The 121,896-nt window shown below is 42.8% G+C and overlaps 2 protein-coding genes across 6 annotated transcripts in view; both read left to right on the top strand.

The window, feature by feature from the left end:
• Nucleotides 1-836: 836 nt before the first annotated feature.
• Nucleotides 837-90,385, top strand: ARMC3 (armadillo repeat containing 3). 5 transcript variants are annotated; one of them, XM_039525850.1, is made up of 22 exons: nucleotides 838-950; nucleotides 5,677-5,723; nucleotides 12,554-12,602; nucleotides 26,067-26,184; nucleotides 30,282-30,407; nucleotides 39,188-39,256; nucleotides 39,583-39,758; nucleotides 41,062-41,256; nucleotides 42,654-42,837; nucleotides 47,488-47,640; nucleotides 47,757-47,862; nucleotides 63,580-63,823; nucleotides 65,010-65,146; nucleotides 67,893-68,061; nucleotides 69,395-69,495; nucleotides 70,840-70,932; nucleotides 73,385-73,480; nucleotides 77,404-77,607; nucleotides 83,010-83,172; nucleotides 86,742-88,025; nucleotides 88,153-88,234; nucleotides 89,926-90,385. In XM_039525850.1, exons 3-20 carry the CDS (start codon nucleotides 12,555-12,557, stop codon nucleotides 86,949-86,951), a joined length of 2,592 nt encoding a protein of 863 aa, XP_039381784.1. In that variant the 5' UTR covers nucleotides 838-950; nucleotides 5,677-5,723; nucleotide 12,554; the 3' UTR covers nucleotides 86,952-88,025; nucleotides 88,153-88,234; nucleotides 89,926-90,385. The 5 variants fall into 5 exon arrangements, with proteins under 5 accessions (XP_039381783.1, XP_039381784.1, XP_039381780.1 ...); XM_039525846.1 differs by having other exon boundaries at nucleotides 86,742-88,054; XM_039525845.1 differs by having other exon boundaries at nucleotides 86,742-88,234.
• A 28,710-nt stretch (nucleotides 90,386-119,095) lies between these two features.
• Nucleotides 119,096-121,896, top strand: part of MSRB2 (methionine sulfoxide reductase B2) — a 15,162-nt gene continuing 12,361 nt past the window's right edge. Inside the window, 2 exon segments of the mRNA XM_039521595.1 lie at nucleotides 119,096-119,105; nucleotides 121,252-121,361. Of these exon segments, the coding sequence (XP_039377529.1) occupies nucleotides 119,096-119,105; nucleotides 121,252-121,361 (120 nt within the window).

Below are 121,896 nucleotides of genomic sequence, written 5' to 3'. Positions count from 1 at the left end.
AATCGTAAGGAAGGTAAATGATGACGTGCTAAGAGTAATACAAATAATCTTTTAAAAAAGCAATGAAATTCCATTTACAGCGGATTACAAGAAAAGGGCAGCACAGCTCAAGGAAACGAGAACAGCAGTTGAGACAAACGTGAACTACTACGAGGCATTATACAGACGTATACATTGATTCCTTTAAACACTGACGATTTTAATTTTTGGAGAGGGAAGGCGTCTGTAAAGTGTTTCACGGACTCAGGTCTCCTTTAGCGGATCAATACATGATATGAGATAGGGAGGGAAGAGCTGCCGGGCAGGCGTCGGGATTACAATGCGCCTTTGAGCACAGCCCTGGGCAGTGGGTGCAGAGCTGCACTGTCCTGTGGAGGGGAAGCAGGTGGCTCACCGCATCTGGGTAACTTTCACCGCTCTGCCCCCACCTCCCTGGCCGGGGATTTCCTCTCTACCCGCTTCTCAACCTCGGCTCCGACCCCCAGCCCTGGTTTTACCCCTCGGCCCCGCTCCTTCCCCTGCCTCCAGCTGTTTGCCCCCCGCCTTCCTGCGCAGCCCCCCTCCGCTGTGCCCCGCCGGGAGCGGCGTGACTGGGCGGCCTCAGTGCCCGCGGTCTGTAACCTCACAGCGGCCGGGGCTGTATATGGGGGCGATCGCTCCCCCTTTAATGCACCGGACTCAGACCTCCGCAGCGCACAGCGCCAGCCCCAGGCAACCCGACCCGCGAAGCGAGATCCGACCCCCTCGACAAGGTCGTGTGCGCATGCGCCACAAGCCTCGGCGCGGCCTCCTCCCCCCCTCCGTAGCCAGAAGGAGCCCCGGGAGCGTGCGCCGCAGGCATGTTCGGCGTTCCCTAGCAACCGTGAAAACAACACCGAGGCGGGGGAGGGAGCTGGCGCTAGGCCCCAGGCCCCGGCGGCACTCCTGGGCAGTGGGCAGCCCTCGCGCGGGTGAGTGGCACGTTCCCCGCGGGGTGGGGGTGTCTGTCTGTCTGGCGGGGTCGGGGAGAGTGGCCGTCAACGCTCGTGTGTGTCATGTGTGGGGGAGGTGTGATGTCTGTGTGTGTGTGTGCGTGCAGGGGTCTCTGCCTGCTCCCAGCCCAGCTGTCCTTAGGGAGGAGGGGGCTCAGTGCCTGGGTGCGTCTGCTTGCTCCGCACAGCTCCCCTCCTCTGATGGTCTTTGGGCTCTGATTGTACATCCTAGTTTATTCTCAGATTTCCTCATTTACAAATTCTGGTAAATCTACTTGTGCCAACATCAGTGCTGGGGCTCGCCAGGGGCCCTGTCTGCCTGGGGCAGCGATGATCTATGTGAGGCAATTTAGGAAAACACTGTATCAAAGCAAGGTCCAGAGATACAGTCTCAGGTAGCTGCAGGAAAGGCTTGGCTTGGCTTGGGTGGGGTGGGCATTGCTGTCCCTAAATTGAATCATTCTCCAGTCTTCATTAGTAGTTCTCAACAACTGGTCTAGGTCAGCTGTGCTTCTGTGTCTGGTACTCTAAATTGCCGCTTTCTAGACCAAGTCCAAATCCTGCTGAAGTCAATGTGAGTTCTTTCTATTCTATTGACTTAATGGTGAACTCTAGTAACCTGGAGTCTCTGCCTGCTTCCCATTCATTTGTGGCTACTCTGTTCTCTTGGGTGGCTTGTGGTCTTGTGCCAACTCCAGGCATTCAAAAATCAAGGGTCAAGGTCCCCTAAAAATGAGTTTTTAACATATTAATTGTACATTCTTTTTATCTTCCTTCTGGCTTTTAGGGTTCCCATTTTCAAGCTTTTCTCCTCAACCACGAGGGATAGAAATTACTTAAAAAAATAAAGTAAAAGCTGAGAGTCTCAGATACTCACATGACTCCAGTAGACAGGGCTTTAAGAAAAACACCAAATGTTGCAATACTTGTGATAAAATCTTAAGACTTGGAAACATTGTGAAAAATGGTGTGAGAATGCACACAATTGAAATGGGAACCAAGAGGCACTGTTTGTTACAATCAGGATCTTAGTTAGTAAACTGGCACAGCTGCCTGAAAAGTTAGGAACCTCTGATTTATATGACCCTTTAAAATGGTTTGCATGTCAGGCAGTGACAGACACTCCTTGACTTGAGTATTAAAAGTACCATGCTGCTAATGTACAGAAAGTGATTGCATAACTGCCATGTCTCATTTATTTTAATTCATATTAAAGCAGTTCTTCAAGTCTCTCTCTCTTGGGATGAGGGATTTTGCTGTGTGTCTCAGTGTGACATTTAAAATCTCACACATAATTTTTAAAAATCTCCCTCATTCAAATTGTCGCAGCTTGGATTCTCCAAGGATATATATTATGTCTGGTGTTATGTAATATGTTAGTTAATGATTTGGAAAAGGGAGAGAACAGTGAGATAGCAAAATTTGTAGATGAGACAAAATTATTTAGTTTAATCAAGATTTAAGAAGATTGTGAGGAACTCCTGAGTGACATAGCAAAGCTAGGTGAAGGTGAAAGTCATTGTTAATAAATGCAAGGTAATGTATATTGGAAGAAATACTTTGAACTTTGCAGTCACATTAATGTGTTCTAAATTATCTGTAACCACTCAGGGAAATGACTTGAACAACGCTGTGGACAGCTTGATGAAAACCTCTGCTCAAGGAACTTAGTAGAACCTAAAATTTTATGATGCAACATTAGAAGTCATTAGTACAAATTAAACTGGAATTCTGTATTCTGTATTCTGAAAAAGATGTAACAGACATTGAAGGAGATGAGAGACAACCAACAAATATGATTAGAGGCATGGAAAGACTGCTAAATGAAGCGATTTGGGGTGGGGTGGGGCAGGCCTGTTTTGAGAGGTGACAATTCAGAGAGAACAATAAAGAAGGATATAAATAAAATGAATAGTTTATAGAAAAGATAAATCATGTACATATATTTACTCAGCCTTATAATACAAGAAAAAGGGGATGGTCTATGACATTGAAAAGCAACACATTTAAAACTAATGAAATCATTTTACATAATGCATACTTGACTTGTGGAACTTGTTGCCACAACGTATCATGGATACTAAGAACATAGAATTAAAAAAGGGATTAAACATTTCTGTAGATAATAAGAACATCCACAATTGTGTTAGATAAAAAAAACCTGTTAGAGAGAGAAACCCTCATGCTTCTAGGAATTAGCAAACCACTAACAGATGCAAGTTAGGAAGACTGATTTGAGAGCAGGTTTCATGCAACTTCATCTGAAGTATTTGGTACATGCCACTGTCAGAGACAGGATACTAGACTCCGTGGACCTGTTCTGATCCAATATGGCAATTTTGTCTGTGCCTAACAAACCTTGTTGTTTTCTTTTTCTTTCATTTCTACCCATTAATTCAATTTCATTTATTAAACACAGACTATGCTTTGTACTATACAAAACAGAGAAAGACACCATTTTTGCCTCAAATAGCCTACAGTCTTAATAGGACTTGACTTGAATGTTTTCAGCTGCACATGTACAGGGATTGAGTGACTCACCTACTAGTCTCTGTGTCCTCATGATAAACATTTTACTTTGAGTTTTTCTGAAAATAAAATGTAGTAGTTCAATATACTATTTTTGTCACAGGATAAGGTGACATAGAAGGTTGGTAAAGGACATATGAATCCTTGTACATCTAGGATGCCTGCTCAGATTTGAGCCAAATGGGTGATTCTTGTGGCCAAGGCCCAGATTGGTGTCATTGGCTGTTTGTTGACTTATCTAAAATGAATTGGTAGACAAGATTCGTTCTTAGTGAAAAAATGTCACAACAGAAAATCCTCGCAATTGTTATCCGATTTGATGGTTTCATAATCTGAGGGTTCAGTGAGCATAAAGACTGAAATAGAATCTCAGTGAGGGGCTCTCTTCAGAAGAGGTCTAAAGTATGTTTGGGGAGCAACATGGAAAAAGGTAACCCTCCCAATCACTGTTAGTATTGCCAACTCTTGTGATTTTATCACAAGTCTTGTGATATTGGTGTATTTTTAAGACCCCAGATCCTGGAGTGATGTGAGAATCTCAGCTTCCATGAAAAAATAAACAAGTTTCTAGCCCTTATGGTTGTGGAGAAAAGCTTGAAAATATTATTCAAGTGGACACTAAAGGTTCAAAAACCAGAAGGCAAATAAAAAGAACAGTGTGGTGGGGTTTACAGATGATCCCACAGAGAGATTAAGGAAGGAAAGGAGCAGTACTGTCTCAAGAGGGTCCCCTCCTTCCCAGAAACAGCAGCACATGCTTTCAAATGGAGCAAAGTGAAGGAGTCGCTTTCTGAAGGGAGGAAGCCAGTTTGAATGAGGAGAAGGTGAGGGCCTGGTGTGCTGGGTTTGGGAGGTTAGCTCATGCATAGGGGACAGGATGTAAGAAAGCTCAATGATGGGACTTGGAGTACCTGTGGACACCTGACCAGAGGACCAATCAGGGACAAGATATTTTCAAATCCCTGTGGAGGGAAGTTTTTTTTTCTGTTCTTTGTTTTTAGAGAGTCTCTCTTGGGAGTTGAGGGAGCCCAGACATCTTAATCAAGTCCTCCCAGGTTTCTGCAATAAATTCTTCTATTCAAGCTAGTGAGTATTAGCAAGGAACTAGTATTCTTATACTTTTATTTCTGTATTTGCAATTCTGTGTTTTGCTATAGAATTTCTTTAATTCTGTACTGTTATTGCTTTTACTGAGAAAGAAAGGAGGGGGAATTCTCTCCAGAGATTGATAAGTTTAGACCCTGTGTATTGTTCCATCTTGGTTACAGAGACAGTTACTTTCTTTTTAGTCTTTAATAAATCTTTTCTGTTAAGGACTTGGTTGATCTCTCCTTGGGTGCATTCTTAGGGAAAGGGGAGGAGGGAGGAGGACGGCATCCCTCTGTAGTTGGATCCCGGTATCTCTCCTAGAAAAAGGGAGGGGGAAGAAAGCAGGGGGGAATGGTTTATTTCTCCTAGGTGTAAGAACTCCATGGATTTGGGGCTCTTGGGATCCCCAAGGATTTTTGGGGAAGGACTGTGTCCCAATACACGTACATTATTGGGTGGTGGCAGCTTTTACCAGATCTAAACTAGGATTTAAGTTTAGAAGGATCCATGCAGGTCCCCATTTTGGAACCCAACAGCTCTAAGTGGGGGTGAGACCTATGACAGGAGGTTAGCTCATGCATAGGGGACAGGATGTAAGAAAGCTCAATGATGGGACTTGGAGAATGAAAGAAAGGGAGTTGCAGGGCTGGCATTCCTGTTGGAGTAATAAAAAATAAGACCTGAGGCGTAGGCTGGGGCACAGTTATACAGAGCCTTGATGGTAAATATGAGAAGTTTAAACTTGATGTGGTAGGCTAGGTTGTAGTAATCAAGGCAGGAGATGACAAGCATTTTAGCTGTTGGGACAGAAAGAAAGGGTTGGATTTCTATAATGTAGAAGAAATACCTAAACTTTATTTAGTCGAATTAGTTTTCATTTTAATTAAGTCAAACTAATTAACATGTTGAAAAAAGAATACATTTCTGGGGCCTTCTTAGGAAAAGCTTGAAGCTGGTGGCAAAGGTTGCTGTAACACAGCCACAAGCTCTCCTAGAGCAGGGCACTGTCAGCTCCAGAAGTGGATCAAATGATAAATAACTGCTCAGAAGTTATCCTTACGTCCTTCTCTCTCTACCCCCTCTCCAGAGGAAGTAATTGCCCCCAGAACTGACCTCTGATTTCTTGACAAAGAGGTAAGTTACATATCTGGCAGTGCTTCTTTCTTATTCCTTTGCTTTGTCTCACAGCTCACTGCTGCTAGTGCTTGCAGGGTCTGGCTGTTCCTTCTGTCATTTGAGTTTTAGATAATGGGTGAAGGGAAGCACTGGAGCCAGTTAGTGCTTTATAAGTGCAAATATCTGATCACACCACAGTGTAAGTTTTTGTTTTTAAATGGATACAAACTGACATTGTGTTTGGGATTGGTATTAAAAGTAGACATCTGGTACTGTATAGGAATAGTTAGTAGGATTTGAGTGTGTGTTTGGACACTGCAAATTTCAATGGACCTTTTCACATTTTTCAAAGTAAGTTTTACAGACTATTTTCCTTACAGTTCACTTGTCATCCACTCGTCTATGAATTAGTGGAAAGGAAAACTATTTCTGCACATTCATTTAATCCTCAAGTTTATTGGGGAATGATGCATTTAAAATTCACTTGTACTATGTGTTACTCCTCCGTATAAAAGAGCCAGTTGTCATAGAATACTAATTTTATACTTGGCTAAGTTATTAAAAGCCCTTTTTATGGCTTTAATTCTTTGATCTCAAGTAACTTAGGAAAAGTGTAGGTCTTGTGATGGTAACAGCTGTTAGAATGAGAGAGCGATTTTCTGTATCACTCTGCTTAAAAGATCCTTTACTAGGTTCTCAGATTCAAATTGGTGATACTGCTTTTTTATTAATATAGAGTTCCATCTTTAAAAGGGACATACTGACAAGTTTAGACCCAGAATTTGGCCAAAATTAAAGTTATAATCTCACTGGAAGGGTATCTGTATTCTAAATATTTAATTAAAATACATTTATTTTCAAGCTTTTAAAATAATATTAAAAACAATGGAGACTAAAAATAGTAAGACCATTAAAGAACAGGAGTGTATTCTTTTTAAGTTAGATGTTTTGCATTTTCCTTTTTTTCTAACCTTAAAAGGACTTTACTACATAAACCAGTTAGGCAAACTACTTTACAGACTATAAAAAGCTACTGAGTAAGCACACGAGAACGAAGCACTGTATTTTCAGCTGGGGGAAGTTTATTGAACTTTGCATATACTGAAAACTGGAATACAGTGTTGTTTTTTTTTTTTTTAGTCCAGGGGGTGAGCTGTGGAAATTGGCAGAAACTGCACTTCTCACTATTACTTGTTTTCTGGTGTTGCTACTTCTCTTAGCTAACAGCTGACTAAAATGTAAAATCCCTCACTTGTCTTTACGAAGCTTGGATATCATAAGTATGGTGACGAGAGAATGAAATAAAGGTTGGATGAGTGGGTGCAAGGGTTAGTCAGAATGCAAAGGAAAGCAAAGGGGAAAATTGCTGACAGTTATAGCAACAGGAATGGAAAACAACCGCTGAAATAAATTCACACTACAGCATTAGGACTGCTCTACTTTATGCCAGCTGCCTGCAACCCCCAGGGCTGTTCTGGAAGGCAGCGGATCACCAGGACATAAGACATCCGAGCCTTGTGACCTTACCTCCATCCATGCTTCCTGCATTCCAACAACCCTATACCACCTGAGGACTCTCCACAGTCTGGGGAGTCCTTCTGAAACCAAATCTTCCTGGTTTAGGTTTATTTACCCTACCAGAAAATCTGGTTGCAAATATAATCAGAAACAATTAAAAACATTCAAAATAAGGTAAAGTGACAGACTGTACTCTCATATGATAGGAATCTGTGTGTGCGGAATTCTTAGCCTTTATCAGGAGCAAGAAGGTACAGGAGGGAAAGTTGAAAGGGGTCAGGAAGAATGAAGATCAGAATCAGACAGTTGTGTTGTGGACATATATGGATTAGGGTATTAGGAAGTCAGAGCCCAAGAATATGCATACTTTGTGATTATTGAGAAATAGCCATACAGTCATTATGCAGATTGACCAGCCAGTCAGCAGGCCACAGGGATTTGCATTACTGAGGAATAGCCATTAGAACAGGCTAGGAAATTGAAAATTATCATGGGACAGGAAAACATGCTTTTGAAAAACTTCCTGTTCTGCAGCAGGATGAGCCGGAGACCTCTTGAAATTTGTTGTGGAGAGTAACACTTCCGCCCCCGGAATAGCCTGGTGGTTATGGTGCTTAAAGGACATGCAGGAGACATAGGGGATTTAGGCTCAGCTCCCAGCTTTGCCTGATTGAATGCTCTACCCAACAAGCTATTATAGTGTGGGTCTCTCAAGTGCTGGAGCTGCTTCACTTTTTATAAATCATTAAGTATTCATTGGGCTAGAATAAAAGCAATAGACTCTATAGCTCAGTAGTTAGGGCATACACCTGTGACTTGGAAGGCTGGGGTTCAATTCTGTGCTCTAAATCAGGCAGAGTAAGGACTTAAACTTAGTTCTCCCATTTTTTTGTATCCCAGGTGAGTGCCATAACTGCCAGGGTATTGGCGATAGGCTCACTGTTAGCAGGAATTCCATCCTGGATCTGAGAAACCTTCCCAAAAAAGGATTTGTCATTACTCCCCCTTTAACTGGAAAAGTTTGAAGTTTTGACATATCAGCACTTTTGGATGAAAAGCTGTCTTGTCTGAAAATTCCTGACCATCTCTAATAATTGTGGGTCAGTATCTTTTCCACCTCTGTTCACCTCAATTGACTGAAATAATTCAGTATAAAAATCATATTTTTTTTAATGAGCAGAAAGCAAAAGGGATCCATATATAGATCATTGCCCAGAGTGGCCACTATACAAAGGGTGCTTTATGGGAACTAAACTGACGATACCATTTGATGACAGAATGTACTGAAACCCAGGATAATCACTGTAGTGGTGAAGTAACTGTCTGTGTAAGGTAATTAAGCTCCTGAAGTGAGGCCAAAGACTGTTAGCCCACTGAATACACAATTCCTTCATACTAAAGCTCATTCATATGGATCATACTGTTTTTTAACATTACCAAGGACCCAAAAACTCTTTGAATATTGTAGGGAAGTGTAGCATTACTTGCATATTCATCTGTATTCTGAGTAAAATCCCATTATAAAATTCTAAGCCCTTGATTCTTCACTGCCTTGAACCTTGTGTAATTATCTATATCTGTATACAGTGAATGAAAACATTATCAAGTCAGAATTGAAGTATGTTACACTCACTTTGCAGAGATGCATATGACTACACAAGGCACAAAGCAGTGGAGAAACAGGCTCTGGATTTTTATTAAATAATTTGTTCTGTCTTCTCTTCCCTTTCCTCTTCCAAGGACTAATCTGCCCCATCCACAGTCACAGAGCCCTGGTCTACACTACGAGTTTAGGTCAAAATTAGCAGCGTTAGATTGATTTAACCCTGCACCTGTCCACACGACAAAGCCATTTTTGTCGACTTAAAGGACTCTTAAAATCGATTTCTGTATTCCTCCCTGACGAGGGGATTAGCGCTGAAATCGACGCTGCTGGGTCGAATTTGGGATAGTGTAGATGCAATTTGATGGTACTGGCCTCCAGGAGCTATCCCAGAATGCTCCATTGTGACCGCTATGGACAGGACTTTCAACTCAGATGCACTGGCCAGATAGACAGGAAAAGCCCCGCAAACTTTTGAATTTCATTTCCTGTTTGGCCAGTGTAGCGAGCTGATCAGCACAGGTGACCGTGTAGTCCCAGAATTGCAAAAGAGCTCCAGCATGGACTGAACGGGAGGTAGTGCATCTGATCGTTGTATGGGGAGACGAATCCATGTTATCCGAACTCTGTTCCAAAATACGAAATGCTGGAATATTTGAAAAAAATCTCCATGGGCATGAAGGACAGAGTTTATAACAGGGACCCACAGCAGTGCCGCGTGAAGCCTACCAAAGAACCAGAGAAGCTTCTATGATGAGCTGCATGCCATTCTAGAGGGTGCCCCTACAACTACCCCACCCCTGTGCTCAGGGCTGGTGCAAGGATATTTCGCACCCTAGGCGAAACTTCCACCTTGTGCTCCCACTCTGGCCCGGGGATCCAGGGCCACCCCTAGCTATTTTGGTGCCCTACACAGCCCCTCCGCGGCGGGGCTGTGTGGGGCCCCAGGCCTCCGCGGGGGGGGAGGGAGGGCTGGCCCCAGGCCTCTACCGGGGGTGGGGGGGAGGGGGTGGTGATCCAAGACCTCTGTGGGGGACAGAGGGGAGGGGTACAGGCCACTTCCTGCGGGAAGTGGAGTGACCCAGCCCCAGCCAGCTCTGCTCCTCTGACTCCCAGCTGCGCCGCTGGCAAGTGCGAGGGGGCGGGGGCGGTTCTTCCCTTCCCCCAAGCCTGGGAGCCAGGGGAGCAAAGCAGGCTGGGGCCAGGTCACTCCACTTCCCACAGGAAGTAGCCAGGTCCGGTGCCCCGCGGAGGCCTGGAGCCCCAGCCTGCTCTGCTCCCTGGCCTGAGAGGGGAGGAGAATTAGAGCAGGGGTGACATGCTCAGGGGAGAAGGTGGAGTGGAGGTGAGCTGGGGCGGGGAGTGGTTCCCCTGCACACACATACCCCCTCCCTGTTACTTGCTGCGTGCAGCCCTTCCTGCGCCTCCCTGCCCCAGCTCACCTCCACTCCACCGCCTCCCCTGAGCGTGCTTTTTGGCACCCCCAACCACTTGGCGCCCTAGGCAGCCACCTAGTTCGCCTACTGGTTGCACTGGCCCTGCCTGTGCTTCCCTCCTCCCTCACCCCTCCCGGTCTACCTTGGAAGTTATCCCCCCATTTGTGTGACGAATTAATAAAGAATGCATGAATTTGAACCAACAATGACTTTATTCCCTCTGCAAGCGGAGATCAAAGGTTGGGAGGGGAGGGCGGTTGTCTTACAGGGAAGTAGAGTGAACCAAGGGGGCGAGTTTTCATCGAGGAGAAACAAACAGAACTTTCACTCCGGAGCCTGGCCAGTCATGAAACTGGTTTTCAAAGCTTCTCTGATGCACAGCGCACCCTCCTGTACTCTTCTAACCACCCTGGTGTCTGGCTGCGCGTAATCAGTGGCCAGGTGATTTGCCTCAACTTCCCACCCCACCATAAACGTCTCCCCCTTACTCTCACAGATATTGTGGAGCACACAGCAAGCAGTAATAACGATGGGAATATTGGTTTTGCTGGGGTCTAACCGAGTCAGTAAACTGCGCCAGCAAGCTTTTAAACATCCAAAGGCACATTCTACCACCATTCTGCACTTGCTCAGCCTATAGTTGAACTGTTCCTTACTACTGTCCAGGCTTCATGAGCCATGGGAGCAAGGGATAGGCTGGGGTAGGTGCGACCGCACGGTGCTGCTGACTGGGAGAGCAGCCTGAGGCAGAAGCCTCCTGATGGCATCATATTCCAGGCAGGACTGAATCTCCATTAGACGAAACTTAAAGAAGAGAGTGACCTGGAGTCATTCCCATTTTTGTCCAGGCATCCCCAACCGACCTCACCGAGGCTGGCCAGGAGCACCCATATCTGCCCAGGTGCCTCCGACCAACCTAACCAAGGTCGGCCAGGAGCACCCATGGGACGACGATGACGGCTAGCAGTCATATTGTACCGTCTGCCATCCGCAAGGCGAGGCAAGGGGATGCTGCTGTGTAGCACTGCAGTACCGCATCTGCCAGCAGCACCCAGGAGACATACGGTGACAGTGAGCTGAGCGGGCTCCATGTTTGCCATGGTATGTCGTCTGCATGGGTAACCCGGAAAAAAGGCGAGAAACATTTTTTTGCCATTGCTTTCACGGAGGGAGGGGCAGGGCCGGCTCCAGGCACCAGCCCAGCAAGCAGCTGTTTGGGGTGGCCAACGGTGAGGGGCGGCACGTTCGGGTCTTCGGTGTCAATTCGGCGGCGGGTCCCTCACTCCCTCTCGGAGTGAAGGAGCAGCCACCGAATTGCCATAGAAGACTGAAGTGGCGGCAGTAGAGCTGCAGATCGCGATCACAGCTTTTTTTTTTCCCCCTTCTGTTTGCTGCTTGGGGTGGCAAAAACCCTGGAGCCGGCCCTGGGGAGGGGGGCCTGACGACATGTACCCAGAACCATCCGCAACAATATTTTTGCCCCATCAGGCATTGGGAGCTCAACCCAGAATTCCAATGGGTGGAGACTGCGGGAACTGTGGGATAGCTACCACAATGCAACGCTCCAAAAGTCGACGTTAGCCTTGGTACTGTGGATGCACACCGCCGACTTAATGCGCTTAGTGGGGGGACACACAATCGACTGTATCAAATCAACTTCTTCTATTAAATCGACCTAATTTCATAGTGTAGACATACCCAGAGTGTTGTTATTCCACTGCTCGTGAATGCCAGTGTGTGTTCGTAGAGTTGCCTGTCTATATTTGTACGGGCTATTACTGCAACCATCCATGGAAAAATATATTTATGCAACTAAACGCCCATTTTCATGTGATAAATGGGTGCACAGTTTTGTGCATTCATGTGAACCTAAACCTACAGAAAAGTTAATCCTTAATATATTTCCTATATGCGAACAACAACCACCACTACAACCTGACCTTGTAGTATCACATTGCCTTCCCATCTAGTGTCTCTTTCTTCATCACTTTTCGGAGGTATATTTTGTTGGCATTTAAGCTTCTCCAAATGTGATCAAGTGTTAAGAAGTTTGTTCTGTGGCACAAATATAAAATTGCTGTCTTCAAGGGATGACTTTCAGCCAAAGAAATTACTGTCGCTCCTAGCAAAAGAGTCCTTTAAGATTTGTCTAGACTGGTTAGGTGGGACAAACAGGTGGGAGAGCCTGTCTTAAAAGCTTCTGTACAACATCCCTGGTGAACTAGGTCCTAAGACACACAAGATCACTTGTTTGTTTATTAACTGCTTTTGGTTTTTTTGTTTGTTTTTAGAATGGGTAAAAAAGTAAAGAAGGAAGTGGAGCCACCTCCCAAGGATGTGGTAAGTTTATAAAATACTATGTGCTGTGAAATGAACATATTACACAATTATAGGCCCCAATCATACCCTTCTTACACAGTCCCTTACTCCCACATGCATTCTAAAAATGTCTCATAAAGATGATCCCATTTCTGCTTTCTTTGGATGGTATGCAAAACAATGACAGGCATGTGATGTTTTTATGAAGGGTGTTATCTTTGGCGGGGTTTGTAAACAGTAATGTCTGAAACAATCCAAGCTTCATTTTTCTCTAAGGTCTATATGCTCCCCTCCCATTGTAAACATCAGAGGAAGAGGAAAAGAACCAAAAACTCCATGGCATTCAAACTGTGGAGACTGGCACAGTCTCATCTCAATGGGGATAGCTGTGTAGCAGCGTGGATGGCTTTGTTACTGCACGGACCTCAAGGATTTACAGATGTTTCAAGCTCTAGCACTGTGAATTCTGTGTTTATCTGCAGTCAGCCTCTGCGCACTGCTGCCCATTTCCCCCTCTCCCTTAGTGACATGGGTCCTTTAGGAGTCATGCTGCTATTGGCTGTGTCTCCAGTGGCTGTGAAGTATTCCTCTTTTGTGGGGGAAGATGGGAGAGGTGGTAGAAGCTATGGACGAGAGTTAATGGCGCATCACATGAAAAATCCAGTGAATTTTTATGGGAAGCATGCCACATAGAGTGGCTGCTTCCTGGCTCTGCCAGTTGCCTACAGGCTTGCAAAGTCTGGACCTCAGAGTAGTTGTGTGGAGGGGCTTTTATGGGCTTCTTGGGAGGATGGAAAAATGCTGTGTTGATTCCATTACTCCCTCAGTCTTGCTGCTGTTTTATTTGCTCCCATATACACTGTGGAAGGGAACACATAGTCCAAACTTAGCTCCTCAGTTCCTTTTCATTGGTTATTGGTGCCTTAGCGGTATCCCCTTTACGTAGCTTTCTTTTTAGAGCTCATAGAGTCATCTCTTTCCACTACCCACTGTGGGCCAGATCCAATGTCCATTGAAGTCAATGGGTGCTGGCTCAGGTCTTGCGTCAGCAGCCCATCCCTGTAATCTGATGAATTTTGCTTAGTTATAGGTGCCTGGCTCTGTCCCTGCAGGATGTGAGTAACACAACTTCCTTCCAAGCTTTACAACCCAGAAACTTGCAGAAACATTTCTTACTTCCCTTATGATTGGCAAGTTTTCTAGGAACTGGAATTTTATTGAAAAATGGAAAATACTCATTTAGAGCACTCATCAAAACAGAGTGGCCAAACTGTTAGGGACTTCATGGCGAATAGTACCTTGAGTTCCTTGTACATTTTTCCATTAATGTTTAGATAATAAATGATACATTTATATTGTGGGAGTGTCCAAAGGCCACAACCAGTTGGGGCCCTATTATGTAACGCTCTGAGCAAATATAAACAACAGTCCATGCTCCATAGGAAACATCTCTAAGAAAACCATAATATGCTTTGATGTCTCCACTTCCATTAGGTTTGTACTCTCCGACGAGATGCTAGAAATGTCATCCATCTCAATTACAGAAACCCGTGAACTGCAGTGCTTTAAAATTTCATTTAATTTTTATACACACTATGCATTGGGCAGATGGTTGCTTATTGAACCCAATGGACTTCCAGTATTTTATTCAAGCTTTACCTCTGTCTTCAAGCATAGTACTCTAGTAGTTGAGCTGTCCTATACTTGTTGTCAAGGAGGAAATTTTACAAGCAACCCACATAGATTTAGATTAGAATATTGAATTTACAATTTGTAAATTTTGATCTGAAATCAGGCCTGCCTCAGATAAATATATTGTTATAAAATAATGATTTCTCTGAAGATCACATAGGACTCATTTACAGAAATGTTTTGGGCAGGAGTAATACATCTTTGAACTTTTTTGGACTGGAATTGATAGTGTGGGAAAGTCATCTATTTGTTCCCTGGGGGCACTAAGAATAGCAATGCAGATTATGTTGTTACCCTTTGCATTACAGAGACAAAGGGGGAGGAACAACATATTGATATATCTGGTACTGTAAATTATTGTAAAAAATATTAAATAGTTTATTTAAACTTATTCCACTTTGAAAAGTCTCAGGTCTCAACATTTGTGTTTAATTCTTTGTGTCTTTTGGGGACTAACAATCTACATTCTAGAATTAGAATTCTATATTCTAGTGATAATAATAACAAAGTAATACATTGATAATATAGAAGGTCCAGATAACTTGCATCCATGAGTTTTAAAAGAGCTTGCTGAACCATTAATGTTGCTTTTCAATGTCTTGGAACACTGGGGAAGTTTCAGGAGATGACAGGTAATGTGCCAATATTTAAAAAGGGTAAATGGGATGACCTGAGTAATTATGGGCCTGTTAGTCTTACATCAATCCTGGGCAAGTTAGTGGAGCAGCTGATAAGATTAATAAAGAAGTAAATGAGGATTATGTAATAAATACCAGTTGATATGGGTTTATGAAAAATAGATCATGTAGTAGTGTTGATGTAATATAGTTATATTTCTGTAAGGCATTTGTCTTTGTACCACATGATATTTTGATTAAAAAACTAGAACAATATGGCATATATTAAATTGATTGAAATCTGGATATCTGATAGGTTTCCAAATGTAACCGTAAAAAGGGAATAATCATCAAATGGATGTATTTCTAGTGGGGATGCACGGGGATAGGTTCTTGGCCCTACACTATTTAACATTTTTATCAGTGACCTGGAAGAGAACATAAAATCATCACTGATAAAGTTTGCAGATGACACAAAGATTGGGGAAGTGATAAATAATGAAGAGGACAAGTCACTGATACAGAATGATCTGGCTTGCTTAGTAAGCTGGGTGTAAGTAAACAGTATGCATTTGAATATATTCTTCTTATCGAATGTGGAGCTTGCCAAGCCAATTTGCAGCAGCCTCAGCGTAGTGCAGGGCCCTCAGACCCACCATCAAATGTGATAAAAGGGCAATCGTCATTGATGAAAGACATTGTCTGTTTTTGGCCACCGCTGCATGTGGGATCCTTGTACTGGCCCCAGGTGTACAGGCCTGCCCATTGACCTTTGCCCACTGGAAATTGGTTCAGAAGGGCTCATGAGTGACATGGCAAATCAAAGCTGGGCACACAAATGGTCGGGTCATTTATAAGAGACTGGTTTTTTATGTCAGCTGAAGACCATTCTTTGTGTCATATTGACATCACAGAGAAATCAGGGTAGGACAAGTTGGCTCACAAAGGGTGCCTTGATGACAGGCACGCTCATGGATGGTCAAAGAGGTCTGTGTATATTGGTAGGCCTTGGTTTGCCCTGATCTTCTCAACCATTTTGGCTGTAGCATCCTCACAACGTATGTGTGGAGGAGTGACGTTGCTTAACACAGGGAGTCACAATACTGGTGTGGGTCAAATTGTCCCAGTAGCAATGTGCATGGTTGAGTGTAAGTGTGTGTCAACCAACTTGACTAAATGTAAATGTTATACATCTAGGAAATATCAGGGAAGTTGCTGGCCTGCTCCCTGACTAACTTTGCTGCTAGGCAACCAATGAGCCCTGCTACACAGCCTTGGAAATGACAGAGTGGCCAAACCCTTGGTTGCCTGCTGGTTTAACAGTCCTGTTTATAAGCCTGGCCTCACAGCAGATCAGTGGCTGCTCAACACATACCCAGGGCCGGCTCTACCATCGTTGCCGCCCCAAGCAAAAAAAAAAAAAAAAAAAGCCGCTCAGACTGCTGCCCCGAGAATGGACGGAATACTGTTCCTTAGCATGTGCCGCCCCAGGCACGTGCTTCCTCCGCTGGTCCCTGGAGCTGGCCAGGCACATACCATCTGTGGAGCTGAACTTGCCCTTGTTCCAGTTTCTGCTCCATCCCCTGCTCCCCTCCAGCTTCCAACTTCCACCTTCGATTTCTGGCTTATGACTTTGGTTTACCCTCCAGTTCTGGCATTTTGCTTCTGTCCCTCCAGTACAGACTCTCATTTCATTTCCTGGACTCTGCCCACTCTGTACCCAGCTCAAACCAGTAGGTCGAACTCTTGCTTCCACCACTAGGGCCTTACCGCCCATGGCTCAGTCGGCTACAGTTTGAGTAGACCAATACAAAGGCTAGGGACCCACCTCACTGGCATGGACCCTACTCAGGCCAGTTTTTCTCTGGCAGAGTTGGTGGGGGTCATACAGAATTTGCAGCACAGGTGTCCATCTGCAGGCACAAATGCTGCCCTACAAGCCCAGGTGGCTTCGCCAGCAACCCTGATTCCTCCCTCAGGGAGGCAAAAGTTCCACTCCCATAGAAGTTTAGTGGTGATCGTGGTCAGATCTCAGGTTTCCTAAAACAGTGCTGGCTTCTCTTCTTGCTACAGCCCCAGTCTTTCCTCACAGACCAGGCCTGAGTGGGGCTCATCATTAGTCTGCTCACTAGGGAGGCTTAGGCCTGGGCCTCCCCACTCTTGGAACAGTCTAGCCCTCTTCTGGGCCAGTTGCAGCAGTTCATTAAGGTTATGTCACTTATCTTTGGTGACCCCCCCCTCTCCCTGCACCCAAACTGCTGAAGCAGCGCTTCATATGCATCAGCAAGGGGTATCAGTGAGCTCCCCAATACACTACTGAATTCTGTTGCCTCTCTGCAGATGCTGAATGGATGCATGCATCCGACGAAGTGGGTATTCACCCACAAAACCTCATTCTCCAATACATCTGTTAGGTGCCACAGGATTCTTTGTTGCTTTTACAGATCCAGACTAACACAGCTATCCCTCTGATACTTGAATGGAATTAGGCTGCACAGCGTCATCAGTTTCATATTAGCTTGAACAATGATATAAACAACGAACTGGTGCAGGTCGAGCCGCCGTCCCGTCTTGATGATCTGATCAACCTATGTATCAGAATTGACATCCGCGTTACTGACCAGTGTCATGAACATAGCCCTGCCTCTCGAGCCCTGACAATGTTCCAGCCGTCCACTTCTCAGCCACCTACCCTACGCTGGGAACTGGAACCCCTGCAGATAGACCAGACTTGGCCGCACCACTCTGAGGCTGAGAATTGAATCAACACCGATCTTTGGGCCTCTGTCTATATTGTGGGGTGTCATGTTTTGCCTTGTCTTTCTAGATGAAAATCCTTTGCCTAAACAGGTTTCTTACTTATATATCATTTCCAGAGACTTCAACCTCCCATGATTGAAGAATCCATCTTTCTCAGTTTGCAAGAATTCTGTTCCCTTATGTCTGTCTAGTCATGGATGCTAAAGATGGCTTTTGGCTTTGCTTGTATCTTCCAAAGTTCAATGACCATGTTTCAAGAGGCAGGATGATGTCCTGCTTAGTATAGATGTGACATTCCCTTTTCTCTGGAAGAGACCTGTTTTTCCCTGTGTTTGTAAAGCCTGATGTCAAAGAGTATCCATAATTTCGTATATAGTGTTAATACGTATATTTTACAATGATATTAATCACCAATTTGTCATAGGCTTTCACAAAACACTTCTCTCAATAAACATTTGTAATGCAGTAATATTGTATGCAATCAGTTGATTCAATTGCTTATCACTTGAGGTTCAGACGCCCTGTTTTTATAGCCCAAATAAAATTTCTCTTGCCTACTGGAAGCTGTCTCCTTCCCCTCTTGATAGCTTTGTTTTACCTAATATGTGAATGGACCTTTATTGTCTCTGCATGACGACTGGCCTGGTCAGAGAAGCAAATACACCTTCCTTTGTCTAGAGCGGACCTGTTTACCAACTCCCCCGACATGCCTGGTTTAAGTACATTTTAATCACCATTCCAGCATATATCCATAATTTTAAATCTATACTATGTACATACATCACACAAGAATATTAATGATCAATGAGTTAGTTTTCCAATGACATATTACATGACCGCGATTAGATGCAGATTGTGACATATGTGAATTGGGATACACTGAACCAGTCAGTCCAGATGAAACTCATTACCTGATACCAGTGAACCCCTTGCCCTCTGATATTGGGATGCTCTTAGGGTCACATGGGTGCAGCAGACACTTTGCCCTGAGATGCCCTGCTAAGGTCAGACCAGCTTCAAGGTCAGGAAACACCAACCCCGATAAGGGGGTCTGGGCTGGGCCAATCGCTTCCTCGTGCCCCTGTTGGATTGGCAGCAGTCTCGAATCCACCCTTGATGTATCTCTGACTGCCATTATAGCTGCTACTCCCAATGAGCCCCGTGGTCTATCGGGAGACTCTGGTCAACAGTAGAGTTTCTCAGCTACATCATCTCCCCTGAAGGGTTGGCCAGGGACCCACACAAAGTGACAGTCACCATCAACTGGATGTTACCCAGGAACTGCAATCATTTTGTGTTTCACCAGTTTCTATATGTGGTTCATCAAGGGTTTCTCAGGGATGGTGGTCCCAATCACAGCCCCCTTTATAAGGGAGTGTGTTTTTCTTGCACCCATAGGTGTAAGCAGAAATTCATCACTGCCCCCATTTTGGTTCACCCCAAACTGGGCTGGCCATTTCCAATAGAAACGGGTGCCTTGAACTTTGGGCTGGGAGCAGACCTCTCCCAAATGTCGGCCTCAAATAGTCAGCTTCACTCTTGTGCTTTTTACTCATACAAGCCCATCCCAGCAGAGAAAAAATGATGACATCCTCGATAAAGAGCTATTGGGCATCAAAATAGCCTTTGAGGAATGGTGGCATCTTATGGAGGGTACCAGGTTCCCAATCTAAGTCCTCACCAAGCACAAAAATCTGGAATTCCTGAAGATGGCTCAGCACCTAAAACAACAGGCCCACTGGAGCCTCGTCTTCACATGATTCGACTTTGTGGTGACCTACCAACCCGGGACCAGGAATGGGAAGGCAAATGCATTATCCTGAAAAGGGGGAGTGTTGTGAACCAGACCCAGAGACTCTATCCACAATTCTCAAACTGTCAAATTTCATCTCAGGTACCATGACCTGCTCTTCTCTGTACATTCCCTGGTGCACAACAGTCCCCTTGCAGTTCAGTTCTACTAAGCCCTAGACAGTGCCAATGCCCAGACTGCCTTGACATTCACTCTCCGTGATGGAATTCTGTATTCTGCATCTATGTACCTGACAGGTGACCAAGACTGCAAGTCCGATGAATCTGACATGATGCTTGTCTGGCAGGTCACTTCAGGCTATTCAAGACCCAGGCCCTGGTGTCAAGAAGTTTCTGGTGGCTGGCCCTATGCGCTTTGGTTGAAACCTACGTCAGGTCCTATGCCCAGACCAATTCCCCCCATGCAAAACAGTTCAGTCTCTTTCATTCAAGATTCATCCAAAATTCAAGAAAAATATTGATAAGTTGGAGAGGGTTTCAAGAAGAACCATGAGAATGGTTAAAGGATTAGAAAACATAGTGATAGATTCAAGGAGCTGAGTTTATTTAGCATAACAAAGAGAAGGTTATGGGGTGACTTGATTACAGATTGTAAGAACCTAAATGGGAAACAAATATTTAATAATGGTTTTTTCAGGCTAGCAGACAAAGGTATAACATGATCCATGGCTGGAAGTTCAAGCTAGATAAATTCAGACTGGAAATAAAGTGTACATTTTTGAAATAGTGAGAGTAATTAACCATTGGAACAATTTACCAAGGGTTGTGGTAGATTCTCCATCACTAGCCATTTTTAAATCAGGACTGAATTTTTTGAAATAAATATTTATTTATGGGTCAGACTCGATGAGCACAATTCTCCCTTCTGGCCTCAGAATCTAGAATTCTATATCTACCACTTCATCACTATAGCTAAATATTTGGGCCAAATTCATCCCTTTTATAGGCAGGCACAACTCTGGAAGTCAGTGGAGTTTCTCCAGCTTTCACCAGGGCTGAAAGTGGCCCTCCCTCTTCACTAGGTGGCTCATTAGAATGTTAACTATAAACCACCCTTCCATTCAAAGCCTAATGCCATTGCAGGGTCTGCAACTGCCTATGACAATTTCAAGAAGCCATTCTGAAGTTTCAGGAAAAAGTGAGGTTATGGTTTATTCCAGTATTGTTTATATCTTTACCTTCTAGCCTAACCAAATGTTTATAGACACACACAACCTAAAGCTATAGAGAAATCACTCAAGGCTATGTCTAATGCAGCTGTACAGGGGTGTGGGAAGGGAGTAAGAATTCCCCCCTTATGTAGCCTGCATCAGGGAAGCCCAAATCACAGCCACAGCTCCTGAGGGAGTGCAGAGGCTGTGGCACAGATGCATCCTCCAGGCACATCTGGGTAGAAAGGGACAAAGAGTATTGTTTTAGGTTTTTGTTAATTTCCTTTCAAGTTAAAATAAAAAGTGCTCAGACAAACTTTTAGCACCTGCCCAATTATTTAAAATTACAAAACCAAAATTCAAGAAAAGTCAAGATTGGATGTTTTCCTAAAAGATATGCTGTAGGAATTAGTTTGAGGTAGTTCTATGGCCTGTGTTATACAGGAGATCAGACTAGATAATCACAATGGTCCCTTTTGGTCTTAGACTCGATCAGTAGTTTACATTTACAGTATATAGAACCCTTCACCCTAAAGGGTCCCAAACCTTTACAAGCTGAAATATAAATGTAGATGTTAGGGTGACCAGATGTCCTGATTTTATAGGGACAGTCCCAATATTTAGGTCTTTTTCTTATATAGGCTCCTATTACAACCTTCCCCCCCACTCCCTGCCCCGATTTTTCACGTGGTATCTAGTCACCTTAGTAGCAGTAGAAATGAGTGATATGACATTAATCTGTTAAATCTCCACTGCATCAAAGGGACCTGATCCAGCGGTTGGAAAGGGGTGGGGTGGGACAGGATTGTCTGACTCTCAGAATGGTTATATCCTGTGTTTACCATATAGCTCTTCTCTATAGGGGTTTCCTATGTCCCAGCACACAGAGATTTTTTTGGCTGGGACGGGGAAGAGTGAAGGTGTGGCAAGAGATCCTCAACTGTCCAGTGGCCATTTGTCAGGCAGGTAGGGTGAACCAACTGCATGGGCTGTTGCAGCTGTGAGGCTGTGGTAGAGGCCATGGAGTGGCTGTATTGCTGCTCCACAGCCTAGGGAAAAGATTCCTATATAGATCCCCAGCACACTGACCTGCCATTTGGGCTGCACACTGGGGTCAGAATTTGGCTCACTATGCTCATACCTCCTAGAGCTGTTGTGAAGATTAATTAATTGCACTACTTCCCATGCCTGCTGTTGATCACAGCATGAACTATATGGGGGTTGCTGGGCCATTTTGTCAAGCCAGCTGACCACACTGCTTGATGGTCATGAGCACAGATAGGTGCCTTTGCCAAGCAATCCCCTCATAGCATTCAAAGGAGTTCTAGGGAGCCAGTCCTGCAAACTCTTACTCATGTGAGTTGCCCCATTGAAGCCAATGGAATTAATGACATGGTAAGGACTAGTTCTTTGAGGAGGAGTTTGCAGGATTGGGTCCTAGGAGCATATTTTGCCTTACTTCTGCACATGTACACTGAGGAGAGGGGACAAAAAGCTTCCTGTGCCCTCATCTGCCCTCTTTTAGCACATCCTGCAGTTCAGGGCAAGATCTGAGTGATCTACCTGGTCCTAAGTGATATCCTTGGCTGATGAGCTATGTATATACATTTCAGTGACCTCAGTATTCAGGATTATTTAGCAACATGGACCTTTGATGTATTAGTAGTATAAAAAGACATGAAAGACTAGTATAGCAACACAAATAGTAAATGGTTTAAGGTGCGTAATTATATGGTATAAATATTATGACGGAATGGATCACAGAAACCCCCTTGGGGCTGCCAACTGATGTGCCAAGACTACTTCTGCACCTGCTTTCCCTGCTAGCTTGGGACTCCAGCACCCTGTCTTGTTGAGACAGACATGCCAGACTGCTCCAACACAAACCCAGGGTCTGAACCACGTGCCCCAAAGCTCCAGACTTAATTGAAAGCAACTTAAGAAGTGTTCCTGTCTTTAACACTCAGATACCCAACTCCCAATGGGGTCCAAACCCCAAATAAATCCATTTTTACCCTGTATAAAGCTTATACAGGGTAAAATCATAAACTGTTCACCCTCTAACAACACTAATAGAGAGAGATGCACAGCTGTTTGCCCCCCCCCAGGTATTAATACATACTCTGTGTTAATTAATAAGTAAAAAGTGATTTTATTAAATACAGAAAGTAGGATTTAAGTGGTTTCAAGTAGTAACAGACAGAATAAAGTGAATTACCAAGCAAAATAAAATAGAACACACAACTCTATGTTTAATTCAGTAAGCAAACTGAATATAGATAAAACCTCACCCTCAGAGATGTTCCAGTAGGCGTCCTTTTACAGACTAGCCTCCTTCTAGTCTGGGTCCAGCAATCACTCACACCCCTGGTAGTTACTGTCCTTTGTTCCAGTTTCTCTGAGGTATCCTGGGGGATGGAGCTAGCTGAAGACAAAATGGAGGGGTCTTCCAGGGGTTTAAATGGACTTTCTCTTGTGGGAGGAGACCCCCTCCTCTCTCCTATGCAAAGTCCAGCTCAAAGATGGAGTTTTGGAGTCACATGGGCAAGTCACATGTCCATGCATGACTCAGTTTTTACAGGCGGCAGCCATTGTTTACATGCTACCTTGAACGTCAGGTAGACTTCTTATGTGGATTGGAGCCTTCCAAGATTCATTGTCCTTTAAGTGTTTCTTGATTGGGCACTTAATTTGCACATTCCTTTCTCAAGAAGCTGACCAAATGCTTTACTAAGGCTACTTAGAAATCAAGTAAGTACACAGCCAATATTCATAACTTCAAATACAACAATGACACATGCATACAAATAGGATGAATATATTCAGTAGATCATAACCTTTATATAGATATGTTACATGGCATATGTAGCATAAAACATATTCCAGTTATATCATATATACATTCATAAGCATATTTCCGTGAAGCCTTATGGTGTGCAACGTCACACACAACGTCACAAATATATTTTATAGTAGACTAATACTAACACAGTATATAACATGTATATTAGATATGCAATTATTTGTGTTTTAAATGCTTTCATTTACTAAATTTTAAATAAAAATACATTTGAGGATTAGAAAATCTTCCTGACTTTAGCAGTCTGCCATATATTAATCCCTTTAACACAGATGCTCTGGCACAGTCATTGAATGTGATATGACTGGGACAGAAGACTGTTTTCCCAAAGTCACAAAAATTGTATTTTAAAGCCAAAAAAAGCTTATTTTTTGTTCGTGGTTGAATTTTAAAGTCTTCAGAAATGCTTCAGTCTAAATACAGAACAAAAGGCCTTTTAAGAAATTGCCCTTTCTCAAGCTATGTCAGTTTCAAAGAGTCTATTAAGAGGGTCAGAGCAGCTGGATTTGATGGAAGGTTTCTTTCTGTATGAGAGAGGTCAGAAATGGAAATGAACACTTGTACCACTTCCAGCTGTCTGAATAGAGATCGTGTCAGGGTAATGCTCCAACTAGCATAAGATCATGGAGAGCAGGTGTTTAACAAGGGATCTGGGGAGAAGATAGAATGATCCTTTCTGTGCTATTTTTAAAAAACTACCGCAATGTAGCAGTGTAGCAGAATGTGCACCAGGGCAAAATCCTATTCCCCATGCACCATGTGAGTACATGGGCTCCTTACAAGGGTGTGCTCTTCAGAGAATTCTCCCCGCATGCTGCTCAGTGGCTGCTATTGCAGCATCAGAGTTACAGAAACCTCTCAGAAAATTTTCACCTCTTCTGCATGACTTCAGGACTTTCTGGATATACAAGGAAGTGTGAAGATTTTCCCAGAGTTATCACATATGATGTAGTCCTGGTCTCATTTAAGTCAATGACTTCAGTGGCGTGTCAGTTGACTTCAGTAGAGCCAGGATTTCACCCATTTTATCAGATGGGTATTTGCAAAACACACTGACTGTTATTGCAACCGCATGTAATATCTTTGGGGATCACATTGTACTAAGGTTATGTATCATTGTGGGCCAGGGATTGTATACAATTCCAGAGGGGAGAGTTATCACAGCTCTTGTAGGAGTCAAAAACAGTGGGGAGTGATTAAGGTGAATCACTCAGGTTGTAAACATCTCCAGGGAGGTACCCCTCCCCCCCCAAAGAGGCTTGCATGGTCTAGTTCAAACATGGCTTTTCAGAGACCAACAGAAAAAGGGCTTTTGATATAAAAAGGCTGGGTTTGAACTTACTCAGGACCTTCTTTCTTATCCAGCAAATGGATAGAACCCTTTGTCCAATGGGGGCCCCAGTCCTTAGGGGAGGGTTGGAAAGACTGTGGCCTAGTAGAGCCCAATAAATCTGATGGGTGACTCCTAGTATGTTTAGTGGGTTTAAATCTGATTATTGTTTTTATTATGTTTTCGATGTAATCCTTTTACGTTAAGAATAAGTGTGCTTGCTTAGAAAGAGCTTTGTGGAAACTTGTAACTGCTGGCGATATGCTGTTCATAGTCCTTGGAGAGAAAGCAAAGCACAGGCGCTGCTGGCCTTTAGGCAGAATGGCTTGCTGCTCAGAGATCTGAGACCTGGCTTGCTGCTCAGAGGGGGCAAGAGGGGGGGCCCCAGGCCCCCCGTCAGCAGGGAGCCCCCCCCCACGTTTTTCCCCCCCTGGTTTCCCGTCTTCCTCGCCGGCTCTGCTCCGCTGCGAGCGCAAGTGCGGCGAGGTCACGGCAGGTGGGGCTGTGAACCTGCCCAGCCGCAGCAGGCATGCGGAGGCGGGGGGCGGGGCGCTGGCCCCGACCTCCGCGGGGGCAGCACCGCAGGCGGGCAGGACCCGCCAGGTCGCCCACCCGCGCGCACGCACGGCACACGCCGCCGTCACTGCGCTGACCTGCCGCAGGCTGCAGCCAGCTGGATGCCGCCGCAACCCTGCCCCCCCCGCCGCTCTCAGGGCGCCTGCTTGGCGCTGAGCAGGCCCGCCCCCCTGAGGGGGGCCCCCCCCCTGGGGCCCCCCCGTTCTCTGAGACCTGGCTGGGTAGGATATAGGTGCAGGAGGTGTGGGGATATAGGTGCAGCTACACTGAAACTGTGATACTCACTCATTCTGCTCAGCTCTGAAGGAGGTTAGTGGTTTTTGATTTGACAATAATCTAGGATCTCTGCTTTTGAAACTATTGCTGGTAAGTACTTTAATAAAACTTTGCATGTGTCATCTGTATAAGTTTCACCGAATTTATAATTTTGTGTTAAGTCAGCAATTTTAAAGGTGAGTTTTGCCCTCTTATCTTTCAGCAGAAACTCAAGCTGTTATTAGGAAAGATGAAAAAATAATGTCCTTGAATCCCTATTGAAAACCCATTTTAACATATCTAACTGGCCTATAAATCTCAGATTGAATTAAGTCTGATTTTAAAATTATATATATATATATAGTGGGCTGCTGCATTGAACAATAAGGCTTAGTACAATTCAGAAAATTCTCTTCTCTTTTGTGTTTGTAGTTTGATCCTTTATCGATTGAAAGCAAAAAAGCAGCAACAGTAGTGCTAATGCTTAATTCTCCAGAAGAGGAAGTTTTGGCTAAAGCATGTGATGCTATATATAAATTTGCATCAAAAGGTTTGTCTTTTCGTAATCAGTCTCTCTCCACATTTCCTAAGTTTCCTAGACTAGTTGTCTGGCATTTTTATAGTTTCCATACTCTAACTATCCTGCTTGACAGTAAATGTTCCTCTTGGAATTTTGTAAAATATTTATCATGTATTATTTACAGTTATAAGGAAGTCCTGTGTTCTGCATGAAGCTAATTTTTTGCATCTTTTAATAATAAAACTTACCTTGAATGTAGGATAGTCTAAATCTGTTTTATCTTGAGAATGAGATTGTGGCATGTTGCATATTACAATTTGCTATGCGGTACATAATTTAAATTGGAGAAATAGTTATTTTAAGCTTTTTGCATCTCTGGGGATTTGTTTGTTTCCTTCTTTTTGTATTTTGCATTTAATCCTTCTTTTCTTTTCTTTTCTTTTCTTTTTCAAGAACAGTACTTCCATAGTAGAAGCCATGTTTTTGTTCTGGGTTTTTACAGAACCTAAAAATGGCCTAACAAAATGAGGTCCTGGTTTTTGACTGAGGCTCCTAGGTCTTATGTTAACAATAATAATAATAATTAATAAAGGAACCCACAGTTATGTGGCCCTGCCTTTCCCAAATTCTCTCCCACTCCCTCCACTCCACCCAGTCTAGTCTAATTAGTGTACTGTAGTGGCATCTTTGGCTTAATTTATTTTTATATGATATTCCATCTATTTTATATTGCCCTAAATTGTAAGGTTTCTGTGTGCTGCAGATTTTTGTATTGACAGAAATTGATGACATTGTTAAAGTTGGTAGAGAAAACCTGAAGCTTTTGACTGCTGGCTAGGGAGCATTTGGGGTTTCTGGAATCCTGGAAGGTATACGGTCTGGGCTTGGTAAACAATATGCAGTTGAGGCTTTAGGTTCTGAGGAGGAGATGCAGCAATATTTTGGGCAGGGTAGAGATTACTGTAAATTTGAGGAGAGAGGGTTGAATTCCTTGTTTCCCACCTCAACAGCCCTTGACAGCTATCCCTTTGCTCACCGCAACAATACTGTATCTGCCATCATGTCCAAAAATGACAAACATATTAGTTTGTTGTTTCTGCTAAATTAATAACCCATTAAATAGATAATGTGAATATTCTGCTGATGCCACAGCAGATTAGAGTGTACTTTTGCAGTCAGCCCTGAATAGGGGTGTGTCTACATTGCAGTTGGAGATGTCATTACGGTTCAGGTAGGCATATTTGTGTGAGCTTTAATCTAGCCAGCACAGCTAAAAATAGCAGTGAAGATGCAGCATAGGCTGTACAAGCCCACCTAGAAACCTAGGTACATGCTCACTTTTCTAGCCCACATCATGGTCCATGCCATTGCATGTGCACTGTTTTTAGCCGCACTAGCTAGATTAAAGCTAGTGCACGTATGCTTACCGGAGCTGCAGTCAGACCCCCGATTGCAGTGGAGACATATTCTAGGTAGTGGGACTTGTCTTCACTGCAAAGTTAACTCAGGTAATAACTTCAGTCCAATCCACGCACAAAAAATGGTTCTCTGGTGCCGTTAATTTGAGTTGGCTAGAGGGAGTATAGGCTAAAACCTGAGTAAGCGCAGTTCATCAGCTGCTAACATGACAACTCTGCAGTGTAGACACAGGCTAGCTCCACAAGTGCTGCTAGTCCTCCAGTGCCATCCCATAGTCCTGTCCCCCTGGCCCATGTGCCCTGAAGGGACAGACAGGTTCTTCCACAATTCACTGGGAAATAATTGATGGAGCAACTCAGCTTACTGCAGTGCTCAGAACCACAGGCTGTGCTCCCAGTAGTCTTAGCACCACACATGAGTGAGTACAGCAGCAGTGCAGACACAGCAGCTTGAGTGTTACTTCACAGTGTGGCTGTTCTCACTTGAACTAGGCTAACTTGAGATGAGTAACTTGAGTGCTGATAACAGGAGTTACTCCTTGAGTGAAGACATACCCCTGGTGTGTAGTGGGGCTGCCCCAAGAACAATTCCTTCTCTGCTCCCACTTGCTTGCAGTAGAGTAAGTTATTTCATGCCTTTCAATGGAGCAGCTGTCTCCTCCTTGTGTGCCTGGTCAGCTACTCTGGCCAGCACATAGTAGGGACAGAGCACTCTCCCCTCCCTCCCTGCCCATCTCCTCTAAGTGGGGATGGTTAGATAAGCAGTCCCTACACTGTCCCCTGTGGCCAGAGGCATAATATAAGCAAGGCTACGGAGAGGAGAAAGGGCGGGCTTTACTCCCCTCCTCTTCTGTGCAGCCAACTAAGGGCTGTGACAGTCTACCTCAGAGCTATTGTTTTAGTCTGTCTGCAGACACAGGCAAATGCCAATACATCTGTTTCCATTTGATTCACATTTGACAACCATTTTTAAATGAAGGTTTGAATTCTCAGTTTCAATTATGAAGCAATTAATGTGGTTATTTATTTGTATTATACCAGGGGCCTGCATATTGTACAAGAATTTGACTCCCCAGGTTACTTTTGCCTTCTCTGCAGCTAACATTCCCAGGGCCATGTTCCCTGATGGTGCCCACTCCCATCTCAGACGCTTTGATACTTTTATTCTGCCATGCAAAACTACCCAATGGCTCATTCCGTTTGTGGCTTTTCCAGAAATGGATTTGTTAAGCTTGCCCAACGCTTCCCATTATAAGACTTGGTTTTCAGTTTTTATAACTTTGCCAGACTTTAACCACTTGGGCTGAAATTTTCCATGCTAGATGTCTGTCTCATGCTGAATCTTATTTTTGCTGGAACTTTCCAAAAGGCATTTCCAAGAGCTATATTAAGAGAAAATATATTGTTTTGACTAATTAACAAACTGGTTGTACAGTTTTTTGGCGAAGTTGTAGCACCTCCCTGCTTTGGAACAAGGACTTGAAATTTGATTGAGGGAAGTGAGGTTGCCCTAATGTCAGGAATGTGACTTTGCTATTTCTGTGAAAAATCACCCAAATTGGACAAGATATGAATGAGCTTTGAAAAACCTCAGTTTGCACATGCTCAGTTGAGATATTATACAACTTGTCTGCTGAATTGTAAAATGATTCTTTGTATTGAGCAAGCCCATCCGTGCATGGCTCTTCTGTGTGATTGGACTGTGCATGTTCCATCCCCCCAGAGTGACTGAGTATATTGCCTCTGGAGGCTGCAGGGACTGAACAGTACTCTCCATACAAATTGCTATCAGCAGATGGGGTCACGGCAATCACTGCTGTGCAGAGGACGTCATTTTGCTCCACATAGTATGACCTTGCACGTACGGTGCGTGCAAGGTCATGATGCATGGAGGACACCATTTTGCTCTACAAAATGTTGTCCTCTGCACAGTGTGAGTTCGTATGTATGGAGTGTGTGTGGTCATACTGTGCAGAGAACGTCAGTTTGCTCTTCAAAATGGTGTCCTCCATTCTGTCTGGGGTTCCAGCAGGAAAAACTTCATTAAAATGGGGTCATGCCAGCAAAACTTTGGGAGCCCCTGGGTTAGTGACATGGATCTTGCTTGTTCCTTGCTCTTTTGTTAGGTTGGTGTTGGTGGTATCCCTCCAGCCTAGTGCGCCTTGGATCGACACCCCATTGAGATGCATAGGGCAATGCACAACTTTTAGAGCTGTTGTTTCAGGCTCTCTGAAGACAAGCAGTTACACTTGGTTCATGTTTTCAAACTTTTCTTCACAATCATATGGGCTAGAAACTTACTTTATATTTTCATGAGGAGTCTGGGGTGATCATATGACTCCAAGAGCTGAGGTCTTAGACCTGGGCCTTTAGTGCCTATCCTTTAATCCAGACCTGGATGTGACATCACATCTATGTGAACCACACATTTTTTTATTTACATGTGGTGTATTATGTTTAATACTGCAGTGTTTAGGGCTATAATTCCATCAAAGAATTTTAATGACAGTGTTATGTTAGATTGCTTTATTTTAGATCATTTTGGTACTATTTGAAATATATTCTGTAATCCGATAAAGAGATTGATATCAATAATACCTTATATTTATATGTATGTATATTGCATTAGTATTAATTGCTTTTTGTTGCATTCTGGTCTAAGGTATTTTCAATAATTCATATAGGAATTTAAACCTAATTACTGTTTAGGTGATGAAAACAAAGTGACACTCCTTAGTCTTGGAGCTGTGGAGCCTTTATTTAAACTAGTCTCACATGAAGACCCACTTGTGCGCAGAAATGCCATCATGGTATTTGGGATCATGGCTTCTAATAGTAAGTGTCTTCAGTTTTTAATTTTTGTCATTAAATTGCATTTTGTAGAAATACAGTTGATGCAGATATAGGTGGCGTGAAAGGAAACTGGGATACAAATTAAAACATCCTACTAACATTTGTTTCTTTGCTAATATGAAAAATACCTACACTAAAAAAAAAAAAAGCCACAAAGGACCAAATTTATCTCTGGTGTAACTCAATTGTCTGTGATATAGTTAGACCAGAAATGCATTTCACCCCAAATAACTTAATATTGATGTGATAATTAGGTCTAAATTCCAATGGCTAGCTACTGGAATTCTAGCATGTCTAGAAAGGCTTGATAACGTCCCTTTTATAGAAAGTAGAGGAAAAAGAATTAGCTACTGTTTACCATCCCCAGCAAAAGCTATGGTTAAATAAGTTATCTAAGAAAATGAAGAAGATATAAGTAAATAGTATTTTTACAGTCCCTTATAAGTTTCCACCCTGCTAGTATCACAGACGATGTCACTTTTTTGTAAGTAGGGTGACCAGACAGCAAATGTGAAAAATCGGGATGGGGGTGGGGGGTAATAGGAGCCTGTTTAAAAAAAAAAGATCCCACAATCGGGCACTGTCCCTATAAAATCGGGACATCTGGTCACCCTATTTGTAAGTAACCTGACCAGCTTTGTTTCCTGTCATGCCCTATTTAAATCTTTTCACTGTCTGCCCTCTGCCTTCCATACCAAGTTTTAGCTTCTGGTTCTGACATTAAAGGCACTGCACAGCTCCCCACCTGCTTACATTTCTGCTCTGGTTTCTTCCTACTCTTCCTCTTGGCTCTTTTGCTCTGTAGCAAGCTTCTTTCTCACTGACTCCCATTGTAAGCTTTTCCCCTTTTCAGCATCGTGCCTTCTTCCATACTGCCCCTTATTTTTGGAACACATTCCCATTTCTGGTGCACCAACAATTGCCTCAAGGCCGGGTCTGAAGAATCTGCCCCTGTAAACATCTAGGTCCTTTACCCTTTATGGAGGTTCACCTCTAGCTGTTTCTCCTCCAGTACAAACATGAACACTGTGACATGCTGATAGGCTGCAACACAGCATCATAATATTATGGTATCGACTGTCTCAAAGAGTAAGTGTCTCAAGTCAGCTCCTGAATCTGTGTCTCCTGTTGGCTGTGTTTATGCTAAGCAAATGGTCAACAATATTGTCTTTTAAAAGTCTCTCTCAAAATGTCTTTGTCATAGTTTTTACAGAACCCATAAAAATTACATTTTTTGAGAATCAGATATGGAATTTGCTTTGTGTGCTCTGTCACCTGGAAATTAGAAAATGATTATTTTGAAAAACAAATTCTTCAAAGATTATTTTAGGGCAATAAAAAAAATCCTTAATCCTTGCCAAACAACAAATTGTTGTTTATTCCAAAGGTTAGGTTTGGGCATCTGCTGCCTAAATCTTTGCAATAACTAGTAAGTTGAATAACTTGTCAGAAGCAAGTATTCTTTGATCAGTGTGCCTGTGGATGCTCCACATTAAGTATGCATGTACCCCTGCACCTTTGATTGGAGATTTTTGATAGCAGTGCCTGATTGGCCCGCTCATGCATCCTACACATCCTCTTGCCCTGTATTGAGGCTGTATAGTACTCCTGAGGGAATTCTGCACAAAAAAAAAATTCTGCACACCATATTTTAAAATTCTGCATATTTTATTTGTCACTAATAAATGTGCAGGCTCCAGCATGGCAGTGGGGAACACAGGCCACTGGCTGCATGGAGGTGGGAGATCACAATGCAGCCCTCCTCAAAATATGGAATAGGCAGTGAGGCTGCACCCAATCCTGACACAGCGCAAGGGCCAGGCCTGCCCCAGAAACACCCCAGTGTCCTGCCCCTCCACACCAGGTGCACCAAGATAGCAAGTGAGAGGGACAGAATCTTGCATGCACACCCAGCTCTGGCCCCTGATCCAGGTGTGGGGCAAGCAGGCTCAGCTCAGCAGGATTCAAGTGTGGAGGGGCTTAGTGTGGGGGATCCAGGTGTGGGGTGAGAGGATTCTGTATGGGACACTTTGGGTGCAGACAGCCAGTGGGGGGGCAGTTCTTGTTGAATGGGGGAGGGGCTCAGAGGGGGCTGGATGCAAGGGGGTGGGGCTTGGCAGGGTGGGGATTAGGGGTGTGGAGGGGTGAGGCTCAGCACTGGGGCTTAGGTATGGCAGGTCCGGGTGCATGGGGGTTGGGTGGACAGAAGAGCAGCTCCTCGTACAGTTACCCTGCCCGTGGTGGCTGAGGAGCGATGGGGGCAGTAAGCAGGGGGGTATGCAGAGCTTCCTGCAGCTGGAGGAGGTTTCTGGAGGTAGGTCTGACCTAGTCCTGGACATTTCTTGTAGGGGAAGAGGAGCTGAGCCTGGCGCAGGGTAGGAGCCAGTGGCTGGAGCATCTCCAGGCCCACTTCCCTCCCCTCTCACCCTCTGCAGTGATTTATCTCTCCACTGGCTACTCTGGGGGCCCAAAATGACATGCCCACACTGCTGGGGAGGAGTGTGTGACCGCTGTTGCGGCTTCCTTTTGCTTCCCCATCAGAAAGTCATTTTTTGCAGGGAAGCAAGGACGCCTGCAGGCGACATGAATTCTGCGTGTGAGCGTAGTATAGGGATTCATGGATTAACTGCCCTCAGTTCTTCTCCACTACCTTCAGCCAGAGATAGAGTCTAGCATGTGTCAATTTATTGTGCACTCTTCCATCCTGTATTAGTGTTTTAGCTTCTACAATTAGTCCTTGTAGTAGCAAGTTTAGTAGCTTACAGTTGTAGGTACATTTGATCTCCCTTGTTCTTTTCTTCAAAAAATTTATTTTTTTCTTTTTCCCCTATGGAGAGGCTTGAACAAATTTTCTCCTTTCAGGGATATCAGGCTCCCCAGACTTTTGAAAGGTGCCTTTCTTGTCAAGAAGCAATTCCTTTTGGTGACAGGCACTCCCAATGCATTCGTTGTTTGGAAGACTCTCACGTTCCCAGCAAGTGTAAGATCTGCTCTTCTTTTAATGGAAGATCCCAGAAGAACAGGGAAATAAAGTATAGGCTGTTAATGATGGAGCAAGCCTGGAGACCAGCTGCTGAACAAGGGGCAGAGAACCCCCCAGTACAGGGATCCTCCACTTCTGTCAGTTCCCGTCATCAAGATCATGGTCACCAAGAGCTTCCAAGGGTAAGAAGGCATCAAACCTGCAGTCTCCAACACTCTTTATGAGAGAGGTGCCTATAACTGTGACACTGAGAGCTTCCAACTCAAAGTATAAGGAAGGGAGAAGAGGAGCAGAACAGAGTTCCCCATCAAAGAAGATCCGGTCACTGGAAACCTCAGATGAGTGCTAGTGAGGCTCTGAGTACTTCAGGTACCATGAAGGATTCTAAGAATTCAACTAAGTTCCATTCCTCAGGAGTAAAGGGCTCAGTACCGAAGATTGTTACTACCAAGATACTGGCTTCAATGGAATCCTCAACCCCCTTGGTACAGATGTCAGTGCCTCGCACAACAGCTTCTGCAACATCATTGGGGTTGGTATTGAGTTCTGTTGTGCTGCCAGTACTGCAGGAATTCCAGTACCTGAAAAACCTTTTGGTACTGAATGAACTCAAATCTCCACTCCTTGCAACCTCTGGACATCTCTTGGTAGCAAGGTTGACTGGGTCATGGCCTGCTCATGTTTCCATGAGATCTACCTCTTCTTCATCTTCCACTACCCATGAGGAGAGGATGTCACCACAGATACAATATATAGAGGAGCATTCTGGCTCAGATTCTGAACTTTCTGTTCAAGGCTCTCCGATTTATTCCGGGAGATGTTATTCTCTGTTACAGATGTAACAAAGGCAGGACACCAGACCCTGCCTTCCAACATTTGAGATGACCAGTGTTGGATACCTCCCCCCATGCCTTATGGTCTTCCTTATTTGCCTTACTGGGATCCCCTTGCAATTTTGAGGGACCTAAACTCAGTTTCACAGGGAACACAGAAGACTTTTTCCCTGGTACCATCCATCCCTGATGGTGGGAGGGATAGCTCAGTGGTTTGAGCATTGGCCTGCTAAACCCAGAGTTGTGAGTTCAATCCTTGAGGGGGCCACTTAGGGATCTGGGGCAAAAATTGGTCCTGCTAGTGAAGGCAGGGGGCTGGACTCAATGACCTTTCAAGGTCCCTTCCAGTTCTAGGAGATTGGTATATCTCCAATTATTACCTTTATCCCTCCTCCCCACTCTGAGCCCGGGAATACCTTTGAGGAGCAAGAGGCAAGGGCAGACAAGGAGGTTACTCCCTATCATCACCAAATGTGGCAGTAATGCCACCACCACCATCATTAGCTGATGAAACAATCCCAGGACCTGATGAAGTGGGTTACTGACACTCTGCAAATTCCCCTGGAAGAAGTCCTGGATTCTCATCACAAGCTTCTGAACATATCACACACCTCTATCTCAGCATGGGTGGTATGCCAATTAATGAAGCACTCCTTGAGCCAGCCAGGTTCATCTGGCAAATTACAGCAATGCCTCCCTCCCTATGCAAGAGGGCTGATTAAAAAAAAAGTCTCGGCCAAAGATTCTGAGTTTTTATTTTCTTATCCAGCACCAAATTATTTAGTCATGAATCCAGTCAATGAAAGGGGAAGGCAACATACCCAAAAACCTACCCCTTATGATAATGCTTCTATTGACCATTTACCACAGGAACATCAAGAACAGTTCAGAGTCATAATAACGGAGGGTCAGCTTAGCAAAAACTTCACTGAAGTCTTCACTCAATGTGGCGGATACTGCAGCCAGGTCTATTTCCACCTCCATAGCAATGGTGTGAGCTTCCTGGCTTCAGTTGTCTGAGTTTCCACAGGAGGGTCAATCGACCATGGAAGATTTATCTTTCGATGGCCACAAGCTTTTTGCGGACTTCACGAATGACTCGCTTCATATCCTAAAGGATTCTAGAGCAGCTTGCAAATGAGAGGACATTTAGCAGGTCTCAGTTAGCACAAATATCTTGCCCTGCTCAATTTTTCGCCTTCTGTAGGCCACCAGTATCACTGGTAAGAGGTTGAGGTTTTCAAAGAAAAAGCCTAGAACTATCTTTATTGCTTCATGCCAACCTTCAACATTGTCCAAACACCAGTTTAGATGGTTTGGCTGAGAGTCCAAACCACCCAATGACCAGGTTTTTTTCAGCTGCATGACACAACCCCCTTCCTCAATTCGGACACCTCCTCTGTCTTTTTCAGGAAGCATGAGGGACTATAACGTCAGACAAATGGGTATTGGAGGCCATTACTTTGGTTTATACTATCCAAATTATCTCCATCCTGCCCTTCCAACCCCCGTCCCTCTTCAGGGACCCCTCTCACTATCAGTTGCTGAGACAGAAGATCTCATTGCTTCTAGGAGCCATAGAACCAGTCCCACCTCAATACAGAGGAAAAGGATTCTATTCAAGATATTTTCTGATACCCAAGAATAATGGGGGTTGGAGGCCGTTATTAGATATCAGACAATTGAACAAGCATGTTGACATCTTAAATTCAGGATGGCGTCCCTAACAGCTATAATTCCCTCCCTGGAATTAGGGAACTGGTTTGCGATCCTTGATCTCAAAGATGCCTATTTTCAAATAGGGTTTCACTCCTCTCACAAAAGATTTCTTCATTTCACATTCAATCACAGTCATTACCAGTACAATGTCCTACCCTTCGGCTTGTCATCTGCCCCAGGAGCTTTCTTAAAAATCATGGTAGTCATACCATGTTGTTTAGGAATAACTGTTTTTCCCTACCTCGACAACTGGCTCCTCAAGGGTCAATCATATCAGGAGGTTTGGTCAGCAGCTCAAACAACAACTTCACTATTCCAAAGTCTAGGTCTGCATATAAATCTTGAGAAATCAATATTGGCACCCTACACAACAATTGTTTTTGGAATGTTTCCAGATTCAGTAACAGGCAGAGCTTATCTCCCTCTTGACAGGTTCTTTGCTTTGAAGGACCTTATTCCAAAAGTGCAGCTCAGCCCGCAAGTTCCAGGAAGGACATGTCTGCAACTACTGGGACGCATGGAAACTTGAGTTTTTGTGACCCAAAACACCAGGTTGCATCTTTCATGTCTCCAGGGGTGGCTCAGGATAGTTTATGTACCCAACAAACACAGCTTGAACAAGAAGGTGTCTGTATCCAGCCAGGTCCTACAGTCATTCACTGGGTGGATGAATCCTTCCAAGGTTTGTGCAGGAATCCTGTTAAACTAGAATTCCCCAACAGTCATAATAACATTGGACACTTCCCTCTTGGAATGGGGAACACATCTGGGTCTTCACACAGACCAAGGCAAATGATCAGAACAGGAACAGTGCTTGCACATCAATCTGTTGAAGTTAAGAGTGATCAGAAATGCTTGCCTCCACTTTCTTCCCCTATTAAAAAACAAGTCCATCAAGATCATGACAGACAACATAGCATGCATGTATTATATAAATCACCAGGACAGAGTGCGTTTCCCCTTCACTCTGCACCAAAGCAGTAAAACTTTGGAACTGGTGCACAGCCAATCAGATAGTCATCTCGGCTTCTTACTTACCAGGTATACAAAACAACATGGTGGACAACCTCAGCAGACATTTCTCCTTAAATTACAAATGGGAGTTGGAATTTCAAGTCCTCAACAAAATATTCCTAGCTTGGGGATTTCCAGAAGTCAATCATTTTGCCATAGTAGCCAAAACAAAGTGCAGGAAATTCTGTTCCAATGGGGTACCAGTCTCTAGGAGATGCTTTCCTCATTACATGGACAAAACATCTTTTTATGCATATCCTCCAACTCCATTGCTCTTAAAGGTCCTTATTAAGATCAGGCAGGACCAAGCCAAAGTCATTTTGATTGCACTAACTTGGCCAAGATAAGTTTGGTTTCTTTACCTCATCAAACTCACCACTTGCTTTCTGTGACAGCTCCCAATCAAACTGCAACTGTTGTCTCAAGATGTGGGTCAGATGCTTCACCCCAGTCTGAATGTTCTGAAACCGCAAGATTGGTTCCTCAGTGGTTCTTGGGACTAGAAGCCACCTGTTCATCAAAGGACAAAATGTACTTTTAAATAGCAGAAAGGAATCTACAAGACATCATACAAGAAATGGAGAAGATATAATCTTTGTGTAACCAGCACCATCTTTCTCCTGTCCAGTCGTCTCTTTCCTGAGTCTTGGATTACCTGTTGGAATTGAAAAATTCAAGCCATTCTGTGAGTTCTATCAAGGTTTAGCGGTGACAGCAGCTTTCCATGTGCCAGTAGAAGGTTTCCTAAAAGGATTTATCAATCTTTTTCCACAGATTAGAGTCCCTACACCACTTTGGAATCGAAACCTGGTTCTTAATCGTCTCACGAAACAGTCCTTTGAGCCACTAGCTACATGCTAACTGATACATCTGCCTATGAAGATGGCCTTTTTCATGACTGTTACTTCTGCTCAAAGGATTGGGATGATGAGAGGCTCTAATGGCAGATCCTACTTACACGTTATTCTCTAAGAAGAAGGTATCTTTATGATCCCAGCTACAGTTTTTACCTTAAGTGTCTTCAGAATTTCATATCAACCAAACTATTCACCTTTCAGGGTTTTTTTCTAAGCCTCATCAGTCTGCACATTAGTCTGCCTTTCATATATTAGATGTTAAGAGGGCATTAGCCTTTTACTTGGACAGAACTATGCCATTCAGCAAGCCCCCTAAACTGTGTTTCTATTGCAGATAGGTGCTCCCTAACACCTACCACTCAGAGGCTTTCTAAATGGACCTATGGATGCATTATTGCCTGTTTTGGTTTCGCTGAGATTACACCTCCCCTAAGAGTGACTGCTGATTCTACTAGATCAGTCTACATCTCTAGCCCTACTCAAAGATGTTCTGGTTGCTGAAATCTGCAGATCTGCAACATGGTCCTCGGTTCACATGTTTTCTGATGACTATGCTTGAGTTCACGCTGCAAGATCATATGCAGTAGGTAACGGTTCTTTCTTCGGACTCTGTTCCGAAACGCCTACCTTCTTAAAGGGTTACTGATAATGAGTCACCTAAAGCAGAACACCCACAGGGACACAGATCTTGAAGAACTTGAGTTACTGCACAAGGTGAGTAACCTCTCCTTTTCCTGCATCTTTTGATGGAATATTTCATGAATTTTGGGGATGTGTCTGTAAATCAAAACAACAAAGAATGTTGTCTTCTTTAAAAATGGTATGCATTTTGATACTTGCAAGGCTCCATCTGTCATATGTTCACTCTGCCCATTACTATCTCACTAGGATCCAAGTTATATATCTCTCCTAGCTATAGCGATATTTATACTACAGTCGCTACAGTGGCACCGCTATGACACTGAACCTGTGCTGCTGTAGCACCATAGTGTAGATGCTTCCCACATCGAATAAGGGTTTTTTCAGTGATGTAGTTAATCCACCTCTCTAAGAGACGGTAGCTAAGTTGGCAGAAGAAGTCTTCTGTTGACTTAGTTCCATCTATACCAGGGGTTAGCATGACCTGACTATGGTGCTCAGGGCACAAAATTTTTCACAGTCCTGAGCAACATAGCTAGGTCAATCTAATTTTTAAGTGTAGAGAAGGCATAAGTCAGTTTATCAGGATCAGGGAGTAGCATTAAGCAACCTCATTGAGTTTTCACCTTGCTTTTCATTCTGTGCATCAGCTGTATTTCTACATTATTTCCATATAACCACACAAAAATCTTCATATTTATTTTTCTGTCATTGTAGATGACGTCAGAAAATTATTAAGAGAGCTAGATGTCACAAATTCAGTCATAGCTCGGCTGGCGCCAGAAGGTAACCTGCAGTGCTCCTTTGTGAAAAAATACTGTCAAAAGTAATTTACTTTCACTGTCTGATCAGGCAATTTAATAAAAAGCTTTCTTGTAAGTTATGATTTGTCATAACACATTAGATAAGTGATTGACCTAATGCTTTTATAGCCACAATTCAGTAATTTACTGAGTATTAAGATATGTTATGTAGATTGAACAGCATATTTATAGCAATGTAAGGTAAGGTTAACAGCTAATGTTTATTGACTTTCAAATAATATTTTAACCCAATGGATGAATGAGCTTATATTCTATTGAACAAAACCTAATTTTATTTTCACCCTGTAGAAGATATAGTTGTCCATGAGTTTGCCAGTCTTTGCCTAGCACATATGGCAGTTGAATATACCAGTAAAGTGCAAATATTTGAGCAAGGTGGACTAGAACCACTTATCAGATTGCTAAGTAGCCCTGATCCTGACGTTAAGAAGAACTCTGTTGAATGCATCTATCACCTCGTACAGGTAATTACAGAGACAGATAAGCATTGTATTTTTTATTTCTTTTTTAGAGATTAATCACTTTAAAATATCTGGTTCTACTCCTGTAATATCTAGAATTTATCAATTTATTAAAGAATCACTTAATTTCAAAAGGCCTGACTCTCATCTCAGTTTCAGCTATACTTTTACTTTACTATAGCTCTTTTGACTTCCGCTCAGTTACTCTTGATTTACACCAGTGTGAGCAAGATCAGAATCAGACCCAAAAACGTTTGTTGAAATAAAAATCTTGCTTTTTCATTTGGCAAGTCTTTATCCCCATACTAAGGGTTACAGAAGTGTCTGTCTATCTAAAACTGCACAAATAGGGTGATTAAAATAGCATCTTGCCTTATTCTTACAAACAAGTCCACAGCAATGATTTTGAACTTATTCCTAAATATAGATGAAAACTGTTGTCAGTTTTTTTTCCATATGGGAGGAAGGTATTGTAATTGACTACTTCCACAATCAGCACTAATGTCACCCATATGTTGCTTAGCAAAAGAATGGTACAGTTGTATAGTAGTTCTTTTCAGAGGCTAGGCAAATCATTTCAGTAATGAATTAAATTCATGGCTCTCTTTTTTGGGGCATCAGAACAAGTCTTTATTCTGAATCATGTTTTGCTGTTTCTCCTCTCTTGCTATCTTCCTGACTTTGTTGCAGGGTGTATCTGGATAATTGCACCAGGTGCTTGCTTATATTGATAAGAAAAACTACACACTGCACAGGTGCAATATGCTATTATAAACAAATTGTAACTACTTTATTCCTGTACCATTTTAATATGGTATAGTATACGTTCTTCATTGAGCAATATAGATTAGATATATATGCAAAGGTTGAAATATTAAACAAAACCAGTTTTTTAGTTATTGAAGCCTAAGAGAGGAAACCAGACAAGTGCCTCAAAGTGTGAAAAAGTCTCTTTTTTGTCACTATGATAACTTGAAATGATCAAACTAAATTTCACCAAATTTTTCCAAAAAATCCATATATGGACTGAGATAAGCATCAATATTTTCAGCCTCCTCAACCATAACTACACATTATAATTAATACTTTAGTAATGCAAAATTCTTTTGACTGTTTTGAATATTGTTTTGTGGAATACTTATTTCAATTTCCATTTTTAGACCAAATGGAAAGAAACCTTCCGAATTAAAAGTTGCAAAATATTAGCTCATTAATATATGTTTGAAATCAGAGTTTCTTTGTTCTTTATATAAAGCCAACAGTTGTGCTATCAATTATACTTACTCAGTTTGGTATTTCACTGCAGGATTTTCAAAGCCGTGCTGCAGTTCGTGAACTAAACGCAATTCCTGCCTTGCTGGAACTGCTGAAATCTGAATATCCAGTTGTTCAATTGTTAGCTCTCAAAACCTTTGGTGTAATTAGCAATGACAGAGAAACCAGGATAATACTGAGAGAAAACCAAGGATTAGATCATCTTTTTAAGATACTGGAAACTAAGGTACAGTTTATTTGAAATATGAACTATAAATGTAAACTTGAAAAAGTGTGTTTCAGATATTCTGTATCCAATCTTCATCCATGCATCCAACTAAAGAAATGAATGTCATCATTTTAAATTTGTTGTTGTGGGAAGTAAGAGCTGACAAATTTACAGAGTAAATCAAATCCAGAGAAATGTTCATTAATGCTATTTCTTTGAAAAATATAAACAAAATAAATTTGTGCCTTTTGAATTTTTTGCCCCTTTTTGTGTAACCAGAGTAGTAATAATTAATTTCAAAAGACTGAATGTAGTATGTGTAATCAGTGGGTCATTCATGAATGAGGTACTAAACATAAGGATGGCAGAATGGTGCCCAAGAAGAGCAGCAGCCTATGTAGTTTTTGTCATTGCTGTGGTACTGATCAGTAATATGCAGAGAGATGATAAAGTAAAGGAAGCGTTTCTCTCATATTAGCCATCATCTGGGAAGCAGATTTGGTTTTGTTTTTCAGCCTGTCAGCTTATTCAGATAAAAATAAGATCTCATCACATCTAAGTGGTAGTTGGAAAATCATTTTTTTTTTTACAGCTATACCTCGTGAGTGAGAGGGAGAATCACTAGTTTTCATGCTGTGTTTATTGTTTTATCATTTTGGTTCTGTTAACACTCTTTTTATAATGACATTACTGTACATTTTTCAAAGTATTTCAAATAGGAGAAGAATTCACATGGCTTAATTTTATGTGACATTTTCTATATTTTGTCCAGTGCTAGTGCATAGTTTCAGAGCCAATCTTGTTCCCTTAATTTAGTCTAAACACCAATGATTCCAGGTTCCATTCCTGACTTGGATAATCCACTGCTCCAGGCAGAAGTAATGCTGTCCCACTGGGGGTGCTAAGCAGGAATAATCCCCCCCGCATCACATACTAAAAAAGCGAATGGGGGCTCCCTTGAGCTGCTTGGCATCCTAAGTAATTGCTTAGTCTGCTTATGCCTAGCAGTGGCTCTGGCTCTGGGATCTGGAACAAGTCACTTGAGCACCTACTGCCACAGTTCTAACCATCTGTAAAATGAATATAATTATGCTTCTTTCCCTTGTGGGAGTATCATGAGGCTTAATTATATAGTAAAGCTCTTTGAAACCTTAAGATATCTGGTTTTCTCTAAGGGCCTGATCCAAAGCCCATTGAAATCAATGGGAGTCTTTCCATTTTTTTCATAATTATAACCAAACTTAACTCCATGTTAACACAGGTTGTGGAGTCCATCAACATATTTTTAAAAGATGCACAATGGATTTCATTGTGTACCAGAATGTGCAGTAATTAATTATAGTAATTATCTTGGAAGGTAGAAAAGTTAAAGATATTTTAATCCTCATTAGAAGACTTTTTATTTTTCTTACTAGGAATTTAATGATCTTCACGTGGAAGCTCTTGCCGTGGTGGCAAATTGTCTTGAGGATGTGGATACTATGCAACTACTTCAGCAGACAGGAGGTCTTAAAAAGCTACTTTCATTTGCAGAAATGTCTACCATTCCTGATATTCAGAAGAATGCAGCAAAAGCAATTACTAAAGCAGCTTATGATCGTATGTCACTTTTTAAAGTTCTATGTTCATTTCTTATGGAAATCCTGTGGGGGTGAATTTTCAGCCAGCCTGAGGGTCACTTCCCAGCCTGAGAATACTAATTGTGCTGGGAAGAAATAATTCCACAAATGAATTGCAGTTGCAAATCTTAGTGGTCAAAATAGCAAACAGGTACTAAGTTAGATATAGAAACTGCTAATATGTGGGTACAAAATGCTTTCAAAAAGGGAATCTTGGCCTCTGAAAATTTGGGCCTTTATCTTTTATTTCATGATTTTAGATACCTGATATCTCAAGCATTGTTTGTCAGAAAATATTTCTCATTGACAGTGGTTAAACCTGGATAGCAATAATTGGGCTAGTTCCCTCTCTTAAACCTACAACTGCTCATCTAAATGTCAGGCAAGTTAGGGTATAAATTCCTGTTGCAGGGACATAATAGACTTTAAATGTCTTGCAGATTAATAATCCCTGTGGAATTAGATAGTTTTTTCTTATCTTTTTATAATTATTCATAGCATGGTTCCTATTTTTGCAGACAGGTTTTTTTAATTCACCATTGAGTTCAGAATTATGCAGAACATACTCATTGATTTTGCCCTTGAGGATGCTGTATAAATAAGTCTATATGTGAAAATACCTCTGGTGGGAAGAGTGGAGAGTTTCTTGTGTCCTCATCTAAATCTTCTCATAACCTCCTAGTTTGACCAATTGAATATTTACAATTATTTCTATTGCAAATGCCATATGAAAGGAGTGACTCTGCCCCTCCAGTCCACACTATGGATCTCTATTCATTTTCTCCACTGGTCAATGGAAGTTCCACACATGGAATGTCAGTGAGAGTTCTGTACGTTGATGATTGGCACTGTAGATCGGAGAGGAGGAGATTGTGTTAAGACTTTCATTATGTATTTTTCCAGTGTTGCTATTTTATTATGACATTCTGGGAAAAAATGAACAATAAGAATGTAAACACCATTTTTCATAGTCCTGTGACAGGTTTCCGTGTACTGCATTCCAAGTAGATTACTTATGTTCCTACAACTACAATGTATTTTTATTTCTTCTTTCACACTTCTTGCATATAAACACATATCTCTCTTCCCCCTTTGCTCACCTTTTTTTGCATTTTGGTGTCCTACTGTTCTAACATCTACAATACGACATTCCTAAAGCACATTCTGACAAGAACTACTCATAATATATTATTGTATCATATACAATCTTATATCATTGGATATAATTGTCAGTGATGATGCATCTTCCTTCTTGTTATCTTTCTTTACAAATGCAGTCAATGGTTTTAATATAAAGGCTTGGTCTCTTCTTCAGACTACGATATATGGCATAGATCAGTGGTCTTCAACCTTTTTATGCCCAAGATCACTTTTTGAATTTAAGAGCCACCCAGGATCTACCTCACCCCTTCCCTGAGGCCCCACCTCTTCCCCAAAGCCCCACCCCACTCACTCCATCCCCCCCCTTCTTCATCACTTGCTCTCCCCCACCTTCACTATCACTGAGCTGGGGTAGGGAGTTGGGGTTCGGGAGGTGCTGTGGGCTCTGGGCTGAGGCTGAGGGGTTCGCAGTGTGGGAGGGGCTCTGGGCTTAGCCTCGGGCAAGCGGTTGGAGTGCAGGAGGGGGTAAGGGGTGCAAGCTCTGGGAGGGAGTTTGGGTACAGGAGGGGGCTCTGGACTGGGACAGAGTATTGGGGTACAGGAGGAGTTGCAGGGTGCTGGCTCTGGGAGGGGGGTCAGGGCTGGGGCAAGGGGTTGGAGTGCAGGAAGGGTATGGGGTGCTGGCTCTGGAAGAGGGCTCAGGGCTGGTTTGGGGTGCTGGCTCTGAGAGGGGGCTCAGGGCTGGGGCTTGGGGTGTGGCCTCACGCCGGGCAGCACTTACCTCTGGCAGCTCCCGGTTGGTGGTGCAGCATGGCTGCTGCTAAGGCAGGCTCCCTGCCTACCCTGGCCCCATGCTGCTCACGGAAAGGGCCAATGCACCCCTGCAGCCCCTTTGGGCTGCCCCTCTCTGCAAGCACTGCCCCTGCAGCTCCCATAGGCCACAGCTCCCTGTTCCCAGCCAATGAGAGCTGCGGGGACGGTGCTTACAGGCCAGAGCAACTGCAGAAGGGAGACCCCTGCCCCTCCGCCCCCAGAGCCGCAGGGCCAGACTGGCCGCTTCTGGGAGTGGCGTGGGGCCTGGGCAGGCAGGGAGCCTGTCTTAGCAGCAGCCCCGCTGCGCTGCCGGAGATTGCGATCGACTGGGAGATCCTCTAGGATCAATCAGTCGATAACGATCAACCGGTTGGTGACCACTGGCATAGATTAAATAAGTTAGAAAAATAGAGGTTAGAGAAGAAAATTAAGAATATTTGCCTCAAAACTGTAGGATTTAGGGTGGATGAAAGTTAGATGAAGGGACGATGTGTTATACTGGACGACTGTGAAACTCTGTCCAATAAATTAGCTCCTAGACATGGCACCAGGAAGAGAGGGAGATGTTAAATACATTGCAGCTAGCCAGGTTCATGATCTAAAGTTAACTTCTTAGCTGAAGAAAAGGTGGAACAGTAGCAATTACCGGGAACAGTGTAGGGGAAAATCAGAATCAACAGTATGCAATTGTGTTTTGGGGATTTTTTTGTACTGTAAAGGTACTAAACATGCAGCATTTGTAAATTCATTGCATTAGTAGCATGCCTAGTGTCTGGTATAGTACCCAATTATTACTCTGATTAAAATGTAAGTGCATGATTTCTTGGGCAGAAATCCAATATAGTACATTATAGTTCTGAGTCAGCATGTGACTTCATCATTAAAATCTGTTATAACTATACAGTAATCTGCCCTTTGCAGGTTTGGTGAACACAGCTGGATTTTGAGAACATTTCCAGCAGGGTAGAGAAAAAGAATTATGGTCTTGCATTAAAATAGAAAATTGTACCTCTGTTATGATGGTACATGTATCTATTTTCTGACAACAACAGTTAGTTATAAACCTGTGTCAGTTTCTGAAATAAGTAGTGTTGGCAGCTGTCACTGAAGTTGCTTTTTTCCTGATGTATGTGATGCTAGTAAACACATTATTTTTTTGCATGTCATCCTTCAAAAAGGTATTTGCCTTAGCTTTTCTTTGTTGGGAAAGATGTCACAAAAGGGTTACACTGTATGAACAAAGCAACTTAGGCAGCACAAATATTTTATTAAATTTTGGACACCCTCTTTAGTTCAGTGCTCTGTTTATATAAGGCCAAACTGGCAGTTTAATCACTGTGCTATTAAAGATTGCTTTGTTGTGCCACAAAATTCTGGATTTAATACAGTTCCTTTGCAGGGCTTTTATTTTGTACATCCAGAGTTATGGTTTGCATTTAAATGTTATAAATAATATTAAAATTATCTTCTTTTTTTCAGTTAGATCACAGATTGAGGGCTGCATCTTGCCCTAGGCCCTGATTCAGCAAAGGATTTAAATAGTAGTGGCAAAAATGTCAAAAGTGACCAAGTGATTTATATATCTGTCCCGTTGAAAGTCAGTGGAACTTGAGCTCCTGAATCACTTATGAACTTTTGAAAATTTTACCCCATATGCATAACTTTAAGCACATAAGTTGCCCTATTGCTGTCAATGGGACTACTCACAAGCATGGGTTATGCACTTGCTTAAGTGTTTTGTTGGCTCTTGGCCCTAGTGATTACAGTGATGAAGAGCAGCAGATATGCTACCCAGTGCTTCCTTTGCTACAGAGTCCTGCCAGTCAGGGAGGATGCACTCTGGTGTCACTTTATTGTTACCCTGAACAGGGCTGCTGACAGCAACATGTATCCTAGCTAGGTGAAGGGAGGGAGCTGGACATACCCTCTAAACTTCAGACCACACCTATTTTGGGGTAGGTGAGGCCTCCAAGCTTATTGGCCAGCCCTCCTTTGAGTGCTGTGGAAAGATCCTGTGCTGCTGCTTGTATAATAGGAAGAGATTTCCTATGCACTCTTCCTTGCCTCGGCACATCAATGCAGCATAGGGCAAGATTGAGTCCTAAGTCTTTTGACATTTTCTTTAAAGCTGCATTTTAATGAAGAACTATGAGTTGCACTTTTTTATCTGCCCTTGCCTTTTGTTTGGTCCATATAATACTGTGACTGGTATGAGAACCATCAAGTACACAGCTTAATTGTTCTTTTACTTGTATATTTGCCTTTAAATTTCATGTACATGACTTCTATTAGCAATAACGGAGGGAAAAATATATCCCTTAATGAGTATGACAGAAAATGTGAAAGCTGAATCACTGAGTCTGCACAAATTCTGTGATTTTAAGACTATCAGGGAACAAACTTTCTACTGAATTTGGCTATTTGTGTTTAAAGCTGGTTATTAAAATACATCCTTTTTATATCCTTTGCCTTTTAATGTGGGTCTCTGCCCAGGAGAGGTGACAGCTGAGGAGCTAGAGTGAGTGCCCTTGGTGGACCATGAGGGAGGAATATAGGTGCAATTGCCTTGAACTGTGATGCCACACACCAGGCTTTAGTCTCTCATTTGTATCAAAAGCAAGGAACAAATGTGTGAGATCAAATAGATGTCATTTTTCTCATTTGCAATCATATTTCTATGAAGATTAATGCTATTTTTTGTTTGTTTTGTGTAAAGCTGAAAATAGAAAAATTTTGCATGAAGAAGAGATTGAAAAGTGCCTCATAACCCTTTTGGGAACTGACAATGATGGTGCTAAAGCTGCTGCTTCTCAAGCTATTTCTGCTATGTGTGAAAATTTAGCTAGCAAAGATGCTTTTGGAATCCAAGGTGAGTAAATTCGGGAGGAGATGGAATTAGCTCCTTTAAGCTCCATTTTGTAAGGATCGTTTTACAGTTTCCCATGGGTTATTTAAAGCAGCATACATACAATTATTTTTTTTAAGGGATTCCCCAGCTAATTCAGTTGCTAAGCAGTGAGAATGAAGAGGTAAAAGAAGCTGCTGCCATAGCTCTGGCTAATCTCACAACAGCCAGTCCTGGCAATGCAAGGTAAGTGTGCAATTAATAAATAACTGTGTAAAATACTAATCTGGACATACTTTGATTTTAAAAATTTTTCCAGTCAGTGTCCTAGATCTCTAGTCAACGTCAGTGAGAGTTACATGCACATAAAAGAGAGCACAGTATTGAAGTCAAGAGGCCAGACTTTAACTTGCTGCAGCTGCCAGGAGAATCTCTTGATGGTGATAAGCTGGTGTGGCAGTTCTATGCCACCTTCATTAGTCCCCAGTGTAAGGGATGTGGTCAGGACATCCCTGCACCGTGGTAGTGTCCAGCTGCAGAAACTGGTCATTGAGGCTCTGGGCAGCCGATGTAAATTACGGTAGCCTTTGGCTGAGCTGATCCATGCACAGATCAAGGATCGGGAATGTAAAGCTGGTTTAAATTTACTTTTCTCTTCCCACACAGTCCTGCACCAACCTTACATGGACCGGTGAATCTGATCCTACGTCTGCTATGCAGATCAGAAAGCAATAACTTACATTAAATATGTATACAGGATGAATGCTGTGTGACTATAATTAATTCCTTGCCAACTTCACTTCCAAATGAAGCTCTTTTCTGAGTCATAGATGAGCCAAAGAGTAACTTTGGACTCATGAATGAGAGGGCCAAACCCTTCGCTGATACAAATCAGCATAGCTCCAGCTCACCAGCTGAGAATATGGCCCCTATTTGTTTTATATTCATATAACTAAAAAAACCCACTAACCCTTTTTTTAATTTGAAAAAAATATCCAGCCTGAGATACTGTAATCGATATTCGTCCTAGAACAGGGTTTGTTTATTGTTTGTTGTTAGTTTTGTTTTTGTTTTTTGTCTCACTTGTAAACCACTGAAAGTAAGTACATTTACTGGGAATGCAGATATTTCTTTAAAATGATGTGAATTTGCTGTGTAATCATGTTGAGGCTATTCTAGTCACAAGTGGGACTAATGAGAATAGAACCATTTTATTAGTTATGTATTAGTTCCTTCTTATAAGCCCCCAGAGTGTTAAACCATAAAGCCAACAGCAACATATAAATGTTTGTGTGACAAGAACAGCATAGTGGCTAACTTAAAGAGGGGTAGCCACTGGGGAAGAAGCACTGCATCCTTGACTGAGGGAGACTGCTGAGGAGACCAAGGAGCACCCAGCAGTGAGTGAACGGTGTGATTGAACTATAGAGACATTTTGGAGTTAGGCCCCTCCAATTTTATGTCTGCCCTGCCCAGAAGGACCTAAGGCTGTGGCAAGATGCTGCAAAAGGTCCACAATGGGATGCTACTTGAGTTGAGCCTCTACAGACTATGTGGACTATAGGGGCCACACCCCAAATTGAAGGGACAGCGGTGGGAAGTAGCCCAGGGCAGTGGACTTAGACTCTTTGCTGGGAAGCGTTGCTTCCATAGGATCCCTTCTTAAGGACTGAGGCACCTCTGCTAGGGAAGCAAGGGGCCAGAAGTCAGGTGTTCCAATCATTAGGCCACCTGGCCCTCCATGCACCCTATTACAAAATCGGTAGAGAATGAAGGCAGATGCCCTAGTCCTTGCATAAGGAAGTCTGGGTGCAGGGGGAAACAGCCTCATGAAAACACCTCCTCCCATAGCTTAATAGAAATGGATCAGCTGCTAAAATGAATGGCCAATCAGAATGCGCATAATCATCATCAGCAACAAGTGTTCCAACAAATGGCCAACCAGCAGCAGCTTTTGATTCACAATTTAGCAGTCCAGCAGCAGCAGCAGCAGCTGGTACAGCAGGTGGTCGTGATACTACAGCCATCTGATACAGCGGTGCCAGTGAAACTCAACCTAGCCATGGCCACTGCCGGTCAGGCTTACCAAGCTGCCGTCTAATGACAATCCTGAAGCCTTCCTTGAAATCTTTGAGCAAGTAGCTATGGTTGCGTGATGGCTCCTAAACCACAGAGCTATTTTGCTGGCTCCATGCCTAACTGGGATGGCACAACTGTATCGTGCTTCAGAGACCCTGTTGTGGCCCGAGAGTATGCTCAGGTCAAGGCAGCCATTCTTGATGCCTGGGACATTGTGGAAGAGATGTGCTGGCAACACTTCTGCAATGAGCGGTGCCCTCTGGAACCAAGACCCCACCTGGTTACCCAGAAACGATGAGATGAGGATGGATGCTCAGGTTGCCGAGCTTGTCCTATTCGAACAGTTCACGCAGATACTGCCTGCTGGAGGAAAACAATGGGTGATGTGACATCATTCCAAAACCCTGACTGACACTGTTTGTCTCATGGAAAATTATCTGGTTGCCAAGACCCGATACTAACACTCCACCATGGACCTGATGGGACCAAGGGTCCAACACTGCCAAATGAAGGAGTGGGCCATGGAAGTGAGCATCTTGAGGGGCTTCAACCTACTCCCCCCTCACCTGGACTCAGGAGTGGCCTGATGATCAAGAGGCCCATGGATACACTGGACCAAAAGTGCAGAGCCTTTGACCGACACTTCAGACTGCGAAACTGCCAACCCACTAGAATTTAAGAAGGGAATATCACTGGTCCCTGAACTAGGGGGATCCCATGCACAGGGACTTCCCAAATACCCAGAGGAAGGCCCAATCATAACAGCAAAGACCTATACAGGTGTTTTGCATGTGGTCTTCCAGGGCACTGGTTTCGAGATTGCCTCTATATGGAGTGCAGCTTTGAGAAGTTTTGAACCCCAGGAGACTGAGCTTGACAAGGAAACCCTAAAAAGTTGACCAGATCCATAAGAGTGAATGGATAAATGTGCTGGGGCTTACGGACCCAGGGTGTGCTCAGACCCTGCTGCAGTAGTCCCAAACCCAGAGTTGACCCCAGGCATCATTCTGTTATGATGTGTGCATGGTAATGTAAAATCTTATCCCCACATTCAAGTGGCTCTAACAGTGGGTGAGCATACAAAGTCCCTAATGGACTGCAGCCCCTCTTACAGATCTCATTAAAAAGGGTGCCCTCTTCCCCTATGCAGCATGGCTTCTTCCGCACCATACATCCAAGCTCACGCTGGTGGAAGTGGGGTCACACCAGCAGGGGCAGGTCCATGCTGTTCTTGGAAGTACCAGAATGTCTGGTATTCTGGGAGTGCAGGAATAGCCACCCTAATAAAGGGGGATATACATGGTAAAGCCAAGAAACCTGACACCAACACGAAAAGGGTTAAAGAAAGCCTATGAGACCAGCTAGCCGTGTCCTCTTATAACTGCAGCCAGTGCTAGGCATGTAGGAAGAAGAAAAGGCGAGAACCTGGCTCAGTTCACGGCTAACTGGCAAAGAAGCAGATGCTAGCTGCTTCTGTATAGCATTACTGGCTGTATTACTAGCATTACTAGAAGCTTGGCAGCTGGGGCAGCCATGGGGGAAGAAGCACAGCATCTCTGACCAAAGAAGACTGTTAAGGAGACCAAGAAACACAGGTCATTTCAGATTTTGATGGTAGGGGGCAACTTTAACCACGATTCCAGGGGCTACTTAGGCACCTGAAAACACTAGGGTTTTTTTTTGCAGATAACTTAGAAATTAGCTGACACAGGAGCACTGTATCTAATGCCTATATAAAGAAAGAAAAATATATAGAAACACCAATTAAAGCCATACTTTAAGTTTATATGTAAATTTAGAATAATCAAGTGATAATACAGCAAGATATTCCCAATCCCACACTTTGAGGTATCAGTTTTGGAACCTTAACACAGATATCTGAAACATAGATTTGATACTTTGTACACTATCTTTGTACAATAACTTATTTAAAAATAAATAAAATCTGCTTACTTTCTCTGTGCTACTGCCATTAACGACTCTATTTTAGTCAATTGTTTTGCACCCCACTAAAAATGTATTTACTTAATTCTAACATACATGATTAAGTTTTTTCCTCTTTTATTAAGAATGGGAATTTATTCTTCAAATTATTTTGGAATTTATGTTTACCAATTACAATCATGTGATAATACTTAATCCTGCCATGAGTGCAGGGGACTTGAATAGATGAGGTCCCTTCCAGTCTTACGAGTGTATGATTCTATGTATCTGACTCACTAACATTTGACTCCATTATTACTATTAGTATCAGACTTGGAATCACATTTATTTTTATATGAATTTTAGGTTATTTTACAGCTATAATTAAAATACAGTTTGAAAATAAGTGACCTTCATCTGCCCGGTGTCTAAAGTGATATGTTTAGCTAATTTTTTTAATATTTGCACCGCTAAGGTGAGTACACACTAAATTTACATTCTAGAAAGGATACAATTATTTGATTGTATCACTTTAAATAATGAATGACAAAGCACAATATAGTAATAAAAGTAATAATTGTAATTACTCCAGCCAGGACTGGTTAGGCATTTTAGAACTCACTACTCAAAGAATTAAATTTAAGCATAAAAAGAGAAATAAAATTATGAAAGGCACAGAGCAGTCAAAAAATAAAATAACAGTACTGTAATAATTAGTGAACTTTGAAAGAATAAAATTAGAGAATATATGTGCATTGCACATTTTGACAGGAAGTACCAAGAAGTAACAACAACAACAACAATAATACAACTGTGTGTGAGAGAATGTGTGTGTTGAGGGGAGTGTGTAAGAGAGACCCTGTGTGTATGTGTGTGTTGGGGAGTGCAAGAGAGAGTGTGTGCATTGAAGGAGACTATGTGTGTCGGAGAGTGAGTGTTGGAGGTTGTTGTGTGTGTGTGTGTGACAGAGAGAGAGAGAGAGAGTGTTGGGGGAGTATGTGAGGGAGACTGTGTGGGAGAGAGCATGTGGGGTAGGGGTGTGTTTGGGAGACTGTGTGTATGCCTGAGTGTGTCAACACATTGTCTCTTTAAGCTGACCATTCAGGAGCCTGAACACGTCAAATCTCCCACTGCTGAGCCAGAAGCACCAGCACAGACAGGCTCCTTGTCCCTCCATCCCAGCTCAGCAAAGACCCACTCAGGCATGGCCACCTCTAACATCAGGTGAGCTCCTCAAGTGCCCTGCTGCCATGGATTAGCTTCCCAAAAAAGGGGATACTGCAGTGGTGGCAGGAGCTGGGCAGCTGGACAGCAGCTGGCCGGGCACCCAGCCTGGTATGGGTGACTATGGAGGAGCTAAAGCAAATTTTGGGGTGGCGATAGCCCCCGCAAGACCCCCCCCCAGCATCACCCCTGTTTGTAAAATTGCAATATGGTATGAAACTGCGGGGAGGGCAGGTACTCCTCTACGGGGAACCCACCCTAACTGGCACCCCTGAAGGAACACCTAGCCATGAGAGAACTGTGTGATTGAACTATAAAGACATTTTGGGCCCCTTTAATCTTACATCCATGCTGGGCAAATGGACCTGAGACTGTGGCAGGAAGCTGGAAGAGGTCCACAAGAGGTGCTACTTGAGTAGAGCCACTATAGATTGTTTGGACTATGGGGCCACCCTTGAACTGAAGGGACAGAGGTAGGAAGTAGCCCAGGGCAGTAGATTAGACTTTCTGTTGGGTGAGTCCTGATGGCATTTCATCACACAGGGACCTGGACTGGGACCCAGTGGAGATGGAGGGCCTGGGTCCTCCTACCATACCTTCTTAAGGACTGATGCACCTCTGCTAGGGAAGCAAGGAGCCAGAAGTCTGGTGGTCCAACCAGTAGGCCCCCTGGCCCTCCAAGCACCCTGTTACAATAGGCAATACTGATTTTTATAACTATGAAGTTCCATACAGTCACTTGAACACCAAAATGCCATTGTCAAATAAATTGCACGAAAGAGCCTGTGAAATCTGGCTATTTATAAAGTGTCCCAGCTCCATGAAATCCATAACACCTCAATAATATAAATTATGCAAAAATCCCAAAACATACTAGCACTAAGTTCACAGGGGTTTCTTAGGCATTATATTTCAGCAAAGTTTTACTATTAATTTATAACATCGCTGCCATCTATTGGACACGAAAAGAAATTATTCCATCCTGGCCAACTCATTTTAGAGCCTATATGGCTCTATTCTTATATTAACCTTTTAAAATATATCTCTATCTTATTGCCTTTCATTTTTATAGGATAAGCTAGCCATATTATAGACAATTACTAAAAGTGAAATGAAACTAGTTAGATACACTCTGTGGTAATGTGGGCTTAAACATGTTAAATATACAAGCTGGTAAGGCATAAACTGATCTGACTCTCTCTCCTATCTTGAGTGTTGTTTCAGTATATATATCATTTTATAGTTGTCTTAGTAATGCTGGTTACATTTGAATTTTAGGCATCTATTAGAGTTATCATCAAGGAAGAAATAAGCTCTTAAATAGATTTAAGATTTAACAGCCATGCTAAATCATTCACACTATCAACAAAAATTAGGATATTATTTTCCAAAATGTATATTTTTTTATAGTTTGTTGTACGTGCAAAATATAGGGTTTTCAGCTAAAGATTTATTTGGGGGAGGAGGGAGAAAAATAGGTTATTGAGGCTGCATCAAGGATTGAAGAGAGTTGTAGTATATGCATGATTTCTTGTGTGATAGAACACAAGTCCAGGTGACCACTACTGACTTGCCAGGGATCTTCTAAATAATACATCAGGATTCTGGGGATCACAGAATATCATCCCAAGAAGAGCAAAGTTACCAGACTGAAAGGTTTAAAAATTTTCATTTTCATTTTAATTTTTAATTGAACTCGGGAAAGCTACTCATGTTGGTAAAATTCTATACATCTAGGTAACTGTATGGCCTCTATAACTGTAGTGCCTGAGCACCTTTTTACTTATATGTATAAGTGTTTGCAGGGTCTGGACCTTAGGCTAGTAGGTCCAGATCAGGAACTTGCTGCTTGTCAACAAGGCTCATCTAGACCATGATCCAGTGCCCTCTAAAGTCAAGGGGAGTTCCACCATTAATTTCAGTGGACATTGGATCAAGCCTCTGTTGAAATTCATTAGTCTGCTGACCCAGCTCAACTACTGGTCCATTGTATCTGGACAATGCTTTATAAATAATAAAATGGACCTTTCCTGTGCTAAGAACCCAACCACTGTTTTTAAAGAAGTGCTTTCAATATCCAGCTATGATACAGATGACTAGTATTTAAATATGCATAGCTCTCAACGGAAGAAACGTTAAGTAACCTGTTTGTTTACATTTGGAATGTATGTCTTCATCAGTAGCCCAGATAGTGCCCTGCCCCGCATCCCCATTAAATGGTAAAAGCATAAAACTATATTGTACAGATACTTTAATTTTTAATATGTTCTCTTTTATTTGGTGTTCTGTTAAAAGTGTGCTAGGGAGTGCCTGATGGTGGAAGCTATGAGAGAAGGGAAAGTTTAAAAAAAAAAGCCCTTGTCTCTCTCAAATCATAGATTGGGTCTGACTCACACAAGTTAGATTAAAATGAAAGAGTTATTACCATACAAGATAATCTTTTAGAATTAACATAGAAGTATCAATGTACAAAAATACATAAGAAAATACTTGATCTATTGTTGAGTATGTGTACAAATTGCAAGATCTCTTCTGAGGGCTACATTTTAAAACAGTGGTGTGTGATAATTTATAATATTACAGATTTTATTGTTTTTCCTAGTTTAAATGTCTCTCTTATAACTGAAGTTTGTACTCCTGAAAGAGGAACCTATAGCAGAATTTCACTAGCTGTATTGTATGAAGGTAATATGTCTTAATACTGACCCCTAGTGACAATCAGAGTGAATCATTTCTTGTGGTACTATTAGGTTTAAAAGTAGACAGATTTTTGTTTGGTTTAGCTGTTAAATATTATTTTTACATTTGCACCCGAAGACTCTATTCTGCTAGGCATTGTACAAAACAAACACTGTTGGTCCTTGCCCTGAACATCTTACTGTTTTAGTTTGGTTTTATTGTTCTTATAGGTGCTTTTCAGATAGTAAAGAAAGAATAGTCTCTACCCAAAGCAGTTCAGTCTGTGTATAACCACATTGTGATGGAATGTAACTTAAATTGATTTGGTTTGGCCCAATAAAGTCTGTAAAATTGCACTAATAAAGTAGAACTGAAGCAGTAACTTCCATTCAAAACTGGAAAATGCATCACTCTAAATTTCTTTAAAAAAAAAAAAAACTCAGTTGAAATCTAATGCCATGATAGCTTTCAGGAATGGGTAATCATCTGCAACCTTAAGATGATGTCAGGTGACAGACACAAAGACACCTGAGGTAGAAATTCAGATTACCTTCCCTTGTGCAGTATAAGAGGTATTACCTCAACCAAATGCTGGGTTTTTTTTCATGTGACACACAAATGTCTGGCTATATGGAGGAGTCTCTCCTCTTAGATAGAGTTACTGTAGCTGCATTGCTAGCAAGCACTGCTTACTGCAGAGTTCTTTGATGGTACAGAGGAGTTACCCTTTGCTGGTGACTTTTCTGTTTTTGACTCAGTGTTGTTCATCTTCTGATGACAATTCAGCTCTGAAACAATGTAGGGACATGTTGGCGACAGAGAACTCTGTTATGCCACAGAAAATTTGTTCATCTTCCTCCATCCCATAGAAACCATAGAATCATAGAAATGTAGGGCTGGAATGGACCTCAAGAAGTCATCAAGTCCAGCCCCCTGCACGGAGGCATGACCAAGTAAATTTATACCATCCCTGACAGGTGTTTGTCCAACCTGTTTTTAAAACCCTCCAATGATGGATGATTGATCACCATCCTCTTTATAACAACTTTTAACATATTTGAAGACTGTTAATAGGTCTCCCCTCAGTCTTCTTTTCTCACGAATGAACACACTCAGTTTTTTAACCTTTCCTCAGAGGTCAGATTTTCTAAATGTTCTATCATTTTTGATGCCATACCACCCTGAGATACAGGCCTCCCGAGTACCTAATCTGGAGGAGGCATTTGTGTACTAGTTATACATGTCAAAAATGATTCCAAACAGGAAAGAGAGAGAGTCTAAATTGGAAGGATAACGATTATGTACAGACCCTATCCAATGGAAGGTGGCAAAATCTGTTGTGCCGTAACACCCTCTTTCCCTCAAGCCATTGCAATGTGATCACTGTCCTTGTTAGCTGCAGAGGGCTGGGACTACCTTCAGAGCTGATAGACAACAATCCTTAACTGACCACATTGAGTTCCCACTGAATGACAAGAAACTGTCTCCTTCCAGATTGGAGACTATCAGGGTTGGGAGTCAAACTTGTTTTTCATATAGCACTGAAGGGTATACCTACCCTCTTATTACTGCATGCCATTGATAGACTATTCAGTAATATACATTGAGATACAATTTCTCATTGTGGTGAATTTTTTTAATGAATTAAAGATGCCAGGGCTTTCTGAATAGTACATTTAAATTTTAGTAAATAATCTGATGAGGCAAATTTTCTGATGCTCTTGCATATTTCTTGCATATGTATTTATACATTGAAAACAACTGTATTAAAATAACTTTTGGTTGCAAAGCTTAACAGTGACATTTAGGAAATGGCAGATTTACAGTTGTCCATGCAATCTTAATTCAGCCCTCTTGTGAATCCATTGTGTGCACTGAATGTTGCAGGGGTGCTGCAGGAAAAAGAGTATGTGTTCATGTAATTAAAGATTTCATCATAATGCATGTGTTCAAGGGCTTAGAACTAAGGTTGCACAGGCAGCCTTAATTCTGGCATTTCCTAATTACTGAGTGCTTGACTATGCAAATTTAATAATGTTCTTTTACCATAGTATTTTATATGTCATTTCTTAGTTTGTTTTAAAGGGAAAAACAAATTCTGTAACAGTCCCTCCATCATGCACCAACTGCAGGTTTTGAACCTTCTGTGTAGCAGCACAGACTACTACCATTTGAGTTACATTAACTGTTGGCAGGAGAAGGCTGTGATCCCAGAAGGGAGGATGAGCTGCTAAGGCCAGGTGCTGGATGTCCGGAAGACTGGCCTGGTGGCATAACTCTGTTTCCTTCTCCTGGTCTGAGGAAGCTCTTACCTTATTTGGTGCCCCCAAAAGAGGAGATGGGCCACTCAGATGCTGGGTCCAGGGGGTAGTTTGGGGGAGCCTGGTGTGGCTTTTTCCTCTTCTCTCCTGACCCGCAATGCTGCAGCTCCTCTGGCAGCTCTCAGACGTTCCCATTGCAGTATCTGTTGCTTCTGCTTAGAATGTTCATGCTACTATCATTTTCCTGAGCAATACAGGCAAGCTAAACATAAATGGAATTTCAAGGGACAAAGAAAAGGCCATTTTCTAACCAAAGGGCTTTCTCTCTGCTGCATTTCAAAGCCCTTCTGCAAATAATGGAGATGTTAGAGCTCCTCCAAAAAAGATTGCAAAATCTTTTATTATGTAAAGAGAGAGGCAGTCTAAATAAGGGGTTCACTACCATCTCCTCATGTAATATGGATGTGAATTTCAGTATACTATCGTGTTATAATTGAGCTCTTTGTGACTGTTTCAGGTAAATTTAATGACAGATATTAGAATGCATCAATGGGCTTCTAAATCGGTCAGTTGTTCCAGTCCCTGCCAACCAAGGGAGCTTAAGACCTGGTTGCCTCAGGACTGCTAGGTTTATTGTCTTTTTAACCAGGTATCTGTCACTAACAAAAACAGGAACAGAGTTTTTGGGCCTGAACCAGTGAATGAATATTCCTTGTTTACAGATATCAAAATTGTAAACTTACTATTTATTATTTGCATTGTGGTAGCATATAGTGGCCCCAAACAGGGAGCAGGGTACACACATAATACATAAATCAGCATTAATCTCTCTTGTACATCACTGAAAACAATGAGAGTTATTTAAGTGATACTGTACATGGTAAATTAATTTATATTAAACAATAAGTTGCTTTAGGAAATTATTATCGGTGAAGATTTTGATAACCATAAGAGACATGTATTGCATATATACTTCTGTGATTAGTTATTCTGATTATATGACAAGACAAATAAAGATTCAACAAAGCACAACATTAAAAAGGAGGAAAAAAGAATATCCTTTGTGAGGGTTTCAGAGTTCTGCATTGCTGCTGTTTTCTTGGGCTTTGAAGTTGTTTTAGAGTCAGAAATTATGTAATTGAGCTAGATCAGAAATGCCTAGTGTGGAAATGAAGTCATATGATTTGACATATATAGGGCCTGATTTTAAAAAATGAGTTTGTGTAATAAGATGCACATAAATTATGCATAAAATTAGGCAATTATGCATGAAAATTAGGTATATGCATGCATAAATGGCCAGCTAAGCATCTCACACACAATCACGGTAATTTTGCACACAAATTACAAACATTTTGAAAATGAAGTCCATAAGGAGTTCAGTGTCCCTGTGTGAGAAGATAGCATTTGATTTTTTCTGAGCTGTAATTGAGTGAAATCCCACTCTGGATGGAGTGCAGCATAAGAACCTATGAAAAGAATAGAATAGATGTAGGGTAGTGGTGGAAGTGGCACAAAATAAAATTACTTTTTAATTTATCTCATGAGTGCCAATAAAGCACAGCCTTGCATAAGCAGTGGTGTGGAGCTGCGCCCCCTAGATGTAGTTCAGGGACAGATTTTACAAGTAAATCTGTCAATTTATTTGAGTTAAAATTCATTTTAAAATGGGTCCTTTATGAAATTTAGTACTTAGTGTCAGACCGTGACTCTCCCCTGTAGTGATACCATGAAGGGAAAAAAGAAAAAAAGTGTCTTTAAAATCAGTTTTATCTAATCTGGGAACACAAACACTAAAATGTATTAATCGTAATTGAATGTTTATAGCATGGCATCACTACAGGCCAGAGTTAAGGTTATTTGGGGGCCTTAATTCTAGAGTGGGGCAGGAAACTGTTTTCCTGTCCCTGAAATATTTTTGAGAGTTTGAACATTTTTACCATCCTGAATCAGGATGAAAAGTCAAAATGTTGAAAACGTTTGGGCATTGATAAAATGAAAATTTTCAAAACTTTCAGAAGTTTGATATGATTATGACTTTTTTATTTCTAAGACTTTTTTTCACCTTAATTAGTTTAAATTCAAAAACAAAATGTCATTTTGAATGAGGAAACCAGAATTTTTTGTTTTGAAAATGTCAAAATGAAACATTTTGACAATTTCAAACTAGAACAATATAAAATTAATATGGCATGCATGAAATGGATTAAAAACTGGCTAAATGACAAGCATATATTGTTCTAGTTTTTTCCAACATTTTTTCAAGTCAAGAGATTCATTGAAACTGACGCTGTTTTGTGAACAGTTTCAATTTTGATGAATTGGTATTTTTTGACCCAAAAAAGGTTAATCGAAAAATTCCTGACCAGCTCTACTTAAGTCTGCTTTTCCTTATTTTAACCTGTATGAATGTCTTTTAATTGTATCCTTACGTCTGAATTTTCAGGACTTACAATTATTTTTAAAGAATAGCATTGTATTAGCTTTAATAAAGCTAGCACAAGTAACAATAGTAGTGTAGATATGACACCACGGGCTAGCTGTGCAACTACAAGCCCACTGGCGACCTGGGGTACATACTCAGGTTCTGGCCTGGGCCGACATATCCACATGACTATTGTTACCTGTCCTAGAGCTAGATTAAAACTAGCATGAGTAAGCCTAATTGTGTGCTACAATCACACCTTCACTTGTGTCCCAGATCTCCATCTGCAAAAAGGGGATAATAGTACTCCCCTATCTCATAGAGTGTTGGAAGAATAAATCCATTAACGACTGGAAGGCTCAGATACTACAGTAATGGAAGCTGTATAAGTAGTTACAATCTTCACTTATAGTGTAGACAGACCCTAAGTAACTTTCCCAAGGTCACGTGGGAAGGCTATGGAAAAGTAAGGAATTAAATTGAGGTCTCACAATTCCCAGGCTAGCACCCTAATCAAATCAGTGGAGTCTGCCTCCCCTGCAAACCCACACTTACGTACCTATGCAGGGCTGGATACAATATTTCCCCTTAGTGTTTGAGCTCCTGGTAAAGCCTGATCCTGCAAGATGTTGCATAAACTCAATTCCTGTTGCCTGCTGGTGTAATTTTTACTGGATTTTTTTTCAGTTTATTCCATGTTAGCCTTGATTAGATTCTGGGAGCAACAAAAACAAAGATACCAAGCTTCAGAATGTATTTTTACAAAAATGGAACCTGGGATTGAAATTTAGAGGTCTTATGTTCTGAATGAGATTGCAGGGTGGAAAGATCTGTGATGCTCATATATGTTTTTAGCAATAGCTTGACACACTTGCATGGCATGAATACTTCTGGTCTACTTGATAATTTTAGGTATATGATTGTTTTATAATTGGGAGAACTACCTGAGAGATTTTTGGCGAGATCCATTCACCAGATTCTTGTTATGGCTAAAAGGAGAGCAGCACATCCAGATTTCTGTTATTAATATGTTGACAGAAATTTACCAAAGCTAATAAAAAACTATAAACTCTTCTGTTGCAGTAGCAATGTAGATGTGATCCTGTAATAGGGAGTTTACAGTTTTTAAAGAATATGTATTGCTGTAAAGATATAAAAATAAGAAAGCACAAGGAAAATTAGATTGCCATCTGCATATTTCCTGTGTTAACAGCATTGCCAGCTTTTGTTTAACAAACAGATCATCCCAATGTAAAATTACTAAGAAAAAATAGTAAATTGGGCATATGCCTCAAGTCAGTTGATATACATATACAAACTTATAAGAAAAAGAATTAAATTCTTACAGTGATTTCTGCTACTCTGTAATACTGCAAGAACCAGTAACATTGATATTAACAATAAGAAAAAAGGAGAATGCACATTAGGGCAGTAGAAATTAGAAATCCATCCCCAGTTTAGCAGAGGGTGGGGATCCCAGAGAACAAGGGGAATAAACCTGAAGCTATAGAAAGAATAACCATCCCAACATGTTTGAAGGAAGTAAGATATAGTCCTATCCTATCAAGCCTCTTCTTTTGTCTAGGACACCTAGGCCTGGTCTACACTAGAGGGGTGTGATCGATCTAAGTTACACAACTTCAGCTATGTGAATAACGTAGCAGAAGTCAACGTATTTAGATCTCACCACAGTGTCTTCACTGCAGTGAGTCAACTGCTGCCGCTCCCCCGTTGACTCTCCTGTACTCGCGGCAGTGGAGTACAGGAGTCGATGGGAGAGCGCTTGGGTTGATTTATCGTGTCTAGACTAGATGCGATAAATTGATCCCTGCTGGATCGATCGCTGCCCACCAATCTGGCGTGTAGTATAGACATACCCTTAGGGAAGTAAACACATTTTTCCCAAAAGGGCTCTATGGTGAGTTTGTAGCCTAGAAAATGTACACATTTTCAACATGAGCAACTCAGAGCTTTTCTGGGAATCACAGCATTTCTGTCCCATCCAATCCAACTTCTCTCTTGAGGGCTCGGATCAGGAAAAATCAGGATTTTAGTACTTTTATAGGTAATGTCAGCTGCTACTTTCAGGATTTTTTTTCTCCTGGATGTTAGACAGGGAGATGATAATGATGGCATTGCCTATATTGGCCTTATTTCATGGTTTGCGCATAGTTCCTTTTGTTAGAGATGGTTTCCTAGAAGATTAGATATCAGTTCTTCTACAACTTGGGCTTCAGGTTCAAAGTTATTTAGGAATCCTACAAGTCAATATTCTAAGTGTTCACCTGGTTTTCTAGTATTTCCAACTGTCTTTCCATTGCAGAATTATGATTAACAAGAAACTTTTAAAGTCTGGATGATTCTTCTGCTGTCTTTACCCTCTTAATGCCTGATTCTGATCTCATTTACGCTAGTATCAATCCGGTGCAATGCCATTGACATCCACAGGGTTACATTAGTGTAAAATTGGTGTAAGAGAGAGCACAATCAGTGCTCTCAATCTGCACATGGTTCAACCATGTTCACCTATTCCATGGTTCAGTGGTTATAATTTTTTCTCTGTGATACACCCGAAGATGTCTCAGTGTCAGGGATTCCCTGGGTGGCATAAAGCCAGCACAGCAGCCCTCTTCCATTCCCTCTCAGTTTCCCCATCCTTGGGGCAGACGATGATTGAGTTGGCCCACAATGTAGTTTTGAGCTGCTACATTTTAAACTATTTCCACTGCAATGGCCTCCCAAGGGTCCCTTCACCTGCTGCAGATTTCTGGAGCTCAGCATGTTTTGACCATGTTCCCCACCTGCCCGCAATATACATTGGGCACTGAGAAGGGGTGGAAGAGGGCTGCTGTATTGGCTTAATGCCATCCAGGGAATTATACCAGAAAAAATATATCAGTTATCGCTTAATGCACTATAATCCCCATTTTACAGAGCTAGAGGGTTAAGGACTTGATTTTTCAGAGGTGCTGAGCATCTGCAGATCTCCTTGACTGGAAATGGAGTTGCAGGTGTTCAGCATCTTTAAAAATCAGGCCATAAGTCTTTTCCTCTAGGCCTCAGAAGGAATCCATGTCTGAGCTGTCATTAGAAGTCAGGAGTGTCTGGCTCTTTGTCATCTGTTCGCGCTGTGCCTTCCTTAATTCCACCCAATGAATGAAATGTATTACTGGTATCAGAGTATTTTTCAGGTTAGGTGCATTTATATACTGTAATTCAGAGTTGTACAAACAATTACTGTTGTTTTTTAACATTTTATTCATGTTCTTTTTGAGATAAAATATTGATTTGGTTTGTAAATACCTTAAGTTTAAAAATATATATATTTGGCTTTAAAGTAATAGAGATTTCTTCCCACCCCTATTTAACTAGTGCTGTTGCTGAAGCTGAAGGAATCGAGCCATTAATAAATGTCCTGAGTGCTAAGAGAGATGAGACTGTTGCTAATGCAGCTACAGTACTAACAAATATGGCCACGCAGGAGCCATTACGTCTCAGCATCCATGGTGTTATGAATGCAATTGTAGAACCACTGCAGTCTACCAACAGCCAGGTACAAAGCAAAGCAGCACTCACTGTGGCTGCATTTGGTTGTGATGCTGATGCAAGAACTGAGGTAAGTCTTACGTTACCTTTTATCTGCTCTGTGGATATTTATTATATTTACTTTTTTTTAAATAAAACTAATGTTTGTGTTTTGCTGACTCTGGGACCAGCACAATTTAATATGTGTGTCTGAAAAAATCATTTATTTTATATAAAGTAAATCAATTTGTGTCTCCTTAATAGATAAATTCTCATTCATATAAGCTTAGTTCAGTTTGGCATGAGCACTTGGAAAACTGAAATATAGAGGATCCTCTGTAATCTTCATTTCATCGCTGTACATATACATAAAGCTGAATGGGCCAAGTTCATCTCCGGTGAAGCTCCAATGTTTCAGTGAGCTTTCACCCCCTATGAAACTTGACCACCAACATTCAGAAACATTTAAAATTAATTTATCCCCCCAAAAGGACCTTTTTGAAGCTCAGAAGCTTCCCCTATTGTTTTACTATCCACCTTCCAGGCCTTTGTGGCACAGTGATTAACCCTCTATTAGGAGAGTTGGACATGACTCTTGTAAACATAGTTCATGGAGAAGATAATTAATCCTTTGGTCAATCAGACCAGTAAGTGAACCTGTGCCTACCTATTTATCAATGGCTGTGTTTTGACTCTTCTTGCACATACACATCCCATAAATACAAAACCTTCTCAAGGGTCAAGGCAGCTGGTCAGGTCAGGAAATATGGGGCCTGGGCTTATCCATTTATCTGTATCTATATACTTAGAACATATTTCCCCCTGAAAATTTGAATGACTGATATTTCCATGAGTATTTGGAAGACGTACTGGAGCACCCCAGAAGAAAGGGTGTTAATGAGACTATGGCATACATACAAGAAAACACAAATTAATATATATTGTGATGTAAATTAGTTGCCAGGAGGCATCAGAACTCTGAGAATGCTGTACAACTCTCCAGGGCAACCTTGGGATGTACATTCTGTACAATTTTTAGAGTATAATGACAAAGAGACTGGAGATAGAATGGGTATGTGTATTTTTCCAGCCCACCCTTAAGCTTCCTTTTCTATTTGGAGTGTGCAATAGATGCAGAAAGCTTGTATGTGGACATTCTTCCATCCACCCGCATAGCTTCTCTTCAGGACTTGAGTGTTTCAGAGGGGCTTGCACAAACTTTCCTCAGTGGGTTGAACATAACTCTACATGACAAATGTTTTTGTGTCTCTTTTTAGTTAAGAAATGCAAGTGGACTTGAACCACTCGTTAAATTGCTACATTCTAAGAATGATGAAGTCAGAAGAAATGCCTGTTGGGCAGTTATGGTTTGTGCAAGCGATGAACTAACAGCAGTTGAACTTTGCAGGCTAGGGTGAGTAGAAGTAGTGTCAGGGCGTAGAGGGCGTGGTTTAGATGAAGATACTAACAAAGCTGCTGTTTGTATATTTTCGATTTTATGCCAAAGTTAATTGTGCATTTTAAAAAACTAAATTAGTTTCACAACGTAACATTTATTTCAGAAGGAAAGTTATAGATTCTACATGTCAACTATACTAGAAGAAAATAGCTTGAAATGGGGCCTGTCTGCTTGCCTGAAGTTACAGAAGCATTCTCAGTATTGTTACTATGACGGAACTTAATAAAACTCCGTTTAACATTAAAGGTAAACTTATATCAACAACCTTAGGGGCCACCATGCAAAGGCCATATACTTGAGATTAGCACTATGGGCCAGATTCAGCCCAGATGTGAGGAAGTGCAATCCCATTGAGGTCAACAGAATTTTTATATATTGAGATGTGAACAAAAAAAGTGCCTATCCAGGGTTCTGAGTGCCTTTGTCATACATAAAATACAATCAAGCAAATACCAACAAAATAAATGCAACAATCTCCCCAGACCTAGGAAGGGAACAATACCCACCCCAGCTACAAACCAAATGATGAAAACCAAACCCTAAAATGCCACTCTGAAACCAACAGGCAGCCACTGCAGCTCACATGGAACCCTACTGTAATGTGCTCCTGATGGGAAACTCCACCTAACCAGTGAGATACAACATTCTGCTTGAGCTGCAGTTTCCAAGTTGATTTAAGGTGTAACCCCACACAGAGTGCACTAGGGTAAATTTAATCTCAAGGTGACAATGGTACAGATGACAGCAATAAGGTTGCATCCAAATGGTTGCAATCTCCTGACGACATAGATGAAAAAAACTGTTCTGATCACTTCAAGTATATATTCTTCTAATAGAAGCTGGGGATGGGTGCAGTAATCCCAGACTTCCAATTCTGGCAATGAATGAAGGGCAGATATTGTCTTTGTTATATTATCCCACTACTTGACCCGTATTACCAGCAGCATTGCTTCTGTCATACTTGGATTGAGCATCAGCCAGTTAGCCCTCATCCTCGTCCCATTCTCAGCCAAATGCTTGGTAAGGAAGTGGATAGCACTGGCTGAGTCAGATGAAATAGACATATAAGACCTCATCCAAAGCCCAATGAAAATACTTCCATTGACCAAATAGGCTTTGGATCAGGTGCATTAAACTGAGTGTCATCAGTATACAATACTGTAGCCCACACCTCCTTAAACCTCCTAATATATCCCCATTGAAGAGGAAAGTGGGGCAAGAATTCCCCATCAGAAAATCATTGGGGAGAAAAACAATTTCCCACAGTTAACACCTTGAACCTCCCTGATAGGGGGGAATGAAGCTACTGAAGATCAGCTCCTGCTAGGGTTCACAGGTGAGTGAACAACAGCTCATGGTCAACAATATTGAAAGCCTGTGCACAGATTGTTAAAGGCCAGGGCAATATGACATGTCTAATTGCTCAGAGAGCTGTCTTTCTATCACCTTCCTGATAATCTTAACGAAAAATGGAAGATTACTGGACAGTAGTTGGACAGCTTGTCAGCTCAAGTGCCATTAACAACGGCTTTCCATATAAAAGCCAGCAATCTGCCTTTCCTAAGGGAGGCATTGATCATCTCCATCAACAATGCATCCAGTTCTTCCCTGGTGTTCACCACGCAGGAAGACATAGGTCTGAAACACAGGTTGTGGCTTGAAGAATTCCCAGTACTTCTAGTACCTCAGCGAACATTATTGGCCTAAATTTAACCTGAGAAGTTTGTACCTTCTAGATATCATCCTGCACCCACAAAAGTAGGCAGTTCAGTCTGAATCTCTTTGATTTTCTCTGCAAAGGCACTTGAAATTTCTTCTGTGGTTGTCACTTGTACCAGACACCGTGCAAAAACAGCCTGGATTGGTCAGGTAGTATGCTGATCAAAACATAGCAGACTCTGTGGTAGAAACAGAGAAACTCTTCTTTCACACAGCATAAAATCTCAAAAATTCTTTATTGCACAATTGGTTAGATTCAGCACGAGACTTTCCCCATCAGCACTCTGACCATTTTTCATCTCATTTCAGTGGTCACAAATCATCTGTAAAGAATGGATTTGCACACATTACACAAAGGCTGAATTTTGCTTCCAGGTCCTAAGTAAACATAGTTGTGCTGAAGCATCACAAAAAGGAATGCCGTGCAAGATAATTATTCTTTTCTTCCTCTACAAGGACTCTACAATCTCCATACACCAGCATCTGAGTTAGCTGTATTAGCCTGCAAGGTTTAGGGAAGAACCATAACTCTTCTGTGGAATTGTATATTTGGTTATTTTGTACTATAAAATATACATAATACATAGTTAACTCACCAGGTTCTTATATAAATTCAGATTATCCTTCTGTTTTCTCTACTTTTACACTCCCCTTATCTTCAAGATCTCTGACACTGTCAACATCCTTCTGACTTAGAATTAACTAGAACTCCCCTTCTTCTTAATGCTCCTACTTAACTGGCTAGATTAATGACTTTTGCTTGTGAGTAATATGAAGGATGTTTTTTGCTACAGACAGAATGCTGCACCCCATTCACAGCCTCCTGCTGGCCCAAGGGGTAGGAGGCTAGGATTGAAAATAAATGTGTCTCCAGAATAGCAGTGCAGAGTACCATTTCTGTACTGTGTAGTAATTAATTAATTATTACTTAATGATGGATTAGTCACATTAATTGAACAATTGTTTCTATTTTGTTGAACAGTGCTTTAGACATCCTGGAAGAAATTAACTTGTCAACAGGGCGCAAAAATAACTTCAGTGAAGGAGCTCTGGACAAGCTACTTGATAACAACCTTTCCCAAAAATACAGCCAAATGGGGTACTTATCATCCAGTAACATAATTACTGATGGGTTCTATGATTATGGTCAGGTAAATTACTTTAAGTATTATTTAAAAGTCTATGCAGGGCCTGACTCTTCACTCCTTCAGATGAAGTATTGGGTTTATGGCCCTGTTATGCCTCCAGAATACAAAGGAGTCATAGCAGGGACCAGGATCTGGTCCCTTGAATCACCTTGCTCCCTTCTCCTGTCCTGTGCTGTGCCAGCTTGGTGCACTTTGTCACTCTTTTGAACACCTTCTTTGGCAAATAAACCCACATCTTTTCTCATGCTGTCCCCATATCTGGAATCTTCCAGCTGACCATTTGCAACCACTGTCTCCTTTTTCAGATCCCTCCTGAGATACTTGGCTCCTCTCCTGCTCTTTTTCACTACAATCTGTATAATAAGATTGTCCTTCTGAGTGTCACTCTGAAGCCTAGTGTCTGCTGAGTCAGTGTGAAGCAATGGAAACAGCAACAAGCATGGTTAAGAGCTCTTTTTGTTCAGAATATCACCAGGTTCAGTCATCCCTGTGATTCACGGTCTGCTACTGTACAGTTTTGAAGTTCACAGCCATTTTTACTTTACTAATTATACCTGTGAGATATTCAGCCACAGTAAGGCATGTATCTATGCCATGCCAAGAGTCCTCAACCATTGAGATATCAGACGTAACTCAACCAGTCACACCCTTACTCTACAGTTAATTTGCATGGAACAATTCATTGGTTATGTGGGAAACTGCACAGATAGTGTATTACTTGACCCAACTGCCATATCCAAACACGGGCTTTCAGCTACTATTATAATATATTAATCTGTCATCTAAATAACTATGTTTTTTTTTCACAAAAGGAATTAACAGGATGTGAATATAACAGAGATCAAAATGTGCTTTGTACAGCCCTCTTTCCCATAAAATGGCCTTTCTAGAAGGACCACTCCATACTTTGTCATCTGTTGCTGTCTTAACTGTGGGTGGGATCCTCAAAAATACCTAAGTATGTTATGAGCACAAGTCCTATTGAAAGTCAGTGGGTTTGTGCTCCTAAATCACTTGAATGGTTTTAAAAATCCCACCCTGGATTGTATGAACCTGTCTTTATTCTGAACTAGTTTTGGATTATATACTAGTAATAACAACAATTACAAATGAAATTATTTGTAAAGCAGCTTTTCAATGGCAGGTAAGTGACGAAGCAACTGATTTTTATGTATTTTATTTTTATATGTGTTTGTAATTTTAAATTCTCAGCTACATTCTGTTAAAGATTCAGAATCTTAAATGATTCTTTTTAACTTCCTTTTTTCAAAATAAGCTTTTGCATTCACCTTTAATAGAATAAAATTTCTTTTCTTTTATTCTAATTTTCCTGTAGGTAAAGCCTGGAGTGAAACTTTTGTCTTTGGAGGAACTGAGTATACAAGAGCTTAATGATCATCGTGCTATAATTTTAGTTAATGCTAAACTACCAGAAGCGTGAGTCAGATTTGCTTTGGAAAGATTACATTTCATTAAAATTACTTGCCTTTTTCCCTCATCCATTGTCATAGCCCAACAGTACTGCAACTTTGACCTTCTATTGTGAGTGAAATCTTTCTAGGTTAACTTTAACATTGTGCTTCCTTTTTCAGGAGCCAAAGGTTTTGCATTTTATAAACTCCGAATTTTGATATATTTTTCTTTAAACAGCACAGAACTGTTCAGTTGAGTTGGTTACATTTAGAAACGTGAGCTATGAAAATTTTCAATTTAGCTCCAATTCTTGATGGAGGGGCTCCCAAGGATTTAGGAGATCATGCCATCTGCATTGATTACCAGGCTCTCAAAGCTTAGTACCTGTCTCAGAATTGCAATGAGGCTCATGAATTTGCTGAACTTCTTCCCCAACCAAATTCATGAGGTTTAAAGCAGAATGTCCCCAAAAGCAAGAAACAGCCAAGCATCATACTCTCTGGTGGCCTTCTACATTTGTGGTGCAGTAATGTAAAAAACTGATGTCCACCTCTTTCCTACTTAAATTAAAGACCACCTAACAAACCCTGTTACATATGAACTCAGGGAATTGGTACTCTGAAAATCATTTAATCTAAACAGTCTCCCAAATTAGAGAAGGTTCTGTCAATATTTTGCAAATCCCAAACCCTCCTCTCTGTTGTCATCAAGTTGATCTCTGTTATCATGTTTCCTTTTTTAACTTGTACATGATATAAAGAGCTCTGAGATCACCTATTACAACCTAAACCTCAGTGCTCTTTGCAGGTCCCTAATTCTATCAAATATTCTTTCTTTGCCCTTCTTGTCACAACCCCGTACCCTGGTAGCAGCCTGAAGGCAATATACTGTCCAGTTTTCTTTATATGGGTCACAGGATTTTTCACTATTTAGTAATTAATCAAGATCACTAATTACAGGTTGAACCTCTCTAGTCTGGCACCCTCTGTACCTGACTGGTGCCGAACCAGAAAATTTGCCGAACAACAGGAGGTCAATATTGTAGCGAGCGGGTCTCTTTTTATTTTTATCTCTCCGAGGTGAATAAATGGAACAACGCTTGCAACGCTGCCTAGCCAGGGCTTTCTGGCTCTTTTCATAACCAAGTGTTAGTGTTGTTATACATTTTTACTGTATTGACACAAGGAAGTAAGTAGATAAAACATAAAAAACATAGAATTAAATCATGCCAGACCACTGATGTTGCCGGAATAGAGAAGTTCAACCTGTAATATTTTATTTCTCATAAAATATACTTGCTGTGCTTTGAAGGTGAAACAACTCTATTGGCCTATTCTAACAGTATAAAAATACCTTGTATCATTTCAGTTCCCTCAGTGCAGAGGACAAATCACAAGATCTATCTTATGGACGAACCACATCATCTTCTTCTATTAGAAAAAGTAGTAAAGAAAGAGCAAGGTATGACCTTTGGTTTAATTAACAATCATTGCACTGTGATTGTACAAACAGTCACAGTTTCAGGGTAACTGCACCTGTATCCCTCTAACCGTGGCAGCGCCCAGTCAGGTTTCAGGTTTCCAGCCATCACCTATCCCACTTGCCTCTGACAGGGTATTTTAAGGTTGCAGTGCTCCCTGCCTTACACTGTGATATCCCCAGCAAGTCAGTCTGCCTATTGGCCAGCAGCACTTGTGCTTTGATTTCTCTCTGAGGGCTATGAACAGTGTATTTCTAGCAATTACAAGTTACCACAAAACTCTTTCTAAGAAAGCACATTTATTCGTAAGGTAAAAGCCTTACAGAGAAAATGTAATGAAAACAATAAACAGATTAAAACCCTCTAAATGTGCAAGGAATCACCCATTAGTCTTATGGGGTCCTAGTAGGCCAAAGTCTTTCCAATCGTTCTGCAAGGGTTGGGGCCTCCCGTCCATTTGCTGATTCAGGAAAAAGCCCCTGAGTCAGTTTAAACCCAGCTTTTTTATATCAAAAGCCCTTTGTCTGTTGATCTCTGGAAATCCCAATTTGAACCAGTAGATGCAAGCCTCCCCAGGGGATGGTACCTCTCTGGAGGTGTTTACAACCTGAGTGATTCACCTGAATTACCTCGCCCCCCACACACTGTTCTTTGTTCCTGGACACAACTCTCCCCACCCCACAGAGTTGCATACAATCCTTGGCCCACACTGATACATAAACCATTCATAAACCTAATACAATCTGCTTCCCCAAAGAATCAGCATGTGGTTGCAATATCCGTCATGCAGGCATCTAAATTCAGACAAGGCTTACATACTGACTGACTTTTAAACAAAACTAATTTTAATGGAATGGAAAAAAATCTCTAAATATATAGGAATGTTTTAAGATAATTTGTCTATTGAAAAATAGAATTTCAGTTGAAATGGGTGATGGACAGTTTCCTAGGAAAATAAAAATGATTAAACGTAATTTTAAATTTTTGTCTTCAATTATTTTTTTAACCCCATAATTACAGAAATATCTATCTATCTGTCTGTCTAGCTGAGAGACAAGATGAGTGAGATAATGCCTTTTATTGGGCCAACTTCTGTTTGTGAAAGAGAGAGGCACTTTCAGATTAATCAGAGCTCTTCTTGCATATATCTGAAAAAGAGCTTGGTGTAATCTTGAAAGCTTGTCTCTCTCTCCAATAGAAGTTGGTCCAATAAAAGAGATTACCTCACTCACCTTGTCTCACTAATATCCTGGGACCACCCCGGCTACAACACTGCATATCTATCTATCTATCTATCTGTCTATCTATCTATCTATCTATCTATCTATCCTCCAATACCATTGTATCTGAACACCTTATAATCTTTAATGTATTTATCCGCACAACACCCTGGTAGGTAGGGAAGTGCTATTATGCCAGATAGGGGATTGAGGTACAGAGAGACTAAGGGTAACATTTTAAAAAATTACTTAGGTACTTAGGATCCAAGACCCACTGACCTTCAGTTGTTCCTAAATTACTTTTGAAAATGGGACTTGGGATGCAATTTTTAAAAAGCACTCAAGTGTCTTAGGAGTCTAAGTGACTTGCCAAAGGACACACAAGAAATCTGTGGCAGAGACTCTCCTTTTCTTTATTTTTTACATAAATCCCATCCCTGCTGGGGTTAGGGCCCAGTCAATTCCCGGTGGAGTTGCAAGGCTGGTGTGGGAAGGGACTCTGTCCTCTGTGCTCCACTGCTATTACCTATATTGCTTTGAACACACAGCTCTGATAAATGAAAAGTGTAGCACAGACTCTGTGTCAGCCAAGAGAAGCAACTGCTTACTGACCCTCTCCCCTCTTTGACTTTGAATGCTGCCTCCCCTCCCTGGTGAAAGGTAGAGGTTTATACAATGCTGACCAGGAACAGAGCTATCCCTTCTGGTTCCTCTTTGCTGTGAGGAAGGAGAGAGAGGAACCATAGTCCCAACTCAGGGGTTAGAAGCTTCAATTTGTCATCTGAAGCTCGCTACTTCCCAGAGACCAGGAAGATGCACCTGCATCCTGCTTGCCTGCTAAGGTTGAGATACCTCATGGATATGTGGGAGGTGCCTTGTCTGTGCACATGCAGTTCAAAATAGCTGAGGCACCTTTGTACAGATGACTTCCTGCAGCACTGCATGGATTGTGGGAACAGAGAGAAATAGATGTTGGTAGGGGATACATGGAATGAGAAGACATTGGAAAGGGGTAGAGGTTATGGAGGAATATTTCCAGTTTTTTTCTTGGGGATCATTCACAAATCATGGCACCCCTACATTCTATATAAGAATTTTATTTCTAGAGATGGTGATGCTTATTGTTGCCTATGTGCTGCTTTGTGTGTGTATGTAAATTGAAATTTACTGTAAGAAAGTAAAGAGGATTTGGGAAACTACTTTGTAATTTCAGTAGTGCAGTGGTGTCTCCTGTTGAGGAAAAACAAGAATCTTCTGGACGATCTCCCTCTTCGCTCAGCAAAAGCAGTACTAGAGAGAAAGGCTCAAGGTATTATAATTTGGATAAAGTATTTTTATTTTAATTTAGAGTTAAAATGCAAACTATTGACAGATAGTAAGTATTGACTATTGAAAGCTAAGGACCTGATTCTCAGGTCTGGCTGAGCTCTGCTTGGTGCAGAACCCAAGGTAGGGCTCAAAGATGACTGTACCTCCATGAGGAAGAAAAATCTATTAGTATACAGCTCTTAAATCTAGCAGACAAAGATATAACAAGATCCAAGGACTGGGAGCTGAAGCTAGACAAATCCAGACTAAAAATAAGGCAGACATTTTTAACAGTGGGAGTAATTAACCATTGGGACAGCTTAATTAGAGAGGTGGTGAATTTTCTAGCACTTGAATGATTGTGTTTCTAAAAGATATGCTCTATCTCACCCAGACGTTATGGGCTTGATGCAGGAACTACTGAGTGAAAATGTATGGTCTCTGCTGTACAAAAGGTCAGACTAGATTATCAGAATGGTCCATTCTGGCCTTAAAATTTATGAGGAGGGCTACCAGTTAATACCATAATTCTTAATAAGGCAAAAGAAAAGTATTCAAAGCTTTCTGGAGACAGGAGTTCTTGAATAAGGCTACTGGTACACGGCCGATTATTATGTACAGTGCATTCTCTCCCAAGAATATAGAAATTTGATAATTTTCACAACTTTATTAATAATTCTAAAAGTATAAAATAATGAGGGTCTGTCCTGAGTCCATATTGTCTTGTGTTTTTTTTATTGTTTCTGCTTTTTCTACAAAAGTCCCTGGGGTAGTGGGAATTTAAAAAGTAAGCCAGAATTGCTCACTTGCTGGAGTTATTAGAGATAGGGAAAATTAGTATGTTTGGCTGGATTTCAGAGTTTTTTGCTTCTGATTAAGTTGAATTATGAGTAACTAGCCTTTGAGATGGAAGTTCAAGTTATGCATCTCTCAGATCTCGAACTCTTTGAAGAAAGGCTTGATGGTTACAAGATGTGGGGTCTGTTGTATTTTTGTAAGTAAAGAAAGTGTTCTACAATATCTAGTAGTGCCTTTTGAAACTATATGTATGAAGTATGGAATTTTGTAATCTGGAATTTTGTACAGTTGACATGTCAGGTTATTTTTTGTCCTCTTGATGATTTAGCAGGCTTCTGACAGGCAGTTTTGTCTAAAAGTTCTCATACTGCCTGTAAAGGTGTTAAATGTGTGTTCATGACACTTTTGGAAATATGTTTGGATGACATATCCAGTAACATATCGATTTTTATAGTTGCCACATAGAAAAGTATATAAATTTCAGAAGTTTATCTGCTCTAAACTAATGTTTAGTTTACATTTTTACTAGAATATTGTGATTGCCATTCATGATCATATGCATTTCTCAAATCATAAGCTCCAGTGAAGAATGCAAATGTGCAGTGAATAATCAATAAATACATAGACTTTTTATGAAATCTTAATACCACATCATATAGTAGTTGAAGTTTGTAGCAGCTTGCTTTGTATTACCTGCTCAACCATTTTGTTGATTCCCTGTTCGTTTGAAGTCACAGACTTCTTTCAAGTGAAAACTTTACAGGACTCATAGGAGTTGTTTTGTTTTTTAAACTACCAACATTGCATGGAACCAAATTCTGTTTAGTTACAAAAATGCTTCAAAAATGTGTTTACACCTATGTTATAGACAGGGCCAGCCTTAGGAAAAATGGCAGCCTGGGCAAACTTGTATTTTGGTTCCCCCCCCCAATCACTCCTGGCCCCTATGGTCTCCTTGGGCTTTCCCCCGTCCCCATCACCTCTGGGCCCCGCTGCCTCCCCCAGTGTTTAATTTGTATTGAAAGAGATCCCAGAGGCTAGAGCTCAGCCCTGGCACAGCGCTGGCAGGGCAGCCTGATACTGGCAGGTGCTGGCCGGGCACCCATCTTTGAACGCAGTGCCACCACCTGCATCAGCACAGAAGTAAGGGTAGCATGGTATATGGTGTATTGCCACCTTTCTGCCCAGCTGTTGTTGCTTGTGGTGGCTGATGCTCAGCATGTGGCTCAAGACGGGCTTCGCGCTGTCACATGGGGGCTGCATCTTGCCAGAGCCTATGGCCCTCCTGGCTCACCCAGGGCGCCATTTCAGATTTGACGTGGAGGGTGGGGAAAGGAAAGTTTAACCATGATTCCAGGGACTACTTAGGCACCTGAAAACTCTAAGGTTTTTGCAGATAATAACTTAGGAATTAGCTGACAGGAGCACCGTATCTAATTGTTATATAAAGAAATTAAAAATATACAAACTCCAATTAAAGTCACATTTAAAATGTATATGTAAATTTAGAACAATCAGGAGATAATACAGCAAGATATTCCCAATCCCAGGCCTTGAGGTATCAGTTCTAGAGCTTTAACACAGATATCAGAAACACATGTTTGATACTTTATACACTATCTTTATTAGAGATACATAAAAATAAATAAAATCTGCTTAAAATCTGTGTTACTGCCATTATCTACTCTATTTTAGTCAATTGTTTTTCACTAAAAACCTTATTTTAACATATGTGATTAAGGTTTTTTCCCCTCTTTTACTAAGAAAGAGAATTTATTTTTCTAACTGTTTTGGCATTTATGTTTACCGATCACAATCATGTACGTGACTCACTAACATTTGACTCCATCATTGCTATTGGTATCATAGTTGAAACTGCATTTATTTTCATGCTAATTTTAAGTTATTTTACAGATATAACTAAAAATACAATCTGAAAATAAACAACCTTCATCTGCCCAGTGTCTAAAGTTATGTATTTAGCTAATGTTTTTTAAACTGGCACTGCTAAGCTTAGTCCAAGCTGAAGTTACATTCTAGAAGGATACTATTATTTGGTTGTACCACTTTAAATAATGAGTGACAAAGCCCAATAAGATAATAAAAGTAATAATGATAATTACTCCAGCCAGGACAGGTTGAGCATTTGAGAACTCAGTACTCAAAGAATTAAATGTAAGCATAAGAGAGAAATAAAATTATGAAATGCACAAACCAGTCAAAAAACTAAAATAACAGCACTTTGAAATAATAAAATTACAGAGAACATATGTGCATTGCAGGAAGTACCAGCAAGTAACAACAACATAAGTATGTGTTGGGGGGTGAATGTGAAAGAGACAGCATGTCTGAGCTGGGGGACTGTGAGCTCGGGGACTGTGTGAGCGACTGCGCGCTGCCCCTTTAAGAGAGTGGCACTCACCAGCCTGAAGGAAAGCTCCTTCAGCCACTGCAGCAGCTGCCAGCAGCTCTGTCCCTCTGTTGGTGAGCCCTGTCCTCACACACACATCCCGCTCTGCGGAAATGGGGTACATGGGGGGGGGCAGCACTCTTCCCCCCCTAGAGCAAACAGGAAGCTCCCAGGAGCAGTTGGCCAAGGGTAGCTCCAAGGCAGGGGGCAGAGACGCAGGGCTGCAGATGCCAGCAGGAGGCGGGGCACCCTGCTCCGGAGGCACCTCGTTTATAACAGCGCCCTGGGCTTTCGCCCAGTTCGCCCCTACTGAAGGCCAGCCTTGGTTATAGAAACCTCTTATTATTATGTGCCTATATTCAGATTGGTAGTGCTTACCACTGCAGATCCAGTAGTACAAACAGTCCTTATAGGGAGAGGTATGCTGGTGTCATTGTAGCTGTCTGGTCAGGGGTTATGTGAGCACAGACATGCAGACAATGCCTCTTGGTACCTAAGCCCCTCCTCAGAACACCTTCCGCAACTAGTGTTCACAGGTCCTGTAAAATGGCCTCTTTGTGGATTTGGAGGCATTCAGAATCAGACAAGAAAACTTCCCAGGCTCCTCCCCCCGAAATTGGGTTTCCGGCTGTGTCCCTACACAGAGCCATGCAGCTGGAATTTGGCTCAGAGAGATTACCTCATTCTAAATAAACATCCTTTATTTTCTATTTAAGAAAAGGGAAAGGAAAAAAAGAAGAAGATAAACCAAAAGAAGAAGAAGAGTTGCAAACAATGCCTAAAGTCCAGCAGGAAGTAATTCTTGAAAAGTTACTGTGGCTGCCACCATTTGACTCCATTTTACTGGATTACATTGTTGATGCTTCCAAAATAATCCTACCATTAGCTACTACGAAAGAACAGGTTGTAGCACTTGCACTGTGAGTACTGTATTGTGTCTGAAACAAAATACAAATAAGTAGAGTTGAGTGGGAAACACTTTTTCCACCCCAGGAAAATGTTTGAGAATTTGAAAGTTTTCCCATCTCAAATTGGGACAAAATGTCAACTAATTTTTGTGAACCAGCAATCTGAAAAAAAAAATTCAGTTTGGGTCAATTGAGATGTTTAGTGTCAGTGATTTCAAGATGTTTCTTTTAGATTTTGCCCTTTTTTATTTTAATCTTTTTTTACTATAATTAGCTTAAATTTCTGGATATAATGTTGTATCAAGCCAAAGAAATTGAATTTTTCATTTTGAAAATGTCAAAATGAGGTTCCACCAGGGTCTTACCCCTCTGTACAGCCCCCATGACCCAAAGTGGTTCAGGGGAGCCCCCACACAGCCTGGGAAAACTGGGACCCAGGTGATGCTTGCCCTCCCCCACCAGGTGGCCTGGGTATGTCTACACTTAGGCCTGGTCCACACTAAAAAGTTAAGTTGACCCAACTATGTCTCTCAGTGATGTGAAAAATCCACACCCCTGAGCAACGTAGTTAAGCCATCCCAACCCCATTGTGTAGACAGCACTAGGTGAACAGAAGAATTCTTCCATCATCTCAGCTGCTGCCTCTTGGGGAGTTGGATTACCTGTGGCGATGGGAGAACCTTTCCCATCGACACAGGTAGTGTCTACACAGAAGCAGTATAGCAGCACAGCTGCAGCACTGCGGCTGTGATTCTGTAACCAATTAAGTGTAGATATACCCTCAGGCAGTAAGGACTCTGACCAGACATGGGGAATTTGGGCTGTACCCAACTGAAGGCTGGAGGGAAGACTTTTGTGTTTAGTTTTGAACTTTAAGTTAAGAAATCTGACCTAAAGATGGCTGTTGTGAATGGACTGGAAAAATCCTGTGTGGAGTTTGTTGGGTGGTCCAAAAAAGGAAACTAAGATGAAGGGCTGCATGCAGGGCTGCCCTTAGACCCCCAGAGGGTGCTGTGAGGTAGCCGCACATCTACACTGACGTTTGCCACCATCACATAGGGCATTGCCATAATAAACATGATGATGTTTATGATACTGTTATTAATAATAGTACCAGTACATCACATTGCATTGTGTGTTACAGGATATCAATATCAGTGTGTGGCTCAATAGTTACATTGATTGCACTGTTGTGTTTGACTAATATTAACCATTCCAGGCTATAATCACGGCCACACTAGGTTGAATCCTCACCTCTAAACAGTCTGCTTACTTTCATCTTCTTCCCAGCTTACCTGTTAGTATTTTACCAGTTCCCTGGATGGTTTCTGAGGCCAGCTATCTTGGTACCAGACCCTCCTTAGTCTTGCAAACTTGTTCATTTAGTTACTCCTCCCTTTTAATGATGTGATCTACAGTGGTCTGAGAAATGATTCTCCAGATGATTACGAAGTTTGACAAGATATGTATTCATCTCTGTTTATTCAGCTATGTATACATCAGGCTCCAGCCTGAGCCCAAACGTCTACACCGCAGTTTTAGAGTCCTATAGCCCAAGCCCCGCAAGTCGGAGTCAGCTGAGTTGGGTGTTTAATTGCAATGTAGATATATCCTATGTCTGATTCTTCCTTGTTGCAGTGTTCAGGAATTCTTCTGGAGAGGCAACAGACAATTGAAGACCTCCCCTTTGAGGGATGTGCTTGTTTTAGTCTAAGACAGATGAAGCTTTGCATACTCTGAAGGATGCAAAAGTGGTTCTGAAGCCCTTGAGCCTTTGTACTCCAGGGATGAAGAGGACAAACTACCATCCTCAGTCCAGCCTAGACAGCAGTATTACCCCTTCCATCAGGTTGACAAATCTAAGAGGAGCAAAGGTCACAGAGGAGAAAGCTGATGGCTTCTCCTTCCTTGGTCTCTTCATCTACACATCCTCAGGCCTCAGAGCAGCCAATTTGACACATATGTCAAGGATAGCATATTACTCCACCTGGATCTCACTTGCTCTTTCCTGCCTTTCCGGGATAGGTTATCCCATTTCTCACATGCCTGGCAGTCCATCACCTCAGACAAATGTGTGCTAAGCATGGTGGAATTGGGATATACCCTGCATTTCCTTTCTATCTCTTTCTCCCATGCCCCTACCAGGGAACCCTCTCACAGGTCTGTACTAAGACAACAAGTGCAGACCCTATGGTCTTTGAGAGCCATAGAGGAGGTTCCCTTTCTGCATCAAGGCAGTGGGGATTATTCTCATTATATTCTAATACCCAAGGCCAAAGGGGGTCTCAGACCCATCCTAGACTTTTGGAAGCTGACCAAATACATCAAGAAGATAATATTCTGGATGGTGTCCGTGGCTATGATTATTGCCCCCTTAGATCCAGAGACTGATATGATGTCTTTAACTTACAGGATGCCTGCTTCCATGTGGCGATCCATCCTGGCCACAGGAAATTTCTGAGGTTCATGATAGGAGATTATCATTATCAATTCACTGCCCTGCCATTCAAACCTTCATTGTCACAGAGGGGTTTTACCAAGTCCAGAATGTTCAGTGGCGGTCCAGAATGTTCTCCTTAATAGCAGAAAACCTTCCCACAAAAGCTACTTACCTGAGCAGTTGGAAGCATTTTGTCATCTGAACAGCCTCCCACAATGTATTCCCAATTCAGACTAAAATTCAAACAATTCTGGACTGCCTTTTGCACCTTAAGGAGTCAGGTCTATCCCACAGCTCCATTAGAGTGCATCTGCCATCTCAGCATTTCACCCTTGCATAAAGGGTAAGGCCATTTTCTTGGAAGGTCTAGATAAATTGTTTCCACCCATTTGGAACTTTCTTGGGATTTGAATCTGGTGTGGTGTGCATTTTGGACCCTCCTTTTGAACTTTAAGCATTGTGCTTGCTTCTACACCAATCACCGAAAGTAGCCTTCTTAGTGGCCATCACCTTCGGAAGGAGGAGGAGAGGACAAAATGCATAGGTCACTGATCTGCCATACAGTTTTCTACAAGGACAAGGTTCAGTTTAGACCACACCCTAAGTTTCTCTTAAAGGTGGCATCTGATTTCTGATTTCCACTTGAATCAGTCTATCTTCCTGCCAGTTTTCTTCCCAAAGCCACATATTCAGAAGGACGAGAGAAGGCTCCACACCTTCAGTTTTCACTGAGCATTTTCTTTTTACCTAAATAAGACAAAGCCCTTTCAAATTTTTTCACAGCTCTTTGTTTCTTATGCAGAGCATATGAGAGGACAACCAATCACAACTCAGAAACTCTTGAAATACAACACATTGTTATGCAGCTGGTGATCTGCTGCCAAAGGGATAATGCCTCCTGACAAGCGCCCAGCACACTCGACTAGAGCATGTTCAATCTCAGTAGCGTTTGTGGCACATGGCCCCATTATGGACACCTGCAGGGCAGCAGCATGGTCTTCCATTCACACATTCACCAGACATTATGGACTGTCTGCTATATTAAAGATGCAAATGTAGGTAAAGCAGTCCTACCAATGAGACTCTGAGCCCCATCACCTGGGATGACAGCTTGGAAGTCACATACAGGGTAATGGACACAGAACAACAAGAAGAAAAAATAGTTACTCAGCTTCTTGTCAATGTAGTTCTTTGAGATGTGTTGCACATGGCCATTATGTGATCCACCCTCCTTTCCCAACACATCAGAGTCTCCCATCAGCTTCCAGTGGGTCAGCTCCACTCTTTATACCCTCTCTTTGGAGCATGAGGAGCTCACCTAGGGGTGGGGCCCCCCGTATGTGTACTGCCAGGGAAGATTCTCTGGCACTAGTGTACCAGATGCACACACATTTACCGTGCAATGGACATATACAACACATCTCAAAGAACAGCAGTTACGCAAAGATGAGTAACTGGTTTTCTCATCCTTCTCCTCACTTTTTCCCTTTGAGGAGTCTACTATTACAGCTGGTGCAAGAAATGTTCAGATTTTGTGTTCATCAAAGGTACCAGGTCCTTGCACCCTCTACCTGCTCATAAACACCCTCCAGCCACTGTCTGGCACTTAGCAAAACTTTGGTTGCATGGAGTCACTTTAAAGCAAGATGCATCATTATGATATCAGAGTAACCTTTCTATGGTTATGATAGAGAGAATTCCATTCTGAACTTTTATTCTTAGGTGCCTGTAAGTTTAGCAAAAATACCTTTACCTGAAATTTCTCATGATTGGTTTCATCCCAGAAGCGAATGTTTGTGGAAAAATTTATTAAAATCTGTTCAGTTATTTTTGAAATAACTGGATATGAAGGGGGCAAGGGTAAGAGAAGGGAAGCATTTTTCTGTTGTAAATATAACTTATTTTTTTAATTTTGTGCTTGGAAACTCAAAAAAAGATTCAATTTTTTCTTGTCAAAAATTTCTGTTTCTATGTGTAAAATGTTGTAGTCCACAGCTTATTGCATTTTTGTTTATATCACACTTGAATAGTCACGAGCAACCAATGAAATTGCAGAATTTTTTTAGCATGGAAAGAGTACTCCATAAAAAATTGTAAAGCCACTATCCTATCCTATGTACTACCTTTAAATTCTTCCTTAAAACTCACCTCTGCTGTGCCTTCAATGTACCATTGAATTTCATAGGACTTAAGGACATGCCTAAAGTAATACGTGTATTTAAGTGCTTTGATGAACAAGGATGGACTTGCTGAATCAGAGTTTAATGCCTTGGTATGTGCACTATCACATTAATTGCATAGGCATTTTTGACCTTGGGTTTCCTTGGTTTGGTCATTAATTTTTATACATAAATTATAAAATACAAATCAATGCAATTGCAAATGTTGGCCCTGGTTCAAGAAAGCAGATAAACACATGCATAACTTTAAATTTAATTGGGTTGCTTTCATAAAATCAGTGGTCATTAGCTGTGACCTTATTTTTCTCATTTCATATTCTAATGTCTTTGATATTGTTTACTTAAAACAAATGGTAGTGCTGAGAATTATAGCAAATAGCACAAATGATTCTATTAACTTCAGAGATGAATCCTAGCTTCTGAACTACTTTATCATTAATTTTATGTAATTTTTGCTGGTTCTCTCTTGATAATTGGCATTGTGTTGCTCACCTCCAATGATCTGTATTATCATTTTAATTTATCTAATGGTAAGCATACTTCCAGTACCAGTAACTGAACAATAAAACTAAGTATCAGAGGGGTAGCCGTGTTAGCCTGGATCTGTAAAAGCAGCAAAGAGTCCTGTGGCACCTTATAGACTATAAAACTAAAGCGTAGATAACAAAGGTAATACACTTGTATATGTCATACAGGTATTGTTTGTATTTGTACAGCTTTGTCATTATACCATTAAGCATCATAAGTATGAGAGAAATGACAGATTTAATTGATTTTGGTGTACCTTAAAACAGGTTTGTTGCAGATAAGATGGGTGGCCCAATTGAAAGAGACAAATTACATGAATTCAGCTGGGAACTTCATATAAGTGAAATTGAATTTGAACTGAAATGCAATGTCGTACCTATTGGGAAAATCAAGAAAGGGACTTTCTACCACAGGGCTTTGCTTTTCAAGGTATATTAGCATTTACTTTACTGATCTAAATATACTGATGGAATTACAATTCTTTATTTTTGTTAAAGGGATAGAACAAACTACAGTACATTAGCTTCAATAAATCCTTGTAATGTTATATTGCTGTTTATTTGTGTATATATTTAAGTCATTTTCCATTTGGCAAATATATGATTTCCTTTTGAATGAAAGCCAGTATAGCTTCTTTCTGAAAACATCCTTGTTGTTATAAGCATCATTGAACGTGTCTGAAGTGATGTCAGCAGAATGCTTGATATAAGGCAAAAAGCCAAAATGTTTGATTGTGACTCAAAATATGTTCCCTTTTCTGTAAACTGTAAAGCACTAAATTATGCAGTGCTCATTATTTTTCATGCTGCAAATGTAAAATTGTTGCAACAATAGCTTCTACATGGTGCTCATGTGTAATACATTATGATAGGACATAGGCTCTTTCCTTACACAGTCACAGAACACTTGACAATGTCATGTGCTGTTGGGCAAATATTCATTTTTCCAGTATGAGCTAAGTGAGTGTGCACATAAATAATTCCTACATTAACTGTAATAAAATAGCTAATTGAACAGATAAATTGTCCTGTGGAAAGTACCCTGTCATTAAAGAGCAGTATCATTTATATTTAATACTTGATGTTGTATCTTACAGTGTAGAAAAGTTTAGGCTCAAATTCTGATACCAGTGAATAGCTCACAAGTTTGACATTTCCTTGGGGGAACACTAGGCTGGAGTAGCCTCAGTATCCCCCTGCAATTGCCTCCTTCTGTTACTACTACCATCCCTCCCATTGGGGGAATGGCTAGTGGAATCAAACAGCACCCCCAACAAACCTCCACCGCACAGCCACATCATGGGTAGGTCTACACTGCCACTGGGAGTGTGCCTCCCAGCCGAGGAGACAGATATGTGCTAGCTTGAAGCGACCTAGAGTGCTAAAAATAGCACTGTAGACATTGTGGAAGAGTTAGTGGCATGGACTAGCCACCCAAGTACAAGCCCACCTGACCCCATGGGTCCGAACTTGGGTGGCTAACCTGTGCTGCCACCCATTCTACAATGTTCACACTGCTATTTTTAGCAATCTAGCTCAAGCACAGCTAGTGTGCATCTGTTTACCAAAGCTAGGAGCACACTCCTAGCTGCACTGTAGATATATCCACAGAATCGGGCTCTGTGGCATTCAGGATATACACCACCTGCGGGTGCCCCCCAAATTTTACTCCTTCCTGCATAGTTAGAAATGGGAACTTGCTCCTATTGCAAAAAGGAATTTCCCAGCTTTCCAGTGGATCCTACAACACGTGCTTTGACACCTGAAATACTTGATATTTTGGACTTCAAAAATTACCTGAAGTAGGTTTCTCATACATAATAATGTGATTTTAAAGGGTTCTAAATTTTATATTTTACATTTTTCTTTTCCCTGTGCAGTCTGTATGTGCATTTATGGTCTCAAGAGAGCCTGGCTTTACTGGATGAGGGATATGAAAAATAGTCCCAGTACAATTTTTTAAAAACTCTGAAACTAGTTCTCAACCTCTTCCACATGGGACCCCCTCTCCCATATAACCAGGAGCTCTCTCATTCAGCAATATGGGAAGGACAGGGTCCCCCCAGGTTGAGAACACCTCTAAACGAGTATTTTTGTTTATATTTTGGCTCTTTTAAAAATATGTAGCATAAACACACTAAATAATGGCACGTTGTAAGGATCGTACTAGTACTTGTTTGATGGGATAATTCATGAGCAACCTCTCAGGTATACTGCATTATATGGTGCATCCCACAGTAGAGCAGCTTCTGCCTCCCTTCTGCTGCACCACATACACATGTGCTAGGCCTCAAGATCAGAGCAACAGCTGGCTAGTGAGGGTGCAGAAAGGAGAAAGAGACTCTCCTTGGGTAGCATTGAGCTCCCTGATCCTTTCTCTCTTTCTCCATCTCCCTCCAAGTTGCAGAGAGAGCATCCCAGGAAGGGAATCCAGAAGTAGTATTTCTGAGGAGGAAAATGGAGGAATGAAGTAGAATAGACTAGAGCAGGCTGAGCTGCTATGTTTTTCGCAGGATTGAGGGAGGAGGAAGTGGAGCAGACAATGAGTTGCTGGTATCCTCACAGGCTGCTAGGCTCCAATCCGTCTTCCTCCCTGCTCCATGTGAAAAATGTTGTGACGCAGCCTCCCCCTTCCTCTCCTGCAAAACCTAAGGCTCTGGGCCAGCCAGGCTCCCTCTTGCTGCTCATTGGAGGAGAGGGTCAGAGAGGAGCAGGGGCCCAGAGCAGCTTGACTGCTGACCCAGGTTCAAGATGCACAGGTCATGAGAATCCTGCTGCCATCTGTAGCAAATTACAAACCTGATTTATTTCATTCACACAACGAGGAAACATCCTTTGGAAGAATTTTTATACTTAAAAAAATTATAATTAGCCTTGGCGGAATTCAATTTTTATTTATAATTTTGACAGATAATATGAATGTTAATTTAGAAGCATTTTTTTTCAATTTTTATCAGTTTAAATTTTCAGAGCTGCATGAATTTTGGACAGGGGATTGTCAGATAATAATTACTTAAAGTAGACATTCTTAAAATTAACTTGTGGTATGAAGCACGGGGGAGGAGGCGGACTGCTCCCAATGGCCTACCTAAATGGCACGCCTACTCCTGCTCCACTTATGCTAGTATAACAACACGTTTTAGACCCATTAAGGTGGGACTCTAAGTTCTCAAGCAGCATTTTTCTTTCTTTGCCTATCTGCATATTTAGATTATTATCAGTGGAAATACTTTTTCATTGGTTTGTGTGTGTGAGGTGATATTGATGTTTGCCGACAATTACGAATAAAAATTCTATCCTCCAAGCCTAATTACAATACGTCGATTATAGTGTAATGTACAACAAAACTCAGGTGTTTCACATTCCAGTCATCTGTCACACATTGCAGTGGCTTGTATCATACACTAGTTGGTCTGAATGTTGAGAGATAAGCTTATGAGTGATGTTGCAATCGCAAACCCATACCAGTTAAACCTTTGTATCAAACATCATCATATGTTCCATGTTGTATGCATATGCAGAGCATACATATATATCTTTATTTGTATAGGTAGATTATCTTAGGGTGTTGTAATTCAAAAACAGCTCCTCCAATATTTTCTAAATTTGTTGAAAAGACTCTGTCTTGGGACCACACGTGCCCCTTTCAATTTGACACCTGGAGGAGTGACTTATAACACAAAATGAGTCAGTTCTTGAAAAGAATTATAACAACTATATATCACTGCTGCTCTTCTAGAATATGATGGAAATCACATTTTAAAAATGCAATTTCCCTCCAGGACCTACAGTGAACATTTACAGTTTGAAGAACCCTGCAGGGAATCCAGAAAAATCTCCATTATCAAGTCTCCTTTAGGAAGGCTCTGCACCTTTCAACTGTTCTCTTGTTTAAGCATTTCTGTGACCCAACGGTGCATTTCACAAACCAAACATATTGTGATACCTTTCAGAAACTAGTGATGACTTTCATTAACTCCCTTTTGTTTTCTTTCATAGGTTATAGCAGACAGAATTGGCATTGGCTGTAGTTTAGTTCGTGGAGAATACGGCAGAGCTTGGAATGAAGTTAAATTAGTTGACGATTCTCCTCAAGGAATAACTGGGCTTCTACTTCCTCCTCAAACGTATATTGTAGAGCTAATGTACCAGCCAGGCTGCTTAATGAAGCAAGGAAGTGCAGAGGCAGATTACTACCTACATATTTAATCCTAGTGTCAGATCTCTTCAAAAAGAAAGTATTTTTAAAGAGATTTCATTAATACATTTGTATGATACATAAAGATTTGTGGGCCCAACTTTCAAACTTTGATGCTGAAATTAAAGCACCTATTCCCACATTAAGTAGTCTAAAGAAGCACTTCAGTTCCTAAATACCCATTTTAGGTGTCTACTCTAAATCCTTGTTTGTGATCCAGAATGTGAATTTAGGCATCTCATTTTAGGTATCTGAGTTTGACATGTTAGACATTTTATTTGATGCTGTATTATAGAATAAAATGTAGAGATCCAGACTGTCAATATTGGTGGGCATAATACTTGACTGTGCATTATCATTTTCTTCCAGTAAATGTGTTTAGAGTATTTAAGAAATAAAGAGTTGGTTCTCTTTTCCTTTGGCTTTCTCATCTTCCATTGATGTTAATGGGAGTACACGAGGTGAGGAGAATACAAAGCTAATGAAATAATTAGACATGGTTAAACCAATTTATAATATCTTTTTTGTTAAAATAAGCAGAGTATTAAGAATTGTCTTAGGCTTTGTCTACACCAGCAGTTTTGTCGGCAAAACTTTTGTCAGTCGGGATGTGAAAAAACACACCCCTGACTGACATAAGTTTCACTGACAAAAGCTATGTCGACAGGAGAGCATCTCCCCCACCCTATGCCCCAACTCTACAGATATGTGGTGTGATTTCATGATGGGCTGTTTGGTAATATTTTCTCTTCTTTGGTTGTAAAGAGAAACAAAATGCAAGTCATTTGAAGTAAAAAATGAAAAATACTTTTCTAGACACGTAGTAAACACATTTGACAAGTAGACACTCAGCAAAACAAATTATGGATAACAGACAACTTTGTACACTGTACTTTGAGAAGATTTCTGTCAAAAATGTCATTTGTGTGCAGTTGTTTTGGAGGCAGATTTTCTGTCACGTGTTTAGTTTTATATGAACTGAATTCTGTTGCTTGAAAACTAAATCACTAGGAAGAAATGCCCTTGGCTAGCAAAAATTGACAACAAACCACGTGCAAGTTCAAAGTTGACTCAATATCAACAGGGTACGTGAAGTTCCATAGAAGCATTCAAGGTGAACTTTACTTTGAGCTTTTCCTTTACAGCGTTTAACTAAATATAACTCTCTAGGTATTTGAAAAAATAAATCATTGCTTTCTCTTGACTATGCAGGCACTCTTCCAGCTAGGTCATCAAACCCAGTCAGTCATGGACTGCCTTGGCTGCCTGGAATCCATGCAATTCACAAATGCAGGTTGAGTGATATAGCCTTTATTCCTAGACTCCATAGATGGTATATGGAATAGAAATGAGATATGAATGGAAAAAATAATCCAAAATTCAGAAGGTGGAGAGTAGTCCACAGTACTTAGTATCTTGGGGGTGTCAGAGACACAAAAGCTACAGGACTCCTCCTTGAGCTTGTGCAGAGTGAAGAAGAGGGCATGGCTAAGGCTATGATTTTTTCACTGAAGTCACGGAATATGTGACTTCCAGCAACCTCCGTGAATTCAGTACTGTTCTCTGGAAGCTGCAGGGTCCCCGTGGCCATGTGTGCTGGGGGCCTCCTGGAGTTCCCAGCCACTGTGTGCAGCGAGAGCACAGCTCCTGGCTGCCACAGGCAGCAGGGCCCCCCCGCAACTCCCGGTGGACATGGGCAGAGGGGGACCCCTGGATCTCCAAGCTGCCGCAGGTGGCAGGGGCCCCCTGCAGCTCTGGGCCACCGCAGATGGTGGGGGCCCCCTGCAGCTCCTGGCTGCCACGGGGGGCAGGGGACCTGGGAGCTCCAAGCTGCCGCAGGCGGCAGGGGTATCCCGAAGCTTCGAGCTGGGGGACCCTGGAGCTCCAAGCCCCCACAGGTGATGGGGGCCCCCAGAGCTTGGAGCGGCCCCCGCAGCTGCCCAACCTCTGCAGGCGGTGTGGGCGCACCCTGCAGCGGGGCTCCCCATTTTGTCACAGATATTTTTTGTGAAAGTCAGGGACAGGTCATGGGCTTCTGTGAATTTTTCTTTATTGCTCGTGACCTGTCCCTGACTTTTACTAAAAGTATCATGACAAAATCATAGCCTTAGCCATGGCTAATGCCTGCACCACTATTGAAATAGAAGACAAAGCTTTTGCTAGAGTCATGTCCCCCTGTGACACCAGTCAAACATTTGGAAGTCAACAAATATCCTGGCCAATCAAAAAGTCGGTACATTTAATAGGAGATATTAACCTCCTTTCCTAAATTAAAGGGCCTATTTTGGCCTCTTGAAAAATTTCTTTTGAGAAGGATGATTTTAACAACTCAAGTAATTAACAAAAATCTATCTCCAGCCCTGATTTTCATCAGAATAAACATTTTACTTTGTAGCAAAGTGGAAATAAATTGAGAGGGGACCATGAGAAAGAAGTGTCGTTCTGGGACATAACACAAAGTCACACATAGAAGCCTTCTATTAATTTTTACTGCAAGGAATTTTGTTTTAGATTTAGACATGAGAAATATATGTTCAATATGGAATACAGCTGCATATGGTGAGAAATTAGACTATACTGATAGGAGCTGGGATGTGATTTCACAACTCTAACTGATTTGAGTAGTCAGAGTAGTACACTGAAGTCAGTGGGGCTGCACATGTGAGTATGGGTTGCAGTGATGCTGTTTGTCTATAAATTGTGAAGTGTTGCTCTATGCTTACAAGTTCTTATGCTGGTGGAAAGGCCCATTAAAGTCAATGGTGTTCTCTGTGGGTAGTTTCAGGTGTGGGATTGTGGCTCAGAGCCAACTCTGGATTAGTTAACGTTGTAATAATGTATTGGCGTGGGAAATGCAGTCTTGGTAGCTGCTCATCACTGGATGATGAACATTTGCACTTTGGGTAGGCTGGCTTTTGGTGGTGAATGTGATGCCTTTTGAAAGGTGATATGGCAATTGAATCCTCTGTTTTTTCCCTAGAGCAGGTGCAGAGAATGTACAATTTACTCCCAGCAGCAGTGCAAACAGGCCCACATGGGCCCACCAATATCTTTCACCCAGATCTGGAGAAACATTCAGGATAACTGAAGTGTGTTTTATCTTTGCATGACCAGGGAACAGCTGCTATACAAATGAAAGAGTTAACACTTTTTAAGTAGTCTCTAATTACACCAGTAATAATACACTATGGCAATGACTGAAGTGTGACAATATGTCACTCTCCCAAGTTGTATATTCACTTGCATCTCTTTATATTGCTGGTTATCGATACACCTAGAGAAATCCCAGGCTTAAGATATTCCAGTTTATTTTATGTTCTTTTCCTTTTATTGCTGTAGTCCAGTGGTTCTTAACCTTTACTGCAGCCTGCACCCCTTTGATTCTCAAAATATGTCCTCGCACCCCGTAAACCTAAAAAATATGTACTCACACTTCTTAAATCTAGATATATTTTTGTTTGTATATTACAGTAATTGTTAAAAAAATTATGTTAATAAATACATAGGTTTGATGAAACAAAGTAGTTATACTTACATGCCTGTGCTTAATTTGTGTTTTCGATGATTTTAAAATATCTGGCATGTCTCGCACCCCCAGAAAGGGCATCTCACACCCCCAGGGGGTGCATGCACCCCAGGTTAAGAACCACTGCTCTAGTCCCTGTTCCCCCAACTCCCAAGAGATCTTTCTGAGTCTCTCTCAGAGCAGTAGCATATTTTTCAACATGAGTGAATTCATATGATCACAGTTCTCCACTCAGTCAGTACAGCGGGCATTCCATACAAACACACATGCACTGTTTGTATTTTTCAGATTTGTGACTCTAGCTCTTTACACTTCCAGGATGTCATCTCTTCTTGCTGTTTTTATTGATACAAATACTCCAGGCATTATCAGCTCCCTCTCTTCCACTTTCTACACCCCTTGGATGGAGGTTAGGGAGCAGCTACAAAGGAAGAGAACTAAGGAATGCATGTCTCACAGAGTAGCTGTGCTCCTAGTGTGGGGGGAAGTGATCAGGAAGCACTGCAGAGGGACTTGTTCTATGCACAATTGCCTGTAACCAACAAAAATTGAAGTAGTTTCTCCCTTCAGGCTCTGTGGCATCTCCAAGCTGTGTTCCCAGAACTCCCTCATCTTGTGAGGTGAATAAGGAGACAACTTAGGGAGATGAACCGAATGGATTTCCCAGCATACTTTGACCCCTCCGATCACAGATTTTTCTGCAGGAAGATTATGCCCTGCTTGAATGAGTGGTGTGTGGTGTTTGAATGGTAACATATGGACTCTTTCAGACTTGGAGGTCGTTCAGGTTGTACCATGTGTTATTGGACCATAAATTTTCCCTAGGATTGCCCCTTAGGTCCTGATTTGACCTACTGGTATAACCTCAGTGTTACTTAACTTGCCCATCTCAACATACCCATGCCTTAGAAGGGTACCTCCAGTAGCCCTGGGTATGAACTTTCTACGATGGGTAGATAAATCTTTACCTTGAAAAGTAAAAGCAAAAAATGTGGTGGATAAATGGTTTCCTGTAGAGGATCTTTGATCTCTCAAAGTCCCTGTGCATTCATACTCACTGTTAGTACATTTCTGAATAAGGGCTTGTCTCTCTAGAACAGGGGTTCTCAAACTTCATTGCACCGTGACCCCCTTCTGACAAAAAAAATTATTACATGACCCCAGGAGAGGGAACAGAAGCCTGAGCCCGCCCAAGCCCCGCTGCCCTTGTGGGGGAACCAAAGGCACTGGGGCCAAAGCTGAAGCCCAAGGGCTTCAGCCCCCAGTGGCGAGAGGGGTGGGAGAGGCTGTAACCTAAGCCCTGCCACCCAAGGCTGAAGGCTTCAGTTTTGACCCCAGGCAGTAGGGCTTGGGCTTCAGCCCTGGGCCCCAGCAAGTCTAAGCCAGCCCTGGAGACCCCATTAAAATGGAGTTGCGACCCACTTTGGGGTCCCGACCCACATTTTGAGAACTGCTGCTCTATAGAACATGTTATTGTGTTTGACACCATTGCAATGAGTTAAGTTGGCTGACACCGTCCTGACTGGACAACATAGACCAGGGCAAATCACATTCAGCATTATATCAGCTAACTTGACTCTTCACAACTGTGTTCAGATATGATGATATTTTCTAGTGGAGCCAAGCCCTCTGGGGAAGAAGGCAGAATGTAAAGGATGAAAAAGCCATTGGGTCATATCAGCACAGAACTGTCCAAATTCATTCTTGATGTGACCCCACTGAAATCAGTTATGCCAGGGAAGAATTCAACTCAATATGTACTTTTTTACCATTTACTAACTTTAGATATGGGCTTGGGAAGAAGGGAGGTTGGGGGACTTTTGTCCCATTTGGTGAAAAGTATACAGCACTAAGGAGTGTGAAACCTGCAGTGTCTGATGAAGTGCACACAACACACAGGCTGTTCCAATGGTTTCTTTTACAATTCCCTCAAGTAGACAAGGGGTGTGTGTGTTCTCCCAGTGCACAGACCCTAAATGTCTTTTCTCACCAACTAAGGGCTAGGTCCTATGATGAAGTCTGTTGCAAGCAGGCCCTTAAATCTATGACAAGTTCCTACATTGTGCAGCATTTTGCTGCAGCGGAGTGGAAATTTGGTGGCAGCCTCGTTTAAATTTAAAGAAGGGAGGTTTTATTTAAATATGAATATTCACAGTCAGTACAGTAGGCCCTGTGTTATTTCTTTTGCTATCAGTACAAGTTATCTTATGTTGAGATGTATTTTTATTTTTCAATATGCCACTGATTTTTCTTTATTGACCATGCTATCTGCATTGTAGAAGTTTCTAGCAGGGTCGTAGAGGCTGGCAGCTGGGTAGGGGGCAATTGGGGATTTTGACATCTGTAGGAGGCAATTTGCGATAGTGGGGGTAAAACACTGGCTGAATGTTTCTGATAAAATGTTCAGCAGAGAAATAGAGCCAGTAATAGTAAACAGAGCTGACATTTACCTTTCACCCTTAACGGCCCACTGAGGTTAATGGGCAGTTCACAGCTTCCGAGCTATTTTTCAGGCTGTCTGCAGTTTGTGAAAACAACACTGCACTTCTTTTACTTGGCTTATGATTTCAAGGGTATCTTCACAATCATGAGGACTGGAAGCTGTTTCTTTATTGAAAGCTTTGATACTGGAGCAGAGTTGTGCTGCAAGAAGGGGGATTCTGTGACAAGTTCCACAGCTGCAGCACTGGAGATGACATAAGGCCCTGCAAGCAATGGATTAGAAACAGGTAACAGGCATTTCACATTCAGTAACAGCTGTCACAAAAGAGTAGGGCACCAAACCAAAGTGACAGCTGCTACTGAAGGTGAAATGTCACTGGTTTCTAGCCGTGGGTAGGGGGGAAAAGGCATTCTCAGACATAGTGTATGTACCCATTAGAATTTCCCCTAAAAACGTGGGCAGTGAGACCTGATGTAATGCTTTTTGACAATTCGATTGAACTGGTAAAAAGATTCAATATTTTTCATTTTTTAAAAAATCATTTTTAATCCCTCAGTGTCAGGTGCTGGGATATCTTGGCATGAAATGCCACGCAGCTCCCCCATGCATTTCACCTAATGCAGCATGAAGTAAGTGTGACTGACATAAGCAATATGACAAACTTGGGCAAACCAAAACGTCAGAGGGAATGGAAAAAGGCCAGGGTGCTGAAAACCACCGCTCCAAGACAACAGCTTTCAAGGAAGGATTTAAAAAATAAAAGTGATAACCATTAAGTTTTGCACGTACCTTGACTATGTCACCAGATAATCTTACTGCTAGACTGGTCCACCCAGGGCTGGCTCCAGGCACCAGCATTCCAAGCAGGTGCTTGGGGCGGCAATCTGCAAGGGGCGGCAGTCCATGTGTTTTTGCCCCCAAGCAGCGCGCCGAATTGCCACTGTGGACAGCGGGGGCAGTCGGTGTGCCATTAGGGTGGCTTGTGCATTTCCGCGGCAGTGGCATTTCGGCGGCAGCTTCTGTCTTCAGCCGGAAGACAGAAGCTGTGCCGTCGCAGACAGCTGAACATAGAAGCTGCCGCCGAATTGCTGCCGCCGCGGAAACGCTCATGCTGCCCTAACGGCACACGGACTGCCCCCGCCGTCCACGGTGGCAATTCGGCGTGCTGTTTGGGGCGGCAAAAACAGTAGAGCTGGCCCTGCGTCTACCCGCTCCCTTTCCCTCCTATTGTTTATTTTGTTCTTTTGTTGCATCTTGTCTCCAGGGCCTTGTGTAATACTACTAATTATTATTATTAATAATATAATAATAACATAGCTTTTATATAATGCTTTTCATCTTTAGATTTCAAAGCACTCTACAAAGGAGGTCAGTATCATCATCCCCATTGAACAGATGGTAAAACCATTACCAGGTGACGTTCACTTTTAACCCATCCTGGTCTTTTGATGTGCACCCTTTTCTAGGCCTCAGGTCTCAGTCTGTCCTTTCTCTTTCTGGGTGGACTCATATGATTCTCCCACTCTCAGACCAGGCCCTGGGCGGCAGTCCCCTGTGATCATCTGCAATTACTTATGCAGGTCTGACTTAGGTGCAGTCCCTGCAATTCTAGGCAATGACCATGGTAATTAGTGATCCAACAGCCTCCTTAAAGCAATGTATTATTTATTTAAAACAAAAGCATTACAGAGAGAACATATTTTAAAAACAATAAAACGGACTGTACATGTATGTAGCTTTACCCTAACTTTTACCATTCCCTGGATCTGTGAAGGCCCATTTTATTTAGTCTCCCCTGGAAGAGTCTCTCACTCTCCCTGTCAGCCTCTCTTCCTAGAGAGCTTCTCACAGGTGAACCCCATGCTCCCTCTGAGAAGCAATTTTTAACTCTTTCGTGTGCTTTTGATCTCCAGGCTCCTAGCTTTGTTTCTTAGAGACAGGATCCTTGAAGCTAACAGTTTGCCCCATTGCCTTTCAACTGTGTGCTGGAGTGTCCTTATCTATTGTTTGCTTTTCTGTTTGTTCTTCCCACAACCCCCCATTAATTTAGATCAGATTTACCTCACTGACCTGGTCACATACAATATTCATAAAATTATTATACATCAGTATCCATAGATAAATACATAGCAATCCCACACCTTGGTTACTTGCATAAGTTGCAGAATCCAGGGCAGTCTATGGTGAATGAGATGTTACCATTGTGTGTTGGCAGGACAAAGAGGGATCCAAACCACATGATCACATTGGGATGCAAACTTCCAACAGGTTCTGGGGTGTTCACATGTGGGCTTTGGTTCTGGACCATCTTTGTTGCTTGGGTATCTGGATAAAGAGAAACCTAATCTCTGACAAATGTAACAGTGCAAGTAGGATGTCTGAGAAGATCCAGGAATCCACAGCTGTTCTTTGAACATCTATAAAAGCACCACTACCATCCCAGCTAACTGATTTAAAAGCAAATAACTGATTAAATGCTTCTAAGCCAATTTATTTGGGCTCTCAGTAACTAGCACTAACAATCAACCACTTTAAAAATATATTTTACAGGTCACCTTTAAAAAAAAAACATGAACAAAGAACAGCTCCATAACCACATTACTGTACAGTGTCTCATAGCTTCTGTAGTAAACAAACCTTGGCCTGTCGCACTGATACATATCAGTCATGTTGGAGACATTTATTGCTTCATCCACCCTTCCTTATCAGTTATTGCCCAGGCAGGATTTACCCTTCAGAAGTAGGTATGGTGTATACAGTATACATGCCTCGAACCTAAAAGACACACCTGTTATTTGTAGGACACAACAGAACCCAAGATGTTAGGGGGACAGTTTTCCAGTGAAATCTCTTCTCTCATTAAGGACTGTGCTTATTTTCATGCTAAGTAATCCAATTGTTCTTCCAGCTCATTAATGGTTCACTGACATGCTGGCACGTCAGCTATTGAAACCAAGCGCAAAGCATAATCAAACTGAAGTCTGCTCTTGCTCAAAGTTGTCTAAATAATGGAAAAATATATGAACAAATAATTATTCTTTAAAAAGGAAACACCAAATTTTGCCACAAACTCTGCCTCCAGCCCAGGGGCAGCTCTAGCTTTTTTGCTGCCCCAAGCACAGCAGTCAGGCAGCCTTCGGTGGCTTGCCTGCAGGAGGTCCGCCTGTCCCGCAGCTTCGGCGTACCCGTCGCCGAATTGCTGCCAAAACCGCAGGACCAGCAGACCTCCTGCAGGCACGCCTCTAAAGGCTGCCTGACTGCTTGGTGCGCTGGTGCCTGGAGCTGCCACTGCTCCAGCCTAGCAAATACCTGCAGTAGTGCAGGCCCAGGGCTCGTGCAGAGTCCCACTGATGAGTATTGGCTTGTAGGATTGGAACCATTGTTTAATAAAGTGTTAGACTAGCTCTGTACTCAGAGCTTTGCAAGTGAGAATTGCAGGCCATTCTCCACCTCTAGCTTATGCTAGCTAATCTATCTATCTATTTATCTCCTGATCTACACTTAAAAGTTTTGCTGGCATAGCTATATCATTAGGAGCATGGAAAAAACTACCCCGCTAACTAACAGAGCTAGCTATGCTGGAAAAAGCCTTAATGTAGATGCAGTTATACTGGCAAAAAGGTCCTTTTGCCATTGTATAGCTTATTGTGTTCGGGGAACTTATATATGCGATATCAGCAAAAGCACTTTTTCCAGCATACACTGTGCCTCCACTAGGAAGGTTTGCTGGTATATGTATATCAGCGATCACTTTCTAGTGTAGACTAGGCCTCAAGATTTTATAATGCTGCTCATCACTATAATATCCATGCATCTTCCATGTAAAATCAACAGCAATATCAAAGTCGCTAGTGGACTTCACTGAATTGAATCACTGGCACTTCTCCCTTGCCAGGATCAAATTCCACTTAGGGTAGGGCTTTTTGTTTTGAATTTTTAGATGTTGTCATTTACTTTTTGGAGGAAGGGGTCGTGGGTGCTCCGGGGCTGGAGCACCCACGGGGAAAAATTCACCGGCAGCTCCCCGCCCCAGCTCACCTCCACCTCCGCTCTGCCTCCACCTCCTCCCCTGAGCGTGCCGCCAAGTCCTGCTTCTCCGCCCTCCATCCCTCCCAGCACTTGGCACCGCAAAACAACTGTTCTGTGCGGCAAGCCTGGGCGGGAGGGGGAAGGAGGGGGAACACGGCACACTTAGGGGAGGATGCGGGGCTGGGGCAGGGATTTGGGGAGTGATCCAATAGGGGAAAGGAGGGGCAGATTTGGGGTGGGGACTTTGGGGCAGGAGTGGAGTCGGGGAGGGGCGAGGGGGAGCATGAGCACCCACCAGCACCAAAAAAGTTGGTGCCTGTGGAAAGGGGGGCTTTTTGCTTTTTTTGCGTAGACGGGGGTGTCAGCATTATGTGCCATTCTTATGGCGGAAAGGCCTTTCCATGATTCCTAGATCCAGGGTAGGATTTAGACAGACCCTGTGTGGTGATGCTGGGCAGCATGAGCTGCATTCCTTGTCTGTGAGCTAGAGACTCTGGCCATGGCTACACTTGCAGATGTAAAGCACCGGGAGTTAAACCAGCCCTAGGAGACAGCAGCAGGGAAAGTGCTGCTGTGTGTTCACACTGTGCTCCCTGTGACTGTGGAGCATGTCCACATTAGCAGCTCTTGCAACACCACAAAGAGCAGTGCATTGTGGTAGCTGTCCCAGTGTGCAAGTGGCTGCAACGTGCTTTGGCAAGTGTTTGCAAAGCATGGCGGGCAGAGAGTGTCAGCATGCTATCTTGTAAGTTCAGACAGCGGCAGGGGGAAACCCGACATCAGCCCTAACCCCCCCGCTTCTCTCTCTCTGTTTCTCTCTCTCTCTCACACACACACACACACACCATGAGCATTCCACAGTAATGGTTTGCTATGTGCCTCAGAGCAGATAAGCATGCATGCTGTCAGAAACGGAGCTTTGATAGGGGATATCTGCATTCCTGCAGCCGAGTTCAAAACAATGACCAGAGTGGCCACTTGACTTCAGGGGATTATGGGATGTTTCCGGAGGCCAATCACAGCGCAGTAATGCAACACATCAGACACACTGACACTCTAGCCAGGCACAGAAAACTCTATGCTTCTCGTGGAGGTGGATTACCAGCCATGGAGTACGGGCACTCTACGTGCCTTGCCAGTGTGGACACCTCAGGAGTTAGGGTGCCCGGGGCTGATTTAATGCACTCTAACTTGCCCGTGTAGCCAAGGCCTCAGTGAGCTATAGGCTCTGTCTGTGTCCAGCAAGCTCGCCAAAGTACTCCTCTATGCTCCCTGTGCCTGGGTCTTGTCTCTTCTTTTTCAGGAGGGAGACTACAGCCTCCAGATATACTAGGGGGGAAAACACCCCAATATCCTCTTTAGAATACAGGAAGAAGCAAGATTTGCATTTTCAGAACAGTATCTGTTTAATATTTATAAATTCAAAGAATATTAAATGTGAATACAATTATAACTGATAGGGAAAGTTGAGTGTTTTAGAATCTGTTGGTATGCAAATAAGATTATAAAATTCCCTTGTGGCTCCAATTAAAAAAAAGTCTGAACTAGACTTAGTGTTTCCTTGTTACTTAATTACCTCTCCAGCCTTTGCTTATTTCTAGGAAATGTCCCTGGATTGCATTAGTTTGTTTATTAGTAAAACAAACAACTTGTCCTTCAGTTCAGCAGTGTCTGCTATTTCTGAGAGGCATTTGAAAACCATAAAGCCATGTTAGATAGAAGAGTAACAGCAGGATTTTCTTTTCTTCCTTTTTTATTCAAATCTCTTTTCTCCAAAAAGCACTTTGGACCAGATTTTCAAAAGTATTTAGATGCCTAATAATGCAGATACCCAGTTATTTAAGTGGGAGATAGGGCCCAGCTTTTTAACGGTATTTAGGTGTTGTGCCACTACTGCAAGGCCTAAGAAATTAAGATAATTAAGGCACTTTGGGCTGGATCCAAAAAGAGATTTAGGTGCTTAACACTTCTTTAGGCACCTGAGACCAACATTTAGGCACCAGTGACATTCTCAGAATCACCATGCATTTATAGCCTAACCCTGGTGGCACATACAGTCTCCTAGGCACCTAATGGTATGTCCACACTGCAATCAAACACCATGGCTGGCCATTGTCAGCTGACTTGGGTTGACGGGGCTTGAGCTGAGGAGCTGTAAAATTGCAGTGTAGACATTCAGGTTTGGACTGAAGCCCAAAACATTGGACCACAAGAGGTGGGAGGGTCCCAGAGCTTGCTGTCCAGCATGAGCCCAAATGTCTACACTGCAGTTTTATAGCCACAGAGCCCAAGCCCTGCAAAGCTGAGTCAGGTGACATGGGCCAGCTCTGGGTGTTTTAGTGTAGAGTAAACATATCCTGAGGGTACATCTACACTGTGGGGAAAAAAAACTCAGCAGCAAATCTCAGAGCCTTGGGCTTGTGCTATGGGGCTAAAATTAGCAGTGTAAACGTTCCTGTTTGGGCTGTCATCTGGGCTCTGAAACCTGGCAAGGAGGGCGAGTCTTGGAGCCGAGGCTCTGGGCTGAGCGGGAATGCCTACATTGCTATTTTAGCCCTCTAGCATGAGCTCAAGTCAGTTGACCCAGGATCTGAGACCAGGGGCGGCTCTAGACACCAGCCCAGCGCGCAGGCGCTGGGGTCGCGCGCGGGCGGGGCGGCATTTGGGCTCGGCTCTCTCCATGCCATGCGGGCGCCACGGAGCCCTGGACGAGCGACCTGCCGCACGCACGACCGCGCGCGCGGTCCTTCTCGCCCGCCCGCTGAGCTCCCGGTTGAGACGCGCCCGGTCGCGCGGCAGGGGCAGGTCGTCCAGCCGTGGGGGACCTGACCCGCCGCCGGGACCGACGCCGCGGGGGACTGGGGCGCGCTGCTGCGCTCTGCTGCCTGTCTAGCCCCCCCCTGTCTGAGACTCACTGTCAGGGTTTTTTTATTGCAGTGAACACATACTCTAAGTTACCACCAGTAGGCATGTGTAAAGCTGCCTACGTCCTGATGCCTCCTCCCAGCAAACAGAGCCACTAAGCATCTATGTGCCTCTTTAAGCACCTAAATACCTGTAAAAATCTGACTCTTAGTGTCTTTGCTGCCTTTTCCAGAGGCTGATCTGTCCCCGATTTTGTTTCGAGTATTATCTGTCTGCTAAACTTGATACATTAGCATGGCAATAGTTGTGTGGCTACTTCAAACCTGACCACAAGTTGAATATGAGGTAGCAATTCTTAGCCTTGTGTGCTGCTAAAATACAAATAACACTAAATGCAGCCTAGTGAAAGCTGAAATAGCGTGAGGAGAAATTTCCAGTAATAGCTGCTTTGTTGGTTAAGTAGATCCCTTCAGAGCCAAATTTCAAAGTCATAAAATTGCAGTGATTTGTTCTGAGAATGCTTGAAGCTTGCTGCTTCCTGCTTTTGTTACATACATAAAACATATCACAAATCTGGGGCAGTTTATTACCAGTTTAGAACTTTGACTGTTCCCAAATTGTGAGCAGAGACTCTGTCTGGGTCTATTCTGATGTCTGGTACTAAAATTTTACTGAACTTACCTAAGAACAAACATTTCTCATCAAACTGTTTCTTTCCATAGGCACAGGCTTTGTTTCACTACCAATTTAGCAACCAGGGTGGGCTTCTTGACTAACCCCCACCCTTCCTGGTCCCTTTCCTTAAACAATATCACTCACAAGGGTCACCCGAATCTTTCTGGTTCCTCTCTAATATTAGGAAATTCCTTAACTAAATTTCTAAGGTCCTCTGGTATCCCGGGGGCATGTACTGTAACCAAGTGATCTCCTTCATCAGGCAATTGCCTTAAGGGGGCCTGGATCACTACTGACTGGTCTTGTCGGCTCCTAGTGTGTTTGGAGACTGGGCTGAATGGAGCTGAGGGGGTTAACGAGATAGTTTGGGTGGGGGACATTCGGATGCCTTGCATTTAGTTTTTAAATCCTGCTCTTGAGCTTTTAACTTTTCCTGGGAGTCCTTTAGACTTCGCATTCGAGACTCATGGAGTCTCTTTGTAGCTTCCTTCCACCAATAGACAAATTGCTCCCACTGTGTGTCAGAGGCTTTTGGTGATGTAAGAGTTCCTCTGAGGTATATGATTTTATCTAGATCGAAGGTACCTTCTAGCAGAAACTGTTTAGATGGATTATCACACGTGTAAAAAATTGCAGTTTTCTAAATACCTACAAGTCCTAGGACCATAATGCACGTACCTGTAGTATGCAGGGGTACCTTTCGGTGGTGCATGGGAATTCTTAGACTGTCCCCTACCCATTTTCCAATCACACAGGGGAGTGCCCTGTCCGCTAGGTCAGCAGCTCATAAGCTAGAGAAATTACACTCTGTCACATCCCAGGGAAAGGGTCCACTGGGTCACGGGCTCCACCGACTAGCGGCTGAAGTCCAGACCTGCTCAGTGGCTCATAAGTAAGGGAAACTTCTCTGCTGGGTCACAAGGTTCGGCTGACCTCCCTTGCTTTCAGAACTCCCGCATGGGGTAGCCCTGGGGCAGCTGGAGTCAGCTTAAGTCTTAGACCTGGTCAGCGGCTCATACCCCCCTTCATTCATTCATACACACACATTCATTCCCCATATCTAGATGCATCTCTTTTCAATAACCTTAATTCTTTATGTCCAGACTTAATACAACCTTTCCCTTATCTGAGGCAGCAAAAAAAAACAAAAAAAACCCTCAGCACTGGTGCATTAACCTTATTGAGGGCGGCAACACTATTCCTCAGAACCGCATTAACTAACTTTAGTTGAGGGCGGCAACAAATTCCTCAGCACCACTCTGCATCTGATCTTGTTGCAACATCAATAAATTTGGATGGCATAAGCCCAATGGGACAGATGGCCTCACGGGCAGTCCTCCTCCAATACCCCAATAGAGATTTCAAAAGGTCTCTTATCTCTATTGTGGTGCCATGGGGTTTGAAGGGGAACAGTCCGTAGTAGCTACCGCTGTCTCAGCCAGGCATTGCCATCCAAGTGACGGCACCAAATTGTGGAAGAAAACACAGTCTTCACTCTTAGGTTGTTTGCAACATGTCAGAGACAGTTTATTCTCAAGCAATTGCAAGGGGGAGAGTGCACACGGACAGAGATTCCCCCTTCCTAGGCAGGTCTCCTCCAGATAAACAATTAGGGCAAGCATTTATACCGTTTGTTGCATACAATAATGATCAACAGCTATGTCTTGTTTAGATATATTCCTTCCTGATATCTTACTTTTCTCAGCAGTTCCTACTACAGTCTGTGTTCCATTCTTATCTAACACAAGGTCAGAAGCAGCATCTCTTACAGTTTTTCCCCACTCGCTTCTCACTCGCCCAGGCCCTGACTTCTTAACTCGCGTTATTACAGTTAGTGTTAGCCTGACTCTTGCTCTGTTCCTAGAAACTAAGATCTCTGTGTTCAAATTCCCTTTATCCTTTTTTCCACTTCCACAAATCTCTTCTTTGAAAAAGCTTCAAAAGTGAAAGCTACACACAGGACTTGACCCTGCAACCCTTCATATGAGGAGTCCCTACAGGCATAACTAACCCCACGGTGTTAGAGAGAGTGCCCGCATGGAGCTAGATTGAAAGTTTACGCACAGCCCAGGAGCTGTAACTCAGAAACACACTCAAGGAGCTCCAGATTGCCTGGGATGAGGGTGAGGAGTCTGCTGTGTTAGACGCAGCATACTCCCCGCGTCATATCAGGCAGTTATTTTGTCTGGGGTGGGGTGACGGGGTGCTCAGAGCCATGGCTCTGTCTTCACCTCACTTTTCCTGGACTTCACCCTGACCCCACCCTGCCTACTTGCTTGTGGGGTATCAGGCACGCAACCCCTGCTTTTCCCTACACTGTGCCCAGCCTCTAGCTCCAAGTCAGTCCTGTGTGGCCACAGAAAGGGACCTTACATCCCCTTATTCCCCTGTGCGGCAGCATAGGCTGCATTCACATTCCATGATGAGCAAGGGTGAGCTTTGGAAAATCAGGCCCTTAAAATACCACACACTATCAATGTACGGTGTTTGAGTGGGGAAGTGCCCTGTCCTTTATGGCATCAGGGAACCAAACATTTGGAGGTGTTTATACTCCATCTGGTTTTCATAATGGTAACTAGATCTGAGGAAATGTAACAAAAAAAATCCACAAATATTTATTAGAACGTTTAAATGAATTATCTGTGGTTGCATTTACTCTTTTCTTCTGTTTGTTGGTATGAACTTTACAGGCAGCAATGTTCACAGAATCATCCAAATTTGACATGGATATTAGAGAATATTTGTGGAGGGAAAATTTCAAATTTGTAATCATAAGAATTTGCACCCAAAATCTGATTCTGACAGTAACATTTAGCCAGTCATGGAACAGAAACCATGCGACCTTGCTGTCCAGTTAAAACAACTGACATTTTGAATATCGAATGCTGATACTCTCAACAAATTGCTTGTGAGTGACCTAAGAACCAAGAATTATAGTGAAAGTTTAAACCACTACTCCAGGAACCAACAAAAAACAGATTTGCCTGTAGACAATTTGTAAGCAGCAAAAGAGAAATTAATTCAATAAATGATTCATTATGAATTATTTTCCCAGCCTTAGTAGTTACCATCCAACTATCTAACTTATTAAGTATCCTATTCAGAATGCCTGAATTCTTACTCAAGCAAAAACCCCATTAAAGTCAATATGCAAAATCCTGCTCAAGTCCACACCAGTGCTTCATAGTGTGACTGCTGTGCAAGAGAGGAAAAAAGGATTGTGGGGAATCTGCAGGATGCCGGGGTACAGACTCCAGCAACATGGGGGCTCCCCAATGGCCGAGTCTAAAGGGGCAGACCGAGCAGATCTGCCACTACTGCGGACCTGGAGCAGAATTCTTGTCTCCAGTGCTGGTGGTGAGAGGATTGAGGCTGTAAGGAATTTGGAATGCTGAATCAAGCCCTTATGTGTTACTTTTTGCTCTTCAGCTGTATCAGCTTTTTAATAAGGGAATCCCCGCGGATAGTAAGGACAAACAATTAGATTAAATATTCATATAAATCTTAATCCACTCACGGCTATTAAAAATATCAAATGCAAATCAGAAGCTGAAATCATTACTAAAACATTATAACTGCTGTTTGATCAAGTATTGCCAGTACCAAGTGATTTAAAATTACCCTTTGAAATGTCACTGTGGTCTTGAGCAATAAATGCCCCTCTCAACTTTCTGCCCACCTCCCAAATCAGAACATACCAGTGCAAACCAAATACCAGAGTAGCATTAATGGATAGCTTTGAACGCAGATAATAAATCAGCAGCAATATGCATGTGCCTGTTTTAGTGAGATGGGGCTTTTTTTTTTTTTATTGGAGGAGGCCCAGAGGTTTGGAGGGCTTGGGAACAGCAGGATTTTGTGTCCTGCCTGCCTGGAAATGCTCCACAAAAATGCCATCCTCCATCTCTTGGACCCATTGCACAGAGAAAGGAAATATTACATCAGTCATACGGCAGTGTATGTGATTAGCAATTAACTGTTTATACATATAGAAACAAAGAGTTAGCAGCAGCAGCAGGACCGCCCGGGGTGGCACAAAAGGGGCAGTTGGCCCCAGGCCTCCTATTTGTGAAAGCCCCCAAATCGAATGGCATTGCTACCTGGCATATGGGTCTGCAGTGCCACTCAGATTTGGCCTGCAGGTGCATCTGGGCCAAACCTGAGAGGCACAGTGATCCTGTGCGCCAGATCCCAATGCCCAGAGCAGGGAGCCAGGCCCGCCCCTCTGGAGTGAGTGTGGGGTAGATTCACTCAGCGGCCTCCCCTCAGTGGTAATTTTTTTGTAAGAACAGGAGGCCTCAGGTTCAGATTTTTCCCCAGGCCCCTCAAACCTCTGTGCATCCCTAAGCAGTAGAGCCCGCTACATGGAGCCCTGCTCCTGAGGAATTCCTGCCAGCCAGAAAAGAGAGGTCTATAATCAGGGAAATCAGTCTATCAACAGGAGAGCAATTTTCCTCCGACTGGTGTGTAAAACATGACATAGACCAGCTCCTAAATCATTTCTATTTTACTTGTTTATGATGCAATTGTGAATTAGCTCTTTCTGTGTTTGTAATTAGAGGCTGGAACAGATGGCCAGGGCTCAGTTCAGGGTGATAAAGCCATTAAAATAACTTACAGGAAGCTACGGCTCCCACCACTGCTGCTAAGGGATTGTTCATTCAAACATGTTCAGGGGTTGTGCTTTGGTGATACTAGGAGGCCTTTCAAAATGGCTCACTGCCTTAGGTACAAGGAACAGGACGGCGCATACAGTGCGGGAGAGGGGCCTGTTAGGAGTTGCACAGACGTTTTGGAAACCCATTACCTATCATCAGCATTGTTCATCTAACCTACATTGTGTAATGTGTGTTTTATCACAATGGGCCAAACTCTGGCCTTGGATTCAGGTGCAGGGTGGCACTACTCACATTAATGCACAGATCTGACAATCTGGCCCAATACCTTTTTTTTTTAAATGGTGGTTAGGATGAGATTGGTTTATGCTGCTTATGATTAGCAAAAAGGACTATTAAGTCACTAATCATCTATTTTTTCACTAATCTTTTTCTTAAATAAAGACAGAGCAAAACCAAAACAAAACAGAGTGCCTCAGTCACGTGCATGGATGTCATTGGCTAAGCCAAACCAACCTATTGCACAAGTTAACCTCAAAAGATTTGGTGGGTCAGCTTCAGTTTGTTTCTGAACTGCCTAAAGCCCCTGATGCTACAGAGCTAGAATTGGTAATCTGGTAAGAACAGGCTTTGTTGGGCTTTCCGGCAGGCTCTTTGTCATGACGTTTCAGCACTTTTACTTCTCATCCCAGCTAGAACCCAGGACAAAGATGCATAAAAATGATTTCAACAGCTGGCTGAAGCCACTTCCAGCAGTGGCATTCAATGAGTGAATGTGGCCACGTATCTTTGGATATTATTTTTATACCAGACCATTGTTGCCTGTCATCATACAGCCAATTATCAGGTGATCGCATTATCTTGACACTGTTCCAGGGTCTGGAATCCCACTAGAGCTGAGTTCTGTGGGTGATGAGGGAAAGTTTCTTGCTGAAGATGACACGGAGTTCCTAAGGAGATCTTGCACACGGATGCCATGGATTTCTGTGAGAGCAATGGAGCTCTATGCCAGAGTCAGATACATCCAGCAAAGTGTGTATATTTGTGCCCCTTTCCCCAGGCACCAGGGGCAAACCGAAATTGCAGTTACATATGACAGCCCCAATTCTGCAAGCAAACTCCTCACATGGAGGGCTTACAGAAATGGGATGCCTCATGTTTTAATGACAGGTATTTTTAGTAAAAGTCACAGACAGTTCATGGGTAGTAAACAAAAATTCACAGCCCGTGACCTGTCCATGACTTGTACTATATACCCCTGACTAAATCTTGGGAGGAGACAGCTGGGGGGCACCACAGGTGCTGAGGTGGCAGCCTGGTGCTGAGGGTGTGTGTGTGGCAGCACACAGCCCGGCACCCCTGCTGCTGCTGGGGGGCGTGCGGCAGTGTGGAGCCCGGGACCCCTGCTGGTGCTGGGGGGGCAGTTGGTGGGGCTGGCAGGCTCCCTACCTGGCTCCATGCCTCCCCAGAAGTGGCAACATCCCCTTCCCTCAGCTCCTAGGTGGAGGTGCAGCCAGGCAGCTCTGCACACTGCCTCTGCCCTGAGCATCAGCTCCGCAGCTCCCATTGGCCAGGAACCACAACCAATGGGAGCTGTAGGGGTGGTATCTGCAGAGGGAGGCAGTGCACAAATCTGCCTGGCCACGCCTCCACCTAGGAGCTGAGGGAGGGGGATGTCGCCACTTCCAGGGTGCTCCCCTGAGGTAAGCACCGCCCAAAGCACTCATCCCCTCCTGGCCCCAACCCTGAGCCCCCTTCCTCACCCAAACTTCTGCTGCTGCTGAGGGGAGGGCAGGCACAGTGGCCCGAGACTGCCCCAGCAGCGGCTGGTGTGGCTGGCCCAGGGGGTGCCCGAGCTGCTCAGGCAGCCTCTGGGCCAGCCGCACTGGCTGCTGCAGAAGTCATGGAGGTCCCGAAAAGTCACAAAATCTGTGACAAACTCGCAGCCTTAAACATGTGGAATAATATGACAAAAACATCACTAGAAACAAGGGTGGTGGAACAATTTTTATAATGGGGGTGCTTATCATGGAAACCATGTATTTGGTGCTTCCTATTTCTACTACAGCACTCCTAGTTCCAGGACCACTGACCAGAAAAGTAATATGTAATATCACACACACAATTGTATAGAAATAATTTCAAAATATTTAATGTCTGCTAACAATAAGAAGCTTTATCAACCAGCTGCCTAAGCAGTGGTTTGAAAAGGGTTAATTTTGTTTCTGCATGTCACATCTACTTGGTTGACTGCTCAGTATCTGCCAGCGTAGGCATTATGTGATGCCCTGCTTGTCTCCAGAGCTGTCATTCAAGACAGAAGCTGGGCTGAGAAATGGTTAGAGCAGGAATAAATATTAGCAGAATAATCTGGGCCATGACCATATCACTCCTACTCTCTACCTCACCCACCTACACACATGATGCTGCTGCAACACAGACACTGCAGAGCCAGCCGATGAGCTCCTTTCCCACCCCCATATTTAATAAGACATTGTGTTTTTGCTGAGTGAGTGACCCTTCTCTGAATGCAGATTGTACGACTCAGGCGCTGAAGTCTGATGTCACTTCCACCACGATGTAGTTGGACTATAATGCTGGGAGAATTTACTTTACAATTAACACAATGTAGTGAGGGGCGACTCCCTTGTGCATCAGAAAAAAAAGAGGAAATTTAAGTCACAATAGGCTTTTATGACAGTCTGCAGGAAGAACTGCAGGCCTGTTCTCTGCCTGGCTTGGTACGGGCTGTAACTGGGGGAGGCACGATCACAAAGCAGACAGGGACAATGATTCTGTTTTATAGCACAGACGATCTCAGCGATTTTTTCACGTTGAGGAAGGCAGGTCACTATGGACTATACTGGGCTTTGGATAAGGCCCTTCTTGAAAAATTATGGCCAATAGAACAGACAGATCTGATTCGCCACTGCCTTATACCTTTCTGATTGTTTGCACACACGCAAAGAGAGTCCAAAATGGGTGTAAAATGCTGCCATTTTGCTTTGGTTGCATTTCACACCTACTTGGCTCTGGTGTGAATGACTACGTACAGTGCAGGGCACTGGAGGACTGGGTATGGAGTGTGGAAAATGGCTGTTGAAGAGAAATGGACTTGGTGGTATTACCAATGTGTGTATTTTAATCAAACAATGGTTTGGCAGCAAACGTTCTATCAAATAAAGAGAATTAGGTTTTTCTCATTCAGTGTAGCCATCTGCTACTCACATCTTGGACTGGACTCCTCCTCTAGAGCATGGTGCAGACAGCAAAGTGCTTGATCCACCCTGTTTAAATTTTCTCTGCCTGTAAATTGTGGCATTTCTGAATAGCTGAAATGCAACAAAGACATTGGGCTGTAAAGAGGCTACTGACAGTTCATTTTTTATTGAATTTGTGATTTAAAAACACATCAGTTAAATCAATGTGGATTACTTTAAAATGCATGTCTCAGAACTAATCACCTTTTCTTATCCTCTCTAATTTCCAGGATCCTTCAGGGGGTGTTCCACTAATTAGTTATACAACCTTGGGGACACCTCCTGCTTGAGTACTAGGCCAATAACACAATGGAAATGCTTTATTTACATGATAGGGTTAGGGGCTGGCAGCAAAGACTCGGGGAGGGGAGGAGTGAGGTTGTGGTGGGTTCTGTGCTACAGAGTTTGTCAGCTCTGTGCCACGCACCGGAACAACGGAATGTCAAATTTGCTATCCTAGCTCCAGTGCAGGTCAGTGGCTGGCTAGCTGCATACAACTCCCTACCAGGTTGCAGCTAAGTTATAGTTACAGTGCATACCTGCCCTTACACAGATGTACAATAGGAGGGTGGAAAGATCCTCCTTCATCTTTCACCTCCTTACAAGGACTGGGCAGTTTCAGTCCTTATGCTCAATTGCAAGCACTGCTCCCAGCTAGTGCCCACAGATGGTGCTAGCCTCTCCAAAGGAGATCAAAGCCATACTGCCCAACAGTGCAGACCTCCCACTGGAGGAATTCTTTTTCCTGGAGAGTCTGAGGCACAATGTCCCAGGAACTCCTGCTGGGGTAACATGGCTCCACACCATCAAATCTTACTATACACTGAGCCCTTAATTAACAGTGTGCTACTATAGAGTGCTGCAAATCATCACATGCAATCATTAACTAGCCTTAGTGCTGGCCCTCTTTCAGTGCAGGGTTACATGAACTTTGTAATCTAATCTTGAAACCAATTAATTGGTCTGATAACGTGGTGTGTTGAATGTCCTCAATTTCCACTGGATTTATCACCTGGTAGGATTGGGATCAGTATTTGGTGTAAAGGTGATTTGTGTCAAGAAGGCTGGACATATAGCAGTAGTTTATGTACAGAATTAATCTTTCCATTGGAAGATGTAGAATTGGTCAGGCCAAATGCTAACTTACTAACAAATCTTCCTCATGACAGCTTTTATTAAACATATTGATCTCTGGTTTCTTTATTATTCAATGCAATTAAAAATAGTTATTTCCATTACATTCAGTAACAATAAACAAACAGGAAATCAGAAAAGGAGTGCTGAAAGGTTGACAAAAATAGTCTGGTATGGTTTAATGACTCATTTATAGGACTGTCTTTTTAAAACAAGAGGCACAAACTGTGCGAGCTAAAATACATGAATTATTGTGTAAATATATGTATCACAGTTGTGAATGCAAATCAAACAAATGTGTGTGCAAATAGCTAGTTAGGTGTCCAAATAGCTCTTTGCATGTGCAATTGTACAACCAGTACTCACAACTGAGATGACTGTGCATGCAAAATTAGGAGCACTGCACCATACACGTTTTTGCGTGCAGATACTGGGCATGCCTTATTTAAAAAGTGATCTGCAAATAAATGATTTGACAAGGAATTTTTCCTTCACCAAACAAACATATTTTGTATATTTTATAGCTAGAGTAATTATTCAATTTTAAACTGATCTCTTTTTTGTCTCTTAAGAAGTGATTGAAATCTGTCTTTTTATGGTCTATTCTGTGCACTGCTAATTTTAGTGCAATCCTTAATGGCATGCAGATCAGACTTTTATTGAGATGGAGGAGAGTTAGGAGATTTGTCAGGCCACAGTGGCCTTCTCTTTCCTTGGCACTCCTTACTGATATGTACATGAGATGAAAGGCCACTCGCTGGCAAACCCTTCACCCCATTACAACTAGCCTTTAAGCCAGTGGTCCCCAACCTTTTTCGTCTGGCACGGAGGACTGTGGTGGCAGACGAGCATTTCGGCAGTGACGCCTCTGGAGGACGTTGTTTGTCAGTGGCAAGCAGCGTCATTCAGAGGTGGCGCCGCCGAAATGTCACTGAATTTCGCCGGCATTTCACCGGATGCTCGTCCGCTGGCCAGTACGTGGGCGCACTTAGACGCCCCGGCGGGCGCCATGGCACCCACGGGCACCGCGTTGGGGACCCCTGCTTTAAGCCTTTAAAATCTTATGGTTGGTTACCACACAATGCTGGCTCTTTCATCCACTAGTTTGGAAACCAGAGTATCTTACTAAGGCTTCTTATTTCTTAACACACCCCTCAGACCTTGCAAACCCAATTCCAACATTGCTGTCCCTCTGAAGCCAATGGGTGCTGAGCTCATGTATCTGAGAACAGAACTGAGCCTGATATGAGAATAGCAGTAATCCTCCTGCTCCACACAGAACCATCAGCTGTTTTAATTTGTCAAGATTTTAAGTGATAAGACTGGCTGAAAAATCCCTTTTTTACTAGTCTAAGGCTAATGCATATATGCAGTGTATGGATGATTAAGTCAATTTCAATTTTTGCATAAAAAATTCAGCTTCAGTCTGCAACACAAATCTTGTTATAAGCCTGTATTTGACAAACTGGGCTACTTTGGGGCAGGCTGCCAAGCTTAGCTCAATAAAATCATCCCCACTAGAGAAAATCATATATTTGTTGATCTGAGTATCGGTCACGACTGTAATTTTCTTTATTTTACACACTGATCTATAAATAATGTCATCTGTTAATTGTTTGAAATTACAATGGCCAACAACTCCATGGAAATTGAATATTGTTCTAATACATATGTTGTTCAGGATTTGTCGTTTTTGGGAGAGCACTTCTCAGGTCAAGGGGAAAGAGAGTCTTGTGACATGAGAAACAAGCGTGAACAGCCACCATGAAGAGCTTGAACTGGAATTGAGAGCAGAGGTGCAGTTGGCTTTGAGAATCCAGGCCTTAGAGAGCAAGGCCTCTTGTACTGAAGCACAATGCAATGTCAAAGCACAAGGTCACACTCTGGTCTAATTACAGCAGCATAAATCTACAGCATCAATCTATTACACCAGTTTAAACAGAAGCAGATTTTTAATCCCAGCCTGCATGGATGACGGAGTAGAGAAAGGATTATGTATACACTGTGCTCTACCACATCTATCTACACCCTAGGAAGCACGGGATGGCTGGGAACAAGACACAGCATCAAGAATCCTCCTCATAGGGTGTCCATTACCTTCCCATAACTAATTTAGATTTTAAGGCAATTGACAACCAAAGAAAATACTGGTTACAAGTGCATGCTACTTGTAGCGGACACATATACATACTCTCAATTTGTGTCCATTGGACTGTATAGCTAGAGTGGATGGAACGCATATGACAGAACTGACATTAGGCGTCTGATCGTATCCAGGAGATTAGTGACCACTGTAAAAATCAGAGGCTATTAAAAATCCTGCTTAGCCAGGTGTGTTTGATGTAGTTGTATATTTATTAAAACTCACTTTGCAATCAGGGAACATGAGTTTGTTTCTTAAAGGAAAATAGCATATTGAGGAAAATAAATAGCTTATACATTGTATAGGTGGCCAAATTACATACTAAGTGGGTGTCCCAGAATTACTTTCAGCCCAAGTACATGTGGTTTTATGGACGATTTTTCTGTGTCAATAATAATACCTAGTACTCATATAATTATATCTGTGTCTATTAAAGCACTTTACACAAAAGCTTAAGGATCATTATCCCCATTTTACAGACAGGGAAACTGAAACACAAAGAAGTTAAATGATTTGCCCAAGGCCTAAGTCAGGGCAGTTTCACCAGAGGGTCTACAGCAGCCTGTTCTGCAAGAGGGGGGTGCAATAGTAAAAAGCATCTGCAGCCCCTTCTCTTCCAGAGGAGAGCAGCCAAAGGCTACAGTGATTTACCCCAGCTGAGGCTCTGGCCCCAGATACTCGGCGGCACCATTTGTTAGTACACTGGCCTTTCACCTCTTTCATAACTTGTTTCAAATGCAGCTCAGGTAGCTAGTTACAATGAGCCTAGCCTCAAAGTGATCTCTACTGGATGTTTTCTTCACAAAACCATGGAACGACTGGCAGTTGCTACTTAGAAATAGCCCATAACTGCAACAGCAGGAGATGAGGTATTGCAGGCCAAGAATGAAGCAGCATTTGGCAGAGCAGTGTGGGGAAGCTTTCCATAAAAAAAAAAAACAACAAAAAGAACATGAATCTTGTAGAACAATTAATGATTTTTGACCCATCCATCCATGTAAATCACTGTAAACTTGAATTGCAAGAAGCACCGTATCATGGGATATATAATCTCCTGCCACTTTTAATGCCACTTTTTGTGGCATCTCTTTGGAATATTGTCTTAGAAGCTTGAAAATATAATTTCATTCATTACTGATTTTGTCTATTTCCATTTGACAAACATTGATTCCTCCGAGCCACACAACCCCTTTTTCTAATGAAACACAAGACAATTTGGTTCTGTTTGGTTTAGCACATGCCAGATGACGTCAGCAGGGGCATATACAGCTCTGGGAATGAGGTTTGTTAGTTAATTTCATTTGCAGGGCCAGAAGAGAAAGCACTAAACATTTAGCTTAATGTCCACTTGGATAACGTGTCTGTAGATCATACAAACACAGCAACCATCTTTTCTTAAATTCTTCAATAGTTATTTATTGTACAAAGGAAAAACACACCAACAATCACAATGAAATAAAAGGAAATACAAAGATATGTGCCAAGTTTATCATGTCCTCAATATTTTACATTTGTTCATGCTGTATGTTGTAAGAAAACTGTGAGTGAGCCAAAGAATAGAGGAAGAAGAAAGAAAGCAAAGGAAATGAGAGAAGGATGGCTTATAGGTCATAGTATATCAGACGTATGAACCATGCAGTCTGGAAACTGTCATAATACAGCAATAACATCAGTCTTTGGCCCTGATCCTGCAGTAAACTCTATGTGTCCATGTGGTATCTGACTGAGGCTCTGCTGTTCAGAGGTCCACTGACAGAATTCAATGCAAAATCAGAACTTGTATTGCCAACACTGTTCCCAGTACACACACATTCTTTCATTATCTGTCAGGCAAACACTCTAAAAAGAAAGACTAAGCACCATCCCATTTGTGAGGTTCTTCTTTTCAATACTGTAGGATTTTTTTAACACTAGCTAGACTATTTTAGTTCTAGAGGACAAAAGACAATAGCCTCACCTGGAAGGGTGCCTCAGATGTTCTGTGAGTCGTAAATTGGAAGGACATTCTGGAGTTCTGGCATGCAGTAGAGAAGACTGATTTTGATAGGGTTTTAAAAAACTCCTCTGAGATCATTCTGAAAATCAGCTTATTAGAAAATAACTTTGTTTTGTATAACACATTAAAGATATAACTGGACATGCAACCTTTAGCATTTAGGAAACTCCAATTGGTAGAGAATGCTGTAGTGTCTCTCCTCAGCAACACAAGCTACCACAAGCATATCATACCTGTCCTCTGTTCGCTACACTGGCTTCCCATAGCATTTCAAATCAAGTTAAAGGTCATGGTCTTTATCTTCAAGGCGCCCAATGACCTGAGCCCAGGCTATCTGGAGACTGCCTAAAGCTCCAGGATGAAGACTGGTCAATGACTTTGCTCCTTTGGCACAATGGAACTCTCTACAATAAAGGTAAACGTGTCTGTGCAGGAGACAGAACTTTTTTGTGGTCCAGTTCGAGAATGTAGAATGAACTCTCCCAGGAATGAAGGACCATCACAAACCCTCACCATCTTCCACTCCAAGTGAAAGGTGCATGTCTTTGACCTTGCCTTCTGTAACATTAAAAAAAAATCCAAACCCTATCAAACAGGACACTCCATTGTACATGCTTCTCCCTGGGGGAACGGAAGAGAGAACTACATCTGACAGATGTGTTAATGTACTAGTGGAAGGCACTCAGGGATTTTGAAACATTGCTTCAGCTGTGCCACTGTAGTGCTTCAGCATAGACACTATCTATGCTGATGTGTGGGGTTGCATAGGTAATCCACCTTCCTGCGAGGCGGTAGCTAGGCTGACAGAATTCTTCCATCAACCTAGTGCTGTCTACACTGAGGGTTAGGTCAGTTTATCTACTTCACTGAGAGGCCATAGACACTGCCACTGAGGTCTGGATTAGTGGGGCTGGGTGAGGCCAATACCCAAAGCCCCATCCACCTTGGGAGCAGGCTCAACATAACACAGACAATCAGGAGAAGAATGGCCCTTGGGCTGAATTATGCCTCCCATTCCCCACAGGTGGCCCCAGCAATTTCACTGAAGCTGTCCGGGAAGAAGGGGCAGACTGTGGCCTGCACATATTATTCTAAAGAGGGACCCCCAAGCCAAGGTCTCTGGGTGGCAATAGCACCTGTGTGTCCAGGCTCTGTGCCTCATCACTAGCACAGCTGAGATCCAGGTTGCAGAATGTGGCCATGCTGCACTTGGGCCTACAGCCCAAGTGTTCAAACTGCACTTCTTGCCGGAGGCTCCGCGGAGCTGCCCTGGGGCGGGCACCGCCCTTTGCGCGGCTGCGGGGTGCTCCGAGGTCAGCCCGGGCTGCATGGCGGCTCGCCGGCTCCCGGACCGTTAGTCTGCGCTTGCTCGGCCCCTTTGCACGATGGCCCGGCCGCTCCGAGGGCTCCCCGGGCTGCTGGTTAAAAGTGCGGCTCCCCCGACCGGTGCTGGGGTGGGAGCGGCCGCCGGGCCAGGGCTGCTCACACCCACACAGGTAGCTGCTGCTGGGCTGGGGGGAGGGCCCGAGTGCCTGGAGGGGCTCAGGCTGGAGGCTGCTCTCGGGGCCGGGCACGCTCCCCCGGGCTGAGCTCTGTGCCCCTGCCAGCTTCCCCCGCCCGGGCACAGGCTTCTGCACAGCTGAGCGTCCGGGTGAGCTCCCTCAGCGGTGCCCGGGGTGGGGCGCTCGCTTCGGCCTCGGCCAGGACGCTGCGTCCTCCTACGCCCGCCCTGAGCGTGGGGCTGGCCCCTGGTGGTGCCACGTTCCGCCTGCCGCGGCCGGGGCTGCTGGCTGGGCGCGGCCTTCCCGCCCGGGCGGCTCGCTCTGCGCGCTAGGGGCTGCTCAGCGTCCCGTAGCCTGGGGGTGGGTACAGGGGCCTGGCTGAGGGAAACTTCTGCTGAGTCTTGTGCCCACCCGGGTGGGGCTCCAGGGAACTGTTGGTGTCACTAGGCATAACCCTAAATAACTCAGGAGGGTGGAAAGCCATAAGTGTCAATAAAGCCTTCTGTAGTAGGCCTGAATGAACTAAAGTCACTCCATGTCTGACCAAAGCGCTTCCATGTTTATGTTTGAACTTTAATCAACCTAGCAGGCCAGTAACCGAGAATGGAATGTACAACAGCTAGCTCAACCCTGGTACTGCCAGGAGATAATGATGAGGCCTGCTTACACCTGGCTAAGGGGGGCGCAGAATAACAGATCAAAGAAATAAAACAAGATAACTGTTCACAGAAGAGTTACTAACGAGCTAAAGTGGTTTTTGCCAAGTATGACTTAACTGCTTCATGTAATTGCTATTGCAAAGTGTATTTGCTGCATGGGAATGAAAGGTGGGGGGAGAGGAGGAGTGTGGGGGTGATGGGAATGCTTAGCTGAAGTTATGTATAAAGAGAGAAAAACCGCTTGTATCGGTGTGCAGGATTTGAGATTGCTATGTCTCCCTTGCACCTTATTTGGACTCAAATAAACTTGGTATTACTTCTCCACCCTGGTGTGTTAATTAGTGCGGCGCACACTGGGCAACGAACCCCCACTGTTGCTGTCCTTGGCCCTCTGTGCCGGCAACAGAACCACCCGAAGCGCTGGAGCTCCTGAGACGGAACGTAGGATGGAGCCGGCGCTCAGCACCCACACAGCCTGGGCAGGCGCTGTCTGGGGGTAGCAGGGAGAACCCATGCTCCAGCTGAAGGAACCAGACACCTTTCCCGCCGTTCTCCTCCTGCTGTCTGCCTATGTGTCCCTTAGGTTCTGGGCACTCGAGTCCTGGCCTATAGTGATCCTGGCATGCAGGAGCTCATTTACCTCACTGAGTGCCAACAGGGCAGGGGTGCCATGCGAAATGGTGTTTGTGATGAACACTCATCTGCCCTGTATCCCATTCCCCAGAGCCTCCTATCTCAAGTCTTTTTAATGACTGGGAGCAGGTTCAAAGGCTTTTTTGATGGGTGAATTGCTTGCTAGATCATGAATCACTTGGAAAAAGTTAACCAGTAATAGGCAATCAATTAAACCGGTGGTGCATGCAATTCTGAATATGGCAATGGTCTGTTTTTCTCATGCTTTTTCTTTCCGTGTGTACACTCCTCTTCACCTTAGCTTGCTTTATTGCTGAATTAGCTGGAGAGAAATAGTTATCAGGGATGTTCTGAGGTCACTGTTCAACACCTAACAATGAATTGTTTGGGGAGGGGTGTTCTTATAATATCATTTATTACCATGGGCCTCATTGTGCTAGGCATTGTGCAAATACAGATTAGGAGACAGTCCCTGCCCCAAGGAGATTACAATCTATCTATCCCACCCCCCTGACCCACTAGAAAGTGAGGCGGGGAAGGGTGACGTATCTGAGATTGCTGTTCCACTAGTCTGTGAATTTTTCAGATCCTAGTTAGTTGTTTAAAATAAAATTTCACAGATTATACACCTGGTACCAAATACTCTAACATTTGCAATTCTATAAATATAACAACTTCAGTTGCGAGCAGCTGTGCCAATAACCCATTACTCCCTACCACCAGCATGTATAGGAGTATTGGTACTTCAGGCTTTTGGGGCTTGGTACTCTGCACTCTCCCTCCATAGATCAATGATGAACCCATGCTCTGATTTCTGCTATCCCTCTCCCATTCATTAGTGTGTGTTCTAACCTATGGATGAGTTTGGGCAGCCACTCCAAACCAGTCACACACTGTATGATTTGGAGCAGCCCAATCCCTACTGAAGGCCAGAACGCACTATGTGGTGGACATGAACTGGTACAACTGAGGTTTTAGTCTGGTGATGTGGCACTACTGCAAGCAAGTTTGGGAGTCTTTGCACTTTTCTGTACTAATGGCTAATTTCCAAAGATTTCCTGTTGTGTTCTACTTCGATTCTTCTACTGCCTTCATCATGGCTAGGGCCCTACCTAATTCACGGTCCATTTTTGTAAATGTCACAGTCATAGCATTTTAAAAATCTTGAATTTCATGGCTTCAGATATTTAAATCTTAAATTTAATGGTGGTGTAACAAAACATGAATATGTTTTTAAAAAAAGCAAAATATAAACATGTAAAGCCCTTTAAGACTCAGTGTTTCTCAAACCAGGGGTCCCAACCCAAAAGGGGGTCACAAGGCTATTGGAAGTGGGTCATCGTATTGCCACCTTACTTCTGTGCTGCCTTCAGAGCTGGGTGGCCGGAGAGCAGCAGCTGCTGGCTGGGCACCTAGCTCTGAAAGCAGCACCGCCACCAGCAGCAGCATGGAAGTAAGGGTGGCAATACTGTGACCCCCCCACCCCACCCCACCCCCACCCCACACACAATAGCTTTGTGACCCCCTTTTGGGTTGGGACTCCCAGATTGAGAAGTGCTGTGTATTTTTGTATACTTTTACCCTAGAGTTTAGCGTACTTTTGTAGTATAGTATAACAGTACACAAAAGACCAGATTTCATGGTCCGTGACACATTTTTAATGGCTGTGCATTTGGTAGGGCCCTAATCATGGCAGTAGCTGAGCACCTTCCAGTAATGCATTAAGTGAGGTGACGAAGGGCGTATCTATACGGCTAAATTGGCACTGCTGCTATCGATGCAGCGGTGTCAGTTTAGTGGGTTTGGTGAAGACCTGCTAAGTTGATGGGAGAGTGCTCCTCAGTGGACTTCTGTACTCCCCCTCCCCGAGAAGCGTAAGATAAGTTGGCATGATAACATCTCCTGTTGACACAGCCCGGTGTAAACACCACTGTAAATCGACCTAAGTTATGTCGACTTTAGTTGTGTAACTGAAGTAGCATAATTTAGGCCAATTTACAGCTTTAGTGTAGACCAGCCCTAACATCTGTCATGTGTGGTTCAGTCTCTCTCTCTCTCTCTCAGCCTTTCCCCAGGGAGGAGTTCTGTGTGTGTAGTATGGTGTTTTGTTTTGACAGGGTTGGAGTGTTTTGTGCACTCAGTGTTAGAGAAGGCAGGTTGGAGATGAGTGCCCCATGTACTTGGAGTGGAAGGTAATGAGGTTTGTGAGTTCCTGGAGGAGTTTGTTCCACAGTTGCAGACTGGACCTCAGGAAAGCTCTTCTCCCTCACAGATGAGCTTTGTCCTCATTGCAGTGTTTCATTGTGCCATTGAAGCACAGTTGTTGATCATGGTCCTCACTCCAGAGCTTTGGGTGATCTTTTAGATATCCTGGGCCCAGGCCATTGAGGTCCTTGAAGATAAGGACTGAGACCACGAACTTAACTCTATTCTCTGGGAAGCCATTACAGAGAGTGGAGGACAGGGATGCTGTGCTCATGGTAGCCTGTATTGATAAGGAGATGCAGCGTTCTGTACTATTTGGAGTTTCTTAAGGGCTGATGGCTTCGTGCCTAGGTATATTGCATGGCTGTAGTCAAGATGAGGTGAAAAGGTGTGTATAACTGAGGCCATCATCTGTCAGGATGGGACAGTCTTCTAGCCAACCAGAGATGGTACAAAGCATAGCTCATAGATGCCGCTAGGTGAGAGCATAGTGTCAGCAAGGAATCCAGAAGCAACCCTCAGCTATGGACTGAATTGACCTAATGTGGGTGTGCACCTTAAGCACTATGTATGTCCTGCACCATGGGTGCAAATTCCTCAAAATGCTTTTATCCATTCACCAGTGTCACCTCTGCCTTGCTAGGGTTCAGTTTCCACTAGCTATTCTTCATCCATGAGCTGATTTCAGCCAAGTAGTGGGCCATCTTGGTGGTACCTATGGCCATGTGTAGCAAAGGATAGATTTAGCTGTGTTTCACCTGGATATTGCTGGCACTTAAATTCATGTCCTCTGAATTGGCTGCATGTAGATGTTGAACAGGAGTGGGGATGGAATTGATCCTTGTATCATTCCACAAGTGACAGGTCTAGTGGCAGAAGTGCAGTTTCCCATAATTAGTTGTTGGGTGTGTCCCTCCAGGAGGTACTCAACCCTTTTTAGTGCATAACCCTGGACATCTACCACCTCTCTCAGGTGAGACGTAAGTCTCTTGTGGTCAATGGTGTCAAATGCTGCAGAGAGGTCTGGAGAATCAATGTCTGGCCTGAATCCAGATTGTTTCAGGTATAGAATATTAGCATTAGTAAGATGAACTTTTAGTTGGCCTTTGGCTAGCTTCTCTGTCAGCTTGCTCAGGAGCCAAAGGTTTCACACGGGGTGATGATTAACTAGAACCAGTGTATACAGGATAGGTTTCATCAGTGTTGGTCAGACTATTGCATATTTGAAGGAGGAAGGGAAGATTCCTTCCCTGAACACGGTGTTGGCTGTTTCCTGCAGTGGTGGCACCAGCTGCTCATGACTGTCTTTCACAAACATGAAGGACATGGGTTGGATTCATATATCTTGGGTCAAGACTCTGTTAGGGTGTCTGGTACCCAGTCCCAGTTGAGGTGTCAATGTACTGAACTGCAGACAGGCAGTATGTTGGCTCTCTTCATCAGGCATAAGATGTCAGAAAACTAGAGAGACTTGTGTGGGTGACAGGAAGGGGTTATTTGGGGGCCAATGTGTTGATGGTCAAGGCTTGCATATAATGGTAAAGATTCATGAGATCCTTGACTCCTTATCCTGTGGATGGAGTGCTGCAGTCCTTTGGGGTCAGTTTAATAGGCTTTGGAATTTGGTGGCGTCTATGTCTTTGTGGTGGAATTGGGATCCTGGGTGAGTCTTGTTGCCTGGAAGCTGGAGGAGTTCTGACCACTATCTTAATGAGGTGATGATCTGGGTTGTGATATCGACATCTAATCCAAAGACCCAGGTCTAAGATGTGACCAGCTGTGTGGCTGGATCAGAAATGACTTGTGAAAGTTCTAGGGAGGCAAATGAGAGAAGCTTTAGAGCTTTGCATCTGATGCCTTATTGACATGAATGCTGAAGTCTCTCAATATGACAAGTGTGGGATATTTCACCAGCATTGCTGACAATGTATCAGTGAGCTCCTCCAGTCCATTGGTTCTCAACCTATTTACCATTGTGGGCCGCATATGCAGCTCTCTGTGTTATGTGGACTGCACCCACGCAATATATACACTACCTGAATGGCCCTGAGGATGTCACATGGGCCACAGTTGTATGTTGACTGGGCCACAAGTGGCCTGCGGATTGAGAACCACTACTCTAGTCTTTGATGGTCTGTAAATGAGGATAACATCTGTTAGCTTTGGCTCTGATTTCTAAGGGTCAAATTATGCCAAACCCTGCATGAATGTATAGGGGTGAAGAAGGTGCGCCAGCAGAGCAGTGACTAAGCAGCCTGTGTGCTGACCTCAGCCTGAATGGAGGGCCAAGCTGGGGGAGTTGCAGGACAGGGTCTGTGTTACACAGCTCCAGTATCTAACATAAGTGGTGTGTAGGGCCTGCAGTCACAGTTCCAGCCTATAGCATGGACAGCAGGTGTGGAGTTGTGCACTGCAACAGCATGCCCTGCTCCTCTGTTGGGTGTGGCAATATTCAACTCCCAGCCCCACCTTCCTCACCTATATATTACCCACATAAACCCAGAGTATTCAGTTGTTTGTGGGCAAAGTGAATTTTCAGCCTGATGTTGAAGTGGAAAGTGGCCAACAGATTGTTTCAAAATGAGAAAAGTGCATATTTTTAAATATGTACTTTTATTTTTCCAGTTAAAGATGTGGGGTCTCTGACTAGATATGACACACCCGACATCACTGATTGGCAAAATAAATTGACTCCAGAACAGTTCCATATCACGAGAGAAAAAGGAACTGAACTGGTAAGCACGAGGTCCGATGCCGGTCAAGGAGACAGTACTAGAAATATATCTCATTTTGTTCATGTTTCTGGGCTTAATCCATCCTTCAGCTATTGGGGGTTGGGAAGAAACTTTCTCTGGGGGGCTCCTCACCCTCATCTACTGCAGGATTTCTTTTCTCTGAAGCCTCTGGTGCTGGCCTAGATGGGCAACTGGTCTGATCCAGTGTGGCAGTTCCGGTGTGCTTGTAAGCTGGTGTGCAGACTCAGCCCTTTCTTTAGGGATTGTTTGAGCTCCAAAAACAAAGCTCAAAACGAATCAACTCAAATTACCGAGTAATAATCGCTGGGGCCTTTCTAGCTCCAACCAGAATACACCTTTCCTCTGTGCTAGCCTTCTTTGCACCAGCTTCCTCTTTCCCTTTATAACCCCACCCACAACAGCCATGTAATAGGCTGGAACCCAGTAACCCCTTACATGCCAGACCATGTTCATACCTTGTCACCCTGCTATATTTCATTCTCTAATTGAAAGGCCATATGGTTTAGTTCTATGT

This window comes from Mauremys reevesii, linkage group 2, assembly GCF_016161935.1.
Source record: "Mauremys reevesii isolate NIE-2019 linkage group 2, ASM1616193v1, whole genome shotgun sequence".
Taxonomy (NCBI): Eukaryota; Metazoa; Chordata; order Testudines; family Geoemydidae; genus Mauremys; species Mauremys reevesii.
Note: the sequence above shows the minus strand (reverse complement) of the source record. Positions and strands in the feature narration are given on the sequence as shown.

Excerpts from the sequence above, each read along its gene's own strand:
- ARMC3 (XM_039525849.1), top strand. The coding sequence starts at position 12,555 with ATGGGTAAAAAAGTAAAGAAGGAAGTGGAGCCACCTCCCAAGGATGTG. Across the intron at positions 69,496-70,839 it reads AATGCTAAACTACCAGAAGC|TTCCCTCAGTGCAGAGGACA; the intron begins GTGAGTCAGATT and ends GTATCATTTCAG. Across the intron at positions 83,173-86,741 it reads ACAGGGCTTTGCTTTTCAAG|GTTATAGCAGACAGAATTGG; the intron begins GTATATTAGCAT and ends TTTCTTTCATAG.